This window comes from Rhea pennata, unplaced genomic scaffold, assembly GCF_028389875.1.
Source record: "Rhea pennata isolate bPtePen1 unplaced genomic scaffold, bPtePen1.pri scaffold_32, whole genome shotgun sequence".
Taxonomy (NCBI): domain Eukaryota; kingdom Metazoa; phylum Chordata; class Aves; order Rheiformes; family Rheidae; genus Rhea; species Rhea pennata.
The window spans coordinates 502,208-609,717 of NW_026907679.1; the positions used below are offsets into that span (position 1 = coordinate 502,208).

Consider the following 107,510-nt stretch of genomic DNA (forward strand, 5'->3'; position numbering starts at 1 on the left):
AGTTTATACAGGATGCCTTTATCCAGAGAATGTTACTTTAAAAAAAAATAAATACCACCACCTACCATTTCATTATCAGGGACAAGAGTACATAATACTCTTACCAACTTCCCTGCTTTGGTGGCTGTAAACTATGTCTTTATTTTAAAATGTTCTCTCTGCCAAGGACCTAACATCTGTGTCTTCTTAAGAAACAGACATGAGTTCCACCAAGGACATGCATTTTGCTCTACTAACTCATCACAAAGGTATAACCCTAGACATCCCCTTGTGCATAAAACCTGCAGAGAGAACAGAAGTTGCACTGTGCCTACCACCCCCAATCCCGTGGGGCTGCAGCAAGGAGAAACTCCAACAGGAGAACCAAACTGGCAAAGAGCTGGGCAGAGACGGGCCTGAAATGGCCCGATGCATTACCTCTACCCAGGAGAACGGATACTACTTGGGAACAACTATAGAACTATAGGAATTAACTAACCCCCAGAGCTTCACCTTCTCTGGAGCGCTTTGTGCCTTATTTATCATATTCCTCACTTGATGGAAGCCTAAATGCTAAGCTCTTCAGAATGCTCAGACTGTTTTGTTTTTTGATTTTTTGTTTTGAGTATTGACCTTAGTAATTGTGTAGGTGTTGGTTCAGTTTGACTCAGGTTGTGCAAACATTGTTGTGGGAAAGGAGAGAACGATGCAGAATACAAGCAGGGGGCCGAAGAATGATGCTGAGTATATTAAAGGAAGAAGGAAAGGAAGAAGTGCTCGGACTAGCAGTGTCAGAATTTAATTCCCGGAGAAGAATCCTCCCTTTGCAGTGCTGGCAGCTTCAGCAGGTACCTGGAGCTACAGACCTCTGGCTTTGCTTGGTTCAGGTGTGGAAAATGTGGGGCTGTCTTCAGCCACAAATCTCCCAGGCGGCCTTTTCCAGTGAACCAGCACTCCTAAAGGAAGGGGGGAAAAAAGGCACAGTGAGAGCTGAGAAGAGCACGTGACCTCCAGAGCCATGACTTCTGCCTGGGAAGGCAACTAAGGCCTCTCTCAGCAGCTTGTTCCATCCATCAGCCAATGAGCCATGCTGCCAAAACCCCTCAGCAAGCAGAAGGAGAGGCAAGGCCAATTCAGACTCAGCACACGTTGACCCTGGCCTCCCAGAGCTGCCTTAAGGAGCAGGGAAAGATTCCACTTCACCACTCCTCTGCCAAGCAGAGATGCTGCAAAGGAGCAGCTGCAGGGCATACTGCTTCCTCACGTACCAGTCCAGCCCCACTTGGCAGAGAGAGATCACAGCTGTCTCTACCTTCCTCTTGAGCAGGGCTAAGAGCACCTACCAGCTCACACAGGACTCTGAGCACATGCCCCTGAAGCTCTCGGGGGGCTCTCTCTGGGGCTACCTGCCACAGTACAGTGCGGCCCACCTTCTGCTACAGCAGGCTCAGCTTCTGCCCAGGAAGCAACTCAAAGGCACAGGTGAGCAACTTACAGTGCTCATCTCCAGCCAAGTCTTCTCCAGCAGGTTGCCATAGTCTTCACAGGCTTGGAGGCCCTGGTTGAGGCACAGCAGGCTCTGCTCTTCATTCCCCAGCATCAGGAAAATGTAGGCTTTCAGGTGGTAGACTCTGGGGTAGAAGACGGGGCTTGTGGAGCACCGAGAGAAAACCTCTTCGGCAAGCTGCCGAGAAAACAACAGAGAGGTACATCAGGACAAGTCAGAGAGCCCAGCGATGGCTTGGCACAGAGAAGGGCACCAAATCCCCAAAGAGAAAAACCAGCCACAAAGAAAGGAGGAGTGCACAGCTAGCAAGGCTGAGGTACCACACAGATCTCTCCTGAGCCCTAACACCTCCTATGGAGCAGGCATTTCAGCAGGGCTCACTAGCTCATGGCTGAGCAAGGCTCTTCTCCTCTCCTGTTTGGGCCAAACAGTCCCACAAGGGAATTCTCACACGCCCAGGAAGACTGCCTTCACCTGACTGCCTTCTCATCCCCCCCTTGCTGACACCTCTGTTACAGGAGTCTTTAGCCACGTTGCTCCCTAAGCCGCTACCCTCTGGCACTACCCTGACTCCATCCTGTCGTGGCTGCTTCTACCTGCACAGGTCAACCCAGTGCTGCTAGCAACACAGCTTTCCCCAGAGGGCCCTTGCAGCATGCCCCTCCCCTTCCTCCGCATCCCTCACCCTTAGAGCCCTGCGGCAGCTCTCACGGGCCCTCCACGAGCCGTGCTCCATGTCCTTTTTCAGCACCAGGCTATGGCACTCCAGGAGCCGGCTGCACGCTTGGCTGGCCAGAAGGCAGGCGCCAGTGCTCTTCAGCAGCCTCTTGGCCTTTTCAAAGGGCTTCTGGAAGTTGTCCCACTGCCCAAGCCTTGCAAACCTACATTGTCCAGAGGAAAAAAGGAAACACACACAAACACACACTCAGGCACATTTTGTAGAGATGAGCAAGTAACCAAGAGGTCTCCTAGGCTATAGGCTCCAGCCCCAACCTGGCTTCCAGAGGCAATGCATCCTCTAGGACAAGGAAGCTACTGGGGGCGTACTGGGGGGCTGGGGGGCTGAACCGCAGCATGTTGTAGCTGCTCCTGATAAGCATCACTGAGAGCACTGTATTGTAATCAGGCAGCAGTAGCTCAATTCCTTCTCTCCCGCGTGAACTTGGTGTTCTCGTCTCCCTGCTACATCACAGCTGAGCAGGAATCTACTGCTGTCCCTCCCGACAGGGTCCTCTCCGCTCCCCTTCCCTCCAGTTTGCTTGACCTGCTTATAAACGTGTGCGCAGGCGTGTGTGTTTGTGAGCCAGCGGCACTCAGCACTCCCCCACAGTGATGAGCGAGACCACAGGGAAACTGCAAGGACTGGAACCCAGTCCCTTGCAGGCACCCAGGAGACACAAGCCATGCTAGGCAGGAGACTGGGACAATGGCTGCCTTCTCCCACCAACACAGCATTGCTCCAGGCCCTCCTGCCCTCCCCGAGCCAAGCTCTTGCACTTAGGCAGCATTCAGCCTGCATCGCTTTCCTGCGCTGAGAGAGAGCCACACCAGTCCGTCCCCAACATTCAAGGGGAAAAGGAAGGCTGTGGCTGAATGCCGCCAAGGCATCCTTCCCTGCAGGGCTCCACAGCAGCACAACCTGGGGCTCCTTGCCACCTTGCTCATCCTGCGTGGCCCCCTGGCCCCTTTCACCACCGTGCTCCAGAAGCAGCCGCCTTGGTGGACATGGGATGGGGGCATGTGATAAACGCAAAGCTCCCCCTTTCCCGGCCACAACCACTGCCTGGGCCTCTCCCCACTCAAAGCAAGTCTCCCACTTACCAAAGAGCCAGGGACGAATACAGTCCAAGCAGGATGCTGCTCTGCGCCTGGAGAAGGCAGTTGGCTTCGTTCTGCTCCACAAACCTCCTGCACTCTTCAAAGGACTTATACTGCCACCCTGCAATACAAATGTCTCTCAGAGAAGCCGCGAAGCAGCACCTCCCTCCCTGGCCTCACCGTGCCTCAGGCATTCAGAGCAGCAGAAAGCTCCAGCACAGCTGGCAAAGTTCTTGGCAGGCAAAGCACTCACAGAGCAACAAACCTCACAGGAAGCAGGCAAGGGCTGCACTTCTACCCTGGCTCCTCAGGGCTGTTCAAGTGCACGGAACTGCCCTTGAACGCAAGGGCAGAGAACATCAGGAAGGAAGCAAGAGAACTCCCAACTCCCCTGACACCACGTCTTGCCCTTGAGAAATCTGCAGCTTTCTAGCACTGCACAAAGGCACGCTGCCACTGAGCAGCAAGGACAGTGACCCCAGAGCACAGGCTCTTAGGTGCCTCCTGCTCAGGCACATGCCAGCGCTGCTAGCCCTGCTTCCTGGGGAGCCAGAGCACAGTGAGGCGGAGAAGAGCTTTCAGAAGGGGCAATCTCAAAACACAGCTAGGAAAGAGCATAACTGAAAGCACTGTCAAATTACTCTTGGCTCCCATGTTAGAAACGCAAAAGGGAAAAAAAATAACGAGGATGCAGGCGAAGAGAGAAACGCGCACAGCGGAAAGCTCTGTGGAGGAAATATAAGGATTGCTGGAGGCTCTGGGGTCATTGTTCTACCAGGAGAAAAACTGCTTTGGCCAGCACAACTGTTTCCGTGTTTCCAGAGGACAGGGAAACCTGGCAGAACTCTTGTATTGTCTACTCTAGTCTCTAGAAGTCTTGTACTGACGGTGCACTTATGCTTGTGCTGGGAGGGCTCTGCCTGTTTACACCTTGCACAAAGCCCCCAGCTCTGGCCCACAGCTCCAGGGGGGCAGCCTTGCCTGCCCAGCAAACAGGCTCTCGGGGGCTCTCCTCACTGAGCACTTACCAGCATCAAGCAAGAGGTCTAAGCAGCAGAAGAAGAAGCATGCCTGCCCAACGATCTCATCTGCTCCAGACACCTGCTCCTCTAGCCTGCGCAGCACTGCCTCACATTCCGGGTACCTGGGGAGGAACACAACGAGCCTCCAGGGAGCCTCTCCACGGGCTGGGAGCCCAGGCAGCACCTCCAGACACTTCCCACTCCCCTTCCCAGCACCTCTCTCTCCCTCGTTTTCCCTTCTTTGCTCTTCCTCCCAACTCCGTCCCACTTTCTCCATCAGGCCTGTTCTCACCCAAAGGTCCCTGACCCCTGACACTGCGCAACCCCAACTCTCTCCAGTACTGTGATTACCTCATCTGCAGAAAGAGTGCCGTGAAGAGGGTCCTGAGAACCACGCAGCCCAGGTCAGGCTTCTGCAGCTCCATGCAGAGCCTCTCAGCACGATAGCCTGGGAAGAGGACAAGCAGACTTGCACCGGCTCTCTCGGCAGAGATGCCTTCTTGCAGGCGGTGGGGGCAGTACCTACCTACGTCGACGGACAGAGGCAGATTTCCCAGGCTGAGGGTCAGATGGGACAGGGCCTGGGCAAAGCTGGCCGTGTTTAATACCCCTCCTCCAAAGAGCTGCACCTCAGTGCTAAGCTGCATGGCCGCCCGCCCGTATTGCAGCCACTCTTCCCGGCAGCCCAGGTTCTGGCAGCACAGCGCATATTCCAGGTAGGACAAGAGGACCTAGAAGGGTCCAAACACGACAATGCACACGACTCTGTCTCTCCAGGGCAATTCCCTGGCCTGGAGGGGACAGGCCACAACCCAACTGCCAGCTTCTCTCTTCCACTCTCACAGCACGCACCCATACGACCAACTCTTCTTCCTACTGCCACTGCTGACTGCAGCTGTGCCAAGACAGGGGCCCCCGGCCTTGCACACCACCAGCATTATCAAGAGCCACGAGGAAACTACAGAATACACACAGTGGTGCTGCCTTAAAGCCAGAACCACCTCCATGCTCACAATTAGGAAACAAATCCAACGCGAGGGACTACCAAAAGCAGCAGCAACCCACACCCTCTGGAAGTTCATCCAGAAAAGGGCAGGCACACGTCCATCTTTGGGCTCTTCTTGCCGGGGGCAGGCCCTGCTGGTACTCTTGCCAGGCCAGGGAAAAGGAGCCGTGTCAGGGACGGGTCTGCTGCTGCAGAGAGAAGGCACTCACGTGACTCGCGTCCTCGGACTCCTCGGCCGTGTTCACCTTCATGAGTGCTGCCAGGCGGGAGAGCCTCCGACTGCCGGCGGCGCTCTCCAGGCTGAAGAGCTGCCGCAGTAAGGACAGGCAGTGGCTTTGCCGGAACAGCCAGGGGAGCCTCTGCCTCCTGCCACACAAGGGAAACTGCTGGGCCACAGCCACTAGGCGCACTGTGCCGAGTCCCACGGGGCGGGGGAAGCAGGGGGATGGAGGAGACGGCTGCACCTCCTTGCAGAAGGGCAGCTGACGCAGGCACGGCCGCAGCGATACAAGCGGCAGAACCAAGGAGCACCACCCAGGAAACGTGACTGCTAAAGACGGTGTCTTGGCACTACAGCGTAGGCAGGCCAAGCAAAGCTGGCCACCGGGAGGAAAAGGGGCCTTGCACGGGAGGCCTGCGCCTGGCTACAGCCTCTGAGCTTCCTCCCTCTCACAGCTCACCTGCGCTTACGCCGACAGGCCCACCTCCTGCTCCTGCCAGCACACTCCCTTCCCCTCCCCACACTCTGCTCCCCACTAACACCTCCCTGCTCTCACCAACACCATCTCCCATGCCAACACCCCAGTAGCTGCCCAATACAGCCCACAGCTGCTCCACCCATTAGCCTCCAGCTCCCTCAGCAGCTTTCCCTCTGCCTAGAAGAGCCTTTGCTTTCCCTTCTGCGTCTTACCCTGCCTCCTGAGGAATGGAGCAGTCTCTGTTTTTCTTGTGGGTGGCATGCTCTGACTTTTCCAGCACAAGCTGCAAGGCAGCGCCAGTGGAGGTCATGGGGAATTTCCTCTTCAGCAGGCTCAATGCCTTCCTGATCGTTGTCTTCGCCAGCTCCGTTTGTCCCATATGGTAGCAGACCTGCACAGCAGAAGGACTTTGAAGGCAGTCCCGTTTGGCACAAAAGCTCATCCCCAGTCCATCAAGCAGCCCCAGGCACAGCTGGGAATCCTGAGCCTCCCAGCTACTGGGAACGCTAAGAACAGGGATACTGGGAAGGCTCCCAAAGGGCTCCGATTCAGCACATAACCAATTGCGTGTCTCTGGCGGAATCAAGCCAAGGACCTCAGCTGGTTTTGGCCAGGGGGCAAAGGGGCCCCAGGAAAGCAGGCTGAGAGCAGTCGCAGTTAGGTGGGCCAGGGAGAGCCTGCCCCACCCCACCCTACCCCACAGGAAAGCATTCAACTCCACCCACCGGGGGAGCCCACCAAAACCACCCTGTCACCTTACCTCTCCTTTGAGGCTCAGCAAAGTGGCTTCTTCAAAGCAAGCAAGCGCGTTTCCCTTCTTAGCCACCAAGGTCCTCAGCACTTCTGCTTTCTGCAGGTTCCGGAAGGCCTTTGAACAAGCACACAGAGAGCAGCTGAGCATCGCTGCCAAGCCTGTCCCCAGCCCCAGCACTCCCAGGTGCCTCCAGCATCTTGCTGAGGAGGCCTGCACCTGCCCCTGGTGATGCCCACCCAAGCACAGTCACGCTGCCTCTCACACCACGCGCACAAGCACTCCTTTGCACCACCTCCTGGGAGGTGCACCTTGCACCAAGGGGCTGCTCCACAGCCCTGTCTCTCTTGCCACAGGAGAGGCAAACAGGAGGCAAACGCTGGGTCTCCCTCCCACCAATTCATCTTTGAGTCCCCACAAAGGCAGGCCCCCAGGCAGGCCCTATTGCAGTGGGGAAATGGGCTTGCTCAGGGCAAGGCACTTGAGAGGACTCCACGGGCAGTGGGCTCTGGCAAGCACGGCAACTCACCAGGTAGTTGTCGGAGACGTGCAAGTAGGCAGCCGCACCCTCCAGCAGATAATAAAAGGCTCGGGCGTCATTGCCCACTGCCATGTGGTGCTGAGCCAAGGGCACAAGCACCAAGTCCACAATGGCCTTGCAGCTGCAGGAATACTCCACACCCTGCGTCCAGTGGGTCTTGCTGGGCACCTTGGGCATCCATTCGGTCTTAGCCAGAAACTGCTTTGCCGCTCTGGAGACAAGATCACGGAGAAAGAAGACACCAAAGCACACACCAGCGTCACCAACACCGCTCCTTCAGCCTACGTTAAAGACACGTTCTAGCACAGCACAAGGCCACACGCACGAAGGCACCGCACGGGAGCCGTGGGTTGCACAGCCTTCCCAGGCGTGCCGAGGGAGCTCGCTCAGTCCTTCTTTCTACCCCACACAACAGTGACCTGCACCCAGAGTTCCCTGGGCCCTCCCAGCTTATAACTGACACCACTGACTCTGGAGCGGGCTGCAGCCCCCCATCGTTGCTATGACTTCCCCCTGTGCTCCTTCCTCCCTTCCGCTCTCGCCTTCTCTCCTCCCTCAAGACCTTTGGCTCTCCCCGCATGGCAAGCAAAGCCAGGACAACTCACTCACACAGCACGCTTTGGCAAGATTTGTTCCCTGACATTGCGGGCCCGTTGACCAGTATATGCTGGGCACTCTGAGGAGCCCTGGGGCCCCAGAGCACAGGCACAGTGGACTCAGGCAGGGCAGAACCGGCATGAGGAGCAACAGCTCCCCTTTTCAGCAATGGCAAGCCATTCCGTTGGCCATAGCTGTAACAAAGCGGCAGGAGCACCGGTCCTGTTGGCACCTTTGCTGCCCCTGCTCTGGAGGAACACTGCTCTTTTAGGCAGGCAGGGAGACCAGCTGGCATTTCTGTCCCCTTCCACAAGCCACCCTGCCTCCAGGGGCTGCTTTGCCCCTGCACAGCTTGCAACACTGCTCTCTAACAGCTAGAAAGCCAGGGCTGCTCCACTCCAAATCACCATCAGCACTGGCATCCCACTGGCTTCCCCAAAGATACGCATCCCCATGGCCATCTCAACCCAGCTGCCTCTCACAGGCCTGCTCTTGCCAATGCTAGACTCACAACGGGCAGCCCAAGTGGGGAAATCCGCTTATCTCCTCTGCACACCCTCACCCCACTGCCCCCCAAAATCATCTTCAAAACCTTGGCTCCTCACCGAAAAATCTCCTCCAAGAAGCTCTTCTCTTTTGGTACACCACTTGAAGCATCTGCAAAGAAAGCATGGCATCAAACACCTCCTCACTGCACATGCCGTAGAGCTGCTTCTTGCCATTCTGTAGCACCAAGGGAGGAAGAGCAGAGCCAAAGGCACTGGCGGCAGCTCCCTCTCCAGCTCCTTCCCTGACATCTGCCTTCACTGTGGGGCTCAACTCCAGACTTAACCCAGCTTCACCAAGTGTACTAGACACACTAGCTAATACACCTCAGCCTGCTGAGCCACGCGTGCACCTCTGCAGATGGGCTGCCCTCCCGTAATTCCGGGAAATGGCAGGTGGACACGCAAGGGGAGAAAGGCGCTATGCTGTGGACACATCATCACTCTCATTGTGGAGCTGTGCTCAGTGGAGAAATGAACTAGTCCTACAACAGTATCCGCCTTGCACTGGAAGCATCCCCACGCTTGCGTGAAACAAGTGTGCAGTAGGAGTAGGCAGGACCCAGGCTCCAGAGCAGGGCACACGGCATACCCGTAGAGGCGGGGAGCTCGTCCGACTTCATCTCCTCGCTGGTCGCCAGGGAGGCCTCCCAGCTGCGCCAGTAGCAGTCGCTGCCATGCTCCTCACAGCTCTCGGCCTCCTGCGTGCTGCCCAGGGCCAAGCGGTGGAAGGCAACAAAGTCGCCTCCCCCGCAGCACTGGCACTTGTGCGCGTGCCTCTCCAGGAAGACCACACACTTGTGGTGCAGGGCCACCCTCTGACCCTTCGGCCACAGCTCATACGCAGCCTCCTGCAGCAGCGGGGCGCAAAAGGCCAGCACGCCAGACTCCAGCCTCGCCCTCTGCTTGCTCTCCTCCACGGATGACTTCTGGGCATCTGAAAGGCAACGGGGCTTCCCATCAGCCAGAGCTGGGGCCAGAGCTGGGGCCAGAGCTCACGCATGCCATAGCTGCACCATGAAAGACAGGCCTTGGCGTGGGCCCTTGGCAGGAAACCAGCGCTCCTGCACTCAGAGCCTCCGGGCCAGACAGCAAAAGGGCCCACCTTGCCTTCCTCACACTAGCACGGCCAGCGCAACAGGCTGCTGGCCTGCTCTCCCTGCCAACAGGCTGTGCAGCTGCGCTCAGGCGGCAGCTGGGGATGCTGCCAGCAGCAGAAGCAAGACACAGCCAGCTCTTTCTGCCCACTCTGCAAGACACTCCCAGCGCTAGGGGACAATAAAGATCAACGCACACTAAATCCCTCATCTGCACACAGCGGGAGGCTGGGTCAGCAGGTCAGGACTTTCGTACTCCCTCTCCTACATGGGCTATGAGCCGCGCTTGCAGGCAGGGCAGCAGAGGGACTCGGAGCACCTCACTGCAATATTGCCCTCCAGCACAAAGCACAAAGCACAGGCTCCTCGGAAATGGACTTGTCAGAGCTTTTAACAACCCATCCCTAACTCCCCGGGGTGCCACGAGCATTACACACCTCCTCCGGGCAGGGAGCATTCTCTGGGGAGCCCCACCGGGGACACAGACAGCGGCAGCAGCAGCCTGCAGTGCTCCCAGGCTCCCCTTACCACCTCTTACCGCTCTCCTCCTCCAGAGAGGTGCCTGACCCCTCAGTGGGAACACTGCTCTCTTCTGCCCCCTTGGCAGCATTCAGCCACTTGAGGATGTTGCATCTCACCAGGGCATTCAGCGCCTTGTTCAGCTTGGCCCTGCTCCACCCGGGAAGGATGTGGAACAGCAGCTCCGTGCTGAACAGCGGCCCTAGGATGGCTGCACACTTCAGAACCATCTGCTCCGAGGGCTTCATGCTGTCCAGCTCAGCCAGCGCAATCCCTGCCAAAAGCAAGCCACACGTCTCTCCCTTGCCCCTCCCCACCATCACAGCCTGCATTAGCTGCAACACTCGAGAGGGTAGATTCTTCCCTAGGGACCCAGCCCCTTGGACAACTGCAACCCAAGGCACGTGTCTTCAAGATGCCTCTGCTCCTGCTTGACTCACAGGAAGCAAGGACACGGGAAAGCAGAGATGCTCAGACGAACGCTCCCCCACCACGGATGAGCAGGGCAGCATCCAGCACATGCATATGTCCGGGCATGCAGCTTGCCAGCTCTGCGCTCTATTTATGTCCACAGGGCACACAGACAGAGAGCTTTTCCTGCACCGCCGAGGCCAGCTCAGAGCTCCCCACAACCCCGCATTTCCCTTGGTCACACAAGACTTTCCCCTTCTTGGACAAAGCAGCTCCTTCAAAAAGAACACTTGGGCACGGGGGACATTTCTGCCACCCGCATTCGGCCAGGGCTCGGCTCGAGGGCAGCCATGCTCATTCACAGCTTCCCATCCAGCACCCCCTAGAAATGGGGCGATTTCTGGGCCAGCCCAGAAAACAACAGGCAGAGAGATTCGCAAGACGGCTTTGGTTGGGCTTCAGTGCTTTGAGGCCCACACAAGCAAGAGAAATTACAAACAGAACAATGAGGTGCGAAGCCTAGTTCAAAGCTCAGTCGGAGCCATGACAAATATCCCCTGGAAATGCATTTTCTCTTGCTGAGAACAGTCTGCTCCCAATACCTTCCTTTCTCCGCCCCCTGCCCACCCCACCCCACTCAGCAGACAACATGCAGGTTTCTCTGCGGACAATCCCACGGCACCAAAGCAACGTGCCCAGCAGAGTCCCAGAGGGGAGAGGCTCAACTCTGCAGCACACCGAGGTCCACACTCTCCAGCTCATGCCCTGGCAAAGGCACCCAGCACTGCTGCCAGGTGCCGCAGCGCGGCTCAGCCCCTCACCTTTCAACGTAGGGGGAAGTACAGTGTTCTGCAGGGTCACATCTGGCCTCATGGTGCACACCCTGCGGTCCTTCCCCGCGCTGGAGCTCCGTGCTGCTGCGGTGGTTGAAGCCTCCGTCACAGAAGCTGAGCGGCACAAGGGAGCAGGAGAAAGCGATTAGCAAAGGGAGACAATTCATGTCATGACTTCCTGCTTGCAAACACTCCAAAATCCACCTCAGCGGGAACAAGGCCTGCCTCAGGTGGCCTGATGCACTTGGCCTGCACCAAACATGCTCGCTAAGACGAGCAAAGCACTTCCCTTGCATACCTTTGTTTCATAGCCCTTCCCTAACATTAGCTGTTGCCAGGCAGTTTCCCCAAACACTCCCAAGTCAAAGGCTCCAGACCTCCTGACTGGGGAGGCAACGCCTCAAGGCAGAAGGCAGCAGTGTTGCCGTCATCCCAGAGGCAGGCACCTTGCCAGTGCAAATGCAAAATCGGGGGTCACTCAGGGCTGCTGCCAGAGCCATGGCAAGCTGGTCGGCATTCATCCCTAGGTCGTGTTACCACTGCCGCCTTCACTTAGTAGCACCTTTGGGGTCTCTCACACTTTGGCATTCAAGTTCCCAAGGCCTGTGCCTCGCCTCTGCTGGGTTTGATGTCAGACTTCTTGGCAAGTGACCTTCTTTGCCTTTTGCCCAGGGAAATACATGCACATTCCAACGCCTATTAACTAACACGCCTACATCGGCCAGAGAGCAGAGTTCTCCAGGGCATCCCAAGAATTTGGGCGGCGACTCAAAGGGCCAAAGAAGGGATTTTCCACAGGTCAGACAGCAGCACCTCTGACATCCCCATGAAAATCCACCCACGTGGGGCATGCTACAGGCAGACATTGTGGACTCCAGGCATCCATTTGCCTTCCCTTGCCCTCAAGTGTTTTCGCTAACACACTCAACTCTTCAGGCCCTCTGTCTGGTCCTCTGAATGCCTCCCACCCAACATCCCTCAGCTCCCTCCAGCCTCAACCCTTCAGCATTCACCCCTAGCAGGCCTTACAGCACCTGGCACCATGTGTCACTGACAGACTCAATCCAGCCCTGTGGCTGTGCACAAGGAACATTCCAGCCACAGGACTCACCACACTGGCCCAGAAGAAGCACCTGTGTTCCTATGAGTTCACGACAAGACCAGCACTCATCTGAGTGCAGGCAGCAGCTCTGCTCCTCCTTTGACATTGGCTGCCATGGCACCCTTACTTGTCCTCTCAAAGACACCAGAACTCCCCGGCCTCGGCTTGGGCTGTCCCAGCAGCAAGGCCTGTACAAACCCACACCTGATCCACACCACGCTCTGTATGGCTGCAAGAGCTGACAGTGCCAAGTTCACAGGGGAAGCCTCGGGCAAGAATGCGCTGGGGAAAATGCACCACAGCAACTAGGCAGTCGGCCGCAAAGGTGCTTACTGAAGAGGCTCTCCCACTTGTCCTCTCGTTTCTCATCCTTCCCCAGTGGGTGGAACAAGAGCATGTCGTGGCCAAGAAGGTAGCGCAGCAGTTCCTCACAGTAATAGGGGATGCTGTAGCTTCTTTGCGTCAGCAACCTGCAAAGGAGCACATCCAGCACTCACTGACACAGGCAAAGGCAGGCGCACACGCACACGTTTCAGGTGGGTGCTGAGCCACTCAGGCAGAGCACAGAAACCAACGTCTTCACCACAGCTCCACCTCACTTCTGAAAGGGCCACGACTCCCACGGGTCTTGGCGCCTGAGTCACCCGGAAGATACAGCCTTTGCTGGAATCCTCGGGAAAAGCAGTGCAGATAGAGCCCCAAGCAAGCCTTGTCCTTCGTGTCCCCAACAGCCTCGATGCTCTCCGGCACCGGTGAGAACCTTTGCCCCCGTGAATCACCCCGCAAAGCCTCACCACGCAGACTAATGCCTTTGCCACCCCTGAGCCATGCCAGCGTGCAGGACCACTTCCTTCCTGCCTTCCAGTGCATCACAGAAGGCTGGACACCTCCTGTGCTCTGTGCCTAGGCAGCTGCCCACTCGCTGCTCACGACTGCCAGTATGTCCCACTGGCTAGAGGCACTGGCCCTTCTAGAAGCTCTGCACTGCCGTTTCTAGGGCTTCACTCCCTTTGGCTCTCTGCACAGCTTCAAGCCCTCAGCAAGAGCTCACAGGCCCTGCCTGTGACTTACGTCTCTAGATCCTGGGGCAGGCTGACAACTCCAAGCTCCTGGCAGGCTTTCTGCACTACAGCGGAAGGCTTCAGCTCTCCCAGACGAACACAACTGGTTTTTGGCAGCTTCAGGATGTCTACGGCAGCTTGGCAAAGCCTCTGTCTTCTACAGTGACTGGCAGTGAAGCTCATCACCACGAAGATCGAGACATCCCTGAGCACGCTCCACATAAGACTCCAGGAGGGAGAGTCGATGCAGTGGGCGTTGTCGATGACAAATACAACGCCATCTTCTTCAACAGTCTGAAACAAACAGCTTGCTCTGGGGGAGTTCTGATGGGTTCTCAAGTAGCTTCCATAGCAGCAACTTTGGCCTCTTTCCCTCCCTCTCCAGAAAGAGAGGGTGAGAGAGAGACGGAGAGAACGCTCTGAAGCCTCTTTCCTCTCCCCAGCTACTTAGGAATGCAGAATCTTACTGGCTTGCAATTTCTCTGAGACTTTAAGGCATCTTGTACTACACAGGAACCTTGTTGCTCCTCCCGAGCACGTGCCCACCAACTTTATGGGAGGAAAGGTATCGGGGGTATGGGCAGGGGTGCTTGGGCTCTGAAGGGTAAGGACTCAGGTACATCGTCCTCCCGCCAGCTCCCACCACTCTCCTCCTGAAGCCTCCGCCTGTGGCATTGGTGTCTTTCTCTGACCCCCGAGGGAGAGAAGAGCTCACCTTCTGGAGCACTTTCTTCAAAACCAACTCCAGCTCCATTTGCCTTTGAGTGCCACTCATCTGGGAAACTGCCATCGAGAGGGGAAACTGCCCAGAAAAGCACAGTCATAGAGAAACAGCCTTCCAGGGCTTGCAGCACACCTACCCACCACACAACACCAACCCAGCAAAATACCTCTCCTGGCCTCACCATCAGCCCTCTCCCCAACACAGCTGCAAGGAGACAACACAGTGCGGATACCCCCGGGAGCTGAGAACAGAAGCCCTCTGCTTGTTCGCTTGTGATGGCAGCTCCGGGAGGCAGCGGACCACTCACACAGCACTCAGCTCAACACAAGGTCATCAGCCCCATCTCCAAGCTGCTCCTCAGTGCCTTTTGCCCACCGCGCTCCGGAACAGAAGCCTGCGCTATATGCCCCTGCTCTTCCCTCCAGGCAGCCAAGCGACTCCCCACCAGAGCCTCCAAACTACAAAAGCTCACAAGCAGCCCTTTGCCAGGGCCAGAGAGGGCCTCGCTCTCACCTTAACGAGGAAGACGTCGTTGAGGAGGCAGTAGCTGCTCTCTGCCATCAGCCCTTGGAGCTTTGTCTGCAGCACAAGCTGTCTGGCACTGCACGATTGACATGCCTGCAGGCCCAGGGCCATGGCCAGCACCATACGGAGGGCAGAGTAGACCTGCTTCAGGTCTAGCTCTGTCAGTTCCACAGCCACTACCCTGCCACGCAAAAGCAAAAGGGACCGAGATTCAGAGAGCAACGCAAAGAGCTGCAGACTTCCAAGGCAAAACTGTCAGAGAAGAGGCACGTCATCCAGGGCTGTCTGCAAGGGAGCTCTGGACACACAGCCCCAGACGGACTCTTCTTCCGCACACCTCCAAGTGCTTCACAGAGGGCCAAGCTTTTCCCCGCTTCTTACAAGGAAAAGCCACAGAGGGGCAATTGCTGCCAAGCCCCTGGCAGAGCCACCACCACACCCTGTGTCTCCACAGCTCTCAGCACCTCCCCCTGCACAGCAACTTGCCAGCTGAAGAAGCAAGGACTGATCAAGTTGGGCCTTTGTGTTTGAATGCCACAGCTTTGCCATCTGCCTCCTATACTACGGAAAGCCTTGGCCGCCCCAGGGGCCTTTGGGGATAAAGCCCAAGGGCAAGCAGCCTTTCTCTGGCAGCTCCACCACACCACTCCTGCCTCCCCCAGCATCTTTCTTCTCTTTACTCTCCAGTTGCATGAAAAGCACGCAGCTTGGGCTCTTGCCAGACCTTGCAGCCTGGCCTAAGTTTGCAAGAGCAACAGCCCTGGCTCCACAAGCCACTTCCAGCTCCCGCGAGACCTAGTAGGAGAGCGTGCAGCTGCTCCATACCAGCGGCTCCAGGAGGCTTTTCAGGGATGCTGCAGGCCAACGGCCAGCAGCACTAGCAGAGGGGCTCAAGGATGCCACGAACATCAGTGGAAGGGCAAGGGAAGTGTCCCACACGTAGCGCTCCAAAACACTCACCTGTGGCCAGCAGCCTGGCCCAAAGATGCCAGCTCAGTGAGTAAATGGCTCTTTCCAGAGCCAAGCACACCCTCAAACGCTAGGATGCTGCTTTCTCGACAAGTCCCGTAGGCTTTCAAGGCACTTTCAAAGAGGGCAATCTCCTCCTCGCGACCTGTGAACGCAGACAAAAAGCAAGCTGCTGCAGCGAGCTCAAAAGCCAACAACCTTGGGCAGCCTTCCCTCTTGCTGCCACTGCACCTTCCCTCCACCGCACCTGCGACCCTGCCCGCACCCAGGGCTCCTTCCCACCCCAACAGCTACAATTCTGCAGCTAGGCCTGCCTTAGGGCACTCACAGCCCCACCTTCCTGCTGGAGCCTGGGAGCAGCTGTATAGTTGCACTGAGCCTGGGAGCAACTGCATTCCTGAAAGCTCCTGACACGCTAACGGTGCAGGAAGGCAGGAAGCACTAGGCATCTCACTCTGATTCCCACCTCCACTGCTGGCCCAACACCAACCTTACGAACGAGCTATGAGCCCAGACCTGATGGCCACTGCAGGCAACACCATCCCTTGCAAAAGCATCTCCATTCCCAGGCTGGTACTAGCAGCTACCAAGGGCAAGAGATGGGCATACACAAGAGCAAGGCATTCACCTACCGAGCAAGGGGCCGTACTCTGACCTCTCCTCCATAAGATCCAGGCCAAATATGCTAGCAGGGGGAGAGAAAAGCAAAAGTCAGTGAAGGAGGCAGAAGCTGGAGGACAGAGAGTCATGCGTGCAGCTGAGGACACACTCTTGCCTACCCGCTCTTCCTTTGAGCATAATGGCAGCCTGGCCACGCTCCCACCACCAAAGTTCACGCTCATTCAGCAGAGAGTGCAAACACCAAACAAGCACAGGGAAAACTCCCAGCACATGGAGCACAAGGGCTTCTGACCACACCGGCACAGCACACGCTATCAACGTGCAAGCAACAGAGGCCAAAACATCATCCAAAGAGAACCTACAAGCCTGGCCCAGAGGAACAGCTCCAGTTTCACCAGCAAGCGAGCAGGAAGACAGGCCTGGCCACCCACACTTTCCCAGGGGACCAGCACAGACCAAAGTGCTTTCCAAGAGCTTCCTGCTCAGAAGCAGCCGAGATAATACCCCCTGGGTGGGTCAGAATTGTCACTGCATTGCCACTTGCATGCCAGCAAGCAAGCACAGGGCAGAAAGCAGAGTTGCAAGCCCTCTGGGCAGGACTCCCGAGAGCCCTCTCCACCCCTACGCCATCACTCCCACTCTCCCAACAGCAACAGGCACCAAGGTGAACAGGCAAAAAGCACGGCCGTGCTATGGCTTTCCCTCTTCTCAGCCACAGCGGTGGGAGGCCTGGGGAGGGCAGCAGCTTGGCCTCTTTCTGCACAGCTCCTCTTTTTCCCCAAGGCTGCACCCTGTGTGCCTCCACGCCCCCAGGCAGCCTGCTCAAAGAGCACACTCACAGCTTCTGCGACATCCCCAGGTACTGATAGACAGTGCCAGGATCGCCAACCCCCTTCATCTGGGCCTTCGGCAGCTCCTTGAAGTAAGACCGGGGCAGCCGGGACGCTGCGTAGGTCGCCGCATCGCAGGACACCAGCCCCGGGTAGTGCTCCATCAGCCGGGCAGCCAGGTTCACCTTCTGGCCCATGACTGCCACAGAGAGAGAGCACGCGCTGACGTCCTCAGGAGAGCAACCCGCACCACCCTTCCAGGCTGCCGGCTGCATCCCCTGCAGCACAGGCCAGCACAAAACCCTACTGAGCACGAGCGAGAGCAACAAGGAGGCTCACAGCCCGTCCCCCGTCGTACGGCGGGACCCGCTCCACCTCCGCCGGTCCCGACGTGCTGCCGCAGGCCAAGCCCTCATCCTGGCCCGGCGCCCAGGGCCCACAGCTTCTTCCCCGACACTCTGCCTCTTCCTGTCAGAGATGCGGCCCGGGCACCCGCTCCGCAGACGGACACCTCGTACCTGTGTACTCGTGCCTGACGCGGTGGCCGACGACTCCGCAGAACGCCGTCCCGCTGGTGACCCCCACGGACACTGCCCTGAGGCGCAGGCAGAGCAGCAGGGATCAGCAGCGCCCGTGCGCAGTCCTGCCTGCCCACCGCCGCCCCTTCCCCACGTCCCCGCGCTCTGCCGTCTGCCCCGGCAGCGCAGGCCTCGGTGACCGGCAGAGCCCGGCAGCGGACACGGCAGCTTGAGCGGGCTGCGCGTGCAGAGCAGCCAGGCGCTCTGGCACCCCTCCGCACCCCCCGCCCCAGGCCGTCCCAGGCAGCATGCCTCCCCACTCACTCGATTTTCCCCAGCCTCCCGGAGCAGGCGGTGGAGATTTTAATCGCGCTTTCCAAGGCGCAAACGCTCTCGCAGGGCAGCTTTCCTCCAGGGAGGCCAAACACACACAGCAGCGTGCAGCCCTGCCGAGGACAGAGGCAGAACACCTTGCCGCAACGCCTGCACCAAACCCTTCCCGCCCTGAGACTCCAGCCTCCCCCGACAGCAGCAGAGCGTCAGGGCAACCCCAGGACACAGGGTACCGCTCCCAACGCCGAGGCAGAGCTGCTTCTCCTCTCCCCACCGTGCGAGAGACAGAGCCGCTTCCCTCCTCTCCACCACCACCCTCGCCCTCGTGTGCGGGGGCACTGCTCCTCCACGCTCACCTTATCAAACATGGAGATTTTGTTGATTTCGCCCTTGTGAGGACGGAGGATCTCCGAAATCAGCACGCTGCTGTCCTGGATAGCCTTGCAGATTTGCGTTAGGTTGACCTTGGCAGCAAACTGCAGCTTCACAAAGAGGCAGGTGACCGGCCGCAGCTCGGATAGGCTCGCCAGGGGCTGTCTGTCGTCAATCTGGAAGACAGCAGCGGGCCACCTCCACCAGCCAGCTCGCCCTGGGTGCTTCCTGCCTGCAGCAGATACCAAGGCAGAGCGCACAGAGCGGCAGCAGCGGGCGCTCTCAGAGGAAGGCAGAAAGCCTCCTCGCAGTGCAAAGCAGGCGTCAGCCTGCGCGAGGCAGACACACCACGGTGCAATGCGGCACTGGGCATGGATGGACACAAGGGGCCACCCTCAGCAACGCTGTCACCGCTCCGGAGGCATCCCTCTCTTACCCCGGGGCCATGGCCAGAACAACACCAGTGGAAAATGCAGAGGGCAATCCACCCCACCCTCACCCCCGGCGCTCTCTGCAGGAGCACACAGTCGGCAGGTTTCTGGCCCCTGCAGCACTCCTTTCCCAGGTTTTTGCATACGGGGGCATTTTCTTTGCCTTACCTGCTGTCTTGAGAACTGCCGCTCTGCAACACACATCTCCTTCTCCCCTCCCTCTCCCCCAAAAGGCACCTCCCAGCACTCGTGGCCATACCTTGCGCAGGACACTGGCTGGGATGTACTTCCTCAGCACCTTCCCCTGAGCACGATGAGGGGCCAAGGTAACAGCAGGCCTCAGGACGCCTACGCAAGGAAAACACACGTGGTCACTGGCAGCAGGGCGCTACGAGCCTGGCTACGGGGGCCTCGCAAAGCAGGGGCTGGCACTGCAACTCGGGGAGCAAGGTCCTCCACCCTTTGCCCGTGTGTTGCTCTTGCAGGTGCTCAGCCACAGCAGTCCCCTGGAAGCAGCAGGAAGCAGCCAGTGCCTCTGCTGCAGCGCAGCTGCGCCCCAAGCACAACCACTAACTAACTGCAAGGGGGAGAGGGCAGAGGCCAGGCCCCAGCAGCCCCTCCGCAAGCCAGTCCCCATCTTTCTGGGCAGGCACAGAACAAGGCAAAGCCGGGGCACTGACTTGGCATTTCAGGAGAACGGCAGTTCAGCTGGGCTCGCGTGAACTTGGAGAAAAGGTCTTTGCGCTCCGACACAGACATCCGCTGCACGCCTGTAACCTGGAGGCACACGCAGCAGAAGCACTGCCATCGGCCTCCCCAGGAGTCCCAGGGCACGCGTCCTACCCTCCCTCCATCCCGCCCTCGCTTCCCAGAGAAGAGGAGGAGATCTCCGTGTAGCAAAGCCACCTTACTGGATTTGCACTGGGACAAACGCTGGCATCAGCAGCACACGAGCTGTGCAGCCATCAGCCACGCACCCCGACGTCTACAGAACACCGCCACGACCCCAGCAGGGCCAAACCCTGACACTCCCTCCTGACCCCACCGCAAACCCAGCAAGCACAATCCACAGCTAACCCTCGGCTGGAAGGGCAACAGCTACAGCTCTCCACCTCCGCTTTACAGCTACAACCCCCACAACGCCCATCTCCTCAGCCTTCGCACACCTTCCTCCCTCACCACCAGCTCCAGGTGCCCCAAACAGCTCTAGAGGCCATCTCACCCACCTTCACAGCTCCTTGGCCTTTCACTCTCTTGCTCTTCACCTGGCTCTGGTTACAGAGCTCCCAGCAGCTGGCTGACAGGATAATATCACTTGCACTTGCAAGGTTTTGCGCCTGCCAGACTTCACCCACGGCCTTGCCAAGGATCAGGAAGTGCTGCTCCTTGCGGTCTCCCACAGTCAGCAGCGACATGTGCCCTGCAGAGATCCCTGGGGAGAGACAAGCACAACTGAGGCGCAGAGTACTTGCACCTCCGCAGCCTCCCGCGGCGGCAACTCTCCACAGGCTCCGTTTCAAGCTCAACCCTGGAGACAGGCTCCTCCTCTCAGCTGCTTCAGCTGGAGGCACCCATCCTTCATTACACAGTCCAGCTGGAGTGTCGATGGGGAGGGGGTACAAAGTGGGGCCTGCCAACAGAGGGGCCTGAAACGGGTGCCTAGAAAGAGGCACATGAAGCTGACACTGACAAAGTCTTCACAGCCACAGCACCCCAGAGGCCCAGCACACCAGCACCTTTGCTGGCCATCTGCTCAGGGTGCGTGCAGGCAGCTTGTAAGCGGCTGCCTGAGAGCACACAACAACCTTCCAGGCAGAAGGTTTCCCTGGCCCCACGAGGGATCACCACCTCTCCCCCAGGCGGAAAAGCACCCTGTGGCCCTGCACAGGGCCATGGAGCCACACACGGCACAGCTAGTCCAGCACACCCCATACCTATCTTCAGTCGGAGCTTCAGACCCACGTCTGTGTCACGGACGCTGTACTTCTCCTGGATTTGCCGGCAGCACTGCAGCACCAGGCTGATGGTGTCTCTCAGCTGTGTTTCCCTCACTCTCCACAGCACCAGTACAGCATCCCCTGCAGAAAGCAAGGGAACGGGGGAAGGCTCTCGTGAGACCTGACGCTCCCTGAGCTGCACCCCCCTGCACGGACAGCAGGAACCGACAGGCGTGCTGAGGAAGATGCACTCGTCGGAAGGCCTCCTCCTCAGCTACAGTTCTCTGGGCACAGGGATGCCTTCCCCTCCCCCAGGCCAGCTACAACAGCAGCCACAGAGGATGAAGGTGCACAGTGTGGCTACAGGAACACGGGCACCCCTGCAGCTGGTCCCACTCAGGGCAGAGATGAGAGGCCTCTCTCATCCCCTCCTTCCTACCATGCTGCCTCAACCCCCAAGCTCCCAGGCTGCCTCCCCAACACCTCCACACCAGCCCTGTCCCACTGCAGCTTCCCGCTTGGGGCCCGCGATGGCAGCTCCCCAGGAGCACCTGCGTGCCAACAGAGCCTCCCCTCTGGGCTTTGCCAGCTCACAGCTCACTCTGTCCTCTCCCCTAGCACGCCTCTGCAGTGGCAGCAGACAGAGAGAAGTTTCAATTAGAAAGACATACCTGCAAACTTCAAGATGTCTCCTCCAAAGCCCAGCAGCTCTGCAGGCGAAAGAAAGCAAGAGAAGAGTCGCCTCTGCACCTTCTCCAAGCAAGCCACAGAAGCAGCCACTCTGCTGCCCGAATAGCACAAGGGCAGTGGTGCCTGGTGGGGCACCATTCAGGAAAGCACAGCTCCAGCCCCGCCTCTACACTGCTCACAGGCACCACAGCACTGGTGCCTACGGTACTGGGCACTGCCCAAAGGAGCTAGTGAAGATAACACACCCATTTCTCAGCACCAGTGTCCCCCAGCACAAGAGCCCAGCTGCTCTCGGTGGCCCTCAGCGCCCACAGAAACCCCCAGCACGCACAAGGAGGCTGCCTAGCGCACCTCTCTGCTCTCCCAAAGAGCAGCCTCATGGCACCGTCCCAGACAGTCCTGCAGAACGGCACTTACCCTCCACAATGTCGCCCATGTAGTCATTGAGCGTTTGCGTTAGCTCGTCCGCACCCCGCTCGAGGCTGACGCTCTGGCTAAACTTCTCTGTCAGAGCAGTGAAACCTCAAAGAGGCACAAACAGGCACAGAGGAATCAGCAGGTGCCTACATGGCCGCCAGCTTCACGCTCCCACCTCAGAGAGCGTGCGCATTACATCGTGCCCTGACCTGGCTTGTGACAAGAAGCCTGCACCACCCAAGAGAAACCACCACTCTCGCATTGGCCACTGCTCCCGGCAGCGTGCCTTCTCCCACACCACACAGCCTGGAGCAGGGGCCCCTGGCCCACGCGCTCTTGCAGCCCGTGGAGGAGTGCCTAGCACTGGGTACCTCTGCTGAGCCCAACTAGCCGACTCCCGGCCTCTTCCAGGCCTCTCCTCTTTTGGAGCCCCTTGTTCCTCCTGACGTCAGCCACCTCTGAGCTCTACTTCCCCCAAAGTGGAAGATGGCAGCAGCAAAGAGGCCTCCTCTGATGCAGTCTCCACCAGAGGTGGCACCGGGGCTCCCAAAGGCCCAGAAAGCCCCAATGCCTCGTGTCTCTGACTTCTTCTCAACCCCCGCCCTTCACAAGCCTTGGACCCACCTGAGACGTCCGCAAAGAGCAGTACTCCATGAAAATTCTGAACGCAACGGGCTTCGTGCCTCAAGTCCTCAGATAAAATGAGGTCGGGGACGTAAGCAGCTACGTCCCCGAGTTCTGAGCAGTGCTTGGACCTTCTCTCCCAGGCACAAGACATCGTCAGCGCCCTTGGGGTACACAGGGTACCTCAGGAGAAGACGACCGTGCCCAACCGGGAGCAGGCTAGCACAGCACCGCGCAGGGTTGCGCAATAACCCGGGGCCTTGGGAGGGGCTGCTGGCCCTCTGCCACCAAGAGGCAGGTCACAATCAGCCGGCAGTGACATCGGCCACACGTCACCGATTGCCTCTGTGCTGTCATCAGACAAGCGAGCCAGCTAACAGGGACAGCTTCTGCACATCATCGCTGCCCTAGCAACTGCAGCATGCAGCGGGGCACGTCCTAGGTTGTTCTGTTGTGAAGAGCAAGTGGGTCTTTTCCAGAAGGTGGGGGACAGAGCAAACCTCCAGCCACAGGGCTCCTTGGAGGCCAGGAGGAGATGGACAGGGCTGCACCAGCAGCACAGCGGACGGGCATGTCAGAGAGGGGAGGAAAAAGCTGAAAGACGCGGCAGGAGGGAGCTCCAGACCCCTGCTATGTAAAGCTTCCACGCCGCAGGGACACCCCCTCACGCTGGGCACCCCAGCTCACAGGCAGCCCAAGGCTCACTGCTCCTTATGGGAAGGTGAACCGGGGCTGAGGCTGACACCCTCGCGGGCGGTGCCCTTGCCCTTACAGAAGGCCTCTGGGTCACACAGAGGGTATTTGTGCTTCTGGAGAAGCGTCAACAATTCGAATATCTGTGCACAAACATGACTATCACAGACAGAACTACCAAAGCACAAGAGCTGCTTGAGAAAAACAGGAAATCATTTGTGAGGAAAGCTGGGCAGCTCATTCCTGCTGAACTAGTACCATCCGAATCAGTTTCCTCACTGCCGCCTGGAGCTCCTTGTCCCTCATGCTATAAGTGAGGGGGGTCATGTTTTGAGACACCAATGAGTGCTGAACAGTCAAGATAGAGGAAACAGCGCTCAACAGCAGGTAGAACTGAGTACCAAATATACCTTGGGGCTCAATCAAATGCAAAAAATCCTGATGATCCTCCTCTCTCCCTATAATTTTCTACAAGTCTTGCATGGTTAACTGAGTAAGTTTCAGGAGCGTAGCTGAAAGATGGAGATTTCAATAATATACATGATCTTTATGCTTTTAAAGTTTTTTTTATGATTATCATTCTTCAGCTTCCCAATTCTGTGTTTGATCTAGAGTGTCTCCTACTGAAGTCAGGGCATGTAGGAAAAGCAGTATCCCAGAGGTCAGGCACTGCATGGGCAATCTTCCTCCCCATCTCCCAACACTGCCATTGCTCTCATCAGCTACCTGAGTCTTACATCACTTGTCTTAAAAGCTAACCTTCTTCCACGGAAAGCAGCAGCTGAATATTACAACTCATATGCCTCATTTCCCACCTGCTTTCCTTAGACAACTAGCCACATATAGACACAGATTGTTTTTTTCATTTAATTGCAAAAATATAATAAAATAAAGCACCATACAATTTCATTAAAAAATAATCAACAGTATGCTAAGTCCAAGCTGCCTCTGAAGAGGTAAAAGTTACACAAGGGACAGAGCCCTACTAGAAACATTTTGGATAGATGAGAACGGTAGATAGAGACACAATGCCAAAATACAGGTCCTGAGGCATTGCACAGCCTTACGGGCTCTCCATGGAGCCTGGGCAGCAGCACTGCAGCGTGGGGGCATGTCCTGAGAAGCCCAGGGTCAAAAAAGTGGGAGATGCAGGGAGCTGCGACTGTACAGCCCCCCTGAAAGAGCCGGGATGCTGGGGGGATCCGGGGTGCCAGGGACTGCACGCAGGGGAGAAGCATTGCCCTGAGGTGATACTGAAAAGCCCACGGACCTACTGAGGTCCAACATGAGAAATACCTTTCCACAGGCTCAGTCAGAAGGAAACCTGGCCAACATTCATGGGAAATGGGAAAATGTCCCCTGGTTTGCTGCCCAGGGTCCTGAAGAAAGCCCTTCAGAGGACGTGTGTTAAGGACCTGTTTCCTCTTGTCTGGCCTATCATCTCTCTCTTAAGTGCCTCAGACCCAGAAACCTTGCTGAGGACTTCTAAAACCAAAGAGCCTGCTTTGGTGCCTAATGGAGGAAGACGATATCCTACCCCATATTATCCCGCATTCTACTTCTACAAAAAGAGCGACCCACAGCAGAAACACATGCCTTTGATCTTGTCCTTGAAAAAGGCCAGACCCCAAACCAATCCCCAAGGCCCAGGGAACTGCACAGGTCTCCCCAGTGCAGTCACCTGTCAGTGCAGGGCCACAGAAGTGACCTCTCCAGTGCCCCACCTGAGAGATTTCAGAGCCTTTGGCATCATTTGGAGACGTTCCTGAAGGATGTACTGGAAATTTTTGGAACATGACTGGCATGAGGAGCAGTGACTGATCCAGAGGACATGAGGGGAAATGTCTCAGCTCTCTCCCTGGCTATGCCATCTACATGGCAGTGACCTATTAAGCCCCCCCAAATGATGCAAGCAGGGGTCACAGCGGGATATGCCAAATCACAGGGAGGTCTCCCCAGTGACACAGCCATGCCCTCACTTCCCACATGAGCACTGCTCATGTGCTCCCCACTGCTGCCTGTTGGAGCTGGTCCAGGGTTAAGGAGGGGGAAGAAGATGTACATTGGGCCTCTTGTTGACAGTCAGAGGACCAGGGATGTATTGGAGAGGATTTTGGGGTGAGGAGACAGGAAGGGCATCCCTTTTCTCCAGCTGGGCAGATGAGCCAAGGGCAAGGGGGCAAGCAAGGTGGAGGACCCAGCCCATCAGCCAAGACCACTTTTCCTTCTTCCCAATGCTCCTGTGATTCTCCACAAAGGATAAGGGCATCAGGAACTGCTGCCCCAGGTTTTGCTCAGAGATGGTTAACTGCAAAAAATGGCTCTTGCTCTTGAGCTGTGGGAGTAGCTGGACAGGGTGTGGATGCCACAAGAGCCCTGCCTGAGAGTCTGATCTGTCTTAGGGGACAAGGTGGCAGCCAGGATTCCTGGGTCCTGTGGCTGGAGATGCCCTGAGCCCCAGGGCTCCTGTGGGGCCAGCTCCCTCCTCTTGTGGAGGGTGGGGAGCAATCCATGGCCAGGTTTCCCTGGGAGTGGGTCTGCCTTTGGGATCTGGCTCTGGCCAGTGTGGTGGCGGTGGCGTGTCCTGCAGCTCCTGTGCAGCTCTCAAAGCATAGGCCGAAGGTAGTCCTCTCTTGGGGTACTAACTGGTATCCGAAGGGTGTTTTGCTGCCCTATGAGCATTATGAGGCCAAGAGGCTGTTAAGGAGCTGATTGAGCTACAGAGGAGGCAAGGGGAGCTGCAGGCAGCAATACCTGTGTAACCAGGGTGTGGGCAGGGAGGTCACAGCTCTCTGCCAGCGCTATGACAGAAAATAACTAGTATCAAATCAGTTCTTTGGCAGCAGCTGACAGGCCAGCTGGAGGCACATGGCTCCACTCTTGATGATGAGGTCACTTCTGCCTGAGTACCTGATAGGCCAGCTGCAGGAAGAAGGCTTGGCTGGTGATGGTGAGGTCACTTGTGACTGCTGAACTGATTGGATCACAGCAGAGCTGTGCCTGGAGAGGGGACTGTGAGGTGACTTGCAAATGAGCAGCTGATGGGGCATCAGCAGGTCCATGGCTGGCCATGTGCTTTGGAGCTCATTTCTGCATGAGCAGCTGAGAGGTCAGCATCTGTCACATGGAGGGGGAAGTTACCGTGAGGTGCCTGCTGTCTCAGAGGCTTGTTGACCAGTGACAGAGACATGTCTGTGGTGGTGACTGTGAGGTCATCTCCTTCTGAGTCCCTGAGAGGCCAGCAGCAGGCAGGTAGGTGTGGTTGTTGATTGGGAGGTCTCTTTTGTCAGAGGACCTGCTAGGCCCGCAGTAGCAAATGGCTGGGGAAGTTATCTTAAGGAAACTGATGACTCAGAAGCCCCGAGGCCAGCAGCAGGCACCTGCTGGGAGTATGCACTTGTAAGGGCATGTGAGGCAAAAGAGAGACAAGATCTGGCATGGTGAGCCTCTGGGAGAGCTCTTGCTCTCTGCTTCCTGGCAGAGGGAAGTGGGCAGGGGCTGGGCTGTGCCTGGCAGTACATAGGCAGCACCTGTTGCAAGGCCTTAGAGGACACAAGGGGAATGGAAGGTCAGGAGACTTGGGCTTTGTGTGTGTTGGGGCCCCTGGTGGGTCAGCTGCCTGCTGGCATGTCTAGTCCTGTCTCTTACGTGTCCCTGCTGCAGAGGCACATGTTGGTTCTGTGTGGCATCAGAGGGTGCAGCATGTCACAGTGGTGGCGTTCCCTGTGGTGAGGATGGAGGTGTCCCCACTGTTGTGCTGCTCTGATCAGGAAATGTCTGGAGAGCGCAGTGCTGTGTTTGAGGAGCCCCACCAAGATGGGGAGATGGGGAGTGCTCCGAGGTGAGGTGTAGGGGGAAGCTGGGAGCACCCCACCACACCAAAACCTAGTGCCATTTCCCAGCGGTCTGCATTCCTGTGCTTCAGACTGAAAGGGAGGATGTCAGGACTTTGAGATGAGGCCTGCTTGGGCACCAGACCCTGAGGGACAAAGCCTCCTCTCACTGCTGGGGCAGGGTTAATTATGGTGGTCTGCACTAATCTCCTTCTGTCAGGACCTTGGGAGACAACACCTGCTTTCACTGCTGGGGCAGTGTTAATCCTTGTGGACTGGAATTAACTCCTCCTTACGCCAGCTGTGGGCTCTCTCCTTGAGACCACCACTGCAAGAGTAAAGCAATCATTCGCAGTCACTCAAACTCTTTACTTCAGGGCTGAAGAGTGCTCAAGGCAGCTAGCCTGCCGCTGGGGATGTTCAGCCACTCCCCCCACCCCATGACTATGAGTACGATCATTGATGGAGGAGAGTTGAACCGTGCAGCAGCCAAGAGCTGGGGACTGTGACTGCATGAAGAGAACTGCAACTGGTCTAGCAACTCCCCCTCCACCTTCCCCTGAAGGGTTTAAATGGGTTGGCTCCAAAGGCCATCTTTGACTCTTCACTTGTGACTGTGAGTCTGTCAACTTGTGGAACCCCTTGGGATGGGGGCACCCTCTGGCAGTTACTCCCGTGGGACTCAGTGTAGATTGGCAACTGAGGCAATGCATGGGTAAGATCAATTACATTTCTTTTGTCTAGTTCATTTGTTTGGGTCGTTACAGTTAGTGTAAATGAGCTAGCTTTGCCTGTTTATTAAGTAGTTACCATTAGCATAACTTGTAGTGTAATTAGAAAATAAGGATTCTAGTTGAGCTAAGTTTCTGTTAATAACAATTGTTGCTTTGCATCACTGCAACTTGTGCAGTAAATTCTGATGCTTGAAGCAATCTGTGGAGTCATGCTGTAAATCTTCATCTCCCCCCTCCTCACCCCCCTCGCTCCACCTCCACCCCTTCCTCCCCATGGTCTAGGACTGTAGTCAGTTATCTGTCGACAGTAGAAGAGATGGGTTTCCCTCTCCAGAAGAGCAATGGAGCGGAGCTTTCCCTGGGGGAGTTGGAAACACAGAACAGCCCTGGGTGACACTCAGCAGGCAAGCCCTCTGGAAGAGCATGATTCGGATAGACTGGTGGGCACAGCACACATCTTCCAAAGAAGCCCCGGGAAGACCTTCCAAGTGGGAGCACAAGGCCTCCCCAGAATATTGCCTTGCAAAGCCACTCTGCTTTGTGGAGTGCCTTGTGCTAGGCAACATCCAAACAAACAGGTCCACAGCCGCACCAAGCACATCCTTGGAATTCTAGAGCCACACAGCTTCTCAGGGAGTCGGTGTTTTGTTGCTGCTGAATTACAAACAGCACCCTTGAACATCAGCATCATGGGTAAAGCCTTCTATCCCTGTGGTGCCGTGGCCAGGGTGGCAGATGAACAGGGGAGGTTGCTTCAGATTAACCAAGTCTTTGCAAGCGTTTTTGCCTTTCTTCGGACAAGCTATCCAATTTCCTGGGTCATCTGCCTCATCCATTCTCCTACCTGGAGAAAGGAGGTGCTCCACAGGAAAATCCCACACAGCTCCTTGAAAGACCCAACCAGTTGTGCTCCAGCCCTGAACAGTGTGCTCCCTCCAAGCTTTGCACTAGCACCAAAATATGGCGCCACGCACCTTTACATCAGTGGGTTCCTGCTGAGCTCTCATGCACCATTGTCATCCTGCGTGCAAGCCACCTTGTTGTGCAGCTTGTTGCACAACTCTGCAAGAGCTGGACAAGGCATCTTCCTGGCCCTCCCTGATGTCTTGTCAGGAGACTCAACTGGATATGTGTAGGCCCATTTTCTCATTGTAGCTCTGCCCTTGACAGGGTACAGCAAAGGCCCACTGCTCCCTCTGGGACTGGGAGCTGGGAACCAAAAACAGTCACATGGTTGGCATGGCAGGGACATCAGCCGCCAGGGCCTCATCCCACAGTACCAACCTGAGGTGAGGGAGACAGGCCCACAGATGGTAGCCAAGTTCAAGCATGTGTCCAGATCATCCAGCATGTTTGTGGTGATGAGACAGGTTCAAGATCAGGCCAGGAAAGCAATCTGCAGGTCAAGGTCAGGATGCGGTGTGATGAGGGTCATGAGGGTTGAACCCTCATGGGTTCACAGTCCAGTAATCTGTAGGTAGGTCCCACATCAGGCCAAGAGGTCTAGCTATGGCTCAGAGTCCACAGCAACAGTGTCCAGGGCCAGGCACAGGCATGGCTGTGGCTGAGCAGAGGACTTGCCTCAGTAGTAAGCAGACACGCCCAGCTCTGCCTGCAGGCCATCAGCTCAGCTCTTCTGAGCCTACAAAAGGCTCAGATGTACTCTAATACTGTCGGTCAGCACCTGGTGACCCTGCATGGCATGCACCTTTCGTGTTGCACTTTTGATGTCACCTGGGAGGCATGCCGTTCTCAGCGAGGCCTTCCACCTTTGAATGGTGCCCAAGGGAAGGTGAGGAGGTGATCTAAGAAGTCTGGGAGATGTGGAGACCAGAGAAGGCTGCAGAAAGAAGGAGGGCAATGTGTTTATGACAGGCTGATGAGGCAGGTGCAGGCACTGGGAGTAGGAAATAGGAGGAGGTGGGAGTAGAGGTCTAGAGGTCTAGAATAGAGTAGAGGTGGGCGGACAGGAGAGAGGGCAAGGAAGGACAGAGAGGGCAAGGAGGCAGTGGCAGGGGTGAGGATTCAAAGGGATGGCAACTTGGAGAAAAGGGTGAAGAGGAAATGAAGGTGACGACAGTGAGAGAGAGAGGACTTCTGTATGGCCACATGTTGGGCCATCTGCTTCAGGAGGTGCAGACCACCTCTCCTATCCTGGCTGAGTCACGCCAGAGGAGAGCTCCAGCCACTCTGATCCCTGCCCTGGACCAGCTCAGATCCAGGAGACATGAACATGCCTTGGACACAGTCTGCTGAGACACCCCTGCTGCCCCACGAGGTAGGCTTGGGGAAAAGACCAACCCTCCAAGCTCCCCAAAGAGCATGACAAGCCCCGTAGCCAGGAGGGTACCGGCACTTCCTGACCGTGCAGATGCAGGGCCAGGCACTTGGGCCACAGCCAGCACGTGCAGCAGCACAGCTAGGAGAGGACAGCCCTGCACTTTCACTCCATGCATGTGGGGACAGCTGACAAGTGGCAGCTCCTGATGGAGCCCCAACCCTGCAGCCTTTCCAAATACACGTTGCTTTGCGCAAGCCAGCACACACTGGGGATACAGAAGAGACAGAAGTGCCCGAGCTCCTGCTGCAAACATGCCCCAGGGCAGAGAGACAGTGAGCTGCAGGGCACAGCTGGTGTCTCGGTGCTGCAAGTGCAGGCGGTCCTGGCCTGAAATGGCCCAGAGGAGTCTCGGGAACAGGCCATGCTCAGTGCTACAGGGGAAGGCGAGAAAGCCCCAGGGACTGCTGCCAGTCTGTCCCGGGGGAAAAACTCCTTCCTGACCCCAAAGCTGGTGGTCGCCTGTTCCCTGTGCATGTCAGCTAGGTCTGCTTTCCAGCCAGCCCTAGGAGAGGGCCAGGCCCACCAGGGGACAGCAGCACTACCTGACCCCTTTCCTCTCACAACCTGCAGCCACCTGAGGGTCTTCAGAGAATGGGGGAAAAAATATCCCTCAGACATGATAGCGCTGGGGGGAAAATAAATCTTTCCTGGACCTGGCAGGAGACCACAGGGTGCTCCAAGGGGTTGGCTGAGAGCTATGACACTGATGATGACCTTTTGGAATATCTTCACATGCCATTTCCTGCAATGTCTGGGTGCTTCATCTGGCACCGAAGGAGCTAGGTGTGAGGAGCTTTGGAATGGTCACCAGATACCGAGAATGGATGTCCTTGTTCTTTATAGGCCACTGAGTCAACCTTTTCCACTGTTGTCCAGCTGAAAAGGCCTGGTACCCTTTGGGGCCTGTAGGTGGGTGGAGCACTAATCCTCCTGCTAGGGGGGGTTGTGGCAGTCCTAGAAGGACCAAGGTTACAGACAGCTTTGAATCTGAGCCTGCTCGGAGCAGGAACTGGGTCAGATGACCTCCAGAGAACTCTTGCAACACAAATTCCTCCACCATCCTGTGGCTGCACAAGGGCTGCTTCAGCTGTGAGATTCAGCCATTTGCTGTCCCATCAGGAAATGCCTGATGGCAGGAAATGCCAGTCTCCGCTCCCAGAGGAATGGCTGCTGAGAGTGGCGGGAGGTGTCCCTGTCCTTTCCCACAGGAGGCAGGCACAGGCCAGCAGTGCCCAGCAGTGCGACGCGAGTATGGGAACAAACCTGTCGTCAAGCCTGATTGCCTTGACCTCTTCGGATCAGCTCAGTGGATGGGGCTTAGAGGAGACCTGGAGCTGGAAGATGCTGACCTTCCACTGCTTCTCAGACAGTGAAAACACTGCCATTGCTGTCACTTGGCACTGCTGTCTATGGCTTTGGTGGCATCCCAGGCAGAAGAGGAACTGCATCAGCAGGCTTTCTGAGGTGCAGACAGCTCAAAGGCCCACTCTTGGAGCAGCTGCTGGGCACTGCAGCAGGACTCTTGCACTCCAAGGGTGTGGTACCCCACAAAAAAACCTTGCTAGCACCTTGCCTTGTCTCATCAGGCTGCAAGTATGTCCTCTGAAGAAAGGATGCTCTCAGGGGCATATCAGCAGGGGACCTCTCCTGCGCCCATCTTGCTGCAGCCTATGACTGACACAGACTGGCGGGAGATGTCAAGCACAGGTGAGGAGAACTGGCACCTTGAAGTGTCCCTTGTCTTCAGGGGGAACATTCGTGCCGTGATGGGGAAGGTCCACCAGCTTCGCAGCTGCAGCAACTCTGTGAAGCTTTGCCAGGGAGCTCGAACCTCCCATCTCCATCAGCCACTCAGCAGTCCTCACCCCAGGGAGGCAAGGACCATAGCTGCATCATGTGGGATAACAGCCATTTCCCGGGGCACTTTCAAAGACCCTTCTTTGCTGTCAGAGGTCAGACACTGAGGGCCACTTGGCTCTGCATGCTGGAAAATGTGCAGCACGTGGCACAATTAGCACAGGCCACAATGTGGCCACATGCCACAAGGATCAGAGGAACTGCTCTTGCTAATTTTACTGAAAGCAGGAAACACTGCCTCAGAACACGCAGCATTAAACCTGTGGCAGGCTCCTGCCTCTAAATCTAGTCCTGCAACAAGACAGCAAATTCCTGTGCACTGCAAGCTTTATCCCAGTGGTGGCAACACTGGCCAGTAAATGGCTTCAGAAATAATTAGATGGCTCCTGGCTTTTCAGAGTCTGTGGAAGAGACGGGTTTCCATCTGCAGAAGAGCAGTGGAATGAGCTTTCCCTGGGAGAGCTGCAAGCACAGAATAGCCCTGTGTGCCCCTCAGCAGACAAGCCCTCTGGAATAGCATGATCCATCCAACTGAGTTAAGCCCTCTGTCCCTGTGGTGCCATGGCCAGAATGGCAGACGACCAGGGGAGGTTGCCTCAGGTTGACTGGGTCTTTGCAAGTGTTTCTGCCTTTCTTCAGACAGTCTGTCCAATTTCCTGGCTCATCTGTTTCCTGCTGCCCAGAGGAAGGAAGTGCTCCACAGCAAAATTCTGCATAGCTCCTTCAAAGACCCAAGCAGTCCTGCTCGAGCTCTCAACAGTGTGCTCCCTCCAAGTTTTGTGCTAACACCAGAACATGGCACCACGTACCTCAACATCAGCATGTCCCCCTGACCTCTCCTGCAAATCCCATGGCCACAGCTCCAAAGATGCAGCAGCCTCAAGAGAATTTCTCCCAGGCCCTTGAGTGCCACCACAGGTGGGGGATCGGGAAAAGCTTCCAAAGGGCAGCTCCGGACACCTTGCAGCACACCCTGAGGCAGCACAGCACAGGATAAAACCAGCTGCTCAACTCCACAAAGGCAGTGTTCTCTCCACCTCAAAACCATAGTACAGCTTTGACTTTGTCTCAGCCCTGCTGAAGGTTGTCAGGTTTTGTGTGGAAGGAGGCTGTTGTCAACAGCTGAGCTGATGGTGAAACAGCTGGGGAGGACTCTTCTAGCAGGAGTGCCTTGGAGGAGGGGGTGACTCCAAGAAGAGCGAGGAAGTGGTGGCCTGTGATGTCAAGGAAAATTGCTGGGCCATGTGGGGGGAAAGCAACGTGGGCGAGAGAGCAGCAGGAATGCAGGGAGCTGTAGCGTGGGCTGCACAAGGAGCCAGTGGAGAGAGCTGGGGTGAGGATTAGCAGGCAGAGCAAGAGGGGTGGCCTTGGAGTGTCTCTGTGCTCTGGAGTGCCTGAAGAAGGGCAGCCTGGAGAGCACAGCTGGAGAGAGGAAACTTGGTGGTGCTGCCCAGCTGTGAGCAGCCGGACAGGCTCCAAAGCTGAAAGCAGAGGCTTGGAGGCAAGACCTTGGTGTTGGATGTGCCCATGGAGCCTGCCAAAGCTTTGTGATGGGGGTGCCCACAGTGCTCCCCAGGGCTTGGTGAGGGGTGTTGCCACGGTGAGCAGCAGGGCTTTGTGATGGTGGTGGCATGGTGCCTCCAAGGCCATGGTGGTGGGGCGGTCTGCATGGGGACTGTGTCCCTGCTGGGAGCAGAGCCCCTGGGGTCCTCCCTTTGAGGAGAGCTGTTCCCTGAGGAGGCAGCAGCTGACCTTGGGGCCAGAGCAGCAGGTCCCCAGCAGAAGATCCTGCAGAGGGACGAGGAGCGGCAGCAAACGGCTGCTGCCAGGCTGCACACGCACTGCCAGGCATGCCGGAACGCAGGGGCGAGGTGAGCCATGGGGCTGGAGGCAGGGGCAGGCAGCAGGCATGGGAGCTGCCCGGAAAGCAGCCGGCTGGTTTGGCAAAGGAGCTGGGGGAAAGAGGCAGGCAGGAGCTGCTGCGGACAGGTGGGAATTTCTTGCCGGTCCTCGGGATTTTCCCTGCCACAAAGCACACCGACCAGCATGCTCCAAGGCCCCCATGGAGCCCGTGAGCTCTGCGCCTAGGGCAGAAAGCAGCTGTGGGCCCAGCTCAGCCAGGCGGCGTGCAGCCAGAGCTTCCCTTGTACACAGCCCTCAGCTTGCCTGCTCTTCAGCAGCCTCTTGTTCCAACACAACGACCTCCACCCTGTGGGTCCTCCTGTCCACAAGTGGTCCAGAAGCAGCTGCCCGCAGCAGTGCAGTACAGCCAGAGCCCAGCTTGCTCCCACCGAAGGCACAGGCTGCCTTGACTGCCTGATGTACAAGGCTCCTGGGCACACATCCTCACAAAGGTGCACAGCTGAGCCATGACGCTGGCCTTGAAAGCCTCTGTCTGACTGCCTGGAGCTGCTGAGAAGCCAGTGGGAAGTGCTGGCAAAGTCCAGTAGGTTTCTGCCTGCCAGCAGGCTGACTGCATGCTCAGCATGGCAACCTGCAAGGATATGCCTGGGGGTGTCCAAGGCAGCTGCCTTTTCCGTGGGTCTGCACGGTAACTGCACACTGGCCTTGCTGGTCATACCAGAGCCAGCTGGACCAGTATCATTGCTCCTGACAACTCCTCCCCCCTCCCTCAATCTGTTACAGTGGGGGATGGACAGAGAAGTGACAGGGCATTTCACAGAATCACACAGAAGCACAGAATGGCTGCGGTTGGAAGGGACCTCTGGAGATATCTAGTCCAACCTCCCTGCTAAAGCAGAGTCACCTGTTGCATGTTAGACAGGATCATGTTGAGGCAGATATTGAATATCTCCAGAGACAGAGACTCCACGACCTCTCTGGGCAACCTGTTCCAGAGCTCTGCCAATCCTGCAGTAGAGAAGTTCTTCTTTATCTGTGGGGGCAGAATTTCACACTGCTCAGGGCATGTTCGGGGGTGTCATTAGACCCAGCCCACTCCCTCTCCTGAGAATGAAGAGCCCTGATTTGATGCTTTCCTTTGGTTGACTGCACTTGTTTGTGAGAGTCTCTACTTACTGTACCTCCCAGGCACACACTGTCCCTGGAGATGTCCTGTGCTCTCTGGGTGGCTCCAAACCCCCTTCAGAAAAATGGGCATCTTTGATCAGCCCTCCAATATGTGGCACAGTCCCCAGAAGAGACCTCTTTGACCACTCATCCTCTCGAGGGACACTGGGCACCCACAAGTGACAGATGAATACAGCCCTCTTTCCCTCACATGTCACTCAAAAGAGTTCATGCCCCTTTATCCACAGAAAACCCAAGCACAACAACAGGATCCTTTTGGGTGCATTTCCCTGAGCACATTCTTGGCTCCAACTTGGGAGGAAGAGCCCAACCTTCAGGCACAGAGATCCCCTCTTATTACAGAATTGCTACTTGGGAGATCAAGTCTGACACAGAGATAGGCAGATATGCAGAAGGCTTCTGGGTCAGAGAGATGGGATTTGTGCTCCAGCAGAAGTGGAATGAATTCAGATATTTTTGCACAAATAGGACTATCACAGACAGAACTCCCAGAGCACAAAGTTTCTTGAGATAAACTGTAAATTGCTTGTGAGGAGATATGGGCAGCTCATTGCTGCTGAGCTTGCACCAGCTCACTGCCTCCTGGAGCTCCTTGTTCCTCATGCTGTAGAGGAGCGAGTTGAGTGTTGGAGGCACCACTGAGTACAGAACAGTCACCACCAGATCCAGAGATGGGGAGGAGATGGTGGGGGGCTTCAGGTAGGCAAATGCTGTAGTGCTGACAAACAGGGAGACAACAGCCAGGTGAGGGAGGCACATGGAAAAGGCTTTGTGCCGGCCCTGCTCAGAGAGGATCCTCAGCACAGCCCTGAAGATCTGCACGTAGGACAGCACAATGAAAATGAAACACCCAAAGACTAAAAAGACACTAACCACAATAAGCCCAACTTCCCTGAGGTAAGAATCTGCGCAGGAGAGCTTGAGGATCTGGGGGATTTCACAGAAGAACTGGTCCACAGCATTGCCTTGGCAGAGGGGTAGTGAAAATGTATTTCCAGTGTGCAGGAGAGAATAGATAAAGCCACTGGCCCAGGCAGCTGCTGCCATTCTGACACAAGCTCTGCTGCCCATGATTGTGCCATAGTGCAGGGGTTTGCAGATGGCAACAAAACGGTCATAGGCCATGACAGTGAGGAGAAAATGTTCTGCTGAAAGCAAGAAGACAACCAGAAAGACCTGGGCAGCACATCCAGAGTAGGAAATGGCCCTGGTGTTCCAGAGGGAATTGGCCATGGATTTGGGGACAGTGGTGGAGATGGAGCCAAGGTCGAGGATGGAGAGGTTGAGGAGGAAGAAATACATGGGAGTGTTGAGATGGTGGTCACATGCTACAGCTGTGATGATGAGGCCATTGCCCAGGAAGGCAGCCAGGTAGATGCCCAGGAAGAGAGAGAAGTGCAAGAGCTGCAGCTCCTGTGTGTCCGCAAATGCCAGGAGGAGGAACTCATCGAAGGAGCTGCTGTTGGACATTTGCTGGTTTGGGGCATGGGGCAACTGTCAGAGGGTAAAAGACAGTGACCACTGATTGTCCCTGAGAAACAAAACTTTCATTTTTTTTCATAGGAATACTACACCCTCACCCATCCTGCCAACAGTATAGACAAATTTCTTTTGTCCTTCTCAGGAAGATCTTTGTTCAGCTCCTCAGCTCCAGCTCCAGCTGAGTGTGCTCGGAGGACCACAGGCCTGTCCTGCTTTACACCAGGTGGTAGATGGGGCTGGTTTGTGATATCTCTGATTTTCAGAATTGGTGTTTGAGTGCCCACCTGTAATGAAAAAGATCTGTTAATATCCTCACACACAGTTCTAAGGAGTTCATGTTGCAGCAGAGAGGTTTAGTGTTTTTTTTTTTTTTTTTTTTTCTTATTTGTTTGCAGATTTTTAGATTCTTCCATCACATCTGGTGAGTGGTCTTTTTAGGGATAGATGTTTTTCTTGCTGCAAGGATGAACATTAGAAGACGAGAGAGGAAAACGGGCTGTCTGCTGCTTAGTGCAGGGTCAGGAGTGCTGTTAAGTCCACCTGCCTTGCTCTCAGCTGCCCTGTTCTCCACTTGTGCTACCCAAAGGATTATTTCACCCACAAGTTACTCTATAAAAAGACATTGCACTCCGATGAGATCAGGGGAGGCTGGTTTCAAAGCACAGATCTAACTCTGCTCTCTTTCGCAGCCCGAGGTGGAGATGTGATGGAGAGAACAGAACGTTGCTCCTGACATGCCTGATTCGACCAACGACTCTGTGAGCTGACTGCCGAGAGTGGAGGAAACTCTCAACACTTCCATTCTAGCTGAGGAAACACTGGGTTCACTTCAGCTGCACACATACGAAGGTGCTCAGGAGCATTTTCTGGTGTTAGTACCTCCTGAACTACTTGAAAGGGATTCAGCATTGCTAAGATCCAATGGGAGAGCTGTGTCCTTCTGGAGGGCAGCTTCCAAACCCAGAAGGACACCATAAGGACTCACTCACATGTCCTGAAAAGGAGATCTCGGAAAGGGAGACTCCATTCATTCCCCAGACTCTCAAATCACATTTCCCAGCACCCTGGGATGAGAACAGGCCGTGGGCACCTCAGCCCTCTGCAGACACCTCCATGGGAGGACCTCAGGGTGGGTGTCTGAATTTGTAGCTGAACCTCCAGCTGGCAGCCATTACAAGAGCAGAAAGGGAGAGCGAGGACCACGGGAGAGTTGCCTGAGTCCAGCCTGCCACAGTGTTTCTGTGGGCACTTTCCTCACATTCCCTGAGCATCTCTCAGCTGCCTGGAGCTGTCTCCACTTGGCGCTCTTTCTTTGTCCCCACGTCTGTCCCCTGTCAGTGCTCCCTGACCCCATGCCACCCACGGGGCATTTGGCTCTGCCCTACAGACTCCTTCTGGCCAAAGGGCCCAGCCCAGGGGCATCTCTGTGTGTGCAAGACCTAAGGAGCAGGGGAGACTAAGCATGATGAGACTGGTGAGGGCTGCAAAGGTGATATTGCTGCTGCTGGCAGGTGAAGAGGTGGCTGAAGGAGCTTTCTGGGGTCCTTGTAGACCTATTGGTCCCTCACAGGAACACTGCAGAACTCTCTTCCAGTCACCTAAGCCCAAACCATCCTTTCCAGTTTGTGCCCTGCCAAAGATATAAAATAAAATCAGAGCCTCAGGAGAGTGCCTTCCCTTTCAGGCAAGCCTGCCATGCATGTTAGAAACCAGGAGAGTGATCCGTAAAAAGCCTCCCAGGCACGGGATGGGCTGGGTTCAGAAGACCCCTCCAGGAATCTTAGTGGTGTTGTCCTGCAGCCAGAGACTTACCGTGTCAAAGGCTGTGAAGATTTTCCCACAGTGAGCTCTCCTCTGGCCTCCCATTCCACACCGCCTTTCACTTCTCATCTCATGTCCACATTCAGTGCCTACAGCCTAGAGCCCTGCTGCTCTTGGCAGAGGAGCTGCTCCTGGACTCTGCTGTCTCTCAGTAATGCTTCCAGGTTGCCATGGGCTCCCTCTGTCCCAGGAGCCCGGCCCCGCTCAGGAGCAGGGGGCAGCTGAAGACAGGAATTTCTCTGTGCCTTGTGCTCCATTCTCTTGGGAAATCGTCCCTGAAGTAGACTGAAATAATCACCGACGGTCCCTCTCTAAGCCCTGAAGGAAGACTGACTCCAGCATTACAATTTATTTCATCAGAGAATGGTTATCTGCAAGAGATGGAAATCTCCTGCTCTGGAAGCCCCTGTTCCATCTCTCAACTAGGCAGGACACCTGGAAAGGGGCAGGAAGGGAGCTCATTTAGCCATGGTTCAGGTATTGGTTCTGATGAGTCTTTCAGGGCATCGCATGTCTGTTTAGAAGCCCCTGAGCTGCAGTGGGACTCAGATCCCTCCCATGACCTCCACAGGCACAGAGAAGGTGGGATTCCCCTTGCCCGAGCAGAAGTGTGCACAACAGAGATGTTTGCCTGTGAACTCCTTGTCTGAACTGCCGTTACAATCACTGGAGATGGCGGGTGGGAGTCAGTCCCTCACCCACAAACCTCTGGTGTTAATTAAAGAGACAGAGTTAAAGAGACAGCTAAGAGTTAAGGAGACAGTTCAAGTATCTGTTTGCTCTGATGGAGCAACTACGAGAATCACATCCTTCTGGAACATCAGGTGGGGGCCGGGTGGGGAATTTCCTTGGCCTTGACACTAGATGTCTAACACTGCTGGAGCCCCACTCACTGCGAAGCTGAGACACAAGCCGATCCCTACAGTGCAAAATCCTGATGTGATTCAGTGCAGACCCTTGATTTAATGACATAAAATAGGCTGGCAGGTCCATACCAGATGCCTGGGTTGTCCAGTAACACTGTGTATTTCTCGCAGATACAGCGTGGCACCTACAGGAAAATCATGGCTCTTGGGCACGTGTGCTGGGCAAGTGCCCCAGGGCATCTTGGGCTTCCTACCTGTGCCCAAACAAATGAATCCTACCTCTGCCTTTAGGCACAGTCGGTATCGTCCACATCCAAGCATGCTGTATAAATGGGAGGCACATCACACCGGGTGTCCACTCCAGTCTTGGCACTCTCACACCCTTCTAGCTCTCCTGTCCCTGAGCCTCTTCTCACCTGCCAGGATGATATGAACAGGGACTGAGCTAACGATGTCCACAAAGTGGCTGGATCATGGGCTTTCCAGGGCCTGGGAATTGCTCAGTAGCACCTTGTGCTTCCTGGAGATCAGTTCACCTCTGACACAGGTCCCACGATGCTGCAGAGTCAGCTCGGGCAGCAAACCCATTCCTGAACAGCCCAGCTGTGTTTCTCCCTGGCCTCGGGCACTGCGGGGTTTGCTCTCTTAGTGGGAACATCCTTTCACCTTAACATTGCCACCTGCTTTGTATGCCAGCATGTCCCTGCTCTGAAGTGAGACCATCACGTACACTGTGTCCTTGGCCCTTGATAACAGGTTTCACCATCACAAGTCTGACTGAAACATTGCTATTATGACTAAGGTGTGGTGAGATCACTCACATGACTGAAAGGAACCAATTGTAGGGTAGAAGGTCTTCAGGAAAGAACAAGGGAGAAGATGAGGAAGGGGGATGTCCTTTGTGTGAAGGGGCAGTTCACATGTGTGGAGCTCTTCCATGGGAGAGACAAGTGTTTGGGTAAGCACCAGAGTCAGGGTGACATTGTGATGGGAGCTAGACCACCTAATCAGGGTGACGAAGTCAATGTAATGTGAACAATTCTGTGGATCACAGGCCCCATTGATCTTGTGGGACAGGGAGGGGGATGGACTTCAATCTCACAGACATTCCCTGGAAAGTTGAACAGCAGAATGGAGGCAGGCTGGGAGGTTTCTGGAGGGCACCAGGGACAGCTTCTTTGCACAGTTGCACAGTGGGCCGGTACTCGTACTTCCCTCTGTCTGCAATTCCAACAGGGAGGAACTGATCAAGGATGGGACAGTCAGTGTCATACTTTCCTAGAGTGACCATGAAAAAGCAGAGTTCTATGTCCTGAGCAGAATGAGGAAGGATAGCTGCAGAGCTCAGACCCCAGACTTCAGAGAAGCAGACTTGGGCCTGCTCAGAGGACTGGTGGGGGGCCAGGAGCTCAGGAAAGCCAGCAGGTCTGTAAGGACAGCACCTGCCAAGCACAAGAATGGGCCATAGCGATATTCAGTAAAACTACTAGAAATCTTGGGAGACTGGCTTCACTATGCTGGGAAATCAGGACTGAGCTCAGAGCAAAAAGGCCACACATAAGAATTGGAAGGAGGGAGAAGCTAAAAAAAAAGAAGAAATCAGAAAAATTGTCCAGCAAAGCAGGGATGGTCTTAGGGAAGCCGAAGTTCTGCTAGGATTGGACTTGCAAGGTGCATCAATGGCACGAAGAAGAGCTGCTACCTCTTCAGTTACAGCAAAAGAGGGAAAAGGAAAATGTGGGCTCACTGCTGGTTCGGGCAAGGAATCTAGTAACAGAAGATGCAGGTAGGTCTGAGGAGCTTTGTGCCTTCTTGGCCCCACTCTCCACCAACAAGGTCTCCTGGGCTGTTTTGCCTGGAGTCAGGACTTCAGAGGGAAAAAAGAGCCACAGGTGGAAGAGGGTATTATTGGCAAGAACTCAACCCCTACAAGTCTCTGGAGCTGGATGGGCTGCATCAGAGGACACTGAGAGGGCTGGCCAATATCATAACAAGGCCAGTTGTTATCCTCTTTGGAAGGCTGTGGAGATCAAGGGAGGTCCCAACGACTAGAAGAAGGAATATGCTGTGCCCATCTTCCAAAAAGGCCACGAGGACAACTTGGGGAGCTGCAGGCCCTTCAGTCTCATTTTGGTGAAGAGTGTTTCATGGAGTGAGTCCTCTTGCATCACATTCCTGGGCATGTGAAGGAGGAGGAGGAGGAAGAGGTAATGGATTTACTGAAATTAAATCATTCCTGAGCAGCCTGGTTGCTTTCATGATAAAAGTTCTGTACTTGTGGAGGAGAGGAGAGGAGAGGAGTGGATGTTATCTGCTGTGATTTAACTAGGTGTCTGATGGTATCTCACACTATTTTCTTGCATACAAGTAAGGCATTACACTCCACTGGGTAGGCAGCCGGATGGGTAAAAAGCTGGCTGGATGATCAAGCTCAGAGGGCTTTTGTGAATGGGTTTGGCTTTACCTGGAAGCCAGTGATGAGTGAAGTATGCAAGTGTCCATACTGGGACTTGTCCTGTTTAACAACTTCATCAGTGACCTCGAGGACACAACTCTCATCACATTTGCAGATGGCACCTAATCAGGAAAACGGTCATAAGGCTGAGGGCTGCCATCCAGGTGGACCTCAGCAGGGGAGAGGAATGGGCTGCCAGGAACATTGTGTTGACTGTGGAATGGAAGCTATGGCCATGCACAACAACATCATTTGATGTCATTCATTCTAAAAGAGACATGGATGCACATTGAAACCAGGTCCAAGAATCCTTTCCCAGGATGCATTTCTCTGTGTGTCTGATCAGATGATCAACACTCAGGCAGTTCTGGTCCTCCCCCACCCCAAACACGCACACGTGAGCCAATAAAGCCCAGATGATTAAAGAAGTGAAAAGGTGCCTGTGTGCGTCTTTCTCCAGGGGACGTGGTGCTACCAGACAGAGCCGACAGGCCCAGGGAAGGAGCTGCCAACTTCTCCAGAGCACGTGATCCTGAAAGGTCCAGGAGAGACCTTTGCCCGTACCCTGGCTCTCCAGCTGCAGGCTACACAAACCCATAAGAGTGTTTTTTGTTTGTTTTACCTAAAAGGATGGACAACACATTTCCTTGATTTTGAGTCCCTTAAGGAATACTTTTAAATCAACATGACTAAGAGTCTTGTTGGATCTTTCTGGTGGAGGCTCAGTCCTTCCATTTGACCAGTAATAACAACGCACTTTACTGGAACTCTAGTACTGAGTTTCAGCTTTGTAGTTACTTCTTCCATGTACTGATATAACCTTCCCTCCATGAAGAAATGTTTCTCTACCGTCTTCTATCCCAGCCCTCATTCCTAAAACAGTCAAGGCTGTTTACAGGGACTCAGCAACTTGAATCCAAAGGACACAGACATTTACCTGTTGCAGGTAAGAAAAGTTTACTCTTGTCTAGTAGGCATTTGATGAGGCAGTTCATCCACAGAACCCTGAACGTAATTACTCATCTTAATATATTGCACCCTCATTTAAAACGTGGTTAATGCCATCTGAAAGACAAGAGTTGTTTGCTAACTTCCCTGCATAGTCCATGTTGAAGGTACTTGCACTAGTACAGCCTCCGAATATGAGCTGAAAAACATTCCCTTGCATTTTGGGATTTAATGGGAACACACTATATTCTTGTCTTGACCTTACCACACAGCACAGCAGAGTGAACGAGTGTCTACAAAGCTTTCCCAAATATCCTGATTTGGCTGAGTATATCTCTCCTGTGGTGAAAATACCTATTATTCTAAGAATAAATAGAGATGATGATCAGGAATGCCTTCTGCAGTGCAGAGATACCCGAACAACACATATACTGTACATATGTATATACAAATGTGTGTGTGCATGTGTATACATATATATATATATATATATACACACACACACACGCATATATGTGTGTGTATATGTATTTCCTGACAGAACACTTGTGTAGAGTAACAGAGAGTCCCCACACAAGTGCAGGAACTGTGTTTTTGTAGCTCTGCGCTGTGCGTGGTTCATTCCTGCCAGCTGATCAGTGTTTCTATGTGCAACGGCAGCCTCTTTCTTTCAGGATCCAGAAAGTCCCAGAGAAGCCAGCCAAACCCCTACTTGCATGAACTCAGTGATGGGTCTATGCAGTGGACTCCTGGCACCCTCCTAGATCCACAGCAGCAGGAGCCCAGAACAAGCCCCTCTGTCCAGCACAGCCTGGCGGTGGCTCAGGCCTCCCTGGAGAGCCCCAGCCCAGCAGGGAACGGCCCTGCAAGGCCACCGCATTTCTGGCCTGTCGTCTCCAGGGACAGGAGTGTCCTCCCAAGCCATTTCACAGCCCTGGGGCTGCTGCTCAGCTGCTCGGGCTGCAGTGGCCTCACAGCTGCTCTGCTGATGCTGTTCCTGCTGCTGGCCTCTCCGGTGCTCGGGCAGAAGTGACCTCGCAGCCTACACCGAGGCCATGAACCTGCTCCTGGCCCAGCAGCAGCAGAGACACAACAAGAACATCCATGAACCAGGAGGCTGCTGGTGGCACAGAACCTCCAGAGCAGGAAGTGACCTCACAATCGGCAGCATGGCCGTGTCCCCTCTTTTGGCCTATCAGGCACTCAGGCAGCCGTGACCTCACAACCTGCATCCAAGCGTTAGGCCTGTTCCTGTCCACTCAGCAGCAGAGACTGCGGTGACATCACAAGGACCTCCCTGAAAAGGATCCTCCTTCTGGCCTATCAGCTCCAGAGAAACATGTGACCTCCAATGAGAACCAGACTCTGATAGGTGTTGGCCTATCAGGTGCGCAGGCAGCAGTGACGTTGCAAGCACAAACTCCAGTCACATCCCTGGCCTGGTCTGGCTTCTCCTCACACAGAAGTGACCATGTCATTGACCCCCAGGGACGTGGGGAAGGTTTTTTCCCGGGATTTCCTTGCTTCTGCAGTGGCTTCTCAGAGCTGGGGGAGGGCCCAGGAGGTAGCAGGGCCTTGGCCCCAGCCATGTGTCAGCACCTTCCCCTCGTGAGCCGTGGGGCCGGTCCTTCCTCCTGCCAGACCTTTGACCAGTCAACTGGTCTCGAAGAGGGTGACAAGAGCCTGAGGTCTCCTTGACCATCCTGAGGACATGCTCCTCAGGGACTCCCCAAAGCACTGCTGGCCCCCAAGCACCTGGCCCAGGAAGTGTGTGCAGGGGCAGTGTCACAGCCACAGCCACTGCAGTGCCATGAGGATCCTGCCCAGCCTGTTCTTCCAGCACTTCCTCAAACAACAGGCTTGGGAGGTCCAGGAAGGGCCACGTCCCACGTGTGCCCATCCAGGTGGCTGAGGGAGCACCTTGGGGACTTGGTTTCCTTCAACACAAGGACATTCTGGGTGCAGCAGTTGGGCTGGCATTCGCTGGTGCCTTCCCCATGACTTCTGGAGTCGAGACCGCTCCCCAGTGCTGAGGAGCTAAAAAGGAAAATTTGGTGCACAGAGAAAAGTAGGGAAATACTGCAGGTCTCACTGAGGCCAGATGTTACGGGATCTGCTTCTGAGGGTGTTTCAGTGGTGGCTGTGGTGTCACTCAGGTCCCTTGTGAGCCACGCATTGGAGGCATCTTGTAGCCTTCAGCCACCCAGGATTTTAAGGTCTCAGACGGAAATCTTTCTTTCAACACCCAGAAACTCCCCCTTGTCTGTAAGGGATCCCTCAAATCCTGCTGCCTTCCATCTCTGAAGGAGTGTCAGGAGAAGACTCTCCTTCCCCCAGGTTCTTCTGGCCATGGAAGAAATGGCTTTACCAGAGAGGGAGCAAATCCACCCCTATTTGCAGATGTTTACTGGAGGGACTCCTGGCCTGAATCCCCCCTCTTTTGATTCGTTTCTCCTTTCTTCCTTCACCTCTCCCACAGAGATTTATCTCACTGTGTGGGATGTGCCATGAGCCCATGGCATGAGCAGAGGGAGCCACGTCCACCCCCATGGCTCAGGGCTGGGATCCTTGGCAGCTCCGGAGGGTCCCTGTCCCTTGGTTTCTCCAGGCCTTTGCTGTGAGGTCTCGTGCACACGTTTGCTTTCTCAGTGCTCTCCCCTGGCTGCCAGATTATCACCGTGGCATTTCCCTGCACTCAGCGCTTTCTCCACAGTCTTGATTTATGTGTTACACAAAGGGAAAACATGGAGTTCAGGGTAGACTGAGGTGGGACCACGGGAAGTATCACTGCACAGCAGAGAAAGCATCGAGTAGCTCATAGTCACCCTCAGGACGTTCAGTCCTAACCCCCCGTGAGCAAGCCTGGACCCACCTAGCTCCAGCCACTTGGCAACGGGCAAAAATGCCGTTTTCATCGTTGTGTTTGCAGCACCTGGGCGCTCTGTTGGCCACACCACTCTCTCCAGCATGGGCAGTCTGACAGTTCTGCTCTTCCTTTATTTTGCCCCTCTTTTTTTGTCAGAGCTGCCAGGATTTTTTGTGTGTCCCACTGCACTTGCCCTGCTGCCTGCACTCTTGCTAGCACAACCCAGTGTAACAGTGGTTGTGTTTGCTACAGGAGCACCCTGCTGACTGCTGGTCACCTTCATATCCACCACAACCTTCCTCAGATCCTCTTTCTTGTCCTTCTTGAAGACGGATACAATGTTTGGTGGAGGAGGTGGGGAAGGGCTGGGGCCCGGGCAGTGGCTGCAGGGCTGTGCCAGCTCTTACTGCACTGCTGGTCCTTGCAGTGTGGGGAGAAGAGACGGGAGATGGGGCAGCATGGGGGTGGCAGCGGGGCAGGGGACAGTGGGGACTGCAGCAAGGGGTCGTGGCTGGTGTTTCTGCAGCGCGGTGGCTGTCACATCCATCCAACATGCCAAAGTCCTGCACTGAGCCCAGGCAGGACCAGGCCATTTCCCTGGTGCCCGTTCCACCCTCCCAGCAGGATGGGGACATATGGGGAGGGCGCCCCACCTGTCCTAGTGCTCCGGGCCAGCTCCACGAGGCTGGCACAGCTTTGTCTGAAGGATCCCTTGGTCCTCGGCCTCTGCTCTGGCACGGCTGGGGCAGGGGCAAGAGCTCGTGGGGCAGGGCTAGGAGAGCTCTCCTGGGAGCTTCTCTTTCACAGGGGAGTGGTGAGGAGCATCGTGCTTCCACCTGCGCCTCATCCCTGCACCCACACGTGCTAGGCAGGCACCACACAGGGCAGTGGGGCCTTCAGGAGTGGGGAGAATCCCTCTGGCACGGTCCCCATGACAGCCCTCAGTGACCCAGCCACCCACAGCCCCCCTGCTTTGGCAGCCTCCCCCAGCACCTGGCCCCTGCCCAGCCCCAGTCATGTCCCGCATTTGAGATAGCACACCATCATCCTCCGGGGTCTGGCTGGGAGAAAGGCCAGCCAGGGCTGCTTGTTCCTCTCGATACAGGCACGAGCCCAGCAGGACGGAGCCGGCCACGCAGTAAAATGTGCCCAGAAAGCTGGGGTGCATGGGCAGAGCTGGAAATGGCCGATGCGAGAGGCCAGCGTGTGACGCAGGCCCAGGGGCACCTCTCTGGTCAGCCGATGCAACCAAGGGCGTAGACTGGCCATCTTCTCATCTGTGCCCAACATATCTTGGTTCCCCTCCATGAGATCTGGCTCTGTACCACAACCCCTCCCCCCGACCTGTGTCCTCATCTTTCCCACTCACACAGCTGAGCTGACGTTGGTGCTTTCCTCTCCCAGGCCCTCTCCAGCCCAGCCCAGCCTCTCCCCGCCTCTCCTCACCTCCTCCGCCCTCTCATCAGCCCACCCAGCAGAGCAGCCCGGGCTGGGGGTGGACCCACAGCAGTGGTCCCCGCAGGGGGTGCAGAGCAGGAGGTGGGTGCAGCAGCTCCGGTGGGTGAGGGGTGTGTGTCAGCTGCCCCATCAGCCTCCGGGCACACAACAGCTCCTTTCCTCTTCTCTGCAGACATCCCTGCTCCCCAAATAGCCCTTTCCCGGGGGGGGGGGGTTGCATTGGTGCTGGCCTGCCTGGCCATTCCTAGACCCTCCCCCATCCTCCCCATGAGGCTCTGAGCTGCTCTGCCAGTGCTGCTCTGTAGAACAAGTGACTGCGGGGCAACAGGGCCACAGGTTGCCTCCACTGTGGCCATGGTGGTCATAATGGGAAGCAGACCCAGCCGGATAGGCATCATTGCACCATACAGCCCCTACCGAGGAGTCTGTGGCTGTGGATGATGCTCTGAGTAATCACAGGCCATTTCAAATGGCTCAGGCTGTGTTCAGGTGTGTGGTTTAATATAACACACGAATTTCATTGAAGGTGACAAGAACCACTCTCCAGGCTCTCTTCCCTGTTCCTGCAGGGTCCACACTGCCCCTCATCAGATTGCAGAGCTCTCACTAGCCTTGGTTTTACCCTTTACCTTTGGATGACTGCCCTAGATTTTGTGAAGCTCCATTCACTGCTCACCCCAAGGCACATGGTGCCCCTGGAGATGCCCTGTGCTCTCCTGGGGGCTGCATGCTCTCTTCAGGAAGGATAGGCCTCTGTCTCCAGCCCTGTCATATTGGAGATACGGCCTGACCATTCATCACCTCCAGGAGCACCTGGCACCCACAAATGAGAGCTGAATCCAGTCCTCATGCCTAACACATCACCGATAAGCTCATCACCTTGAGATAAGCTCATCACCCTGGGGAGCCCGGGAACAGCAACAAGTCTCTTCAAGGTGAATGTCCTTGAGCACATTTTAGACTGCAGCTTTGGAAGGAGAGCCCAATCTTCAAGCACTGCACTGAGGAAATCTTGTTTTATTTGAGTGAAGCCAAGTCTGACACAGTGACAGGCACATTTACAGCAGGCATTTCAGTCAGACAGATTGAGTTCGTGCCACTGGAGAAGGGATGAATTCAAACACTTCTGCATAAACATGATTTTTCACAGAGAGAATGCCCAAAGCACAGGAGCTGTTTCAGAAAAATTAGAAGCCAACTGTGAAGGGGGATGGGCAGCTTACTTCTTCTGAACTAGGACCAGCTGAATCAGTTTCTTTAGTGCATCTTTGAGCTCCTTGTTCCTCATGCTGTAGATGAGGGGGTTCAGTGCTGGAGGCACCACTGAGTACAGAACAGCCACCACCAGATCCAGAGTTGAGGAGGAGATGGAGGGGGGCTTCAGGTAGGCAAAGATGCCAGTGCTGATGTACAGGGAGACCACAGCCAGGTGCGGGAGGCACATGGAAAAGTCTTTGTGCCGGCCCTGCTCAGAGGGGATCCTCAGCACAGCCCTGAAGATCTGCACGTAGGACAGCACAATGAAAATGAAACACCCAAAGACTAAAAAGACACTAACCACAATAAGCGCAAATTCCCTGAGGTAGAATTCTGAGCAGGAGGGCTTGAGGATCTGGGGGATTTCACAGAAGAACTGGTCCACTGTGTTGCCTTGGCAGAGTGGTATTGAAAACGTATTTCCAGTGTGCAGGAGAGCATTCAGAAAACCACTGGCCCAGGAAGCTGCTGCCATTCTGACACAAACTCTGCTGTCCATGATGGTCCAGTATTGCAGTTGTTTGCAGATGGCAACATAGCAGTCATAGGCCATGACAGTGAGGAGAGAACACTCCACTCCAACTGAAAAGAAAAACAGGAAGAGCTGGGCAGCACATCCCGAGTAGGAAATGGACCTGGTGTTCCACAGGGAATTGGCCATAGATTTGGGGACAGTGGTGGAGATGGAGCCAAGGTCCAGAACAGAGAGACTGAGGAGTAAGAAGTACATGGGGGTGTGGAGGTGGTGGTCACAGGCTACGGCTGTGATGATGAGGCCGTTGCCCAGGAGAGCAGCCAGGTACATGCCCAGGAAGAGGGAGAAGTGCAAGAGCTGCAGCTCCCGCGTGTCTGCAAATGCCAGGAGGAGGAACTTGTTGAGGGAGCTGCTGTTGGACATTTGCTGTGCCGGGGTTCAGGACACTGTCCAAGGAGGAAAAGATGTTGATAAGTTAGAACAGGCTTCTCTGAGCAAAACCCATGTCACTTCTCAGACAGCCCCCCCTCAAAACTTTCTCTCCCCTCTGCCTTCATTCACTGCCCTTTCCTGCTCACTGTTTCATGCTGAGCATGCAGTGCCAGGGCCTCTGTCCATACGCTCCTTAGGAGTCAGCTCTGCTCTCTTAAGAGGTGCAAAAGAAAATGTCAGACTGCTTTGTGTATTTGCTGGGGATACCTGGGAATGGGCACCATGAGCTGAGTGAAGAGGATTATGTCCAATGACTCAGTGGGAATATTGTCTTTTTTTCTCTGTGAGAGACAAATACATGGTAGATGATTTTGAAAAAAAGAGATCCTTGTGAGGGATTCGTCTCTCAAGACCTTGCCCCCTGGAACAGGGGTTTCTGTAGCTGTCAATCACAACAACTCTCATAGAATCATAGAATCACAGAATTGGTAAGGTTGGAAGGGAACTCTGGAGATCATCTAGTCCAACAGCCCTGCTCAAGCAGGGTCACCTAAAGCATGTTAGACAGGGTTGCATCCAGGTTGGCCTTGAAGATCACCAGAGAAAGAGACTGCACAACGTCTCCAGGCAACCTGTTCCAGTGCTCTGTCACTCTCACAATAAAGACATTTCCCCTCACGTTCAGGCAGAACTTCCTGTGGTTCAATTTCTGCCCATTGCCTCTTGTCCTGTCACATGGGACAACTGAAAAGAGTTTATCCCCGTCCCCTTCACACCCTCCCTTCAGATTCTTATACACATTGATAGGATCCTCCCTCAGTCTTCTCTTCCCCAGGCTAAAGAGGCCCAGCTCTTGCAGCCTTTCCTCATAGGGCAGATGCTCCAGCCCTCTAGTCATCTTTTTAGCCCTACGCTGGACTCTCTTCAGAAGCTCCATGTCTGCCTTGTACTGTGGAGCCCGGAACTGTGCCCAGGACTCAAGATGAGGCCTCACCAGGGCTGAATAGAGGGACAGGATCACCTCCTTTGACCCGCTGACTCTTCCCAGTGCACCCCAGGATACCATTGGCCTTCCTGGCCACAAGGGCACATTGCTGGCTCATAGTTAACTTGTCATCCACCAGCACTCTCAGGTCCTTCTCTGCAGAGCTGCTCTCCAGAAGGTCAGCCCCCAGCCTGTACTCGTGCCTAGTGTTATTTTTCGCTAGGTGCAGAACCCTGCACTTGCGCTTGTTGAACCTCAGGACGTTCCTCTCTGCCCAGCTCTCCAGCCTGTCCAGGTCTCTCTGAAGGCTAGCACAGCCCTCGGGTGTGTCAGCCACTCCTCCCACTTGGTATCATCAGTAAACTTGCTGAGGAGGCATTCTGCCCCTTCATCTCACTCTGCCAAGGGAGAGAAACAGTACAGCAAAGGCAGAGGCTGACCAAACACTTTCCAGATGTCTTTGTCCCAGTGAGATGGTCTCTGCTCTCATGTCAGTTTACCTCCTTCACTCTTTCTCCAGGCCCTGGAGCAGCAGTGGAAGTGAGTCACTCTGGGGTACACATCCTGCAGCAATTACCTCCACTTGTTTTGTAGAAAGACTGTGAGCATTTAAACACTGATTTTCTCCAGAAAATGGGCTGCAATGGAGCGGTCTGTTTCTGTATTTCCAGAGTTTTCAGATGCCTCCATCAAACCATGGGAACATTTTTTGATGCAGTAGAAATCTTTGGCATTACAGGTGCTCTCAGCATGATCTCTCGTGTATCCCAAGGGGAAAAAAGGGCTCATGAGGACTTTGTATGTCTGGTCTGTGCATGAGTCTTGCCCCTCACTGCTCAGTGTTTGCACCTCTCTCAGCTAAAGGACAGTCACACCCAAATTACTCTAAGAAAGAAATGAAATTGAGTTGAGACTGGAGGAGTTCAGTTTCAAAGTGAAGATTTCCAAGTCCTCCCTCTCAGCCCACATATGGAGAGAGTGCTCTTCAGAGCATTTGATGAGGTTTCTGACTCACATGAAGGGCACAGGGACTCTCAGCTCTCGCTCATATGATACAGGAGAGCTGTGGTCTTCTGGAGGGCAGTTTGCAGCCTGGCAGGACACCCAAGAGAGACAGTCAAGAGTGCTAACGATGGGGCTTCTCCTTACAGGAGAGTCAGATCATTCCCCCACCAGACAAGATGGCTTGCTTTCTAGAAAGGTGGAAGAGGGCTTGGACACATATCCCGGCTATGAAGCTGCTGTGAAGACAGCTCCACACAGGACCCATAGGGTCAATGCCCTAAATGCAGCTGAACTCTGTCCTTCAGCCCATAGAGCATGAGAGCAAGAACCAGAGCAGCACAGAGAGGTAGAGAAGCAAGGAATACTGTTACCCTCCTACCAAAGGGAAAGCAGTGAGAGACAGACAAGCACTCTGGAAAGCCTTCCCCTCACCCAACTGAGCACATGACCTCCCAGATGGCAACATCACAGGACAGTTACTCCCACTCCTCTGTTGCACAGTGGGAAATAGGCACATCACAGGAGAAGTGCACCTCTCCTCTGCTGGAGCTCAGGCTGCTGAGGAGGGTGCTCATGCCCTGGACCCCTGGCCCTGAGGGCAGAGGCTCTGCTGGTGGGAGAGAAGATACAGGGGGCTTACTTAGAGGAAGATGTCTGCATTGAAGGGGATGACAGGGAGGTCTCCAAATTCCTCTCTCCCCACCCCCAACACACACATTTCTGCTTCTTGTTTCCTCTTATTCACTGATCGTATCTTAACTGCTTGGAGCTTTTCCTCCTGGGAGCTGTTTTTTTCTCTCCTAGGTCTTTTCCCAGCCAGCACTTAGCAAACAGTAGGAAAATGCAAGACCCAGGAAAGCACTTATCATTAAGGTAACCCCTGTCCCTGCCTTGATTGTCCTCTAGAAAAGGCCTTTCAGAAATACCCTGGAGGTCAGCTGGAGCTGTGAGCAGCCCTGACCCACGCAGCACCCTTGCAGCAGGAGAACGAACCTGCCCTGCCAGGGGTCACTCCTCCCACTCAGAGCTTCTCCCTGCACTGCTGTTGGGAGTCTCCTGGACAGGCTGAGTGCTGACCCTCAAGGGCAGCAGAGTCACTGTACCGGACACACAGCAGTCTGAGGCGCAGGGATATTGCTCTGAATTACATCCCTGGGTGGAGCTGGACGCACTCTCTGGTTTCACATCCCTGCACTGGCCCTGGAAGGAAGTAGCTGTGATGTCCTGTCCCTCTGATCACTTAGCAATGAATGCCTGCTCTAAAGCACCACCTGCTCCAAACAGCAGAAGCTGGCAGAGCTGCCCTGAGAGACCCTTTCAGCTCTGGAAGGTGTCAGCTCCAGAAGAACTCAGTAGGAACCACAGCAGCAATGTGGCCCTGCAGCCAGAGACTTACTGTGTCAATGGCTGTGAAGATTCCACCCTGCAGGGAGCTCTCAGCTGTCCTCCCTTTCCCAACTCTCTTTAGTTTCTGAGTCGCTCATCTCATGCTGGTGCCCGCAGGCAGTGCCCTTAGTCCTGCTGCTCCTTTAAGAGGAGCTGCTCCTGGACAGATCTGTCTCTCTGTAATACCTGCTAGGTTGCCGTGGGTCCCGTGGTCCCAGGAGCCAGACCCAGCTTAGGAGCAGAAGATCAGCCGAAGACATGACTTCCTCTGTCCTCTGTGCACCCTTACGATGTTCCTCGGGCTCCAGGGCTGCCAGTTGCTGAAAGGCCAAGAGGTCACCCCCGAGAAATGTTCACTGAAGTAGACTAAAGTAATCACCAATGGTCCCTGTCTAAACCGTGGGGAGAAACTGAGTCCAGCACTGCAGTTTGTCTCATACAGAACAGTTTTCCAAGAGAGGTGGAAATGTCTCTCTCTAGAAGGCCCTCCTCCCATCTCATAAGAAGGCAGGACACCAGCACCAGGACAAGAAGGGAGTTCATTTCCTTGTGCTTCAGGGACTGATTTACAGGAGTGAATCAATATATCTAATGCCCACTGAGAAACCCCTGGGATGGAGTGTGATTCAGGACCCTCCCATGCACTCCACAAACTCACGGGACATGGGATTCACCTTGCGCAAGTTGTAGTGTGCACTAAAATGCCTGTCTGCATGGGACAGAGGGCCCTGGACAGGCAGGAGGAATGAGTTGCCAGGAATCTCATGAAATTCAACAAGGATAAATACCAGGTTCTTGCACCTGGGACAGACCAAGACAGTGCAAAGATACAGGCCGGGGACTAGGCTGTCATGGAGCAGCTCTGCTGAAAAGGACCTGGGGATCCTGGTGGGCAGAAGGCAAAATATGAGACAATCGTGTGCCCAGGTAGCAAGGAAGGCAAAGGGTGTCCTGGGCTGTGTGAACAGGAGCACAGACAGGAGATTGGTGGAAGTGGTGACCCCTCTCTATTACTCACTCCTTTAGAGCAAATGTACACTTCTGCATCCACTTTGGGGCTCCCTGGTACTAGAAAGATGGTGATAAATGGGAGCAAATTCAGCAGAAGGCCCCGAAGGTGGTCTCAGAGCTGGAGCACTAGATCTGTGAGTGAGCAGGGCTTGTTCAGCCTGGAGAAGAGATGCCTCTGGAGGGACCTAATAGAAGCCTTCCAGTACCTAAGAGGAGGCCCTGAAGAAGATGAAGCAAGGCTATTTATCATGGTCCATGCTGCAAGGACAAGAGACAATACCTTCCCATACAAACATCTCACCCATGTTTATTCGTCCCCATTGGCCCTGGTTTTGCTTGTTTTGCATCTTCGCTTGGTATTTCTGAGATTATTGCCCTGTTAAGTCCTATTTGAGGCAGGAATTCCATTAAACTAGAACCTCCTTTTATTACTTGTGCTGCTCTGCAATTCTATTTGTTGCTACCTTCTTAGAGGCACCACAAGTCAGCCTGAGTCCCCTGCACATGCACATTACAAGCTGGTATACCCGAGCTTCATTCTGGAGGACATTGAGAAATGTGTGTATTCGGCCAACAGAAACCTCATGAAGTTTTACAAGGAGAAGGGTCAAGTCCTGCACCTGGGGCAGGATAACTCCATGCTTCAGGGCAGGTTGGGGCTTTATCAGCTGAGAAGTGCCCCTGAGGGGAAGGGCCTGGGTGTTATGAGAAATGCTATGTGAGCCAGGGAGGCACAGTCATTGCAAATAACGCCAAGTGACCGTGAGCTGCATGAGGAGGAGCTGTTATTCCCCCTCCACTCAGCCCCGGGTTGATGACACCTGGAGTAGTGTGTCCCTGAATGGGTCTCCCAGGCACTTGTTTTGGTAGTGAGAAGCAGCACAAGTAAGGGAAAGAGTCACAATCTGCAGCTTGGGAGGTTCAAACCAGACATTAACAGGAACCAAAGTCACTCGAAGAGCAGTGCTGTGGTGGAAAAGCTCACGCAGAGGGAGTCTGTGATCAGCCCCTGGCTCTGTGTTTTGAGGAACAGCCAGTGAGGACAGAGAGACATAAGTAACGGGAGGGAGATCTTGAGGTGGGAGCAAGGTGGGGAAGCGTCTTGGATGTCTGCTGTCTGCAGGCACCCAGCAGCAGGTGTGGGACACTGTAGGACAGTGTGGTGGAGACAGTGGAGGGCACTGGCATGCTGAAGAGCCTGAAAGAGCAGAGGTCTTTGTTCTGCGGCTGCTGTCTCCATCACTGAGGCCTACCAGGAGACTTCATGACCTCACTGTCCCCTTCCCACCAGGTGACCCCAGGACGTGTTGTGTCATGATCCTGCACTTGAGCTTGCACATCTCTACCTGCACACAGCCTCCAGGAGCACCCCTGGGCAAAGTATAGGGGAAAGGATCTCCCTTCTCAGGAGCTGGGTGTCTGTGATCGGCCATTTTGCTTGATAAAACACGTCAAGGGGAGATTCGGCATCAGAGTCACCTGCACGTTGCCTTCGCCTACCTGTAATCAGTGCCTCCAACTTTCTGCTCTAATCAGCCCCCAGGGAATCTTTCTTGCTAACGGCCCTCAGTGGGACCCATTAATGCTCTGTGTAACTTTGGGCTCTGCTTCTGACTTTGACTTGAAAGCTTTGTTCAGTCTCCTCTCAGTAGCTGAGGCTGGTGGACCAAATACACCATGGGGCTCATTAAAATGCAAAAAACCCTGGGGAAACTCGTGTCTCTCTGGAATTTTCTTCTAGTCTTGTATGGTTAATTGCAGAGGTTTCGGGAAAGAAGATTGTAATAGCATGGAAGTATTTCTGCTTTTAAAATTTTATTACTATCATTATCATTATTATTTTTCAAGTTAAAGACTAAGTGATAGCAACATTCTCCAGTTGATACTGATCCAGAGTGTCCCCTAATGAAGTCAGGACATGCAGGAAAAGCAGCATCCCAGATGTCAGACATTGTTCAGACAGTCTTCCTCTCCATCTCCCATACTCTACTATTGCTCTCATCAGCCACCTGGGACTGCCATCACTCTTGTTAAAGTCAAACTTTTCCCACCAAAGTTTTCCAACTGAACTGTACAGCTCATATGCCCCAATTCCCACCTGCTTTCCTTAAACAACTAGCTACAGACAGACATAAAGGTTTGCATTTTGTTTAATTGCAAACAAAGAATAAAAATACACTCCTCCACACGATGCTAAGTCTGAGCTGCCTCCAATGAGGTCCCACATTCCACAAGGGACAGCCTTACTAGAAACCGTTTGGAGAGATAATAAATGATAGATATGATCACAATTAAGGACGCGGCTAAAGGGAAAGACTAGTGAAAGATGAGCAAGCATAAAGCTCCCTGAGGGGCAAATCAGCAGCTCGCTATCTGAATGAACCAAGAGTAAGGGGAGGAGGAAATCTGGAAACAACGGAAAATTACAGTGTCCACCAGAGTGCTGTAAAGGTGATGGTTGAAATTCTCCATTTAATCAAGGGATGTGGAAAACAGAGAGCCAATGCAGCTCCTGAGGGGTCCTGGGTCATGCTGGGGGCTGTGCTGCTCTTGGAGATCTCTGACTGGGCTGTGCTGCTCTACAAAAGCCTGTGCCAAGACAAGGAGGAGCAGGAAGGTTGGTGGTAGGGATGTTCCCAATCTCCAGCAGCTGCAGAGGTGGGAGCTGGTCACCTCCCAGATTTCTGAATGAGCCAAAATGCAGGTCCTGAGGCACTGCACTGCCTTACAGGCTCTGCACTGGAGCCTGGGCAGCAACACTGCAGCATGTGGGCACATCCTGAGAAGCCCAGGGTCAAAAATGTGGGAGATGCAGGGAGCCAGGACTGTACAGTCCCTTGGGAGAACCAGGATGCTTGGGGGGTACCATGGACTGTACTCAGGGGAGAAGCACTGCCCTGAGGCAATGCTGAAAAGCCCAACTGAAGAGCGAAAATAGCTTTCCGCAGGCCCAGCCAGAAGGAAATCTGGGCATAATTCATGGGAAATGGGAAAACTCCCCCAGGTTTGCTACTTGGCCTCATCCATGGTTTTGGAGCATAGCATGCACCAGGGTCCTCAAGAAAGCCTTCCGACGGATGTGTGATAAGGACATGTTTACTGTTTTCTGGCTTATGACAACTGTTTTAAGGACCTCAGACCCAGCTGAGGACTTCTGAAATGAACAAGCCTGCTTTGATGCCGGCGGAGGAAGGCTGCGTCCTGCTCTGTATTGTCCTACCTCCTCCTTCTATGAGGAGAGCAACACACAGCAGAAACACACGATTTTGATCCTGTCCTTGGAAAATGCCAAACGCCAAACTAATCCCCCAAACCCTAGATAACTGCAGAGGTCTCCTCTGTGCAGACACTTGTCGGTGCAGGGCTGAGAGTGCTGGTGGATGACAGATTGACCATGAGCCAGCAATGTGTCCTTGTGCCCAAGAAGGCCAATGGTCTCCTGGGGTGCATTAGGAAGAGTGTTCCCAGCAGGTCAAGCGAGGTGATCCTGCCCTTCTCCTCAACCCTGGTGAGGCTTCATCTCGAGTACTGTGTCCAGTACTCAAGGGGGCTCAAGCCACCAGGGAACACCAGCACTGCCTGACCCCTTTCCTCTTGCAACCTGCAGGAACATGAAGGTCTTCAGAGAATGGGGGGAAAAAATCTAAAAGACGCGTTAGAGTTGGGGGGAAATAAATCTTTCCTGGGCCCAGCAGGGGACCACTGAGTGCTCAAGGGGTTGAGTGAGAGTGATGACACTTATGATGTGCAACCATGCTGACGGCATATCTTCATATGCCATTTCCTGTGTTGACTGGGTGCTGCATCTGGCACTGAACAAGCTATGTATGGGGAGCTTTTGGAAAAGACTTCAACAGCCTTCTCCTCCTGCCGGAGGAATGACGGCAGTCTGTGAAGGACCAAGGTTACAGGCAGCTTTGAATCTGAGCCTGCTCGGAGCAGGAACTGGGTCATACGACCTCCAGAGAACTCTTCCAGCACAAATTCCTCCAGCATCCTGTGGCTGCACAAGGGCTGCATCAGGTGTGAGATTCAGCCTGTTGCCTTCCCAACAGGAAATGCCTGGGCACAGTCTCCACTCTCAGAGGAATGGCTGCTGAGAGTGGTGGGTGGTGTCCCTGTCCTTTCCCACAGGAGGCATGCACAGGGCAGCAGTGCCCAGAAGTGCAACGTGAGTACAGCAACAAACCCTGCAAGCCTGCTTGCTTTGGCCTCTTTGGGACAGCTCATCTGATGGGGCTTAGAAGAGACCTGGAGCTGGAAGAAGCTTACTGTCCACTGCTTCTCAGAGAGTGAAAGCACTGCCATTGCTGTCACTTGCCACTGCTGTCTGTGTCTCTGGAGGTATCCCAGGCAGAAGAGGAACTGCATCAGCAGTTTTTCCAAAGCATGGTGTATGGGAAAATTCCAAAGAAAGTCAAGAAGACAGGTGATGGAAGGTATCCAGCCTCTGTGGGAAAGGAGCATCAACAAGGCAGGTTGACCCCTAGTCGTGATCATCCTGCTGGGCCTGTGCCAGTGTGGCACTACACCTGGGCTTTGAATCAGAATTACCGGTGAGCTCCTTACGTGTGCAGTGCGTGTGTATAGTACATAGAAATCCCTTCTAGTGCCCCCCGCAGCGTTCCTCAGCGTGGGCCGATGCTGAGAGTCCCCTTGGATTCCCCCACACCTTTATTGACTCAATCAGGAAGCTGCTGGGAAATCTGCATTTAGACGCAGAGGTAATGAATGTTCAGTGTTGACCACAGTGTGCCTCGTGTTTGTGTTTGTGTCCCTGCTGGGGGTCCAGGCATTGCCTCCATCTTGCTCTTACAATTGGCGCAGTTGGCAGGATACACAACCACAATGTTGTGGCTGAGGAGAGCAAAGATAACTGGAAACCTGCTGGAAAGACAGGACAGCTAGGCACAGACAGTGCAGGAGGCCCCTGCAGAGCACTGATGATAACGTCTTGACACAGGTGGTGGAGGAGCCACCGAGGAGGGGTGTCCTGCTGGACCTTGTGCTAACCAACAAAGAAGGACTGGTTGGAGATGTGAAGGTTGGGGTCAGCCTTGTCTGCAGTGACCACGAGATGGTAGAGTTCAGGATTCTACATGGAGGAAGGAAGGCAATAAGCAGGATTGCACCCCTGGACTTCAGGAGAGTGGACTTTGGGATCTTCAGAGACCTACTTGGAGGAATCCCATGGGTTAAGGCCCTAGGAGGAAGGGGGTTCCAGAAGAACTGGCTAGTATTCAAGCATCACTTCCTCCAAGCTCAAGAGTGGTGCATCCCAAGGAGAAAGAGGTCCAGCAAAGGGGGCAGGAGACCTGCATGGATGGGCAAGGAGCTCCTGGCAGAAGTCCGACAGAAGAAGAAAGTACAGAAAAAATGGAAAAGGAGACAGGCCATTTGGCAGGAATATAGGCATGTTCTCAGAGTGTGCAGGGATGTGCAAGGAAGCCCTCAAGAATCTGGGAGCCTGGAGATGAGACTTTCCCTTGGTTCAGGAGGACTGGATTAGAGATCATTTAGGCGGACTTAACATCCACAGATCCATGGAGCCTGATGGGATACAATGACAAGTACTGAGGGGGCTGATGGATATTATTGCGTGGCCGCTCTCCATCACCTTTGAAAGGCTGTGGAGAACTGGAGAGGTGCCTGAGGACTGGAAGAAAGCCCGTGTCATTCCAGTCATCAAAAAGGACAAGAAGGAGGACCCAGTCAACTATAGGCCAGTCGGCCTCAGCTCTATTCCTGGAAAGGTGATGGAATAGCTCATTTGGGATATCATCTCCGAGCATGTGGAAGAGAAGGAGGAGGTTAGGAGTAGTGAGCATGAATTCATGAGTTCCCCAGGTTCAGTACTGCGGCAAGCGTTGTTCAACTCATTCATCAGTCACCTGGATGAGGGGACAGAGTGCTTCCTCAGCAAGTTTGCTGATGATACCAAGCTGGGAGGAGTGGCTGACACACCTGAGGACTGTGCTGCCATTCAGAGAGACCTGGAGAGGCTGGAGAGTTGGGCAGAGAGGAACCTCATGATTTTCAACAAGGGCAAGTGCAGATTCCTGCACCTAGAGAGAAATAACCCTAGGCCCCAGTACAAGCTGGGGGCTGACCTTCTGGAGAGCAGCTGTGCAGAGAAGGACCTTGGAGTGCTCGTGGATGACGAGTTGATCATGAGCCAGCAATGTGCCTTGTGGCCAAGAAATCCAATGGTCTCCTGGGGTAAATTAGGAAGAGTGTTGCAGCAGGTCGAGCGAGGTGATCGTGCCCCTTTATTCAGCCCTGCTGAGGCCTCATCTCAAGTACTGTGTCCAGTTCTGGGCTCCTCAGTACAAGAGAGATGTGGAGCTACTGGAGAGAGTCCAGCGCAGGGTTACATAGATGATCAGAGGGCTGGAGCACCTGCCCTATGATGAATGGCAGCCAGAGCTGGGCCTCTTCAGCCTGCCGAAGAAAAGACTGAGGGGGGATCTGATCAATGTGTACAAGTACGTGAAGGGAGGGTGTCAAGGGGATGGGGATGAACTCTTTTCAATGAAGCCAAGTGACAGGAGAAGAGGCAAAGCGCACAAACTGAAGCACTGGAAATTCCTTGTGAATGTGGGGAGGAATTTCTTTCCTGGAAGAGTGACAGAGCCCTGGAAGAGGTCGCCCAGAGAGGTTGGGGAGTCCCCCTCTCTGGAGATATTCACAACCTGCCCGGATGTGATGCTGTCTAACATGGTCTAGGTGACCCTGGTTGAAGAGGGGGCTTGGATTAGATGATCTCCAGAAGTCCCTTGCAACCGCGACCATTTTGTGATTCTGTGGTTGTGCACAGGCACCCCAGTGTGTGCACACCCATCAGGGCAGGGGCTCAGGGAGAGCAGCTGCCTGGCCCCAGTGTGGGGCTCCAAAAGCACCCATGAACCCAGGAGTCCTGAGTCTCTGGGGCAGGAACCCACCCTCACTCCCTGAGCTGGGCACAGCACCCCAGTGCCCGAGCTGCCTGGCCTCCTCGACCTACTGCCCCAGCCCCAGACTGAGCCCTTTGGGACAGGGCACTCACCAAGGCCCCACAATAGCCTACTGTCTTCTGCCTCTCCAAAGCCCTGGTAGGGGGCTGCAAGTCTAGGAGATGCTGCCAGGCAGAGCCCCGTTGTGCAGTCACTGTCTGAGGAGAAGGGACCTGGAGGCACCTGCCCTCTTAAATACCCTTCCCCACCCCCCCCCACACACAGAGGCTAGTTTTGTTGACTGCATTTATTGATCATTGGGGGAAAATGGTCCCGGTCTCCCGAGGATCACGTGAGGCATCCAGGGATGACCTCATGCTGCTGGAGGGGGACAGGGCAGGGGGTCATCCACAATGCCAGACTTCAAGGACAGGGAACATGATGTTAATCCAAATTCTGCTGGGAGAAGGGAGAGGTCATCTCCCCACCAGGTCCCTCTGAAATGCTTGGGAGAAGGAGAAGGGGGTTGGAGCCCCCAGTGGCCCCAGGGCAGGGCTGGGATCTCCTTGGTCTATTGAAAACCCAGAGAGGCTGCTGCTGGTCTACGTGGCAGTCCTGGAGGTCTGTATAGACCACGGACACCTGCCCCATCCATACAGTGACCCTGGGGATCTGTACAGCACCCAGAGCATGAACAGCACCCAGGCCATACTGTTGCCCTGCTGGCCTGTGTGGCCCCACTGAGCAAAGGGGTAGGTGGTGTGTGGGGAGGTGGCTCTGTGCAGCTCTCCCCTGGGGCAGATCTGTCCTCCCACCCAGGGCCAGGTTCTCCCCACCCCAGAGGGCTCTGGGATCCCCTCAGGTCAAGGATCCCTTGGAGGGCTGGGGATGCCCCAGTGCTGCTCACCTAGGCCAAGTGGGCTGCAGCCTGGTGTCTCTGGTGCAAGGGCAGCTTCAGATGCTGTGGAGAAAGGGAGTGTTATGGACACATTGGGGTGAACTGGGTTGTCCTGGGAGGCAGGGGAAAGCCCTGGGAGCCCTGGGGAATGGGGTCTCTGGGGAAAACACTGTACTACGTGCATGTGCACAGGGCTCCAGTGGACACACTGGGCTGCAGTGTGGTCCGCTGAGGCACACTGGGTGCACGGGAGTAGCCTAGTAGAGGAGGGGAGGGGTAGGATCTTGGGCCTACAGGAGCTGTGATACCTACCAGAGCCCTCTCCTCTCGCACGAGGTCTACCTGCAGCAGGAAAGAGACAATTAGTCTGTGCAGGACACCAGCATGTCCCGAGGTCCCAGCTGTAGACAGGGGGGACCAGACCCCCTCCAGTTCCCCGGGCTAGCTGCACCGCAAGTGCACCCTGTTACTTACTGGCACAGCAACATCTCCATCTACAAGTTGACCAGCATCTCCCACTGCCTAGGCAAGAAGAAGCATGTGTCAGTCTGGACTGGGCTGCGGTGGCTTCCCCATTACACCCTGCCCCAAGGCTCCCCCTGGTCCATTGGGGGCAGGGATGGGCTTACTTGTCCCTCTGCTCCTTGTATACCTGTGTCCTACCCAGGCCAAAAACAGGAATAGGGATGGGGGGTTGCATTTGGGGGCCCAAAGGGAGGGGATCTGGCACCTGCAAAAGAAGGAAGGTGGCTATCAGGTGGATGGTGGCAAGAAGATGTGATCTGGAGGGGACCGAAATGCAGGGTCTGGAGTTGTGGGGGCCTAAGGGGAAGGGATTGAGGCCCCCAGAGCATGGTATTGGGGATGCTGAAGGGACAGGATTGTGGGACATTGTAGGGAGGGCTCTGGGATGCAAACGGAAGGGACTTGGAGAGGGCAAGAAGGGTGATGGGGGTGAGCTGAGCACAGCGGATTGGGGGAAGCCAAACCAAGGGCTTTGGGGGACTGGAGGGGTGGGAGTTGGTAGCCTAGGTGAAAGAAGGTGCATTTGAACAGTACAAGGACCCACTGGGGGGAATCAAAGGCAGAGGACTGTGGTGGGGACTGAAAGGAGGTGTCTGGGGGAGACTGAAGGCAGGAGGTTCAGGAATGTTGGCTGGAGGGAGATCAAGGGCACGTGGTCTTGGGGAGACAGCAAGAGGGGATAGAGATCTCCAGAATTAAGAGATTTCTGGCCTCCCAGAGAGGGAGTTCTTGCCTCCTCTCCATCAGAAACAAGAGCCATAAGGGTGGTGAAAAATCCCACCTCTGTTCCTCACCCAGGGCTCCCCTGTGGTGTCTGGAGGGGAATCTCCAGGCTCTTTAAGAGCCCCAGACTCCTACCTGGGACCTGACGTGGCCATCAGGACACTTACCGGAGAGTTCAACACAACGCCTTTGTCTTCCACCTGAAGCGGCCCCACTTGCTGGAGAGACAGGAGAGGGTCAGGGTGTGAGAAGGACCCAGGAGTCTGGGATTGGTCCACGTCCCACACTGGGCTGGGACCAAGCTGTTTGGGGGGGCACTGTGACTGCCACAACGTCCACCTGGCAGCGGAGAGCCACGGCCCCGGAGGCTATAATAGCCACAGCGGAGCTGGCAGGGCCCTAGCAAGGATTTTCCCCCTCCTCTCATCTCGGCTCAGCTCATTGCACTCATGTCAGGGGGCTGCAGAGGAGGGACCAAGCTGGAGATGGAGACCCATTGGTGAACCCCATTTTGAAGGAAATAGCACCAAAGAAGTTTCTGGCCTAGTTCCCCACCAGGCCCCTGCAGCAGCTGTGTGTCCCTCTGCCCTCTGCAGGCCCAGGAAAGCCCTGGCCCTGCAGCCACCCCCAGCCTTGAGCTCATCACCGTGGCTTTGGGGCTCACCACTGCATCTGCTGAGTAGCACAGGATGGCAAGAAGCAGGGCCACGCTAACCACTGCGACCTTCATCTTCCTCCCAGGTCTGGAGAATCCTGGATGAGGCTGCAAAGGGTGAGGAGCAAATTTATACTTCCCAGGACTCCCCGTTGCTGCCTTTCACCCCTGTCCCAAGAGCCCTGGGGCAGCATGGGTCTTGGCAGCTACAACCACCCTGGCAGCCATCCCACCCTTGGCACTGATCCCCCTGCCTCCGGCAACAACACAGCCACCTTCCCTGGCACCAATCCAATATCCTGCATGCGACAGCGTTGTGGAGAAGGACCCAGGTGTCCGGGATGGGCAGGGGACTGTGCCCCTGTGACAGCTGGACCCCCTGCAGTGGCATTCTCCTGCCCAAACCTGTTCCCTTCCTCACAGCCCCACAAAGTCACATTCCCCCAGTCTCCCAGGGCCCACATCTCCCTCCCTGCTCCTTGTCTCCCAGCACCCCTCACCTCCCAGGACAGTTCTTCCCCCCAGGGCTTCCCCAGAGCTGTCGCCAGCCTGAAATCTGGGGTCTCCAAGCAGAGCCACGCCTGGCCCCCTCTCCAGATCTTTGGGGTAATGGGGTGCTGAGACTGAGTCCTTTTCTAGGGGTACTGAGGACGGTGGGAAATGGGGAGCCTTTGAGGGAAGGGTACTTAGACACATGGGCAATGTGGACACCACAGTGACTGGGCACTGAAGGTCAGTGGGAGTCCTGGGGAGGAGGCTCTGGAAATGAGGAGCACTGGTGAGTGGTGGGCACTGGGAGAGCAGGGGTTGTTGGGCTTGGAGCAACTGCTGAGGATGGTCTCAGTGCCCAGCTCCAACTCACCTCAGCTCCATTGCACTGGGGCCCCAAACTGGTCCCAGGCTCCAGCTGCAGCCTCCTCAGAGCACAGCACAGCACAGCAGAGCAGAGCAGAGGAGGAATCAGAGGGGAATAGTCCCTGTCCTGGACCTGCCACTGACTAGAGACCATGCCCTCCCGGACAGCCAGGGCCTTCTCTGCAGAGCTGGCCATGCCCAATGACTCCCAGCACCCTGTCTCCAACTAGGCTCCAGCACCAGCCTCTTCCCTGGATGGTGCTCAACCAGGACTCTGTCTCTTCCCCACGGAGTGTCCTTTCAATGCCCTGGTCCCCTGCAAAGGCCTCCGCTGTCCCCAAGCAGGATGCGGCTCTTCAGAGGGCACGCAGTGAAGCAGAAGATTGTCCTCGGGCAGCCACTCAGAGATAATTGTGCCCATGGAGTGTCTCTGATAAGCCGTGTGTGCCCAGGGCTCCAGGCACAAGGACTCTATTCAGGGAGCTGGCCGCCTCTGGAGAGGGCCCATGGGCCTGACCCGGAGGTGGGTGTGGGCTGGAGGGGTAGAACCGCCCGGATGGCTCGGTTTCCAATGGTCTAGCTCCTGGTATGCACTGCCTGTCAGCTCTGAGACATCTCACCGCAGGTCAAGGCTTGCAGAGAGCAACCGCACTAAAATTTATTTGGGAAGTATGTGAGGGAATAAGGTCACTTTTTCAGGGAAATGACTCTGCAAGAAAAATGGGCAACCTTCAGATCTGGCGTAACCCTCCGTTTAGTGCTCTTGACCCTTGCTAGTGAGGGTTCAAGGAGGCAAGACAAACAGCAGCAGCTATGCCTTGAGGTTCCAGTGCTTCAGAGCACTAGAAGAAGTTGCCCAGAGAGACTGTTGAGTCTCCTTCTCTGGAAATATTCCAAACCCGCCTGGACATGATCCTGTACAATGTGCTCTACATGACCCTGCTTGAGCAGGGGAGCTGGACTAGATGATCTCCAGAGGTCCCTTCCAACCTCAATCGTTCTGTGGCTCAGTGACTTTTAAAGTCTCCTCTCAGCTTTACATCGCTGTGAACGAGGCAACTCTTCATGTTTTACTATCCCAATATTCTACTGCAAAAAAAAAAAAAAAAAAAAAAAAAAGAAGAAAAAAAAAGAAAAAGAAAGAAAAAGAAAAAGAAATACGCATTTTTGGATACTACTGAATTGGCTTTTGCTTCTGTAGATGTATGATGTATATGCTTATGTATCTCTAGTTCACATCAGAGCAGGGCAGACAGGGCCTCCCTGAAGAGCACTTTAATGTCAAGTGAGGACCGAATGCAATCAGTTTGCTTTGGACTTCTCTCAAAAAGAGTCTTGACCTGTCTTAAGCCAATATTCCTCAATTATGGCCATGCATACACTTCATTAATTATGTTCACAATAACTTCAGAAGACAAATAGTGTCACAGCCTATTTAAGTATAAGCAATAATTCAACACTTTGTAACTCAGCTTTCCAGCAAATAACGCAAAAAGCAGAGGCAGTCAAAATGAAAATTTTCCAGTCGACTGCTTCCTTTCTGGACAATTTCCAAAGCAAATATTTGAGTCAGTGCTGGGTTGCTTGAGTCTTTTCACAAGCAATCCACAGCAGCCCTCCTTGTTATGGTAAGCCTCCCATAAAGACAAGAGCAAACATCCATCCTGCAAGAAGTAATCTTGCAAAATGACATATAATGTTTCATGAAATAAGCCAACTGATTTAAAGCTCTTGTGAGCCATGTCTCAGTGTCTTTCCTTTATCTCTTTTCATCTGGATAAAACTAGACAGAGTCTCTCTGAAGTCATGATGGAGTCTGTATCATGAGGGGAACTAAAATCAGTATGACAGCTCAGATCCCTGAAACTGGGGAAAATCTCCCACTAGGTTCAAAACCTAAACCAGTTTTTCACCACCAGCCTTTGGTTCCAGTCTTGGGTGTCATCAAAAGAAATTATTTGCATGCACTCACAGATAGAGCAAGCCCAGAGTATTTTACTCTTAGACAGGTGACACAGGCTGCTGGCTGTTTTTAGGAGGGAGTAAGAAATGAGAACCAGCATGATATATTGAATTACAGTGACACTTAGTAAACAGAGGAGGAGTTTACAGAGGAACGTGCAGTCTTAAGGAGGCATTCATGGCTCTGCTGTGGCAATTTTGATCTCAGGCCACCTTCCTGCAGGACAACTAGGCACCTGAGACAGTGCAGGAGCATTTTACCAGCCGTAGCCAGCACCTTCCCTGTGGAACAATTAAGCTGGAAAGGACGATCGGGAAGAAAATCTTGGCTGGACGCAGAGGGCAGCTCTCACCCCACAAGCCATGGGGGTTGGAGGGGGCAGGGGGCTCTGGCTGGCAGATGCTCCCCGTGACAGCTGTCTCTTTGGGACCAGCAGCCTCTGCCCTCTTGTCCATCAGGACAACAAGTTGGCTGGGAGGAGAAGCGAATGGCAGTGGAGAGAGAGAAAAATCTGAGCTGATTTGTCAACGTGCCTCAGTGGTTACCTTTCAGAAGGCACAAGAGGTGATCCTTGTCCTGACCTGGAAGTGGTCAAAGCTTTTGCTAAGCTGTTTAGGGTGCTCTCAGTATCCTTCCCATCTCCTTCTAGTGTGGGGTATGGGACAGCATTTGGCAAATGTAAAGGGCCCGAGCTTGCATGGAGGGTGAGGAAGGCTGTAGAGTTTCATGGTAGTTCGTTATCCTAACACCCTAACAGCACAAAATGAGCAATATTAGTGTTTGAAGAACATGCTTTATGGCTCTACTATGTTTTAGGTTCGTGCCTTAGCACAGCCTGGGTGCACTACCTGTAAATAGCCATGAAGTCATCGTGTCCTCTGGCTAGGCTATGTGTCTCCATTTATCTGACAGCTTGATGTCTTCTCTGTTTTTAACTCAGTTTCAGATCCTTGTTTCCTGCTTGATCCATTTAGTAACCGAAAAGAGACGTGCACTGAAGACGGTTCCTCCCTCACAGGCTGGTCGGTGGCCCATTTCCCTGCAGCAGGCCAGCTAGCAGCTCCTGCTGCCCCATGGGCTGTGGTGCTGCTGCTGCCGCCTGGGCTCACTCGCAGGAGATTCTGCCTGGTCAGGGTGTGCTCATGGCACACTTTCTAGTTCTCAAAGGCAATTGAGAAGCACCTGCTTTCCTAGTCTTTTTTTTTTTAATAATAATAATATTCCTTCAGAATCAATGAACTTGACAAAAATTAAACTCCTGCTTTGAGGTATTTGGTTCAAATAACGAATATGACAAATTAAAAAAAAAGGAAAGGCCAGCGATGAAGGAGGTGGGACCTAATACAAGCAGTGGAAGAATATAGAGGTGCTAGGAGACGCTCCATTAGTAGTGTACGAGCTAAGTCTGGCACGCAACAGAAGGAAATGTCACCTGTGGGAGGAAGAACTCCATAAAATGCCTTCGCTCAGAGCCCACAGTTCATTTGTTGGGCAGTGACAAACTCAGTCCATTCATTAGTTCCCACATTCGCGTAGGTTAGAAATGGATCCCCCAAGACTGTTTGTACACTTTTGTGTAGAAGAAGCCACAAACCACCCCCACGGAAGGAGGGAGTTTGGAGGGGAACCACCAAACGAGGGGAGTGCAGGGCCATTGCTCCACATGCTCCAGTGGCGCAGGGTGTCCGAAGAATGGTGCACGGGGAGAGGACGGAGGCATTTGGCTGTAGAAGTTAAATGGAAAGAGTTCTCACAAGCATGAGGGGAACTAAAATCAGTATGACAGCTCAGATCCCTGAAACTGGGGAAAGTCTCCCACTAGGTTCAAAGCCTAAACCAGTTTTTCACCACCAGCCTTTGGTTCCAGTCTTGGGTGTCATCAAAAGAAATTATTCGCACGCACTCACAGATGGAGCAAGCCCAGAGTATTTTACTCTCAGACAGGTGACACAGGCCTCAGCATTACCATGTCCTACAGGATCATCCCTCCCAGGTTGCTATTTTAGTTGTTTCATGCGCTTTCACCTCTTCTTTTCCAAGGAGAGCTACATGAAGAAGAGGTCACTTTTGAGTGTACGTAACATTACGTATTTGCTTCTCCATTTCCAAAGCAAGGCCGTTATTCTTTGCTGCGGAGGGGAGCTGCTGTTGTGAGGAAAAGCATTTCTCACCCAACTTTTCAGTCAGCCGGGGCCGGGGACTATCCTCTCCTCTCCCTTCCTGTGTGCTGAACACAGGACTGTGGCTGAGGTAGTTTATGCAAGCGAGGAAAAAGCAGTTGGCCATCTGCAAGTGACTGGAGACAATCGGCACTTTTCTGTTCTCCCAAGGGCACAGGCGCCAGCAGCAACGTGACACAAAACGCCAGCGTAGTGCTGGCAGTGTAACAGCTGGAGATTAAAGGTCTCAAAGCAGGGAAAACAATTAGCATTCTTTAACTCTGTCACTTCTGCTGCACGTAGGAAAACCGCAGAGGTACTGAAGAGGCCTGTTACAGGAGCAAACATCTGCATCACTCCCGAAGGAGTCCTCAGTGGTTCGGACAGGAGCCCAGCCTCCCCCTGCAAGGCTGGAGAGGAATCGAGGCATACCGGCTCCCTTTCCATTTTAAGCACAGCACCCCAGATGGGTAAAGGATCGCAGCGTCTGGGCTGCCTTGAGCCATGGGACGCAGCCCCAGTGGGGAGGAAGCCCAGCGGGATGTCTCACAAGGGCTACTGGCTCAGGATAGGATGGGAATGAGGGCTCAGATACCTGATTCCCTCCTCTGCCCTGGCTAGGAGAGTGGGACTGTAGATAAAAACCTCCTGTTCCCCGGGCCATCTAGGCCTTCCCCACTTTGAGGGGCAAGATGAAACAGTGTCCCAGCTCCTATGATCCCCCTACCCCACACAGGCCCCATACCCCAGGGAGCGTAGGCCTTTCTAGGTGATGGAAGTAACCCAGGCATCCGGGCAGCTCTACCCCTCCAGCCCACACCCACCCCCGGGTCAGGCCCATGGGCCCTCTCCAGAGGCGGCCGGCTCCCTGAATAGAGTCCTTGTGCCCGGAGTCCTGGGCACACACAGCTTATCAGAGACACTCCATGGGCACAATTATCTCTGAGTGGCTGCCCGGGGACAATCTTCTGCTTCACTGCGTGCCCTCTGAAGAGCCGCATCCTGCTTGGGGACAGCGGAGGCCTTTGCAGGGGACCAGGGCATTGAAAGGACACTCCGTGGGGAAGAGACAGAGTCCTGGTTGAGCACCATCCAGGGAAGAGGCTGGTGCTGGAGCCTAGTTGGAGACAGGGTGCTGGGAGTCATTGGGAATGGCCAGCTCTGCAGAGAAGGACCTGGCTGTCCGGGAGGGCATGGTCTCTAGTCAGTGGCAGGTCCAGGACAGGGACTATTCCCCTCTGATTCCTCCTCTGCTCTGCTCTGCTGTGCTGTGCTGTGCTCTGAGGAGGCTGCAGCTGGAGCCTGGGACCAGTTTGGGGCCCCAGTGCAATGGAGCTGAGGTGAGTTGGAGCTGGGCACTGAGACCATCCTCAGCAGTTGCTCCAAGCCCAACAACCCCTGCTCTCCCAGTGCCCACCACTCACCAGTGCTCCTCATTTCCAGAGCCTCCTCCCCAGGACTCCCACTGACCTTCAGTGCCCAGTCACTGTGGTGTCCACATTGCCCATGTGTCTAAGTACCCTTCCCTCAAAGGCTCCCCATTTCCCACCGTCCTCAGTACCCCTAGAAAAGGACTCAGTCTCAGCACCCCATTACCCCAAAGATCTGGAGAGGGGGCCAGGCGTGGCTCTGCTTGGAGACCCCAGATTTCAGGCTGGCGACAGCTCTGGGGAAGCCCTGGGGGGAAGAACTGTCCTGGGAGGTGAGGGGTGCTGGGAGACAAGGAGCAGGGAGGGAGATGTGGGCCCTGGGAGACTGGGGGAATGTGACTTTGTGGGGCTGTGAGGAAGGGAACAGGTTTGGGCAGGAGAATGCCACTGCAGGGGGTCCAGCTGTCACAGGGGCACAGCCCCCTGCCCATCCCGGACACCTGGGTCCTTCTCCACAAAGCTGCCGCATGCAGGATATTGGATTGGTGCCAGGGAAGGTGGCTGTGTTGTTGCCGGAGGCAGGGGGATCAGTGCCAAGGGTGGGATGGCTGCCAGGGTGGTTGTAGCTGCCAAGACCCATGCTGCCCCAGGGCTCTTGGGACAGGGGTGGAAGGCAGCAACGGGGAGTCCTGGGAGGGATAAATTTGCTCCTCACCCTTTGCAGCCTCATCCAGGATTCTCCAGACCTGGGAGGAAGATGAAGGTCGCAGTGGTTAGCGTGGCCCTGCTTCTTGCCATCCTGTGCTACTCAGCAGATGCACTGGTGAGCCCCAAAGCCACGGTGATGAGCTCAAGGCTGGGGGTGGCTGCAGGGCCAGGGCTTTCCTGGGCCTGCAGAGGGCAGAGGGACACACAGCTGCTGCAGGGGCCTGGTGGGGAACTAGGCCAGAAACTTCTTTGGTGCTATTTCCTTCAAAATGGGGTTCACCAATGGGTCTCCATCTCCAGCTTGGTCCCTCCTCTGCAGCCCCCTGACATGAGTGCAATGAGCTGAGCCGAGATGAGAGGAGGGGGATAATCCTTGCTGGGGCCCTGCCAGCTCCGCTGTGGCTATTATAGCCTCCGGGGCCATGGCTCTCCGCTGCCAGGTGGACGTTGTGGCAGTCACAGTGCCCCCCCAAACAGCTGGGTCCCAGCCCAGTGTGGGATGTGGACCGATCCCAGACTTCTGGGTCCTTCTCACACCCTGACCCTCTCCTGTCTCTCCAGCAAGTGGGGCCGCTTCAGGTGGAAGACAAAGGTGTTGTGTTGAACTCTCCGGTAAGTGTCCTGATGGCCACGTCAGGTCCCAGGTAGGAGTCTGGGGCCCTTAAAGAGCCTGGAGATTCCTCTCCAGACACCACAGGGGAGCCCTGGGTGGGGAACAGAGGTGGGATTTTTCACCACCCTTATGGCTCTTGTTTCTGATGGAGAGGAGGCAAGAACTCCCTCTCTGGGAGGCCAGAAATCTCTTAATTCTGGAGATCTCTATCCCCTCTTTGCTGTCTCCCCAAGACCATGTGCCCTTGATCTCCCTCCAGCCAACACTCCCAAACCTCCTCCCTTCAGTCTCCCCCAGACACCTCCTTTCAGTCCCCACCACAGTCCTCTGCCTTTGATTCCCCCCAGTGGGTCCTTGTGCTCTTCAAATGAACCTTCTTTCACCTAGGCTACCAACTCCCACCCCTCCAGTCCCCCAAAGCCCTTGGTTTGGCTTCCCCCAATCCACTGTGCTCAGCTCACCCCCGTCACCCTTCTTGCCCTCTCCAAGTCCCTCTGTTTGAATCCCACTGCCCTCCCTACAATGTCCCACAATCCTGCCCCTTCAGCATCCCCAATACCATGCTCTGGGGGCCTCAATCCCTTCCCCTTAGGCCCCCACAACTCCAGACCCTGCATTTAGGTCCCCTCCAGATCACATCTTCTTGCCACCATCCACCTGATAGCCACCTTCCTTGTTTTGCAGGTGCGAGATCCCCTCCCGTTGGGTCCACAAATCTGACCCCCATCCCTATTCCTGTTTTTGGCCTGGGTAGGGCACAGGTGTGCAAGGGGCAGGGGGACAAGGAAGCCCATCCCTGCCCCCAATGGACCAGGGGGAGCCTTGGGGCAGGGTGTAATGGGGAAGCCACCGCAGCCCAGTCCAGACTGACACATGCTTCTTCTTGCCTAGGAGGTGGGAGATGCTGGTCAGCTTGTAGATGGAGATGTTGCTGTGCCAGTAAGTAACAGGGTGCACTTGCGGTGCAGCTAGCCTGGGGAGCTGGAGGGGGTCTGGTCCCCCCTGTCTACAGCTGGGACCTGGGGACATGCTGGTGTCCTGCACAGACTAATTGTCTCTTTCCTGCTGCAGGTTGACCTCGTGCGAGAGGAGAGGGCTCTGGTAGGTACCACAGCTCCTGCAGGCCCAAGATCCTTCCCCTCCACTCCTCTGCGAGGCTACTCCCGTGCACCCAGTGTGCCTCAGCGGACCACACTGCAGCCCAGTGTGGCCATTGGAGCCCTGTGCACATGCACGTAGTACAGTGTTTTCCCCGGAGACCCCATTCCCCAGGGCTCCCAGGGCCTTCCCTGCCTCCCAGGACAACCCAGTTCACCCCAATGTGTCCCTAACACTCCCTTTCTCCACAGCATCTGAAGCTGCCCTTGCGCCAGAGACACCAAGCTGCAGCCCACTTGGCCTAGGTGAGCAGCACTGGGGCATCCCCAGCCCTCCAAGGGATCCATGACCTGGGGGAATCCCAGAGCCCTCTGGGGTGGGGAGAACCTGGCCCTGGGTGGGAGGACAGATCTGCCCCAGGGGAGAGCTGCACAGAGACACTCCCCACACACACACACCCCTTCCCTCTTGCTCAGTGGGGCCACACAGGCCAGCAGGGCAACAGTATGGCCTGGGTGCTGTTAGTGCTCTGGGTGCTGTACGGACCCCCAGGGTCAAGGTATGGATGGGGCAGGGCTCTGTGGTCTATACAGACCTCCAGGACTGCCACGTGGACCAGCAGCAGCTCTACGTTTTCAATAGACCAAGGAGATCCCAGCCCTTCCCTGGGGCCACTGGGGGCTCCAACCCCCTTCTCCTTCTCCCAAGCATTTCAGAGGGACCTGGTGGGGAGATGACCTCTCCCTTCTCCCAGCAGAATTTGGATTAACAATCTGAGCCCTGTCCTTGAAGTCTGGTATTGTGGATGACCCCCTGCCCTGTCCCCCTCCAGCAGCATGAGGTCATCCCTGGATGCCTCACGTGATCCTCAGGAGACCGGGACCATTTTCCCCCAATGATCAATAAATGCAGTCAACAAAACTAGCCTCTGTGTGTGGGGGGGTGGGGGTGGGGAAGGGTATTTATGAGGGCAGGTGCCTCCAGGTCCCTTCTCCTCAGACAGTGACTGCACAACGGGGCTCTGCCTGGCAGCATCTCCTAGACTTGCAGCCCCCTACCAGGGCTTTGGAGAGGCAGAAGGCAGTACGTTATTGTGGGGCCTTGGTGAGTGCCCTGCCCCAAAGGGCTCAGTCTGGGGCTGGGGCAGTAGGTCGAGGAGGCCAGGCAGCTCGGGCACTGGGGTGCTGTGCCCAGCTCAGGGAGTGAGGGTGGGTTCCTGCCCCAGAGACTCAGGACTCCTGGGTTCATGGGTGCTTTTGGAGCCCCACATTGGGGCCAGGCAGCTGCTCTCCCTGAGCCCCTGCCCTGATGGGTGTGCACACACTGGGGTGCCTGTGCACAACCACAGAATCACAAAATGGTCGTGGTTGCAAGGGACCTCCGGAGATCATCCAGTCCAAGCCCCCTCCTCAACCAGGGTCAGCTAGACCATGATAGACAGCATCACATCCGGGCAGGTTGTGAATATCTCCAGAGAGGGAGACTCCCCAACCTCTCTGGGCGACCTCTTCCAGGGCTCTGTCACTCTTCCAGGAAAGAAATTCCTCCCCTCATTCACAAGGAATTTCCAGTGTTTCAGTTTGTGCTCGTTGCCTCTTCTCCTGTCACTTGGCACCATTGAAAAGAGTTCTGCCCCATCCCCTTGACACCCTCCCTTCACGTACTTGTACACATTGATCAGATCCCCCCTCAGTCTTCTCTTCCCGAGGTTGAAGAGGCCCAGCTCTGGCAGCCGTTCATCACAGGGCAGATGCTCCAGTCCTCTGATCATCTATGTAACCCTGCGCTGGACTCTCTCCAGTAGCTCTACATCTCTCTTGTACTGAGGAGCCCAGAACTGGACACAGTACTTGAGATGAGGCCTCAGCAGGGCTGAATAAAGGGGCACGATCACCTCCCTCGACCTGCTGGCAACATTCTTCCTAATTTACCCCAGGAGACCATTGGATTTCTTGGCCACAAGGGCACATTGCTGGCTCATGGTCAACTCGTCGTCCAACAGCACTCTCAGGTCTTTCTCTGCACAGCTGCTCTCCAGCAGGTCAGCCCCCAGCTTGTACTGGTGCATGGGATTATTTCTCCCTAGGTGCAGGAATCTGCACTTGCCCTTGTTGAACCTCAGGAGGTTCCTCTCCGCACAACTCTCCAGCCTCTCCAGGTCTCTCTGAATGGCAGCACAGTCCTCAGGTGTGTTAGCCACTCCTCCCAGCTTGGTATCATCAGCAAACTTGCTGAGGAGGCACTCTGTCCCCTCATCCAGGTGACTGATGAATGAGTTGAACAACGCTTGCCGCAGTACTGAACCTGGGGAACTCATGAATTCATGCTCACTACTCCTAACCTCCTTCTCCTCTTCCACATGCTTGGAGATGATATCCCAAATGAGCTATTCCATCACCTTTCCAGGGATGGAGCTGAGGCCGACTGGCCTATGGTTGACTGGGTCCTCCTTCTTGCCCTTTTTGATGACTGGAGTGACATTGGCTTTCTTCCAGTCCTCAGGCACCTCTCCAGTTCTCCACGGCCTTTCAAAGGTGATGGAGAGCGGCCACGCAATAACATCCATCAGCCCCCTCAGTACTTGTCATTGTATCCCATCAGGTCCCATGGATCTGTGGATGTCAAGTCTGCCGAAACGATCCGTAATCCAATCCTCCTCAACCAAGGGAAAGTCTCATCTCCAGGCTCCAAGATTCTTGAGGGCTGCCCTTAGCAGCAAAGACGGAAGCAAAGAAGGCATTCAGTAACTCTGCCTTCTCTGTAGCCTTTGTCTCCAGCCGCCTCCACACCCCCCCAATTCAGGAGTTGGTCCACATTTTCCGCAGTCCTCCTTTGCTAACGATGTATTTGAAGAAGCTCTTTTTGTTGTCCTTCTCATCCCTTGCCTGACTTATTTCCAAATGGCCTTGGCCTTCCTTGCACATCCCTGCACACTCTGAGAACATTCCAATATTCCTGCCAAATGGCCTGTCCCCTTTTCCATATTCTATGTATTTTCTTCCTCCGTTCGAGATTTGTCAGGAGCTCCTTTCCCATCCATGCAGGTCTCCTGCCCCCTTTCCTGGACCTCTTTCTCCTTGGGATGCACTGCTCTTGAGCTTGGAGGAAGTGATGCTTGAATACTAGCCAGTTCTCCTTGAACTCCCTTCCTCCTAGGGCCTTAACCCATGGGATTCCTCCAAGTAGGTCCTTGAATAAGCCAAAGTCCACTCTCCTGAAGTCCAGGGTTGCAACCCTACTTATTGCCTTCCTTCCTCCATGTAGAATCCTGAACTCCACCATCTCGTGGTCACTGCAGACAAGCTTGACCCCAGCCTTCACATCTCCAACCAGTCCTTCTTTGTTGGTTAGGACAAGGTCCAGTCGGACACCCCTCCTCAGTGGTTCCTCCACCAGCTGTGTCAAGACGTTATCATCAGTGCTCTGCAGGGGCCTCCTGCACTGTCTGTGCCTAGCTGTCCTGTCTTTCCAGCAGGTTTCCAGTTATCTTTGCTCTCCTCAGCCACAACATTGTGGTTGTGTATCCTGCCAACTGCGCCAATTGTAAGAGCAAGATGGAGGCAATGCCTGGACCCCCAGCAGGGACACAAACACAAACACGAGGCACACTGTGGTCAACACTGAACATTTATTACCTCTGCGTCTAAATGCAGATTTCCCAGCAGCTTCCTGATTGAGTCAATAAAGGTGTGGGGGAATCCAAGGGGACTCTCACCATCGGTCCATGGTGAGGAACGCTGCGGGGGGCACTAGAAGGGATTTTTATGTACTATACACACGCACTGCACACGTAAGGAGCTCACCGGTAATTCTGATTCAAAGCCCAGGTGTAGTGCCACGCTGGCACAGGCCCAGCAGGATGATCACGACTAGGGGTCAACCTGCCTTGTTGATGCTCCTTTCCCACAGAACCGGCTGGATACCTTCCATCACCTGTCTTCTTGACATTCTTCTGCATTTTCCCATATACCATGCCTCGGAAAGACTGCTGAGGCAGTTCCTCTTCTGCCTGGGATACCTCCAGAGACACAGACAGCAGTGGCAAGTGACAGCAATGGCAGTGTTTTCACTCTCTGAGAAGCAGTGGACAGTAAGCATCTTCCAACTCCAGGTGTCCTCTAAGCCCCATCAGATGAGCTGTCCCAAAGAGGCCAAGGCAAGCAGGCTTGCAGGGTTTGTTGCCATACTCACGTTGCACTGCTGGACACTGCTGCCCTGTGCATGCCTCATGTGGGAAAGGACAGGGACACCACCCACCACTCTCAGCAGCCATTCCTCTGGGAGTGGAGACTGTGCCCAGGCATTTCCTGTTGGGAAGGCAACAGGCTGAATCTCACACCTGATGCAGCCCTTGTGCAGCCACAGGATGCTGGAGGAATTTGTGTTGGAAGAGTTCTCTGGAGGTAGTCTGACCCAGTTCCTGCTCCGAGCAGGCTCAGATTCAAAGCTATCTGTGACGTTGGTCCTTCAGAGACTGCAATCATTCCTCTGGCAGGAGGAGAAGGCTGTTGAAGTCTTTTCCAAAAGCTCCCCATACATAGCTTGTTCAGTGCCAGATGCAGCACCCAGTCAACACAGGAAATGGCATATGAAGATATGCCGTCAGCATGGTTGCACATCATAAGTGTCATCACTCTCACTCAACCCCTTGAGCACTCAGTGGTCCCCTGCTGGGCCCAGGAAAGATTTATTTCCCCCCAACTCTAACACATCTATTGGATTTTTTTCCCCCCATTCTCTGAAAACCTTCATGTTCCTGCAGGTTGCAAGAGGAAAGGGGTCAGGCAGCACTGGTGTTCCCTGATGGGCTTGAGCCCCCTTCCGGAGCTAGCTGGGAGTCACACCTTGTTTACGTGCACAGGGAACAGTCGATTGCCAGCTGGGAGTGTGGAGGTGGAAGGAATTTTCCCCCAGGACAGACTGACAGCAGTCCCTGGGAGGCAGGATTTTTCTTCCTCTGTAGCACTTAGCACAGCCCATTCCTAAGGCTCCTCTGTGCCATTTCAGTCTAGGGACTGCTGCTCTTGCAACACCAAGACACCAGCTGTGCCCTGCAGCTCAGTGTCTCTCCGTCCTGGGGCACCTTGGTAGCAGGAGCTCAGGCACTTCCATCTCTTCCACGTTCTTGGCATGTGCTGGCTTTCACAAAAAAAAATGTAGTGTGAGAGGTTGAAGGCTTGAGGCTCCGTCAGGAGCTGCCACTTGTCAGCTGTCCCTGCACTCATGCAATAGAAGTGCAGGGTTGTTCCCTTCTCCTAGCTGTGCTTTTTGTGTCATGCGGGTGCTGGCTGTGGCCCAAGTGCTTGGTCCTCCCCCTGAGCTGTCAGGAAGTGCCGATACCCTCCTGGCTGTGGGGCTTATCATGCTCACAGAGGGTGGCCAACAAAGGTGGCCACCCTCTGCAGCAGGGTCACACAAGGGACAGGACTAGACATGGCAGCAGGCAGGAAGCACACCAGGAGTCCCAAAACACACAGAGTCCAACTCTCCTGCCCCTCCATTCCCTTCCAACCCTCCAAGGCCTTGCAGCAGGCGATGCCCCTGAACAGCCAGGCACAGCCCTGCGCCTGCCCACTTCCCACCTCCAGGAAGCAGAGGGCAAGTGCTCTCCCAGGGGCTCAGCACGCCAGCTCTCGTCTCGCTCTTTTACCTCACATGCCCTCACAAGCGCAGACCCCCAGCAGGTGCCTGCTGCTGGCCCCTGGATTCTAAGACATCAGTTTCTTCAAGGTAACTTCCCCAGCCATTTGCTACTGCTGGCCAATCAGGTCCTCTGACAAAAGAGACCTCCCAGTCGCCATCCATGCCTGTCTGCCTGCTGCTGGCGTCTCGGGGACTCACAAGGAGATGACCTCGCAGTCACCACCACAGACATGTCTCTGTCACTGGTCAATAAGCCCTGGAGACAGCAGGCACCTCAGCATAACTTCTGCAGCCATGAAACAAATGCTGACACGCAGAAGTGAGCTCCAAAGCACATAGCCCAGCCATGGACCTGCTGCTGCCCCATCAGCTGCAAGTTACCTCACAGTCCCCTCTCCAGGCACAGCTCTGCTGCTATCCAATCAGTTCAGCAGTCACAAGTGACCTCACCATCACCAGCCAAGCCTTCTTCCTGCAGCTGGCCTATCAGGTACTCAGACAGAAGTGACCTTATCATCGAGAGTGAAGCCATGTGCCCCTGGCTGGCCTGTCCGCTCCTGCCAAAGAACTGATCTGACACTGGTGATTTCCTGGCATAGCTCAGAGAGCTGGCACAGAGAGCTGTGATCTCCCTGCCCGCACCTTGGCCATTTGGCTATTGCTATCTGCAGCTCCTCCTGCCTCCCCCGTGGCTGAGCCAGCTCCTGAATGGCCACCTTGACTCCCCTCATGGTCTCACTATTCTCATAGTGCAGCAAAACACCCTTTAGATATCAGTTACTAAGTTACTACTACTATTACAAAAAAAATATGAAGATTAGCTTCTGCCTATGCTCTTGAGAGTCCCATGGGAGCTACAGGACACCCCTGCTCCAAGACACAGGACCCCTTTCCTGCCAGATCCAGATCCCAAAGGGGGACCCACTCCCAGGGAAACCTGGCCATGGATTGCCCCCACTCTGTACAAGGGGAGGAAACTGGCCCCACAGGAGCCCTGGGGCTCAGGGCAGACCCAGCCACAGGACCCAGGAGTCCCCTGAGCCAGAAGAGACCCTCAGGCAGGGCTCTTGTGGCAGCCCTCAGCCATCCAGCTAACCCATAGCCCAGAATCCTCAGCCATTTTTGCAGTTAACACTCTCTATGACACCTCAGGAAGGAGCTTGTGAAACCCTTATCTTTGGTGGAGAGCCACAGGAGCACTGGGAACAAGGAGCTGTCATCTGGGCTGATGGTCTGGGTCCTCCATCTCACTTGCCCCCTTGCCCTCAGCTTACCTGTCCAGCTGGGGAAAAAGGATGCTCTTCCCATCTTGTCACCCACAACTCTTCTGCAATGTGTCCCTGCTCCTCTACCTGTCCACAAGCGGCCCAATGTGGCCCTGCTGCCTCCTGTCCCCTCTCCTCAATCTGGACCAGCTGCAAAGTGCAGCAGTGGGGAGCACACGATCAGTGTCCAGCAGATCCCAGAGAAGCAGCTTCCCAGTGCCCTCGCAGGGAAGTGAGGGCCCTGCTACGTCACGTGGAGACCTCCTGTGATGCAGCTCATCCCACTGTGGCCTCAGCTTGTGTCACTGAGGGCCTCAGTAGGTCACTGCCATGGAGATGGCACAGCCAGGGAGAGAGCTGAGACATTTCCCCTCATGTCCTACAGAGCAGTCACCTCTCCTCATCTCAGTAATATTCCACGATTTTCTCATAAATCCTTCAGGAATGTCTCCAGATGATGCCAAAGGTTCTGAAATCTCTCAGATGGGGCACTGGAGAGGTCACTTCTGCAGCCCCACATTGACAAGTGTCTGCACTGGGGAGACCTGTGCAGTTCCCTGGGGGTTTGGGATTAGTTTGGGTTTTGGCATTTATCAAAGACAGGATCCAAGTCATGTGTTTCTGCTGTGGGTCGCTCTTTCTGTAGAAGCAGGATGTAGGATAATATGGAGCAGGACACAGCCTTCTTCCTTGAGGCACCTAAGCAGGTTATGAAGTTTTAGAAGTCCTCAGCTGGGTCCGGGGTGCATAAGACAGATGTGATACACCAGAAAAGAGCAAAAGTCTCCTTAACACACATCCGCCATCGGGCTTTCTTGAGGACCCTGGTGCTCGCTGTTCTCCAAAGCCATGGGTGATGCCAGGCAGCAAATGTTTTCCCATTTCCCATGAATTTTGTGCAGCCTTCCTTCTGGCTGAGCCCATGGAGATGTATTTCTTCTCTCCTGACCACAGGTGAGCCTTGATTTTTTCAGCATCACCTCATGGCAGAGCTTCTAACCTGCGTACAGTCCTTGGCACCTTGGATCCCCCCCCACAACTCCGTCCCAGCATCCTGGCTCTCTTGAGGGACTGTACAGCCCTGGCTCCCTGGATCTCCCAAATTTTGGTCCTGGGCATGTCAGGACACACTCACACGCTGCAGGGCTGCTGCTCAGGCTCTAGTAAAGAGCCTGTAAAGCTGTGCAATATCTCAGGACCTGTATTCTTGATAATTCAGACATTTGTGAGGCTATTTGTTAGTGATTTCTTTTTTTTTTCTTTTTTTTTTTTTTTACTGAAAGTATATCGTGCAACTAAATGAAAACGTTTCTGGGTATATTTGCAGCTAGTTGTCTAAGGAAAGCAGGTGGGAATTGGGGTATATCAGCTGTAATATTCAGTTGCAGCTTTCCGCAGAAGGTTAGCTTTTAAGACAAATGATGGAAGTCCCAAGCAGATGATGAGTGCAATGGCAGGTTTGGGGAGACGGGGAGGAAGATTGCCCTTACAGGGCCTGACCTCTGGGATACTGCTATTCCTACATGCCCTGACTTCATTAGGAGACACTCTGGATCAATATCAAGTAGAGAACTGAAAAGCTGAAGAATGGTAACCATAACCCCCCTCCTCCATGACCACCGCTATAAAAGCATAAAGATCTTGTATATTATTGAAATCTCCATCTTTCAGCTACACTCCTCAAACTTACTCAATTAGCCATGCAAGACTTGGAGAAAATTATCAGGAGAGATGTGGTTCATAAGGGCTCTTTGCATTGTAATGAGCCCCAAGGTATATTTGGTACTCAGTTCTACCTGCTGTTGAGCACTGTTTCTCTCTCTTCTGTCTTGACTGTTCTTCCTCATTGGTGCCTCCAACACTGAACCCCCTCATCTGCAGCATGAGGAACAAGGAGCTCCAGCAGGCAGTGAGGAAACTGATTCAGCTGGTACTAGTTCAGCAGCAATGAGCTTCCCATCTCTCCTCACAACAGATTTCCCATTTTTCTCCAGCAGCTCTTGTGCTTTGGGAGTTCTGTCTGTGGCAGTCATGTTTGTGCACAAATGTTTGAATTCATTGCACTTCTCCAGAAGCACAAATCCCATCTGTGTGAGCCAGCAGCCTTATGCAAATCTGCCTATCACTTTGTTAGAGCTGGCCTCCTAGGTAGCATCTATGCAATAAAAGGGCATCTCCTTACTGCTGTGCCTGAAGGCTGGGCTCATCTTCCCCAGCTGGTGCCAATAATATCCTCAGGGAATTTCACATGAAAAGGCCCTGTTTCAATGCCTGGGATATCCTTGTGCCAAGGTACAGCAGCTCTTTTGGGTGATTTGTGTAGGAATGAGGGCTGGATGCAGCCCTCACTTATGGGGTGCCCAGGGGCCCTGGAGAAGGTGAATGGTCAAGAGGTTTCTGCTGGGGACTGTCTCACATGTTGGAGGGCTGGTGACAGATGCCCATCCTTCTAGAAGGGAATATGGAGCCACCTGGAGAGCACAGGCATCTCCAGGGCAGCGTGTGCCTGGGATGGCCAGTGAGTGGAGACTCCCAAAACCAAGCAGAGTAACCTAAATGTAAAGGGCTGAAACAAGGAACACACCATTTTAGATCTCTACAGTCTCAGGAAAGTGGGTGTGTCTAATGACACCTCTGATCACATCCTGAGCGATGTGAAATGCCCTCTGATCACTCCATCCATCCTCCACAGCTACGGACCCTGGAGAAGGGTTGTCAGGTGCAATGATGCTGATCCAACTGGGTCTGCCCTGACCAGCACGGCCAGTGAAGAGTCACCTTGTGGCTCCACAGCCCACCTGCACTGGAGAGCAGCACTGCCATCCCAGGGCCTGGGAGAGCCCAGGGGAGGCATTCAGGAACCATCAGATAAGCCAGGCCAGCACAGACACATTGACATGAGGAAAGACTCATGACATGGGGTGATTGTTCTCCGTTTCCAACCTCCAGTTGCCAACCTCCAGTTCTGTGAGCTGATGGGGAGACTGACACCCCTCTCTGTCCCCAGGAGCTTCTGTGCCCTTCAAAGGGGCTGGGGCTGTGGGATGAGTGCCCAGAGCTCTGCAACCCCCCTGCAGCAGGCTCTGGTCTGGCAACATCCCCATCCTGGGCTGCCCTGCTGGGTGGGCTGAGGAGACGGCAGTGAAGTTGCTGGACTGGACAGGGCCCAGGAGAGGAACAGTGCCAGCAGGCAGCTAATGCCTGTGAATGGCAGTGTGGGAGCAGAGCCATGTGCCTGCAGGGCAAATGCAGGTCTCCTGGGAAAGGCACCAGGACATGGAGGATGTCAGAGAGAAGAGCCCAGGTTGCTCTCTGTGTTACATGGCACAAACTGCCCCAAGGGGAACATCATAGGCCAGCCCTTCAGACAACTGCTATCCAGCACTGGCTACTCCTCCAGCTGCGGGGGTGGTCCATGGCCAGCTCCGTCCCCCTGCAGGTCTCTGTATCCTGATGAGGGCAAAAGGGTCAGCCTGGCATGGCCTCTGCTGTGATCCAGACCCTGGCAGATCCAAGAGCATGATGTCTGCTAGCACCCACATGTGGCACAGCCCATGCTGGGCTGGGGTGGATGCTTAGATTCCCCAGATTCTATTGGGAGGCTTGGCCAACTGGGAGGCCTCAGGCAGAGCTTGTCCTGGAAGCTGAGGCAAAAAAGTCTTTTAGAACTGCAGCCCTTCTCGTGTTCGAGGTCTCTGTTTCCAGCCCCAGCTGAGCTCTGCCTTTCCTCACACCATCCAGTGTGCACAGACACGGTCCCAATGGTCCTCCTGGGCAGCCAGTCCTCCTCCCACCCTTGTGTACTTCCTGCCCACCACCCTGAGCGCTGGTGCTGCTGCCAGGGCAGAGGTGGAGGATCACCCAGAGCAGCTCCTCCAGGAGCTCCCCAGAGAAAAGCTGTGTCCAGCCCCAGCCTCTGCCCCTGCCCCAGCCTCAGCATGGCAGAGGGGAGCTGCCCTCTCCTGACCCACCATGGAGGTGCCAGCCCCACCTCAGCTCACTTCTAAAAGACTCCAGCATTGCCCTCAGGGGTGCGGGAGCTGCGTCTCCTAACTGTGCATCATCATAAGATCCACCACAGGCGGCTGCCCTCACTTTTTTATCCAGCTGAGATTCTGCATGCAGTGTTAGCTGAGTAGGGGTCCAAATCTGAAGCTCTCCTTACTCCTTTGAATTGGCTGTCAGACAAGCATTGCTATGCGCATATGGCCACCTCTTGTACCTAAAACTTTCTCCGGGTGCTGCTTGGGTCCTAGTATCCCTTTAGAAGGCTTTCTAGTCTGTAGTGTGGAGGCAGAGACAGGAGTCAGGTTATGAGGATGAGGACAGGGACAGGACCGGACTTGAGAGGTGCAGGGCCAGGCACAGGCATGTCCACAGCATAAGCCAGGCAAGGCTCCAGCCTGTGATGCTTCACTGCGGGAACCTTGAATCACTCTCCAGGCCTCCTTCCCTCTGCCTCCTGGCTCCCCACTGCCTCTCCTGGGACCACAGAGCCCTCGTTTCCCCATGTATACCTGGATTTAGTGCTCTGCCTCCTGGTTACTCCACCACGGGCTGTCCCTCATTTAGAGCGACTCCACTCACTGCCCACCCTAGGCACATGCCATACCTGGAGATTCTCCGAGCTTTCCTGGGGGCTCAGATTACCCTCCAAAAGGATGGGCCTCTGTCATCAGCACTATCACCTGTGGGACAGCCTCGGGCAGGAAATCCAGACATCATTCACTAGCTCCTCTGGCACCGGTCACCCAGAGATGAATCCTGGATCCAACCCTCAGTTCCTAACAGGTCACACGTAGACTCTGAGCTTGCCCCACAGATCCCATGGAGTTCACAAGCAGAGCATCAGGTCTTTTTATGGTGTGATTTCTTTGGTCATATTTTTGACTGCAGCTTCTGCAGAAAGGCCAGACTTCAGGCATGGAATGGAGACAATCCCCTTTCATTATGGGAATGTTATTGTGTAGATCAGGTCTGGCATAAATGCACCCAATGCCTGAGCCCACAGCAATGCACAGGGAAGCACAAATCTACCATCACTCCTGTTACAAGAGCACTGAGGCCACATACACACATCAGAGCACAGCAGGACACTGTGGAAATGAGGAGAAAAGCCCTGGAAAGAGAAAGTCTTGCTGCTGTTGGTAGATGTTAGATGTGTCTCCAAGAAATATGCATCTCCCACACAGAGGCTGCAGCCAGAAAATGCCTCCTCTGGCAGTGGGGGAACAGTCCTGAGGAGCAGAGGGCCTGTTCCCACAGCCTGTATCCAGACTCTCCTCCTTTCAGACTCTTGCTTTGCTTTCAGTGCGGTAGTACTGGAGAGGGAAGGGGTCAGCCCATGGTGAAAGCCGGCTGCCATCCCTGCAGGAGAGGGGTGTGAGATCACACCCTGACTGTGGCAAGAGGACCTGAGCTCTCTTAATGGACATGGGACACATGGGACAATGTTACCTGTAGTCGTCTGAGGCTGACTGTGAGCCCCTGAGCTCCCTTGGTGTCAGTGCCAAAAGAGACACTGCAAAGGGAAACTTTCCTCCTTACACTGAAGGCTTCCAAGGAGCTCAGATTAGTGACCTCTGAGGTTCTCCCATCTCTGCTGATGATAGGGGAAGCCTGGCTCTCTGCTTGAAGAGAATCTCTGGATAATATTCAAATGAGATATTCCTGAGGACAAGTGGCTGGTAGCAAAATATTTATTCTTTTAGGAGAATGTAACAGTGAAAAATATGTAAGAAAGAAAGATATGAACAACACGTAACTACATTGCCAAATGCCTTGGGAATGAGGAGCAGCTGCACATGGGACAGCTATTAGCGCTGACCCTGTACTCACTGGATCAATTTCTTTAGTGCATCTTTGAGCTCCTTGTTCCTCAAGCTGTAGATGAGGGGGTTCACTGTTGGAGGCACCACTGAATACAGAACAGCCACCACCAGATCCAGAGTTGAGGAGGAGAGGGACTGAGGCTTCAGGGCAGCAAATACTACAGTGCTGAAAAACAGGGAGACCACGGCCAGGTGAGGGAGGCACATGGAGAAGGCTTTGTGCTGGCCCTGCTCAGAGGGGATCCTCAGCACAGCCCTGAAGATCTGCACATAGGACAGCACAATGAAAACAAAGCAGCCAAAGATTAAACAGGCAGTAACCACAAGTGCCCAGACCACCCTGAGGTAGGAGTCTGTGCAGGAGAGCTTGAGGATCTGGGGAATCTCACAGAAGAACTGGTCTACTGTGTTCCCTTGGCAGAATGCTACTGAAAATGTATTAGCAGTGTGCAGCACAGCACTGAGAAAGCCACTGGCCCAGGCAGCTGCTGCCATTCTGACACAGGCCTTGCTGCCCATGAGGGTCCCATAGTGCAGGGGTCTGCAGATGGCAACATAGCGGTCATAGGCCATGACAGTGAGAAGGGAATACTCAGCCAAAATGAAAAAGACAATGAAAAAGAGCTGTGCAGCACATCCCGAGTAGGAAATGGACCTGATATCCCACAGAGAATTGGACATAGATTTGGGGACAGCGGTGGAGATGGAGCCAAGGTGGAGGAGGGAGAGGTTGAGGAGGAAGAAGTACATGGGGGTGTAGAGATGGTTGTCACAGGCTACAGCTGTGATGATGAGGCTGTTGCCCAGGAGAGCAGCCAGGTAGATGCCAAGGAAGAGGGAGAAGTGCAAGAGCTGCAGCTCCCATGTGTCCATGAATACCAGGAGAAAGACTTCATTGAGAAAGCTGCTGTTGGACATTTGCTCCTTTTGGGCACGGGGGGAATGTCTGAGGAAGAAGAGACATTGACAAGTTAGGACAGACTGATCTGAGCAAAACTTTCTCAAAACCTCCCCCAAACACACCTACATTACCTTTCCCCATCTCAGTAGCACTGTCATTGAGCCCCATGGCTTGATCTATGGTTTGTGCTGGCTGAGTTTGCCATGAGGAGCAGGGAGCCTCTGTCTGTGGGCTCCACTGCGTACATGGGAACAGAGGGGATTAAGATTTATATTCCCAGTTCCAGTCAGATTTAATCCACTTTTAATGCTGAAGAATTTTTTAGCATCTTCACTCTCCCTCCTAAATAACATAGGTTCATTAATAGTTTTAAGGCTATTTTTCATCTTCTTTAGCTGAACCTGTCACACCTGGGAAGGCTTCTTGGAGATAGAAATCCTCAGCATTGCTGCTGCGCTCAGAGTGACCATCTGTGATTTTGGAGAGGCAAAAGCATTAGCTCTGGCTTTAGTGCAGAGAGACGAGAGCTGGCTGGTTCATCTGGCTTGTTCCTGGACGCCCAATTGTCCCACCTCAGAGGTGGAGGACAAATGAACTCGTGTTACCCAAAAAAGAAATGACACCACGGAGAGCAGGGGAATCCACTTCCAAAGTGTCCATCAGCACTCTTTCGGAGGGTATGAGAGGAAGGTCTCTCCTCTTCTAGCCAGCAATACGTCAGGCTCCTTCCAGCTGCCCACACCCAGCCACCCAGCTGCATTTCTCAGTATCTAGGTGCTTCTCCCTGGGGCACCTACGTTACACCCAGCTGCAAAGGGAGAGCTGTGCCCTTCTGGAGGGCAGCTTGCAGCCCAGCCAGACACCCCAGGGAAATAGCTGAATGTCCTAAGGATGGGGTGTCCTGATGAGAGAGTTGGCTTATTTCCTGCCCCACACACACTCCCACTGCATTGCCCAGAGCCCCACTGGTTAGAGGGGCATTTGGGCACTTCCCTGTCAAGGACACAGCTGCATGGCTGGACTCACAGAGTCAGTGTCTGAACTGCATCAGAAATCCCCTGTGCTCAGAGAGCCCAAGGGGAAGGACAAGGGCAGCATGGGCAGGTGGTAAACATGGAGCAATGCCATGATATTTGTGCCAAGGGAGGCAGGGACAGGGAGGGACAGAGGGGCTCTCAGGAGAGTCTCCTCTTCTGGATATCTGGCTGCAGAGGAAATGACTCATGCCCTGGACCCCATAGCCTTGAGGCAAGAGGGCTGTATTGGGTGGGAGAGGAGAGGACACATTGGAGTTGGTAGTTTCCTCTCACACTCTGACCAGGACTCCGCTGCTTGGAGCCATCCCTATGGGATTGTTTCTCCGTCCCATGTCTCTCCCCTGCCACTGCTCACAGACTCCATCCCACATGCTGAGCATTCAGCTCTGCTGTGCAGAAACCTCCTGGGGGCAGGACATTGCTCACAGACAAGTGCTTTTTTGCAGAGGCTAAGGATCGGTGAGACAAACCTAGCTGAGCTGGAGAGGTGATGCTGGTCTCTTGGCTTCAGAGTGGGCGAAGGTATTTGCTGAGTCCCTCCCAGAACTGCTTCCCTCTCCATCTCACTGTCCTGGAGCCTGATTCACCTGTCTAAACCTGACAGATCCAATCCCATTTCACCCACTCAAACAGAAAATAACTGAAAGCACCAACTCATGAAAGCACCTTCTCTTTCAGCTCTCCCCTGCCTTGGCATTCCTGGTGAAAAGTCACCTCCGGATATGTCCCCCAGCCCTGACCCATGCAGTAGCCTCTCCATGGGAGAAAGTACCTGCCCTGCCGGGACTCGCTGCTTCTACCCAGAGCTTCTCCCTGCAGCATCATGGGGAACTTCCCGGGCAGGCTGAGTGCTGACCCTCGCAGGCAGCAGAGTCGCTGCCCCAGGCACACAGCTGCCTGGAGCACAGGGACACTGCTCTGAAGGACAGGTCGTGCAAACCTAGGTGCACCCCGAGGATTCACACCCCTGTTGCCATCCTTGGAAGAAAGCAGCAGGATACCCTGTACCTGGGAAGGTACGTCAGGGAATCCCTGCTCTGAAGTATCTCCCTGTCCTCCACAGTGGAGAAGTTGGAAGAGCAATTTGTAAAGAAACAATCGTGGTATGGGATGTGCTTAGAAGACCCTTCCAGGAACCACAGTAGCATTGCCCCATAACCAGAGACTTACCGTGTCAAGGGCTGTGAAGATCGCTCCCACAGTGAGGTCTCTTCTGTCCTCCCACTCACTCCACACTGCCCTTCACTGCTCTCTGACTCATCTCAGGTCAGCAGCAGCAGGCAGTGCCTGGAGCCCTGCTGCTCTTTGCAGAGGAGCTGCCTCTGCACACAGCTGTCTCTGGGCAGTGCTGCCAGGTTGCCAATAGCTCCCTCCATCCCTGAAGACTGGCCCCACTCTGGAGCAGGGGCCCAGCTGAAGACATGTCTTTTTCTGTCCCCTGTGTTCCCTCCTCCTGGGAAATGTTCTCTTAAGTAGATTAAAATAATCACCTATTGTCCTTCATTAAAGAGTGCAGAGATTCAAACATTGCCTTTTATTTCATCAGAGCTTGGCTATCGCTGACAGGTGGAAATGTCCCACTCTGGAAGCCTAGATTTGCAGGCTCTTAACTAGGCAGGACACCCAGATAGGGACAAGAATGGGGTTAATTGGCACATGGTTCAGACGTTGGTTCAGATGAGTCAATTTGGGCATCACATGCTGGTTTAGAAGCCCCTGGGCTGGAGTAGAATTCAGATCCCTCCTGAGAACTCCACAAACACACAGGAGCAGGATTCTCCCTAGCAAAAGTGAAGTGAGCAGAGCACAGAGGTCTGCAAGGGAGCTCCCTCTCTAAGCTCTCGTTCTAATCACTGGAGATTGAGGGTGAGAACCAGGTGCTCACACACAAACACCTGGTGACAGTTGAAGGGCCAGAGTTGGTCCGAGGCATGTGCCACTGCCTGCTTGCTCTGATGGAGTGCCCTGAGGCACTTGCTTTTCCTGCATGTACCAAACAAATGAATTCCAACAGTGCCTTTAGGGAAAGCCCATCCCCTCTGTGGTAGGCGAAACGGGGCGCTGCAGAAGATCACGGGATGTGACGTCCCGACGAGGCAGGGCTAAGACAGGAAAAGACAGTGCGAGCGCGTATATAAAGAATTGTAACGACGCAATAAACGCCATTTGCCGCATCCTCCCTAGGGAGTCAGTGTGGTGTGGCCCAGGGGCGGGCGGGGTTGCGGGCTGCTGACCTCACCCTAACTCTGGGTATTGTTGCGACGGCAACAAAGTGGAGACCCCGACGTGATAGGGTGAGGGTGGTCGCCGGGGCGACGGGGGTGGCGCCAGACGATGGAAGCGGTGATTAAGGTAATTCAAATGTGCGCGAAGGAATGGGGAACTTCTGTGAAGTCGAGCGCAATTTCGGCGTGTGTTGAACGCCTAATCCAGGAGGGTGCTGTGCAGCGCCCTGCTGACATTCTTATCTCATCAAATTGACCTCGGTGCTCCGAGGTGTTAGCAGAGTGGACTATGTCCGGCCACTCGGGAAAAGACCTTAAGACTTGGGGTGTTGTGCTTACCCTGCTTCGCTGAGCGCGGGAGGAGCAGGAGGCTTGGCAGGCAGCACGGGGCTTGCTGTATGACTCACAGCCGCAGGGCACCCAAACGGGGGACCCCTCGAACTCGCCGGGGGTATCCAAATCGGTGACGCAAGCGGCTGACAACGCCGATGAGGACCATTTGTCCCCATTGGAGCCGCAAGTTCTGCCGGTGCAGCCCGTGTCGGCTGCAGCACCGCAAACGCGTAATCCTACACCTCCTGGTTATCCTTGGGAGGAGTTGCGAGCCGCCCATTACACTCCGAGCGAGGGAGGATTGCCTCCTGTCCGGGAAGAGCCTGAGAGTGAGGCAGACTCCTCGCGTCCATCGGCCCCCATCGACAGGCGTCCGGTGGTGCCTGCTGACGACTGGTTGCCGGGATGCTTGATTAAATCTAATTGGGGAGCCGAGGGAGCACCGGGGGGAGAGAGGAGCAGGACAGAAGCTGATGCAGACATGCAGAAATTAACGGAGCAGTTGCGGTGTATGCGCGGTCCATCAGCGGCTGCGCACTCATCTGAGCGACAAGATGTGGGCACAACGAGGGCGGGGGGTGAAGGAGAATGGAAAGAACAACAGGACGTGGGGAGAGGTGGTAGTCAAGACAACCCAGACAGTCAAGGCCACTCAGAACTTAGCTCAGACTTGCGCAAGGTGCTCGAGGTGCTGCAACGATTGGAGGAAGAAGTTGGGAGGCAGAAACGTATAGTGCAGCAAGGGGGTGGGAAGCGAAGCAGTGACACAATCCAGCTGCCCAATTGGGACCTTGTTGCTAAAGATGTGTTGCTATCTGGTTTGGCCGTCCGCCCGGGAGCAGCGGTACAGATGTTCCCTGTGACTGTAACCGCAGCGGGGACGGAGTGGCGGCCTTGGGATGCTAAAGTGATTAAACAATTGATTAAAACAAAGGCAGAACACGGCCTGAATCACCCGCTCACGCAGGCAATGCTTGATAACCTGTTGGGTGCAGGTCTGGCCACCCCGGTGGACTGTCGCCAATTAGCGCAGATGATTTTAACACCGACTGAGAATGTCCCGTGGAAAGAGCAGTGGGCGAGTAGGCTACATCAAACGTTGATACAGGCGACGCAAGATCTGCAGAGCCCCCTCAGGCACTCCACTTTGGGGCGCTTGAAAGGGTCTGATGCAGGGCTAACCGCCCAACAGCAAGCGGCCGGTCTACGGACTGCAGAATTGAACGCCACAGCGCGGGCAGCCCGTGAAGCGTTCAATGATCTGCAGCGTTATGTGAAACCCCCCGAACCATGGACACAGGTGAAGCAAGGATTAACGGAAAATTTTGCCGATTTTTGCAACCGTTTGCAGGCCTCCCTAGAATCGGCAGCAACCTTGCCGGGGGAGGCCAAGAACGCAATTATGCTGGAGTGTATTCATCAGCAGGGCAATGAGCAGACTGAGAGCGCACTGCTCACGGCGCCAAAAGGAGCGTCGATAGGGGCAACCATAAAGCATGTCTTGGAGCATGCCCAGAATGTGCCGTCCAGAGTAACTTTTCCTCGCAAATGCATAGTGCATTTGTGCCCCACTCTAGTGTGCTAGCGGCCATGATAACGAAGATGCGGACGGCCGCTCTGCGTATGTTTGGTACCGAACCCTCCACTCTCTGGCTCCCATATAAATCCCAGTGCTGGGAGGGGCAATTATGCAACCAGGAAAAAATAGTGCTAGCTTTAGAGGGATACCCTGGGAAGATACGATGTGGGCCAACGCTCCAAGGTTGGACTCACTTGCGCATTATTCATCCATCCGCGTCAGTCTGGGTACTGACGCGACCTCAACCAGGCCTGACAGTCTTTACAGACGCCTCGTCACAAACGGGCCGAGCGGTAGTAGTATGGCAAGACAAGGGTGAATGGCAGTCTGTTTCTGCCCAGGATACCGCTCAATCAGTACAATTTTTGGAGGCAAAAGCCGTGTGCCTGGCTCTCGACTTACCGTATGAGGGCCATGTAAACATTGTCACAGATTCTATGTTTGTCTTTAAGCGCCTGGCCTCCATGGCCACGCCTGGCTGGGCGGGCACGGATATTGCCTGTATGCTTGAGCGCCATCTACAGGATCGCGGAAGTACTGTGTCCATATTACATGTAAAGAGCCATACCAATGTCCCTGGATACTACCAAAGGGGCAACACAGTGGCAGACCAAGCCGCGACGCGGGTGTACACCCTTCAGGACGCGCGCGCACTCCATGACCACTTTCACATAGGTGCACGTGGACTAGCCAAATCGTGCAACATTTCTATCTCGGACGCCAGAGCAGTGGTAGCCACCTGCCCATACTGTCAACATAGCCCTTTGTGGGGGGCGGGAGTTAACCCCCGAGGTCTAGAGCCTAACCAGATCTGGCAGACTGACTTTACCTGGTATGCGCCCTTTCAACCGCAAGCGTGGCTTGCCGTCACCATTGATATGGCCAGCACATACCTTGTGGCTACCTGTCACCGTAAAGTAACCGCCAAAGCCGCACAATCTCATTGGGAAACAACAATCGCTGTCTTGGGACTTCCTGAGGTCATCAAAACAGACAATGGAGCTGCATTTGTTGCTCATAGTACCCGGGAGTGTGCCAACAAATGGGGCATCCAATTAAAACAGGGAATTCCATATAACAGCCAAGGTCAGGCCATAGTCGAACGTACCCATCAAGTTCTGAAGCAACGCTTACGGGCGCTTGGGGAGGGGGACGGATTGGGCATAGGTGGGAAACGTGTCCCCTTACCCCTCCAGGCCAACCTTTTAGCTCGCGCGCTATTTGGCCTGAATCATTTTGTGCGTGGGGAAAATCGAAATGCTCCGGTCGACAAACATTGGGCCAAAGCAGTGGTGGAAGACGGCCCTCCAGTCAGGGTTTGAGATCCTGAGTCAGGGGTCTGGGAGGATGGTTGGACCTTTATAACAGGAGGAAGAGGATACGCGGCGATCCGCAAGGGAGAGGCAATACGCTGGGTACCAGCGCGGTGGATACGTCCTGATGTCCATCAATAATACTCACCTTAGTTCTCAAGTGTCTTTTGCAGGTTCCGTGAGGAGGAAATACGTTCTTGTGACCAGCTGATATCACGAGAGCAGCGTTGCGGGAAAGAGAATGATGCCGAGTTCACAAGGATTGGGAGTTGCTATGCACGCTTAGCTTTGCTTTAGGGCTTTCACCCTGGCTTGAGAATTACAAGGCTGCAGCCCGCTTACAGCACTGGCATCCCTGGCCTTGCCGCATGTGTACGCAGCTTGCGGCGTACAATTAATGAGTTACGGCGTCCTCACTCTGGGTATCAACGTCTCCTGATGATTCAAGAAACAACGACTGTATTGTAGCATGGAGACGGGGACTTGTGGTAGGCGAAACGGGGCACTGCGGAGGATCACGGGATGTGACGTCATGATGAGGCAGGGCTAAGACAGGAAGAGACAGTGCGAGCGCGTATATAAAGAATTGTAACGACGCAATAAACGCCATTTGCCGCATCCTCCTGAGGGAGTCAGTGTGGAGTGGCCCAGGGGCGGGCGGGGTTGCGGGCTCCTGACCTCACCCGAACTCTGGGTATTGTTGCGATGGCAACAGGTCCCAACCACCCTCACGAAGGCCCATAAAACCCCCTTTGTAGCCCCCCAACCCTCCAGAAGGCCCCCCAAACCTGCAGCACTCGGGGTGGGGGGCAGCAGCCTATTTCTCCCCCTTCCCCTAGGACAGGCAGATCTGGGTGTTTATTTGCCCCAGGGATGGTTGTTTGCCATGGGGGGGGGGCTATATTTACCCCCGCTCCGCGCCAATGCCACTCTCCCCCACAGCCTCACCCCAACATCAACCCATGATGTACGCCAAAACCCTGCTGCAGCTGGGCATGATGTGACCCCCCCCGAGATGACACGACCCCCTCGAGGTCACAACACCCCCCGGGGGTGACACCTTCCCCCCCCGCCGGGTGTCTCCCCTCCCCCGATGGCTTTTAATACGCTGGATTGTATTTATTCCCTCCCCACCTGCTGGGGGGGCACTGGTGGGGGTGGGGGTGCCCCACCAATGGAGGGGAGGGGCAGGGGGGACCGTCTAGGGGGCACTGGCTCAGGAGCTGCCCCCCTGGCCTGGCCCCCACTTTACTGTCTGTAATTAAAGATGTTAAAATAAAGTAATTATTGGAAGCCTCGCGGGGGGCCCAGCGTCCGAGGAGGTGTGGGGATGGGGGAGGGTGTGGCGCTGCTGGCCACAGACACCTGGGTCCTCTGTACGAGTGCAGGGGAGGGGCGGGGCGGCATGCCCGGATGCCTGGGACCCTCCCAGACACCTGAGTCCCTTGGAGAACTGGGTTGTCCTGGACTTCTTGCGTTGCCTGGACTCCTGGGCACCTCGGACGCCTGGGCCCCTTGCTCACCCGGGGGAGTGGAGTTCGGGGGGGGGGTTCAGCGTGGGAGCCCCGGACGCCTGGGTCTCCTCTCTGTGGGGGAGAGCAGGGGGTGAGAAGGGCCACCCGGATGCCTGGGTCCCCAAAGGGGCAGTGATAGAACTGAGACTCGTGGCTGGATCTGATTGATCATGTCAAATAAAATATTGAATCAGCAACAAGTTTCTATTGCTTAAACCGTGGAACAAGAAGCTGCTCTGGGTCCTACTTGTGCTCCCAGCCAAGAGGCACCTTATCGCTTGCAACAAAACTTAAAAAAAAAAAACATAGAAATCTTGACTTTTGCTGCTCCTCACTGGCGCCTTCCAACGATCAAAAAGAGAACGGATCATTTTTATCCTTCCAACGCATATGGGAAACGCCCTCTCGGTCACTGCTGGCAGGGCTCGGCGGCCGCTTCCCCTTCGGAGAGCACGGTTTAATTTAATCTAGAGGGGATTTAGCGAAATGCTAAAATGCGACATTGATCTCTAGGCGAGAGGCTGCTTTTTAAGCATGGGGGAAAGCTCGTTCTGCGACGCGTCTTTGGTGGAAAGCTTGAAGCAGATGGGAACAAAAAAAGGGAATAAATCATTTCTACTCACGTTAGACCGATGCTTTTCCAAAATCCTAAGGACTGTGAGTCATGGAAACTTCCTCAAATCTTTGCTGCATTGTAGTGTTTTCATATCGGATTTAAAATTGCGGTAAAACGAGGGGATTTTTGTTTACATGTAAGCAGTGGGATGAAGACGAGCAGATTGGCGGAGACCTACTCGGTGACCATGAGCGTGTTGAGGGTGGTTCCATCTTGGCAGCCCTTGGTGGGCATGGCTGCTGCTAGGAGAAGCTTGGAGGCAACGTGAGCAAAAAAAAAAAAAAAAAAAAGAGAGAGAACAAAGAAAGAAAAAAGAAAAGAAAGAAAAGAAACACATTTCCAAGACATTTCATGGGACGTTGAGATCCTCGGGCTGAAGGAGATGCTGCTCCGTGGAGCTGATCCCAAAGGATGAGCCAGGGACAGCAGAGCTCCTGCCCTACCCCAGGGCTCTCCGTGCCACCAGCTGCCGGCAATGACCGTCCTCTCCAAATGCAAAGGACCGGGGAGATGTTCACCCAAGGAGACCACCAGTGGTACCACCACACCTCACCAGCTGCAGCAGAAAACAGCCCAAGGCAGCTGCAGGAAACGGAGGCAAGTAGGAGTCCATTGCCCACGTCTCCACAAACAGGACTTGCACCAGATGAGAGCAGAAGAGGGGAAACGGGCATTTGCAACGGCTCTCAATCATGAACGAACGACTCCAACCAGAGAAGACCATATTGTCTCCATGAATTGTGCAAGATTCCCACTCCCAAGTTTAGGTAGGATTTCCATCTTTACGTACTTCAGCCATAACCTCCGTGAGTTCAGCAACTTGTGGAAAATGGCAGGAAGCGGTGAGGAACAATGGAAAGGGTGGAAAATATTGGAAGACGAGGCAAAAGCAATGGAAAAATGTATAAAGAGGCAGAAAACAGGGAAAATGATGGAAATTGGGATGAAACCCCCAAAGCGGTGGAAAACACAAAAATACTACAAAATCACCTGCAAAATAAATGCCAAAAATCCCATTTAAAAAATAAAAAAACTTCAGCACAATGTCTCCCACAAAATAAAAGCTACTAAAAAGCCCCACAGAGAATGCACAAATAGCAGAAAACAGTAGAAGAATGCCAAAAAGTTGGAAATGTGAAAAGTGAAAGTAGAGAGAGCTTGAGAGAAAACAATAGCAAATGAAGTAGAAGAGAAAGAGAGATTAAAAACCCCAATATATTCAACAGAAGGCTGAGTATGCATACAGAAGATCAGAAAATGTTTTAAAAAGACACAAAAAAGGTGGATGCAATGACACAGAATGGAAAGAAAAGCAACACAAGTGTGAAAAGCACATGAAAAAGAAAAGGAATGATCATAAAGCAGAGGGAAAGAGCAGAAAATGCTAAAGAATGTGAAGACAGTGGAAAATGCAAGAAAGATGGTTAATGCGGGGGAAAAAAAGGATTGAAAACAGCAGAAAATGATGGAAAAAACCATACCTGGAAAACTGCAGAAAGCATAATGACTGAAAATGCAGAAAAAAAGGCAAAAATGCAAAAAAAAAAAAAAAAATGCAGAAAATGCTGGCACATGACATAAAAAAAAGAAAACATCGTAATACGCAAGGAATGGCAGAAAATGCAAAACCTACCAAAACCTGGCCTCCAAAATAATGGAAAACACCTAAAGCAACAAGGAACACACACACACACACACACACACACACACACAAACTCCAAGTGGAATTGAGTGGAAAAGGTGGAAAGCAGGGGAGAATGTACCAAAAAAACAAGGAAGAAAATGCACAGAATTGCTGAAAAAAATCAAAAATAAGAAGGTGGTAGAAAAAGTAGGAGTTGATGAAAACGGGCAGAAAAAAAGCAGAACATGGTGGAAAGGACTTAGAGGAGTAAAAATGGCAGAGAACAGAAACACCAGAAAAGGCAAAAAAAAAAAAAAGAAAAAGAAAAAGTAAAAAATTCGAAGAACAACTGAAAGCATCGGGGACTGACTAAACAGCAGAAAATTCTGAAAGGGAAAGGAAAATGGTGGAAATCACAGAAGAAGATGGAGGAAACAGAAAGGATAACATGAAGAAAACGGAACACCAAATACACTTAAAATGGTTAAAAATGGTTAAAATGGTTAAGCCAGTGATGTCAGAAAGTGGAAAAAAAAAAAAAAAAAAGTGGAAAAACTGAGAAGTGGCAGAAAATCAAAAAAAAAAAGGAAAACCTGAAAACACTTCAAATGGGACAAAACGCAAGAAATAGGGGAAAATTCACACACTCCCCCAAAAAAATAATTGCCCAAAGTGTCCAACAGCAGCAGAAATCTTTGGAAAAAATATAAATTAGAAAGAAAGAAATGTGGAAAATGCAAAAAGCTCTATATGAAAACTGCTGGAAATGCAAAAAAAAAGGGGGGGGGAAGTGTAAAACAGAGAAAGAATGGAAGAAAGAGGACACAAAAAAACGTTGAAAGGGGGAAAAAAAGATGGAAAAGGGGAAAGCAGAAATGGTAGAAATGGCAGAAAAGGAGGGAGAGCAGCGACAGATGATGCAGGCACGGCAGAAAAGAGATGGTGCAAAGCAAGAAGTGCAGAAAGCTGTGGAAAATGGTGAAGAGCACCAAAAGAAAGTGGAAGGTGGAGAAACATCGAAATGGAAAATGAGGAAAGCGGGTAAATTGCAGGGGAAAAAGCAAAAAGAATATGGGCAGATGGAGGTCAGAAAACAGTGGGGATGGCCGTGATGTGCCAGCAGAGGAGCTGCACCAGGATGATTGAGGTTCTCCCTGGCTGTTGGCCTCGGGGGCCTCCCTGCTGCTGGATGGGTTGCTGGGTCCACCGGCCAGCTCGTGGTGAGTCTGAGTGCACACCAGAGCTGTGCATCTTGCTGGCTTTCATCCTTCCCGGGCTTCATTCACTCTCCGGTCGAGCCATGCCAGACCACAGGTACACAACAGACCAGATGGCCTCAGCCAGGAACAGGATGGTCGACAGCTAACAGTGCGGCTGGACGGCCAAGAGAGAACCCGGTGCACAGCTCCACAGGAGCCAGGTGCTTCCGGTGTGAGCCTGCAGTGTGCAGGGGCCGTGGTGGGATTGCTGCTGGGGAAGCTGGACTGAACTGCTCCGTGTCCCTGAGCAGCTCCTATGGCTGGTTGATAGTGAAGGGACTGTTCTGCGGCACTGAATTTGCTGAAAGGGACTTGGTCACACATGGCCCCAGCGCCAGCAGCTCCGGATTACGGGGCGCCCCAGTGAATCAAAGCTGATGGCTCCTGGCTTTTGAGGTCTTTCAAGGGAAAATAGAAGCACATAGTGCTTCTATCATGGGGAAGAGGGAGAGCAGAGGAAAGAAGCAATTCCCAGGGACGGCGCAGGGTGGGCATTGGTGATAGAAAGAGAGCTGCACGGCAAACCCCAGCCCGGCCCTTGCACAGCAGATGCAAGGCCTGAGGACAGCGGGTGTCTGTAGAGGCTACAGAGCTTCTCCCGCTTGCCCTTGTGTTTCCTGGTCCAGCAGAGCAACTGCCCTCTTCCCCCTTGCCTTTCTCTCTCTCCAAAAAAAAAAAAATTACACACACATGGGCTGAAGAAACAGGACTTTATCTTTGAGGAAAGCAGAAAAAGGGGAAGAAGTGGTAGAACACTAATGGGACAGGATGCGCTTAGAGTTGTCGAGCTGTCCTGTGCTGCGGGAGACACCAGCCATGGCCCAGACCTTCCAGCACACTTGCGTGCCTGCGGCGTCCAGCCCCACAGCATTGGCACAGCTGTGGCAGTGCTGCTCAAACAGAGTCACCTCCTGGCAGAAGGGTGACACCTCTGCCATGCTCTCTGGAGCCAGTGACCCAGTGCTCCAAAGCTGAACCTTGGTGGCGACCGCTCCCGGGGAGTTCTCAGGTCCAGCACGCTCTGTGTCACCAGGCAACGGACGGAAGGTTCAGCATCAGCTTCCAGGGGCTGGAGGGCTGAGACACAAAAGATCACAGCACATAACAGACTCCCATAGTTGCAGAGCTCCCTGATATCCTGCCCAAACAGGGCCCGTCCCACCCAGCCCTTCCCAGGCTGGGCAGGCAGCACGTGGGACAAAGGGACCTGCTGCAAGTTGCTGGTCAGGAATACCCCAGGTGACCCACAAATACTCACCTCCTCTCCCCCAAAGAGGCAGACCACACCTGCCTGGCTTATGGCAGGGCCAGCAACTGGAGCTCCCTTCCAGGGCTCCCTCCTCCTCCCTGCCAGGGCCTCCTGCCACAGCTGCTCTCACTCGCCACTGCAGATCTGCTCCACCTTCTCCTTCCTCTGCTTCATTTGCTGCCCCATGAGCCCTAGGCAAACACCTCCTGTCAGCCCTCATACTCCCCATCAAGACCTCAGCAGCACAGCTCCCATCTGGCCGTGCCAGCCTGCCCACTCATCCTCTTCCCCTTGCGCAAGGCTGGCCTCAGCATGGTCCCCAGGGTGCAGGATGCAGGCATGCGGTGAGGCACTGCAGAACCTCCTCTCAGCCCACCTGCACGGTCAGGGATGCGACTGGGGTAGTGGCTCACCAAGGAACCTCACGGCTGCCTCCCGCAAGGATGCCTCAGGCTTCTCCAAGTATGGCAGGCTCTGGTGCAGGTATTGCTCCGCTCTGCTCCTGTCCCTCAGCACCTGGAGACACCGCAAGGCCGGGGGTTGGCACCGAGACTCCCTGGGGAGTCAGGCTTGACCCTCCTCCCACGGCCGGCCTCCTCTTCCTTCCTCCTCATGACCCCCGGTGGCCTAGGGATGCTGAGATCCCCCCCAAGCCTTCTGACAAGGACAGCCAAGCCAGGGGCTCCTTCAGCATCCCAGGGGGGACAGCAAGGGCAGAGGGGCCTGGAGCAGAGCCCGAGGCGGCCGGGGCTCTGGGCTGCAGCCGTGGGTGAGGGGCACAGCTGTGTGCCCTGCACACTGGGCAGCGGGGCAGGCTTCGTCCGGTCAGGGCCCCGGGACTTTGGCCTTGTCCTTACCAGGTACTCCCCGATCTTCCGTATCTCCCCTGTCCTGGCCAGTTGCTTGAGCTCCTCCCACTTGAGGAGCTGTGCAGCGCTGACAAGGGCTTTCTGAGCGGCCTGCAGAGCAGCAGAGACTGGCAGATGCCACCACAGCCAGGACAAGACACCCTGCCTCCCCCTCATCTTGGCCAGCCTTGGAGTATGTCCCAGCCCACAGTGGGGCTTAGGACCAGGGCTGCCCCTCCCTGCTGAAGGCAGCGGCACCTATGCCCTGTCCTTGGCGACTCAGCAAATTGGACCTCCCGCTGACATGCACTCAGAGGCACACTTGTCAGCAGCCCCTGCCATGGTGCTCAGGCCTCCCCCAGGTCATGTCAGCATCCCTTCCCCAAAGCACTGCTCCATGCCTGGGCCGCTCTCTGGTTCTGCTCGCTCATGTGCAGGAAGAGTGGGACCAGGCTCCTCTGCACGGGCTGCTTCATCCTCTGCTTGTTCTTCCCCACCACAATCTCCATCAGGTCCTTGAAGAGCAGCATGGAGAGCTCTCGCACTGTGCTGCAGCTCTGTGAGGAAGGAAGGAGAGCAGGGGAGGCCTCTGCAACGAATCCAGGAGCCGGGCATGAGAAGAAGGTTTTCCTTTGCGAGGCCTCGTCTTCTGCAGGCACAACTGTCCCCCTCCCTGGCCAGGGCTCCGAGCTGGGGACAAGCCTCTGCACAGGCAGCACAACTGTGGCAGGAGGTGCCAATACACTGGCCAGTGGGCACACGTGCAGAAGGACACACAGCATCCAGAGCCACGTCTACATACCCACCCACACGCCAGAGAGCCCCTGGCTCTCCCACCAGCCTTACGTCATCAAAGCGTGGCAGAAGCCTCTCTGCCAGCTGCAGAGTGATGGGGTTGGAGCCCTTCTGGTCCAGGTAGCTGAGGATGTTTCTCAGCAACAGCAAGCTTCCTGCACGCACGTCCCTGCGGGCATCCTGCAGCCACTCCACCATGTCTGGGAGCAGGCTCTGCATTTTCCTTGCCTGTGGCAAAGACACAATTTCCTTTTGTGAAGCAAGGCCAGAGCCCCCTGGCCACAAGTGCTCTGGGGGCTGATTTCCCATCAGGGCTCAGGGGCCACGGCCAGGGCTCTGCACACAGCCACGGCTGGGGCACAGAGGCTGCAGTGCACGGCAGAGATCTCCAAGGGGGCTCCGAGCACCCAGGGCTTCTCTAGGGAGCAAGGCTCCTGCCTCCAGCACCAGCAGCAGCCAACTGCATTAGCCCAACTCTGTGATCTGCCTCATCGTCCATCTCCCAGCAGGACTCTGGCCGCAGCGTTCTCACAATGGAGGCCGTTTGGAAGTGGCTTGTTGCTGCTGGGCCTGGATCTCCGCCTGGCACAGCGGAGCTCTTCCCGAGGGCCATTGGTGCCTTTCTGCCTGTGCAGCACAGCCCAGGGGCTGCCATGAAAGACTTGGGGCACATCAAGAGGGCAGCGGGGACGTGGGAGCAGCTAGCACACCTCCTGAGGGCCAGCAAAGGCCAGGCCACTCTGTGACCCAGCACCACCTGCCAAGCCCCAGCCTGCCACCATGGCTTCACCCAGCTGCCCCCCTGCTCACCATCTCGGGCCTCTTCAGCAGGCTCAGGAGGCCTCTGAATGCCAGTCTGCGCAGCTCCAGGCCCTCAGCCTGCATGTAGCGCCAGAGCAGCGGCAGCGCGGCATCGTCCATCTCGGCAAGGTCAAGGCCTTCCAGCAGCTGAAATGCACACAGCACTGACGGACTGGCAGAGCCACCAGCACTGCCTGCAGCGTGCAGCCCTGCGTCCCACCCACCATTCAAGCCAAGGGCACCAGCCCCTGACACGGCTCACGCCACGGGTAGGGGCCACTGTGGAGACACCCGCAGGCCCTGCTCCCAGCCCTGGGGCTCACAGCACACTGCACGCACTGCTCGCCTCCGCCCCACGGCCTCGGAGCCCTCTGCAGCCTCTTGTCCTCAGCCCTTGGAGGAGCACTTGAACCCAGAGAGCTGCCGCAAAGGAGGCCCAAAGGGCAAGTGCTTGCGAGCGGTCGCCCAGCAGAAACGAGCCAAGGCCAGGGCTGCTAACAAAAGCGCGTGCGTTGCCCCAGCTCCATTCTCAACGTCACCCACCAGGCACGCGTACAATGCGAGCAGAGAGCATTCAGCGGCACCTCCAGAGAGGTACCGCTTGCCATGAGGCTCACCTCCACAAAGAAAGCCATGGCGGGCCTCTGGCGAAACTGGTCCTCCCTGCTCAGCAGCCTTGCCAGCTGGTGGAAGATCCAGTGACACAGGTGTCTCGGAGCTCTCCTCATGGCTCTGGCAGAAGGAAGAAGGCACTGTTGGTCCTCAGCTGAGCAGGCAAACCTGCTCTGGGCCTGCTTGGCCCCTTCAGCCACTTCCCCCCAGCACACTGAAGGCACCTCAAGGCAGTGCTTGGCACGCAGCCACGGCAGCCAGCAGCATGTGCTCCTGCAGGGCTGCTCTTTCCCCACCACACCTTGCCACCAGAAAGCCAGGCTCCGTCACCATTATGTTCCTCTGGGTGGGAGACTGGAGAAACATCCTTCCTACCTGCAAGTCACGGCCTTCCCACACATGCCGTGTCCTCACCCCTTGGCATTCCTCTGCCCCGGGGGCCTTCCCAGGTCCTTCTGCTCAGCTTTCACCTTTCCTGGGGCTCTGCTTTGGCTGCCACTGCAGCCAGACCCTCCCCAATCCTCTCTGTGAGGGGAGCCCAGGCACCACCGGAGGGCACTCCGGAGCTTTGGGAGGGCACCACTCCTGCGAGGGACCTTCTCTCACTACTCCTAACACCAACTACTCCCCCAACAGCTCTCAAAGCTGGGCAGTAGTGGGTCAGGGAGCTCCCATTTTGCTGTGTGAGCCCTTGCCACAAGTGGGGAAGCTGCAGCCCCTTTCTTGGAGAGCTCGCCCCCACCCCCCACCCACCCACAAGGAAGGACATTGTGTGGGGCACCCCAAATCCACGGAAGAGGTGCTGGGGGACAGCAGGGCGTAAAGGGCTCTACCTGGCCAGCACGGACACTCCCTTCTGAGATGTCTCTGCACGCAGAAACAGCTCCCAGCCGCCATTCTTCTCCACAGCCAGGGCTACGTGCCGATAGCCAGCGCAGTGGAAGAGACCCTTCATGGCCTCCATGGCACATCTGCATACAGAGCAAAGCCCAGGTAACACTGGCAGCCTGGGCCTGCCTCCGACTCCAAGGCCGAGACAGGAGGAGTGGGATCGAGCACCTGACGTGGCTGGGGGCACGGGACCCATCCTGCTGGCATTCCCTCAGGAAGATGTTTGCTTCCTGGCAGGTGAACCCTGCTGTGAAGACCATCTGAAAGAATAGTGCCAGGAAGAGCTGGGGGAAGAAGGTCTTCAACACCTGTGGGTTGTCGGGCTCCTGGACGATCATATGCAGTGCTCTTGTTGCCTGTGGAAAACACCCAGGGACACCTCTCACTCCTGAGCGCTCCCTGTCATTCTCCCTGAACCCTCGAGCTGGGAGCCTCATGCACAGCCTCGTGCGATGGACAATGCAGATGGAGGGCTCGGACTTGCTGCCTGACCAAGGCCAATGCCTGCAGGCTCTTTGGCCTCAACTCCTGTCCGTACACAAGGAGCCTTCCTGCGTGAGGGACACTAGGGGTTGCAGGGACAGGGAGAGATGGAGATTTCCAGGCCATGGCCAGCTTGAGTGTTTGTGTGCAGAGCAGCACTCGGCAGCCCTGTGCGCTGGCAACGGGAGGCCTGGTGCTGGGCATGTTGTAAACCCATGCAGGGGAGGTGCCTGCCTGGGGGCACACAGGCAGGGCAGAGGGGGCCCACAGAGCCAGGCGACAGCCAGGGGACCAACGAGGCGTCGTCCCATAACTCACAGCCAGGGGAAGGATGCCGCTGTTGTCCCTCTCGCAGGTGGGCTGCTTGCGCAGTGGCCATTGCTCCAGCAACCTCAGTAGCTCCTGCAGCACATCTTTTGCAACTGCGGGCTTATCCAGCAGCACCTTCCACATGGTCATGGCAATGCTGCAGGCCCAGAGCGCTCTGTCAGAGCCTGGGCATGCCCTGGAGCTCCCTGGACGTCCAGCAGCCCTTACCCTGCCCACCCCCTCCTCACTGGGAGCCCTAAAGGGGGCCTGCCCATGCAGGTTGGACAGGACCAGGGTGAAGTGCCTGGTGGGGAAGGCAGGGAGCATGGCCGCTGCCTGCTGAAAGCAGGCTCCCTTGCTCAGCTCTGCCTTCTGCAGAGCTACTTGATGCATGGGGACTGGGCAGTGGTGGGACAGACAGAGGACCCTGCCCCGCAGGCGTGTCCTCGGAGTCTCCTTGGGTCTGGCCCCCTTTGCGCCCTTCTCCCCATCTGCAATGAGCCCTCGAGCCTGACGGGCCCCATACCTGTTGCAGAGCGGGGAGCAGTAGAGCAGGCTCACGGTCACCTCGTCAGGGTTCGAGCAGCACAGGTGGCAAAGGATGTTGTTCAGGGTGACCCGGGCCGACAACTCCCTGACGTACCTAAGGCTCCTGTAGAGGCACCTTATGATCCGTGGCACCTGGAAGACCCATGGGTGAGAGTGGGGCTGCTACCAGAGAGCAGCCATTACCCCACTTCCCACTGACATCCCCTTCCTTCTCCACGGCTCCCAGTGCTCCTTGCTGCCTTCCAAGGCTCTTGGGTGCCCCAGACCCCTGGCTCTGGCGAGGTAACACCATGTCCCAGAGGGCTCCTGCCCCACGCACGCCACCTGCAGCCTGCTTACATCTTCCAGTGAAGAGACAGCGCCCACCACAAACATGTTCAGCATGTGGGCACAGTGCACTGGCTCTGCAGGCAAGCACAGCTTGACGGTGGCCCTCAAGGCTGCAGCTGCTGCTGGGACTCTTGGAGTGAAGCCCCTGCCCACTCCCCACTCCGGCACATTGGAAGTGGCACTGGGGGAGAGCTGGGCTGCTACCAGAGTGCAGCCTTACACAAGGTGCCACTGAGAGCTGCTTCCCTCTCCACCACGCCCTCTGCCCTCTCTGCATGAACCACGATACCCCCTCAGCCCTGCTCATTAGGCAGCCCTCTGCTCATCCAAGTCCCCTAATGACCCCATGGCCAAGAGTCCCAGCAGGGGAGGTGCTCCTCACATGCATGATCACACTGAGGTTGCAGGTCCATGACACGCAGAGCTCGTCGTCAGCTTCCCACTCCTTTGGGTTCTCCGCATTCCCTTGATTATCCTGCAACGGCTCGCTGCCTGAGCAGGAGCGGAAAAAGAGAGCAGTCAGGAGGAGTGGAGGAGCCTTGGAGGGGGCAGACTGATGGCCTCAGGGAGAAAGCAGCCTGGCAGAGGAGAAGAGCATGCCAGTAACGTCTAGGGAGCAGGATTCCCCGGGAGGCTGGGGGCCCCTTGCAGGGGACAGAAGGGGCAACTGCTTTGAAGGCTACCAAAGGCCTGGGGGGGGGTTCAATGGGACTTTGTGGTGTGAAGCACCTCAGGATGCCTAGTGCGAGCAGGGGTTGCTGAGCAGTTTCCACAGCAGGGCAGTCCAGCACAGCCACTAACATCCTGCTGCCCTACTGCTCCATCAGCCCTCTTTACTGCTCCTGTGTCGCACGGAGCAGAGTGGCCGAGGCAGGCTGATGCCCTCCCTGGCCTTGCCAGGCTCTCCAGCTCCACGAGGATGCAGCCCACCACAGCTACTCTTATGTTTTTGTTGCACCACAAATCTGAAGAGGAAATGAAGAGCATCCGAAGCCCCACGGCTGGTCTCCACATCCTCATAGGCACAGCAAAGTATGAGACGCCCCACCAGCTGTCCCAGTATGGGCACAGAGACCCTTCCATAGCCGGTGGGGCTCTCCTCAACTCCTCCAAAGGGGCGCCAGACCTGCAGAATGCACGGTACAGCTAGAAGGACTGATGGCAGGCAGTAGCCACCAAAGCCCTGAAGCCAAGAGTCTGCCCAGGCATGCATGCCAGGTGAGTTAAAGCTCCGGAGGGCCCTGCAGGCCTGGGCTCCCAAAGCAGCAAGGCAGCACTGCCACACCTCGCCTCACATCGTGCTCCCTGCACACTCCTGCCCCGCACAGAGCTGGGGCAGAGCTGGGGCCTCAGAAAAAAACGCCTGCAGAGAGAAGCTCATGGCAAGAGGAACAAAGAGCTTTTGCCTCAGGGCAGGGCCTTGCTGAGCGCTTTGACCTCTGGCCAGGCTTCCCTCAGAGGCACCCCGGAGCTGAAGGCTGCTCTGGTCTGCAGGCAAGGGGCAAAGGCGTGGCTGGGAGGCGCCTGCCTCCTTACCTCCAGCGAGGAATAGTTGGACAGCACATTGCTCAGCCTCCCAATCCTCCCCACGGCCCTCTCACGCACAGCTGCTCTCTCCGAGTTGGTGAAGGGCAACAGGAGCTGGGAGGACAAAGCCTACTGGTCTGCCTGGGGAGCTGACACCTGCTCCAGCAGGAGCAGCTCTCCTCAGCCCCTGGCTGCACTGATACAGTTCAGGAAGGCAGGTAACCGCACACCCCCTGCACAGGCACCCTTCCCACACACCCCCTCCAGAATATCGCTCCAGAATATCGCCCTGCGTGCAATACATTCCCTGGCAGTCTGCTTGGGGAGGTTGGGCTATGGCCTCCTGGATGGCAAAAGAACCAACCTTCTCAGCTGGGCTCCCCTTCCAGGATGGGCGGGTCCTAGCAGGGCCCTGCCCAGGCAGATCTGGAGAGCAAAGGACAAGGGACGGGAGTGGGCAGGGGGATCGCAGCAGTAGGTGCCGTCTGTGTGGTGCTGAGAGAAAAAGGACGCAATTCCTCCCACATCTTTGGTGCAGGAAAGGCTTTGAGGGCAGAGTTGGCCCTGGAGTGCAGCGGGCAAGGCTTTCTCATGACCTCGGAGGAGTCCCTGGAAGGAGACGGGACTTGGGCTGCAGCCAGCACACCCCAGGATCACTGCACAGGCACCTCCCAGTCACCTAAGGGAGGTGGGCTCCCTCCCTGCACTCTGCAGCCTCCACATGGCACTGAGATAGGAAATGGCCACTTGAGGGTATCGCTTCCCCCTGAGCTGAGGAACAGTCCCTGTGAAGCCCACTCTTTGCAAATGCCACACCTGCAAGATATTCTGCAGCTCCAGGAGGCTGGAATGGCAGTTGAGCACCAGCACCTCCAGCATGTTATCCATGCTGTCCAGGGTCTGCAAGAAGGACAGAGCGTTGTGACACTCTTTCACCGCTCCCTGGCACACACCAGCCTCTGGGCTTTGCCCGTGGCCACACCCAGAGGAAGGGGTAGAAGAGAGGAGGGTGGGAAAGCAAAGCTGAGATCGGGCCCTGCCTGTGATCTTACAGGCGTCTCTCAGCACAGCCTGGGCAGGGGCAAGAGCAGAGGGGTTGATAGGCTCCCCGTCGCTCACCCAGTGCATACCTTGGAATAGAGGCAGGTGTCCAGGTTCTTCATGTCTTCTTTGGCAGGAAGCAAGAAGACACTCCTGAAGCAGGTGTGCAGGAGGATGCTCTTTTTGCCCTCCAGAACCGGCTCCACGGCACTGCAAAGAGAGAGAGGCGCTTGCTCAACACTGGCGCTGGCAGCACTGCCTTGATGCCCTGGCAAGGTGGATGTGGACCTCCGGAGCAGGAGTCCTCGGGCTGGGGCAGCCCTGCGTGTATTGGGGGGGGTGCTCCTTGCTTCCATGACACTGCTCCTGGGACAGAGGACAGTCCTGCTTGGTAGGCCTCACGCCTCCTCAACCATCTGCCTCCCCTTCTCTGGTGAAGGCCAAGGTGCCCTGGGCAGCTGCAGGTAGCCCTGTGCCCTCCCATCTGCCCTGATGACAAACCCAGGGCCAGGGAGAGCAGAGGCCCAGCGGGCAGAACCACCAGCCTCCCTACACGATGGGGGACACCTCCCAGGCAAGCACGGTGCCATCAGGACCATGCTCTGGAGAGGTCTGGGCCAAAGCAGGGGCTGACGTACGTACCTCATTGCCGTGAGAGCAAGCATGGCTTGCTGACGCACTGCTGTGCCCAGCTGCTCCATCGGCTCCTCCTCCAGCAGCACCTGGAGAGCACAACCAGCATGCCACACCGAAAGTGCCACCACCCAGCGCCAGCACTCCCAGCAGCACTCTGTGAGGCTAGCAGAGGCCTGAGGCCCCCATCCCTGCACTGCAGCCCACAATGACCCCCACTTTGAGGTCTCAGCTCGCAGGGCTTCTCAAGGCCACCCGGACACCTGTCAGCAGCAGCTCTTTGCCAGTACTTGCTTACCCCAGTCCTCCCAGTGCCCAAGTCCTCTCCAAAGAGCTGTGCTTGCGCCCAGCTGCCCTTGAGCCCATACT

General features: G+C 55.0%; 4 protein-coding genes across 4 annotated transcripts; all 4 read right to left on the reverse strand.

Annotated features, from left to right (window-relative positions):
• Positions 1-770: 770 nt before the first annotated feature.
• LOC134154499 (adenylate cyclase type 10-like) lies at positions 771-22,632 on the reverse strand. Its single transcript, XM_062601171.1, has 32 exons — positions 22,479-22,632; positions 21,855-21,959; positions 21,419-21,457; positions 20,745-20,888; positions 20,037-20,242; positions 19,491-19,587; positions 19,070-19,158; positions 18,364-18,555; positions 17,999-18,120; positions 17,675-17,751; positions 17,166-17,355; positions 16,338-16,390; positions 15,697-15,850; positions 14,725-14,917; positions 14,203-14,289; positions 13,498-13,781; positions 12,760-12,896; positions 11,313-11,438; positions 10,100-10,354; positions 9,057-9,401; positions 8,525-8,576; positions 7,311-7,533; positions 6,791-6,898; positions 6,243-6,421; positions 5,542-5,698; positions 4,853-5,057; positions 4,678-4,774; positions 4,333-4,448; positions 3,308-3,425; positions 2,172-2,367; positions 1,475-1,663; positions 771-935 (listed from the first exon to the last, which is right to left on the reverse strand). Exons 1-32 carry the CDS (start codon positions 22,630-22,632, stop codon positions 771-773), a joined length of 4,854 nt encoding a protein of 1,617 aa, XP_062457155.1.
• Positions 22,633-23,179: 547 nt separating this feature from the next.
• On the reverse strand, positions 23,180-45,474 carry LOC134154500 (olfactory receptor 14C36-like). The gene is made up of 5 exons (XM_062601172.1): positions 45,432-45,474; positions 41,621-41,733; positions 36,568-36,753; positions 35,564-36,256; positions 23,180-23,287 (listed from the first exon to the last, which is right to left on the reverse strand). The coding sequence occupies exons 1-5, from the start codon at positions 45,472-45,474 to the stop codon at positions 23,180-23,182; spliced, it is 1,143 nt and encodes a 380-aa protein (XP_062457156.1).
• A 2,628-nt stretch (positions 45,475-48,102) lies between these two features.
• LOC134154614 (olfactory receptor 14A16-like) lies at positions 48,103-49,038 on the reverse strand. Its single transcript, XM_062601288.1, has one exon. The coding sequence runs from the start codon at positions 49,036-49,038 to the stop codon at positions 48,103-48,105; it is 936 nt and encodes a 311-aa protein (XP_062457272.1).
• A 35,637-nt stretch (positions 49,039-84,675) lies between these two features.
• Positions 84,676-85,422, reverse strand: LOC134154501 (olfactory receptor 14A16-like). Its single transcript, XM_062601174.1, has one exon. The coding sequence runs from the start codon at positions 85,420-85,422 to the stop codon at positions 84,676-84,678; it is 747 nt and encodes a 248-aa protein (XP_062457158.1).
• Positions 85,423-107,510: the final 22,088 nt, after the last annotated feature.

Coding starts and splice junctions, on each gene's coding strand:
- LOC134154500 (XM_062601172.1), bottom strand. CDS start 45,474: ATGAAAACGGCATTTTTGCCCGTTGCCAAGTGGCTGGAGCTAG. Junction 36,754..41,620: donor CACTCATCACTGGCTTCCAG/GTAAAGCCAAAC, acceptor TTTTCATTACAG/GTGGGCACTCAAACACCAAT. Junction 36,257..36,567: donor CTATACTGTTGGCAGGATGG/GTGAGGGTGTAG, acceptor CTCTCCATCCTC/GACCTTGGCTCCATCTCCAC.
- LOC134154614 (XM_062601288.1), bottom strand. CDS start 49,038: ATGTCCAACAGCAGCTCCCTCAACAAGTTCCTCCTCCTGGCATTTGCA.
- LOC134154501 (XM_062601174.1), bottom strand. CDS start 85,422: ATGTACTTCTTCCTCCTCAACCTCTCCCTCCTCCACCTTGGCTCCATC.
- LOC134154499 (XM_062601171.1), bottom strand. CDS start 22,632: ATGTCTTGTGCCTGGGAGAGAAGGTCCAAGCACTGCTCAGAACTCGGG. Junction 20,243..20,744: donor GAAGCTCCGACTGAAGATAG/GTATGGGGTGTG, acceptor GTCTCTCCCCAG/GGATCTCTGCAGGGCACATG. Junction 9,402..10,099: donor CTCTCTGGAGGAGGAGAGCG/GTAAGAGGTGGT, acceptor GTTGCCTTTCAG/ATGCCCAGAAGTCATCCGTG.